Below are 112,449 nucleotides of genomic sequence, written 5' to 3'. Positions count from 1 at the left end.
TTTTGGAGAGATGAATGTCCATGAATACACCAAAATACTGTCTGACAGGGTGACTCCTGACCTGCAGAGGTGGAGCATATGAGCAAAGATTACAGTTGTTTCTATAGAGTAACAGCTGCACCCTGGTCAGGTATGTTGACAAACGTGAAGTAAATGGAACACCAGTGGTTTATCTAAAAGAACAAAACACAACCCCTCCTGCGAAAAGCAGGTGAAAAACAATTCTTCACATATTTGTGTCACAATGATATTCCCCATGCTGTGGAGGATTGAGTCTGTATTCAAAAGCAAAGGTGGATACACAAAGGATTTTAGTCTTAGCGATTTTTTTAAATCACTAAATTTATTGTAGGCCTATAGCATGCAACTGGGACCATAAACATACTGAGGCATTTTTTCCTCATTGATCATTTTTAGAAATGTGCAACAATTTCCTGAGGAACTGATGTGCTCTTAAGCATTTGATCTGAAGAATTTTCAGGAAACGCATTAAACCCATTGCTATAAGATGAGAATCATGTAATTGTGATATGTGCCGTTATTCCCTTCTTCCTGGGGAATGTAAGTTAGAAAGTTTTGTATTTAGCACTGAACCAAACAGTGACTATCCAAAACTAGGGAGTAGATTTGAATTTGATGTCACTGTTGCAAAGTAGAAAACAAAATATATTATTCATTAACCACGTTTGGCAAAAATGACAAGGAAACATTACCTAGTAGAGCAATACTGCCACCTTGTGGAAGTAAAGGGACAGGCCATAGACATGCCTGAATTTTTAGGCGTCATTCATAAATTGGTTGTTGATACAAACTGAGTATGGTCATGTAAAATTCTGAAACTGAAGCATCTGAGATAATCTGCTCTTAAAGTGTAATTCTGCTCTTCACTGAAACTATGTTAAATATTTGAACAAACTCAGAGGGAAATGGTTCATTTCATGAATAAAACAGAACAAAGGAAACACTGCCCCTGGGGGGGCTTCGATAAATATAAGCCCAACATTGTTCTATTAAGGTATTAAAAAAAAATAACAGTATATACAAATGACAATGGTAAGAATGTGTGAAAACAAAGATTTATTTCACAACCTTGTACAAAAACGCGACTGTGAGAGGTTTTTTTTTTAATCATTTCCATACAAAAACCGTCAAATTAAACATTTTTCAGACAACCAAAACAGTGTTAATCCCATTCAAATAATTTGTGCCGAGTAACTTAATCTATTTTTCTCCTTTGACAAATTTCATCCACTATGAATACTTCTTATTGGTCATTACAAAGATGCATGACAGAACCGTTAATAGCCAGTACCACAACTGCACATGGGAACGTAGAGAGGACGCATTTGTGCCAAATCAAATCATGCTAGAAGAGGTCTATTACTGACCGTCTTCTGCACAAATCTGCAGACACATTTTGAAAAATGGGGAATGAAGTAACAAAACCCTGAAGAAATGTAACCAATGGGACTTTCAGAACACTCTGGCCTCACTTCTTGAGCATGGCCAGTGCTTTCAGTTCTTGATGGTTTGGTGTGATGAGTCAATTTTATCCTCGACTAGTACTGGCTGTTACCAGTTCTGTTATGGATTTCAAATATATTTAATGTCTTCTGTCCCTTTGATTCAGTTTCTTGTATTGTGCCGTCTGTAGCCTTAGCCCATGAGGTATCCTCTGAAAAGACACAAGTCAAATTAGCAAAGGCTGTGACACAACCTTAAGAGTATTTTTACAGCTCAAAGTAGTAGAATTACAGATTATTAAATGCTACTAAGTGAGTGTGACGAGACACAAATTGAAAACAACAATGCAGATCTTTAGCTATACTTTAGCAAATGATGAGCCTAGACTTACGGCAGCTTCATGCGCATGAACACTCTGGCCATGAAAAAGCTGAGGAGAACGCTGACGAACCCAATGAAGAGCAACAGGAAGCGGTTGAGTTTGGGAATGTTTGGTGCATTGGAGCGGTCCAGGATTATAAAGCCCAGCCCTCCCATTGTGAAGAGGAAACTGGAGGCAAGTCCTTCCATAATGTACTGCCCATTTACTCTGAAATATAAATGCATCTGCTTTAACTGCAAGTAGATTTTTATTTTTCACATTTTCGTTTTGTTGATATGTCTACAGAAATATGACTTATGTCATACCTGTATGCCAAAAAGGCAACTGGCCGCTGGTGTCCATGCTCATCAGTCATTGAACCCACACTTGGTGGTTCCACGATAACATCATAGATGATACCTGTAGTTTGGGTAGAAAAGAAAAACTGCTATGAGATCACAATATTAACCAACTTTATTAACAACTCAATTTACTAATTCAATTTAAGCAATAAAGTGCAGACACGACTGATTCTGCCAGACTCCTTTATAAAATGAAGTCCTTACAGAGAGAGAATTTATAAAAATGTGTTGCAGAAATCGTTCACACATTACGTACAGAATAACAATAAGTTCTTGAGATCTGCCCCAAATAAATGCTGTTTTATTAACGTATTTCACATAAACCGAGCTGCACTCATTTTCTGCTTCATTTAGCTGAAAAGTTAGCCTGCATCTGCATTTGTAATTGATATTTAAAAGCAGGTTTTTCAATGCAACCAAAGTCTTCGGAACCTAGAAATTAAAAAAGCACAGACAAGAGCATCGTTATTACATGACATGTTAATACAACATACATCTAGCAAAGACAAGCAAGTAGTTTTGCCTTAACATTAGCTTAGCAGCTTAGCATCTCCGTTTACCTCCTGTGATGAGAAAGTAGGACACGATGACGACTGCATATACAGTCATAGCCGACGGCATGTGCAACCATGACGGTTTCTTCAGTTTTATATTCGGACATTCGAGCACAGCAAACGGAATACCGTATAAAGTCTCCATAGTGAATGAAAAAATTAAATTTGCTACAGGAGAGATGTAGCTGCTTCCGCTGGCTCAGCTGCGTCTGCGCATTGACTTTGTTGACGTGTCCCGGAACTACAATTCATGTATTTACATTTTTTTTCTTCTGTTTTTATTTTATATTCTATCTTGTGTTTTACGTAATACTAACACTACCTGGATGTCATAAAAAAAAATACGCTAATTACGAGGTTAAATAAAATTAGTTTTGTCGTGAAACCAGTAACTATCCAAAACCTCCTCTACACGTCATCACGTAAAGTTGATGCCAAGGACGTCATGCGTTGATTTCATTTTTTTTTTTTTTTACAAAGTGTGTATATATATATATATATATAAAATAATTGAGTCATCTGTAAATAAGATTTTAGCTAGACATAGTAATGTTATTAAAATTAACTGATCCATCTCTATTCTATACAAGACCCTGATTGTCCTATACCAGCTTCCTTATCGTTACTGACATCTTTACCTCATCTCACAGCATTATTGTAATTAAAACAAAGTAATCTTTTTTGTTTCTATTAGAACAGTTGTTTAAAGTTAAAATGTTACAACACAAAATTAACTGTTATAATACTGTTACATTGAACACATTTCTGAAGGTAATCACTTTGGACTGAAAATATACTTCTTACTCAAGTGTTTCTTTAAGCTTTAATTGTGGATGAGAGGATTTGGCCTTAAGTTAAACTTAATTGTATATTGGCAGTTCTCTAAATACAAAAGAAAATTAAGAAACAAAAGTAAAAATAACACCCATACGGATTAAATGCACCACAACAGGAAACTGATTTGTCATTTTTTATTGTGGCAATACAAATACACATTTCACTTCAGCTTCTGGCTCTGTGCCTGTGCCTTGAGCACCTTGACCACAATCTTCTGCTCCTCAATCAAGAAAGCACGCTTGATCCTGAAAATAAAGCAAAAAGAGAAGCTTTAGATAATGTACCAAGACATTCAAAACTTGCATTTCATTTTCTGTCCTTTCCAATATTTTCAATTTGAAAATGTTCAACGTGTTGACATCTACACATGAGACATTTTAAGATCACAGTGGCTGCAAAAAGAGGAAAATTTGGACAAAAATTGCTTGTCGTCAGCTCAAAATGATACACAAATAAAAATAATTGTTCCCAAACATTTCATTCCAGTCAAAGGACTGTCACAAATGTGACACACTTAAGAGCTTAGACAAAAAGGCATCACACCAGATTGTCAGCAACGAAAGCAACAGGAAAGGCTCTCTTACCTGTCACGCACACACTTGGCGCACATGGATCCTCCGTAGGCCCTGCTTACGTGCTTCTTGGTCTTGGAGAGCCTCATCAAAACCTGAGGTCTAACAGCGCGAATCTGCAACACACACAAATACATCAACGATGAGAAAAGGGCAAGCATCATCACCGCAGCACTGACTTGGAGAAAAGCTACAAACCCACAACCCTCGCATGTTCACAACTTTCCATTAATGACCGACTTCTCGTTCATTGGTTAAAATAAATAAAGGGCAACTAATTTGTTAAAACTATTCTACCTCTGCATTTTAGCCTGAGTCCAGTGGATCAAACAGTTGTAATCACGTTTTTAATATGAGTGTCCAAACTTCAACACACAGTCGTCACTCCGTGCAACTCTGAACAATGTTTTGAGCTTGTCTCTTTTCTCTCCAGTGTGCCAATAGCTGTGAAGACTGTGCATGTAAGTAAGAGAAGGTGGTGATTCACATATTTGGGTAGAAGAACCCACTGATTAATCTGAATCAAGGCACAACATGCTCTTAAAATGTTGTGGGATTATAGGCAAGTAAACAATCAAAAACCTACCTGATCTGAATCAAAGAACCAAATTTAATATGAAACAGCTGAAACATTCAACATGTTGTGTTGATAGCAGATGTGTTTTAGAACCAAGGAGACCTCCTACTGTAGTTTGGAAACATTTTTCTTGTCTTGTTAGCTGCTGTTGTTCTTTATCACATTACTTCAGGTGCGCAACAATTTTTGTATTCATCTTTTTCATAATGTAAACAGCCATACTGTGGCATGGGATTTTGCAAAGTCTTCCTGAGATTTGCAAAGCACCCCCCCTCTGAGCTGTGGCATAAGTTGTTCCCATATGCTAAATAGTGGAAGTTAAATAAATCATGTGCACTTACTCACCCCTATGCTCACTGACCACTCAAAAGGCTTCACAGTAAAAGCCGAAATCATTATTGCGCCGACACATTTTTATAAGAGCGTTTATCATGGATTTAGATTGTTTAGTAATAAGCTGTGTGGCCTCTCTTCTCTTCAGGCTAAACATCATTTCTAAATATTTCCAACTTCTTTAAACATCACGAAGGCATCAAAACATGCACGTGAAAAAAAATGATTTGCAATTATCCCTTCTTGGTAGAGACTTGGGTTGCAGATATTGTTACAACACTTTCAACTTAATAGCAATTTTGACTCATCTTGCTGTTGAGCTTTTAGTTTTATGAGATTAGTATTGAGTATTTATTATGAGGTTAGTATTGAGATGTTAGTATTAAACAAGCACTCTAAATGCAAAGATTGACCTCTCACATACAACATCCTGGGGAAAGCAAAAAGGCTTCTCTGTTACTTACTCCACGCAGTCTTCCTGGGCAGATGCCACATGCTGACTTGGGGGCTTTGCCAACCTTCTTGGTATACAGGTATACTATTCTGTTACCAGGTGTTCGTGACCTGCGGGACAGTGAGGGGTGAGTTATAATATGGAGTTACACACTGGCTTTTAATGTATGAGGAATGTATGAAACAGAAGTGTGTATAAAGCTCACTTACAATCTGGTTTTGTTGGAGGTGGTGTTGTAGGACAACCTACGGCGGTAAGTCAGGCGTTGCACCATCTTGAAGCTGCAAATAGACAAATTTCAATGTTATTAGTAAGCTGTCGCTAGCATGCTAAACCTGCTAACAGAGATACGGCTCAAAACGTCAATGTGACAATTAAATTTCTGTTTGTCATCACACTACTAAATCGTAGGCCCGTAAGTATCCTTATGTATAGTTTCCGTCTTTTCAGCAATAATTCTAAGGCTATTATTGGCTATCATCACTCCACCACCCTCTTATTTGGTACCAAACAGAGCGGCCTTTTCATGACTCTGAGGCAGCTAAATATAACCATTCAAAACTCACTAACTTATAAAATGATCACATCCTTATATACAACTACTAATCACGAGTAGGATTTATGTGTAAAATATGCCAGATTAGTTTGTAAAACATAGGATTACAACCGATAATAGATTCGTTACAACGCAGAAGAAAGCAGGGACCGCCATACCTGCTTTCGCCGTAACCGGAAGAGGAAGGACTTAGGCGGATGTTAAACTTTAAACATCTTCCTGCGGGTACTTTAGACTATGCCTCCTGCTGGTGAAACTTTGTTACTACATAGAACTTCCTTTGGCTCTATTTTTAAAAGTTTTAAGATTTTATATAAAGTCTCTACTGCCTAATTGAAAACTTTCTGTGTAATTCTTTTAAATTATAATTAAAATACACTAAATCTATTTGAAACAACTGTTTTTCAGCATTGTCATTTTTTTTTTTTATAAACCAAGGCCCAATAATTTCAAAACTAACTGATTTCCAAAATATTCCGTGGAGGTGCGCCCATGAGGGTTGCTGACTGGGGTCTGGTGTGCTTAATTGGTTTGGTTGGCAGAAACCAAATGGGAGCCAAAGAGAGGGGACAGATTATCAGTATTGTTTGTTGTTTTGATGGCTTTCTGAAATGGCCTGGGTGCAGTACGCAGTGGCATTAGTACTTTTGGCACTAGTAAGTAAAATTATTTTTGTACAGAATGTTTTTTTATCAGAGCCATGATTGTGAACACAACCTTTACTAGTCGTGAATGGCTCTTGTCACAGTCTTTATATATTGGATGATTTGTCTTTTGGGAAAAGCTGGTTGTGGGTTGAGAGGATCTCCTTGATTACGTAAATGTGATGTCAAACATAAAAATTAGCAGGACACATCTCTGACAACATTTGGGATTCTGTGCTTCTTCTTTTGGTTGTACATCTCAGTGGTTGCTCCCTTCCTCAGTCAAGTAAGAAGTTTTCCACCATTTAAACCTGACAATACATCTTACAGGAAACACGATTTATGCACTTTAAACCCCATAAAAATACACACAAAAGCTTACCATGTCTGATAGATACATATTTGATACAATATGAAATAATTACAACAGGTAACTAAAAGTACATACGTACAACACACTCTAAAACCAATAACTCTTGCGTTATTGGTGTCCAAGTCGCTCAGAAGTTGAGTTTAGTCCTTTTCACAGTGCAGTAGGCTGAGTCAAAGACAGATCAAAGGTGAGACTTTTCTGATTAGTTTCACCATTGTTTTCTCCATTTGAAACACCAGCCAGTACAGAAAAGCATTATGCACAAAAAAGGATATCTAAGTGGAATGGAGACATCATTCATACACCTGTATTTTTCATGAAGGGACAAATCAAAATGTCTCTGACAGTAAGCGAGAAGGACCACATTTCTGTTTGCGGCATAAAGACAGACAACACAATGTCCAGTAGGGGGCAGTATATACCTAATATATGGCACCGTAATTGCTGTACGTGCATATCCATGAAAATGTCTTTATCATTAACTTTTGTGCTTAATAGTGCAGATGTTTGTGGGCACAGATACATAGTAAATAAAAGTAATTTTAGTTAATAAAGAACAAGAGATATATTTTTAATTTAGTCCTTTTTTTCTACCCTCTATGATTCTATGTGTTAAATGATGTTAACTATATTGATGTACATAAGAGAACGGGTATATTTAGCCCCATGTGGGGAAAGAAGAAATATAAAATGTACAAATATGAGGAGAAATTTTAAGCCATTTCTGATTGTACACCAATAATGTTTGTGTTTATGCATTTGGCAGATGCTTTTATCAGGTAGGGTAAGGGGGTCTTGCCTAAGGATTCCTACTAGAGGTAGTACCTTTCATGCAGGGGATTTGAACCCAGGTAACCTACATGAAAGGTGGCAATTTTACCACTACACTATCTAGTCCCCAATAAGTCTATCTATCAATGTATCGAGATGATACAGGCTCTAGTTATTATTACCACAACATAATTTACTTTAATCATTCATCTATATTCCATTAAATGATTTTTATATGTGGAAAGAAAAAGATCTCTGTAAGATTTCAACCACAAATACTAAAAGGTGTGTCGCACACATGGTCTCTGTCATTTCTCAGCTTTTGCATCTTCAAGTCTGCCCGCTTTGCATCCCAGGCCCTCCTTCCTGAAATGCCAGCAGAAGAGACAAGTTGGAGACATGAGGAGAGAAGGGTCATGGCATCAGGCGATAAACAAAAAGAGAGACCTTTGCTTCAGAAAAGTCATTCTAATCTTATGGCAGGTGAATATGACATATGGCACAGCTGTGTCATGTGTTTGTCCCTCTGTTAGCGTGTGCTGGTGCACCTTATGAGCTGTGTCAAATCAGCATTAGCGGTGGGGAACTTGCTTTGAATGCAGTTTACAGTGAAGGGTTCAAGTGTCTTGACTGTTGAGATGACTTCCACAAACAGCACACCTTGACATTCTCAATAAGATCAATATCCAGGTCATAGTCAGGAGAACAGAGAGATAGAGATAGAGAGAGACAATAGAAAGATGAGAAGAGACTTGCACATTTAGAGATTAGAAAAATAACTCAGCATAGTTTCCTATCAAAGGGGTGCTTAGTCCCAAACATTCATTTGACACACTGTGCCAACAGATGGAGAGCTTGGCATTCTTTTACTGGACGAACACAAGGCTCTGAGCAGTGTGTTGGCACATGTTTTAATGGACATGAAACTGTATACTTTAATGCTTAACTTAATCAGAACAGCTAATGGACTTGCCTTGGCTTCAACACAAACAACTTAATTATTTTTACACTATTGATCACAACACCGAGAAGTGTGTCTCGACTGTACATGAGAACTGCAAAGTAAGCTCATTGTGAAAAAGTCCTTTTGTATTAAGTTCCACAAACCAGTAACCAGTAAAATCTGCTCTTTTTTTAAATTGCGTAAATATGTTGCAAGAATACACATAAAGACATCTCACACTGTCCTCTTAAACCTTTTATGGCTGTTGACCTCTCAAGGTCGAAGCATGTGCTACACGATCTGTTAAGAGACAGATTTGATTAAGTCCAGATGTGAGGTGACCAGGGATTAACCCATTCTTCATGAGAATCAAGGTCTTTACGAAGAGTGCTGACTCGAAGGGATACTGAGGTATACACACACATACACACAAACCAACATAATTAGTAACATCTGCAGCCATTCTTAATTTCGCCAGAAGTAATTATCCTACAAGTCCACATCTCAAAGTTAATTTAAGATGTTAATCCAAGGAAATATCAATAGATCCATGAAGGTTACATAATTTGAAAGGACTTTACGCTCTACATTTTGAGGGTGCCCCTGATACCCACATCCATTCTTCTATCATAAGTCCTTGCTGGTCAAAGATGCAGCATATCACCTAAAGTGCACTTGATTATGCAAGCCTCTCCGACCCGTCCACTCTCCACATCTCCTTGGGCCTTCTGTGTAATCTGCTGAGATTTAAACCTGCTGCTCCTGTTTAATAAATCCACCGCGATTAAAATAGGATTACAGCACTGCTTTCGCCTTCCCAATATCATCATCGCATGAAACGTTTTTTGTTTTTTTTTCCAGTTGTTTTGGTTTTTGCCCAAGCTCATTTCCTCCTTCTTGTCTAAACCCAACAAACAGGAATGATTTTCAACCTCTTCCCCTGAAAACCCATCGCTGCAGCCTAGAAGGTCAGTCCATCTGTAAGGCTTTTGACATAAGGATTAACTTTATAATGCAGCACACATCTTGTATCAATGCCATGTCTTGTCATATCAGACTTCTCAGTGACGGATAACAACAAGAAAATAAGCTGTAGAGTCAGGTTATTTTCTTTAAACTTTGCAACATACTAAATAAACCATGGAGTGCAATAATTCAATGCTCATGGGCCTAAAACCATGAAATATTCAACTCCAAGTATGGCTACCAAAGGTCATAAGGACACTCTGCACATGCTGTCCCTCCTGCTTTTTGTCATGTAAAATGAGGGATGGAGAGCACAAATCAATGCGCCTCTTGTCCTGCTTGTACTATTTGTCCCTATAGCAACATCCAGCATTGCTTAATAAAATAACATCAACAAAGATTGATTAGATCTTATGTACAGAGATTTGTTCATATAATATTTTACATAAATGCAGAATCGAGCTTAACAGCATCTCACTGATAAATTGCTGAATATCTGTATGTCTGCTTGTCTTTCTGTTTGACAACTCTCAATAGATATTGCTGGGGACCTGAGAAATACTTGACCTCTTTTTCTTTTCCTGAGCCACACGTTTTCTGAAGGTTCTCATACTAAATAGTTATGTTTTTAGACTAGCAAATCAGGAGAAAATGTATCTTGTGAGAAACGTATCTGTGTTTTGTTTTTTAAAGAGTTGGCAATACAACTCTCTTTGAACAAAGTAAAAGCTAATAAATATATGACCGTTATAGATACATGTGGATTTCAGCAGTTACGCATCTGTGTACTTACCTTCACCAATAAAATCCAAAAATATACATTAGCTTTTTTTTTTTCCATCCACACAATGCATAGGTAACCAGAAGTCAGTGTGCTATCTTGTTAGTGTTTAGAGGAGTAGGATAAGGGCAGTTTCCCCCGTGGCACTGTAGATTATCTGTGACCTTACAGATGATGACATAGTTCAGCCTTGCGCTTCAATTCAGACATCATGCCACTAACAGCAGTCCATTGCACTACTACAGTCAAATGTGAAATGAAGAATTGAAGTGTTTTCTATTTAATGATTTTCTCTGAGCTCAAAAGACACTCAATGATAATTATATAATATCTCAGTACACACTGGAGCACACTCAAACTGGTCATGGCTGAACGACATACATGTATTCTCTAAACAATAAACAGGTTGAATTCAAAGTACTGACATTTGTTGGAAAAAGTTATTTCTGTGTGTTTAAATGCTGAAGAAGTTTATATATTTATATACACCATAGAAGATTATAACAATGTGGTGAAGCTGTAAGGATGAGGTCTGTCTCTCAGTGCTTCACCTATATTCACACCGACATTACTTTTGCTCAGGCCTTCTAGATCCTTGAGGAAATAATTCAAATGAATTGACATTTGCATGGGGAAAAAGAGATTGGCATCTTTGTGGGCAAGTATCTCCAAATCTAATAACACACTTTTCTCTATTAACTATAGCAATTTACAGCGAACTTACAGAGAAGAGAACATTCCAAATTCAGTCTAATAAGGGGGATCTCTGAGTCATATGTTAACATACACTTAGTTGGAGGATTTTTTTTTTTTTTTTTTTTTTTTTTAAATGTCTAACTAATCAGCTCGAGCTTTTAGTGATCAGACTTACCTGTGAATGATAAATTGGTTAATCTCTTTAACACTACTGCTGGTAAAATAAATATTCCAATCTTCCCCCAGCATCCTTTTTCTGGCACAGTAGTCTCTCTCACTTTATCTTTGAACAGTCTTGCTTTTTTATAATAATCTCACAATAGACCATCAGTTGTTAAATACATTTATTCAGCCATTTTCAGAGGCTAATTTATTTACAATATACCAAATATATTGTATAATGACTTCTCATTTTGTTTAGCAGGTGGTTGGTCCAGGGCTCTTTATTTGGATATTATGTATCTACAAACAGATATACTAATGACTGCCGACTTAAAAAATGACTTGTTTGATAGAGATTATTTGTTACAGAGCTTCAGTCAGTTGTACTTCCCCCTTTACCAGAAAAAGACTTACTTGGTTATTATCGCTCTATTTACCCCCCACTGCCCCTGCTTCATTGCTGACAAATCCATACAACTATGTGGGACACAAAGGCTTGGATTTAGCTGCCAGGCCAAAGTGAGGGTGGGCCGGGTGGGGGGCAGGGCCAGCATGGAAATTTCTGTTGTTTTTGCCACAGCACAGATTTCAGACAAATCAAAACAACTGCCAACATCACCCCTCCAAACCCCCTTCCTCCTCTACCACAAGCCACATGACCTGTGACCAGTCATCACTTTTCTGCTGGAAAAGCAGCCAGATCAGGAGCAGTCGGTTACATGGTGTGAAGAGAGGCTTGCGTGTGCACTGTGGACCCTTTGTTCAAAAAGAGCTGACAGCTTGGATGCGATCTCATTTGATAGGCAAAAAAATTGACAGATTTATTTTGAAGAGCTGGGTCACCAGCTCAGGGTGTGCTTTAGGAAAATGATGTGTACTTATCAGACAGGCTCGTACAGCTAGACATGTAATTTAAAATGATGGACCAGCATTTTTGACAGCAATCTTTTTGTGTCATCGGGGGGCAATTTAAATTGACCTTTTGACTCACGTAAACCTGAAACCACAGTATACACAGTCAAATTATAATGACAAGAGTATACGCTCAAATAGATGTGATCAGACTTATGAACAAATACATTCACATTGTTCTCTCCTTAAAGTCATCTGGATACTGTTAGCACATTCACAGACCTGATAACACTCTCCCATCCTTTGCACATAAAAACACCTTTTATATGATATGTTATCAAGAATTCCAACAAAAACAACAGCAGATGAGAAATATCCTGTCTCACTTTTGGTATAATGACCAGAACAAAAACTAGTAAATGGAATAAAGCAATGCACACTATAACCTCTGTAACCTCAGAACTCTTATGCATTACTGCAGCTGTTAACAACACCAGCAATGTGTTGTAAATTGATCCATAATTACAATGATATTAAATCTTTATATTTGAAAATGATGCGTGTGTAAAGACAAAAGTAAAAATGTGTACACTTATTCTGAAGAACGTGTGAGCTGCACATGCGGTCACTGCACATGGTTATTATGTGTTCAAGCCAATTTTATATGTGGGGAAAGGTGTTGGCATGTATACACATAGCTATTAAAGTAGTAAACAGTTTGACTTATACCAGCTTTCAAAACTCCAGTTCTAAAAGAATTTGGGATGCTGTGTAAAATATAAGTAAAAAATGAATGCAATGATTTACTAATCTTAAACATATCAAATGTTGGAAGTGAGACATCTTAGTATTTCATAAAAAAGATAAAAGGAAAAATAGCTCATCTTAAATTTAATAGAAGTCTCCAGAAGATTGTGTTCTAATTGTGCTAAAGGATTTCATCAATGCATTCTGTTTTTATTTACAGTTAACAGTGTGCCAACCTTATGGGAACCTTTTTTTAATGTATTTTTTACATTTTTATTTGTTTTTATTTTTTCACATCTAGACGTCTGGGTCTCTTTGCTCAAGCTGCTGCCCCCGCGACCCGATCCCCGGACCAGCGGAAGATAATGGATGGATGGATGGACATCTAGTTTAATTTGCATATTTTGTTAGACCCTCTAGAAGCCACCCTTTTCTAAAGGTTTGCATCTGGATTTATAGCAAAAAGTCTAAACCTCAAGCCAAGATACACTGATGATATACCTGCAACGTTATCATGATCATTTTTGTCTTAATTTGTTTAAAAAAATTCGAAATACAACCATAAGACACAGGAAACTTTATACAGCCATCATCACATCATGGCATACTATACTTTTCAAGGTAAATACACTCAAATGAAAATTAAATGTTTTGAAATAAACTAAGCTTTACTTGTGAAATCATTGAAATGTTCTTTTAATTACCCAAAGTGACAGATGTTTCGGTGACAAAAAAAACCTGACACGCAGCTCAGTGTTATCCTGAACCATCTGATCGATGATTTAGCTTACTTACACGGTTTTTCGCAAATCAAATCCACATTTTAATCCATTTGACAGCTTGGGCAGCAGTTTGTTCTTGTGGAAAATGGTGAGAGTAGTTGGGACTGGCGAGGAAGCCCAGCAGCAATTGTTCCAGCATGAAAACTGATGCTCTGCATACTGGATGTAGTGAAACAATCAAACTCAATCAAGTAGCAAAATAATGATTAGTCTTCTAGGCTTTGGAGTTTGACAGCACTTGCAGGACTTATGTAATGGTTACACAACTGCAGTCAAACGGAGAAGTTTGACCTTTTACTGATCTTTTCCTTTTCTGATGGTAAGATGACATGGATAACATGTTTTTGTCTGCTATCAAAAACATGAAAACAAATACGGGGACATGTGCAGGATACAGTATGTTTCCAAGACATGTGAATTAATTATGCATAAGAGGATATGAGATCTGTTAATTTAGCCCGAAGACCTTGTGCCAGCAATAGCCATAATGGACAGAAATCATCAACCATCAGACTTTTGATAATGTGATGTACCACAAGTTAATACTTTCGGCCTCTGTGTTTCCTGTTGGGTAACAAGGAGCTGTATTGGTGAAGAAGTGAGAGGCAGAAAAGGGAGCAGTCAGTTGGGAGACTTGTGATTTGTTATACAGCACCCAGCGATAAATGCCACACAGACTTTGTCACAGAGTGTAAAGATTGCACATCTGTGTCTGTCCAGCAGGGTTTAGCTCTCTTAATACTAAATGCTGGGGGAGGGGGTTATTTGACATGAAGGGGAAAACGTGGTGACCTGAGGGGCTGTTTGGGATGATGCTTATGTCAAATGAAGGGTTGACACATTCACAGTGAAGCAAACGGGGACGTAAGCATGAATGACCTTTAATGTTTGTTCTCCCATTTGTGCTTTCAAATGCAAAAAAATAGCTAACATTTAGGGAAATTTATGTGCTTCCTCACCAAGTGTTAGGTGAGAGGTATATGTTGATATATGCATATTCAATAAGATTAATTTCAAATTAGTGAAAAGATTACAAATTTTTCTTTTCTTTTTTTTCATTTTAAGCCAGCAACATGCTTCCAAATAGTTGGGGTAGGAATATGTTAACCACTGTGTTGCATCAGTTTCCTGCAGACACCAGTGTTAAAGCTGCAGTCGGCAGGTTTTCAAAATTGCGAGTCTAAAGTCGGAAAATTTGAACTGATACAACTTTCAGGTCCCTCCCCCAACCTCTAACAAGCGCCGAATCGCCCCCCAAACCCCTCCCCCTCTGTGGACGAGGTTGTGCACGTGAGTTCACACTAGTGTGAGCGCACACAAGCTGGGGCAGACTCAAGCCTGATTCTTACTTGGCGCAACCGCGCAACTGTTCTGGCTCGAGAACCATTAATGACGTCATCGAAAGCGCCAGCCCCTTCACAGTTCCTTCAGCTCATAAGCGCAGTTTGCGCCGAGTATGCGTCACATTTGCAGTTCTCTCCAGACCAGCGGGCGTCACTGTTGAGGAAACAAGCTGAAGAACCGGACGAAGAAAAGCATACGAAGAAAGCATACACAATGCCACCTGTGGTGTAGAACTGTATATGTATCTCAGAGCTAAGCGGCTGCGGCAAAAACAGAAGAGAAGGTGGAATGTTCGTCCTTTGCAACAAGACGAACTTTGTCAAACGTTGTCCTTTGGGACAACGTTGTCCCAGTGTAACTTCATAGACGGTCTTTGCAGTGTTCATGTTTCCTTTCTCTTGGTCAGCTGTTTCCGGTTGAGCTCGCGCGAAGTCAGAAAAAAAGTTGTGTGCGCGCCCTTGCGACGCGCAAGGATTTTTTAGCTTGCGACGGGGGGCGTGGCAGAATTTTGGGTCACGTGACCGTTTGCGCCATTTGCGACCAGCTAGTAAGAATGGGTCAAAGCGAGGTTGCGCCGAGTAAGAATCAGGCTTCACGCTCAGCTGCGTGTGCACAAGCTGTGATTGACAGGTAGGATTCCTCCACCCTAACTTGATTGGTTAAAAACAACCGGGAGCGCTCGGTTTTTGCAAGCATGATTACAGGCTTCAGAGGGAGCTACAGATTTCGTTATTTTTCCTAAACAGCCTATTTAATATTCTACTTCCAGAATCCCATGACAGTTCAAGCTAATATGACTAAAAAAAAGTTGCCGACCGCAGCTTTAATGTTCAAAGGGAATGTTTTCACATTCCAGCCATATCTTAACCTCTTGTGAGTTTGTGGCCTCTCTTTTCTTGTATTTTTTTGTTTCATAATGTGCCAAATTAAGAGGATGAGCAGTCTAAAAGGTAAACTAAATACAGAGTTAGGCTGTTGTACCGTAATCAATGTACAGTGTGGTTTCGCATTGTCTTGCTGAAAAAAAACAAGACTTTCCCTGGAAAAACTCCCTTCTGTTTAAGTATCCCTGCAGGTTACCCAGCCATGTGCCTTAGGCATACAACAACAGATTCTTGATTCGGTACTGTGTGCTGATTAATGACCAAATGATCCCTGCCCTCTTCAGCCCACATGATACAGTGTCCATGATTTTCCCCCAAAAAAGGATTTTAAGGAATGGTTCATCAACCAAGCTTTTCCCCTCCACCTTAATACATCCTGTAAGAGCTCAGGGCTGTTCGTGGATCAAGAATTTTACCCGCATTTGTGATCTCAATGAGGATTATCATTGCTAATGGTTTCCAGAAGTGTTCCTAAACCTTCACAGTATCTGCAAATGTACATTAGGAAAATTTGTCCCGAAGCTTTGAACTATTTGCTCTCACAGTCTTTCACCTGGTAAGGCCGTCTCAGGGATGCTGGAAGGTCAGGTGGACTTTTTTATAATAATTGTTTAAATGTAGAGCTATAGCATTTGCCAATGGATTGCAAAGCATAGTTATTTTTATTTTTTTTATAATTTATTTAGGAACAGTAGTATTAAAATTGGCGACATGGATATAGTCTGAACCTGGACTGACTCTGTGACCTCTCAAATGAGTGAACGGAATTGCTGGTAGGTGAATTTAACTCTCAGACAGCGTTGGGTAGCTGTCTCCCATTGTTCCAACCTTTATGTTAAGCTAAGATGCAGCTCCACATACAGACGTGAGAGTGGCGTCAGTGGCCTCCTCCTCAAACACTTGGCAGAAAAACAAATATGCAAATATCCAGTGTGTTTAAAAGATATTCCATAATACCATTTGCCCTCTGAAGACTGTGGGTATGCCTGTAGGTGATATAGAGAAAACGTCAGTGGTGCTGCACCTTTGGCTTCTCAAAAAGCTGCTGCTAAGTCAAAAGAATGCACCCACAACTTGCATGTAACCTTGAAATGACCCAAGGCGTGCTGACTGGCACTGAGCTGGAGCATATCCACCTGTTCCGTCATCTGAGGAATGAAGAGAAAAATACTGCCTTTGCCATGTAACCACGGCAACTCCTCCCTCTACATGAAACATCACTAAAGCCCCCTCCGCTTCAACCAAGAGGGGAGGGATGCGCCGTCTGCTGCTTACCTGGCTTTATTGATTACCCCCCTTCAGTTCACGTGACCAGTCTAGCCCAGCACAAGTATCTGCTACATTATCCTAGGCATTTTCGATTGAAAAATATTTTATTTTTGTCTGTCTCTCTCATCCGAGACGGCAGGGATGCTGCTGCTCCCACTGATGTGAGGGAGAGAGGTGAGCGCATTTGGAAGAGCTGCCACCCCTCCCACCCCCACCTCATCTCTCCAAAGCTCCTCCTCTGTCGTCAATGAGCGGTCACATTTGGCTCAATGAGAGCAAGAGGGCACTGGAGAGGATTTCCTAATCTCAACGTGCTCCCGTGCCGTGTGGTTGTTTTCTCGCCTCTGTCACAGGTAAGGCATGACACGGTCTGCAGCCTCTCTGCGCGTCAAGCACCGCGCCATGGGAAACTAATGTTAGGCTGTTGTTTTTCGGGGGCGATGGTGAGCTCTTGAGTTGTGCGATGATACAGCTGAAAGGGCGAATGCATTGTTGTTGAAGGGCAGACGGGGAAGAATAAAAAAAGAGTTGTCAGTGGAACTAGCGTCTCGTATGCATCTTTTAGTTTTAAAGGCGGCATCACTGAAAAGTCAAACAGTACAGGACCTGTGTGTATGTTTTTTAAATCTGCTTTTACCTGAGCATCAGCGTCACGCCGTGGACCGTATTCCACCGACTACAGCCAAGTGTTGTCCGCAAAACGTTGGCCTTAACATTTCGTGTTTCGCCGGGTGAAAGCAGCATAGGCTATGTCATATTATTGTCCACAAGTTGATGCAAATGGAAGCCCGATCAATTCCATCAGTGACGATCATCATGCAAGTTTTTTCTGTCAGCATCTTGTAGCATGATTTGATTAACTTGTAAATGTGGATTTACTGTTAATTTCGAATTACATTTGAAAGAAGGAAGTTAATGGTTATCTGCCAATGCCATAAAATGACCAGCACAATAGAGTTCAATGTAAATGTTCAAACCTTAGGAAAAATCTAGATATATTTATCCACAATAGACCTTTATACTGCACAGTGTTTTAACACTTGTCACAAGTGTGTGACAGAACAACCAATATCCTAAACCAATGGCCAAATTAAATAGGCCTAAGCATTATAGGCTAATCTGCACGTTAAAAAAAACCCACAGCAATTCTTGTGTATAATTTGTTAAATATTTTTTTGTGGCAGGAAGAATAGAATGGTTTGAAGCTGAATCTTCCATGGCAACACTGATTTAGCAGGTGTTTGTAAAAAGGTCAAACTAATTGTTTAGCTATCTGTATCCTTTTAAATTCCCAGCATCCCTGGACTGAAACCACCCTGATCCACAATAAACCATATTTGCAAAATATGCAGATCACCTTTTCAACATTATTGTTTTGTTACTTCTTACAAACTGGTTACTTCATGATGCAGTGGTAATTTTGACTTCATTGTTTCAACATTGTCATTAGCAGAGGCTAATATGAAGACCTCATTTGGCAAACCAGATCCTGGAAAGCACCTAAAATCTTCTCATCTCCTTTGAAACTGACGACAGCACCATGCATTGTCTCCGGTAAAGCCTGCTCTCCACTTCCCTCTTCCTGACTAATTGTTGAGAGTGAGGACACCAAGAACTGTACAGACATGGGTTCAAATCAACCCAGCATGGACTCCTTAGAGCAAAGACCTGTATTGCGTTCTGCCTGCAAACAGCTGGGCCGGCAGTGTCTGCGGAAAAAGCTAAGGCCTGTGCGAATCTTAGGATTCGTCTTCAGCCTGGTGGCCTTAAGTGCTGTCTCCGTCAGTGCCTTTGCCTGGACCTCAGGGGGTCTCCGTGAGCCAGTGCTACCCCAGGACAGTATCCATCAGTCGACCCCCCACAGGACCCTACTTTTCTCCCAAAACCATAGGGACCCAAATATGTCAGCTGACATGCCCATAGCCCTGAGGTCTACAGCAGATGGTAACAGCAGCCAGGCGGACTACCCTCCAGACCTTTTTAGCCTTGATGAGAGGCGCCAAGGAGCAGTTGTCCTCCACATGTTTGGCATGATCTACATGTTCATTGCCTTAGCCATTGTGTGTGATGAGTTTTTTGTCCCGGCGCTCACAGTAATTACAGAGAAGCTTGTCATTTCCGACGATGTGGCAGGTGCCACTTTCATGGCGGCAGGAGGCTCGGCCCCAGAGCTCTTCACCTCCATCATCGGTGTCTTCATCTCACACAGCAATGTGGGCATTGGAACCATCGTGGGCTCAGCTGTCTTCAACATCCTTTTTGTCATTGGAATGTGTGCCATCTTTTCCAAGGAGATCCTCAACCTAACATGGTGGCCACTTTTCCGTGATGTGTCCTTCTATATCCTGGATCTGATCATGCTCATCATCTTCTTTCTGGATAACATCATCTCGATGTGGGAAAGTATCACGCTGCTCTCTTCCTATGCCGCCTATGTGATCTTCATGAAGTTCAACAGCAACGTTGAGGGCTTCGTTAAAGGCTGCATGCACAAGAACGAAGTGGTGGAAGTAGAGGTGCAGCCCAAGGTGAGTTGAACATATTATATTTTTATCTGAAAAGTTATAGATTTAGCACTTTGGCAACTCATCCCATTTAAACATTTCATGCAGCTGAAGTTAGATAATATTCTTATTTGAACCAAAAACAAAACCAGTTTCCCGGTGGAGACATCCTTTTAATAGAATGCATCTTCTTTTTCTCTCATCAAGTCAATGACTATATGCAAATAAAACTAGTGGAACTCCTGCCCTCTTAGATCATTCAACGTGTACAGCAGCTGTCTCGGTGGGCGTTCAAGTATGGAGTGCTGTCAACTGCTAAACTGACCATTTTACAATAATCTGATTCAGAACGCTGCTGTACAGAGCTGGCATTCAGTATTCTACTGTGGGATTAATAAAACAGAGTCAAATGTGTAATTCTGGGTTAAGCTCTACAAATTGTGTCCTGGTCTGACAAACAAATCCCTTGGAAAATCTCAGGGACAATTTTTATCCAAAGATTTTCCACGTAAGCACTTTATTATAGACTTGATGATGTCAGATGCAGTGAACCGCCTCAGGTGTGTCCCATTCCTTTCTTCGTGTTTTCAAAGTGTAATGTCAACATAACTCACTCAGCTCAATGTTCAAACTTATCTCCAAAAGCATAAAGAGAAAATCCTCTGTAGGAATCATTGCGTTACTTCACCTGAAATGGACCCGCCCTCAATGACACTTGAGGGCAAAAGACACTGCAGTGCAATTTGATACCGGTGTAGAGATTATCCGGACGGATTTAGATTTCTTTGTGACATGAGATAGAAATGAAAAATTTGAGAAAGTTGTATTTTAAAGCTGTCATTAAATCTGGATTTATTTTAAGTACATAAAGGATATTTAAACAGCAGGTTACACAATGTTTTGGAAAACCTCTCAAGAAAGCCAGCAGCACACTATGTTGAGATGCCTGTAAACCAACGTCCTCTCAAATTGAAAATTAAAACAAGGAAATGTTTCTTTTCTATGCATTTATGGTATTTAATTAATTTTTTTTTTTCATTTGGGCTTATGTGGAAGAACACCATGAGATGCACAAGCTGACTTACAGAGATTCAGGTGACCTTGAACTGCAAGGGATTCTGGGTATTTTGGCCGAGGCGAGCTTGCGTGTATGTCTGTTTCTGCTAAAAAATAACTTTCAGTTGAGGGAAAAATAGCAAAACAGATTAGTGGAGTAAACCCCGCCATTATTTCTCATCTCCTACAGCAGATTTAACCTCTCCCCTCTTTCGCATTGTGGACAACAAAAGCATGACTTCATCTCTCAGCAGCCTCTAAGTAAAAAGATAAAACATATGAATTAGAGATGTTCAAAACTTTTGTTTCACATGATACAGGTTGCCCTTTAATTTGTTTTATTTTGACCTCTTGGTCACCAGGGTTAATAGAACTACAAAGGCACAAATATTAATAGAATACAATCATCTAAACACCCATTTTAATCAGGCTTTGACACTTTGGGGACAAGTATTTCAAGACACAAGTGTTATTTTGAGAATTAATTGATCTTAGCAAGCATGTGCGTGCGTGCCCATGTGTGTGCACAAGTTTATACAGTAAAGATGAGGACTAAAACAGGAGGGCAAGGACAGGAACAAGAGAGATTTCACATTAAAATATCTGACAAAAATATTTTTCTGCTTCTTCTAAAGGACACTCGCACAAATACTTTGAACTGAGACTAGCTTTACGATAAGCATTCAAATGTGCCCTTAGTCTTCAATGGCTTAGCTCAAGTATGAGGTCTTGCATTTTCAGGACAACAAAGTGTCATTTTCCATGATGCACTTGATCTAAACAGCGGATTAAAATGGGCTTTTCAGATTTTCTTTGTGCAATGTGCTATTTAGATGTTCTCGCATTATGCTACATTGCTGCCGTATGCAGAAACACAGGCAGACAGCAGCAGGAAAGGGAGGCTGTTGTGACGTCTGAATGTTGCTTGGTTGGTAATTGCTAAATGTGTGTATACCATAAATATAATGAAAAATTAGATTTAGTGGTAAGCATGGACAGCAGTGTGATGTTTTGCATTTGGAAATCATAAGTAAGTTTTGTACCCTTTGACTGAAGCTTTTAATCTCATTACATAACCGCTTGTGCTGCTTTCTCTTCTTGTAACACATGGTTACTTATGTGTTTACACTGTTCCTTGTAACACCAGAAGAGATAGATTTGAGTCTCTTGTTTTCTAGAAAACAATGTCCTCGCTTCCAGGCAGAGAGGTAAATGGTGAGAGCAGAGCTTGCTATTTGATCATTGGACATATCAGAGGTGTAATGCTTTTTCTTTTTTCCTTTTTTTTACCTCAGGGCTGATGTGTAACATTATCAGGAGAACTCTAACAAAACTGTCAGATATCAGTTCACTGCAGTGGCTGCTAGATCTTTTCAAGCTGTTGTTTTATCACCAGTTCGGGGGCCTTCTCAAAAGTCATCAGGAATAATCTCTCAATCCATTTCGCACAACTATACTCTTTAGCGCTATGAATTTAGACCGACTTCAAGCAGGAAAAAAAAAAAAAAGGACAGCAGTGGCTTTTTCTTTTAACAAGTTCAAGACAACACATTGTTTGGGGAGTGACATCTTATGGATTGTTTCACACTCTCTTCATTAGGCTAATCGTGATTGCAGAAATGCAGTTTAGTGTATTCTAGAGCTACCAGTCAATGACTGGATCAGTTGGAGTTGGAAAACTGCTTTACTTCTAAAAATGCTATCACATCATATGAAGCTGCATGAAGTGTAATGTTTAACTGCTTCATTCACATTAACTGACAGGCACTAAAATGAGTGGTTGGTTCATTTGGTTTTTGATAAGTGGTTCTGAGGAATCTGACAGATTACTTCACCCACAAAAGTCAGCTGCATCAACCAAAACTCTTTTTTGTATACAATGAATTAAATGAATAGGAGAAAACTGTGATTAAAAGCATTTTAGCTGCAGCTGAAGCTTCTGCACACAAATTTTCAGTTGCTCCCTTCCACTGACATTTTGTTTAACATAATCCTGCATGCTGGTTAGTTTTATATGAGAAAATGGTTATTCTAGAGAGACTTGCAGAGGTTTGAGGGGTGTTGTCTCATCTGACAAAAAAACGTGATGCAGGAGACCTTGTCCTCAGATGAATCATCATCAGATGATCATGTTTTTGTTTGAATTGATCAGAACTGAACTTCTTCAGTAGTGCAATTAGACCCTCATGAAAACATAAACTTGAAAAAATACTATTTTTCAGATATTTTCAAGTCCTTCCATCGACTGCGCTGTGTTATACATAACCACTAAATGCTTGACACACTAATAGGAAATGTTACGTCGCTGTGACAAGTTAGGAGAAAACTATGTCGTAGGAACTTTAGTGGCATACAGAAATTAATGTGATGTCCAATGTGCAAATAGCAAATATCACATGGGCTCCATGGCTTTTTGCTATCACTTTCGTATGCATATTTACGCTACCAGAACAGGGTAGCGTGAATATCTTCAAGAAACTCTTGAAGACCCTGCTCTTCAGAGAGCATCTCCTATGCTAGCACTTACCCTGTACTTCCCTTCCTGTAGTGTAATCTGAAGAGCTATCACTGCAACAAAATACTGCTATTTGTGGAGATGAAATTATGGTTCGCATTGACATTTCTGGAGGCTAACATTTTGTTGTGTTTGCTAACTGAATTCTGTTAGTAGTATGCCACTATTTTGACCCATCAGCCATAAATGATAACTTAAGTGTCACACATCATTACCCTGTTAGCTGCAGATGGTCAGAGGTCAAAGATCACATCACTTTACTGTATCCCCCACTTAATTTTTGCACGTTCTGTTACATTTAAGCTCCTTAGTCTGGAAATGTGGTCAGTGACGTAATGTGACTGAATCAATTAATTCCCATGAACGAAGGTCTGACAAGAGAACATTCGGCCACCCATTATGGACACCGGTTGCCAGAGGAGGTCACCTAATGCATGATGGCATTTCCGCCCCATCTGAATGCATGTCACACCCACACATTTAATGAATCCTTAATGTACAGACTGGAGGTTGCGATGGAAATCCAGGCTCCTCCTATGGCACCACAAGCTTGGATGATAGTGGTGATTGTTCAAGAGGGATGAGTGCATTTCTCTGCATAAGCCATGTGTACGATGTGCGATTACAAGAGTTGGCTTTACATTCTGTTTGTATCACAATGAAGCGATCATGTTTCGGTCATTTACTTTTTTGTGTGCAAAAACCAGCCCAGTAAGTCAATCAGTCACACTTTGTCTTTCAAAAGCTTTTGTAGGAGATATTATCATATGAAAACATTTTTTTGAAAACGTCAGTTTACACCTGGAATATAGTCAGCTTCTTTAGTACCCGCAGTTGCTCTTCCTGTACATGACATAAGCAAGGTTCTTCCATAACACCCCCCCACTTACGTCCTTAGGACCACCTCAGCAGGCTAGCCCAGGCTTATCTTGTTATCTTGTGGCCTCTCTCATTGTGTGGCTGATGGACTGGCTGGCTGCTTTTGAAATAGCTGGTTCGGACAGATCAGATTAGCCAGCACTTTGTGCATGACGGTTTTATGAAGGACAGAGGAGTGACAAGCCCCCTTTTGTATGTTATAATTACAGCAATGCATTGCAAATCTTTGATTCACTATTACAAAAGTGAAGGTTTTTTAAAGGATGTGTATGATAGCATTTGACATCATGAATAACAAAAAACAACTCGTAGTTGATATATCATTGTATGATTAAGATAAACTTTGTCATACCTCAATGTCATGGGTATGATAAAAGCATCAGAATGAGATTTTAAAGGTAATAAGTAATAAAATGTAATCCGTCATTAAGACATCACAAAGTGAATCAAACACTGTAAAATGGGTACTTGTTGAAATGAGCAATTCCTGCATATTGAAGTCTGCACCCGACCACACTATTAGACGTCTGCTATCGTCAGTGTTGGATAAGCCAGTGCGTATGGAGGCAGATGTTGGTTCTGCTGACATGGAAGGTGTGACCTCTGATGCATTACCAAGCTATAAATAGCGTCACGGAGGCGAGATCTTCCATCAGGATGTGCTTCAAAGATCGGTTACAAAGCAGGTTCTGTGCATGGAGCAGACTGTGTTTCCTTCCTGTGGATTTGGACATTTGGGCACCAGTGTTGTACATGTTGATGATACTTTACATCTGCCGTCTATTCATGCTTCCAGTTTAAAAAAAACAAACAAAAAAAGCAGTGACTGCATGCTTGTCATTTGGCTATTTTTCTTTTTCATCCAGTCCAAGTAAATAAATACCCACGCTGCATAGCACGAGCTTCATCTCTGGCTTTTTATCTTGGTCATGTGTGACGTGTTCAGGGGATTATCTTCCATTACGATTCATGACTAATTTTCAGCAAAGTCCAGATGGGCTCCACTAACCTCATACCAAATTATAAACTACATCTGTTTCATATTGCCTTTTTGGGCTTGAATGGATAATAAAAGCAGTTCTAAGACTAATTTTAACGAAATCCTGCTGGAATACCCAGTTTTAATCACAGTGAGAGTATATGTACAAAACCCGGGAACATTAAGCTTTAACAGGATTGGCCTACTCTGATTAGACTTTTCAAAATTGAATCTCTTTTTGCTGTGTCCTCTCTGTGGCACATGCCATTGTCCTTGAGTAGCAGAATGTATTTCTATGAAAACAGCGAGAGTATTGATGTCTGTGCGCTTTAAAAAGAAAGTTGTAGAAGTCACCTTGATTTAAATTGAATATGAAATATGTAATTCAGAAATGAATCTTTCTGTGTGTTTTGCATTGGCCCAAGGTAAGTACAGAATTAGTGCTTGAAATGTTAAAAAGCAGGGAAATTTTTTTTAATAATCATTTGATGCTTTCTATAGAGGCTAACCTGAGCTGTTACTAAGCTCAGCTACTATTATGTTGCTATGTTGTCTCTCTCTCACACACGCACAAACGGTTCTTCGACCAAGTTGAAAGTGATGAGACCTTTTTAAGTTTCAGACAACTGTTTAATATATTGAACAAGTGTTTTCTATGATCAATCCCCATGCAATGTCTTGTTTATTGGAATTATAACACTGAAGGGTCCCACTTACACAAGTATTTAAATCTTGTTCTGACATTTGCATAAAGTCTTACAGATGACGGTATATATCAGAGTAAAATCCAAGCCATGAGGTCGAGGGAATTATCTCTAGACCTGTGAAACGAAATGTGTCAAGGCACAGATCAGGGCAAGGATGCAAGAACATTTCTACAGGATCCAAAGGGCCCAAAAGCCCCGCAGCCAATTTTTCAACATGGATGCTGAAAAATATAGTGCATTGATGAGGGGAAACCTTTCCAGAGTGATCAGGATCTCTAACTCAAAGCATACCACCATGAAAAGTTGGCACCTGTTACATAGTTGTCTGATTGCAATTATCTTTGCTAAGACGTTTTTTTGCATGATCATAGGAATTCTTTCACCACTAAAAGCTTAGATCCACAATCACAATCCGCACCAAGATTTAACCTTTGTCCGGGCTCCAACTCGTCACCAAATTCCATACAATTCTGCAGGGTTGTATTTGTTTAATCTTGTTAACAAACAGAAAATTGCAAAAATTCGAACAATAACATACCCTGCCTCAGTTCTCTCCATTTTTGAGGAAAAAAATCTGCATGACACTAACAGAAATTTCCTATTGCCGCCAGTATTTCCACATCATTCTGCAACGTTTGCGCCCACTTCATCTGTTATGGATTAATGGCACCAACTGTTTATCTTGAAGCGCTTAACCTCTAATATTTGACTGATTGCATTTTGGTGAGCGTCTATTGACATCGAAATTGTGGATTTAGTTGCAAAGCCAAATGTCACATTGTCACTGTGGACACATTTTAGTTGAGGGCAAATGAAAAAGGAGAGCTAGAGGAGTGGGCATTTTATCTGATTTGTTGCAGAAAGAGGAAAAAGACGGTTGTGGCTTCAGGAAAATTCTGTGAAACTCCTGAATTGACTCAGGTGCAGTCTGGACCTAAATCCAATAAAACATCTCTGAAGAGCCATGAAAATGACTTTGACTGACTGGTTTGTCAAACTTGTGGGATCATTCCCAAGAAGACTTTAGGCTGTTGTTGCTGCCAAAAGTTCATAAACAAAGTTATAAGTGAAGTATCTGATTACTTGTGTGAGTGACATATTTCTTTTTCATTTTAAACAAATGTACAAAACTCTCAAAAAGCATGTTTTTGCTTTGTTGACGTAGGGGAGTGATAAACGAAAAAATAAACTGAATCTTTTTTTAAGAAGAATCTTAAACCCAGCAATGTGGAAAACTTCAAAAGGGTAAAAAAAAATTCCATTCTAGTAATAAACTGATTTTTTTTTTTTTTAGCGCTTCCGCTTAGCCAGCAACAACAGAGCCAGAGTCCAGTGTTTTAAAAATAGAAAGCCTTTGACTTTGATCTCACAACGACAATGAGGAGTCCAAGTTTTATCATCCACTCCAGCTGTGGCTCCTTGTCTAAGGAGGAGAAAATGGGCTACTGTTGAACCAGTAATTAGCTTTTCTGTTTTTGAGGTTTTATTTTGTTGTTGGACTGTTAGACAATGGAGAAAATTGTCAATAGTGAAAAAGGTACTGAATAAAGTAATGGCCCAATCAAAACATAATGCCAAGTTGTGAAAAACTAGAGCAGTGGGCTATTCAGAGTTTTTTTCTTTCAACGTTTGGCTTCCATTGTCTACAATTATTCTGCAAGCTTTCTGAGCAGCATTGTTTGTCCTCGTAGGTATCCTGCTTTTGTCCAAATTCAATTTAATTTCATGCAGTGATAATAATTGTGCAAGTTCTCATTAGCTACACCGGTGCTGATAACTGTTTTTTATGTTGTCCCGAATCATAATTGTCAGACCAACAGTGGCTTTTTACTAACTCCTCGGTGCTGTTAATGGTTTGATGGTCTCTCTGTCACTTATTACTCTGTTAGTACAACTAACAATATCTTAATCGAGTATGTAAAAAAAAATAAAACGATAAGACATTAAAGTCGACTTCAACAGTGTTTACACAACAAAAATAAATGTGATGTAGAAACTTCTTTCAACATTATATTTTTTCATTTTATGAACTGCACATGAATTCTGCTGTTACCCAAAGTTACCAGATGCAGAGTTAAACTGCAGGTGGCTCCCTGTACAGTGCAATGCCAGTTTCAGGAGGCTGCTTTTGTGTCCGTTCTGCACACTGTACAGTTATCAGACAAATCCACTGCGAGGAAATCGATTTGTTTTGACATTTGGGAGCATGTGGGGAGTTTGCCTGGAAAAATGTTATCATATTATTTGAGAGTTTGTAGGTATAGGGTTTGTTTCATGATTGCACATTCAGTTTATTATTGCACAAGACTGTTAGAAAAAGCAGGATGATAAAATCAACAAAAATAAATAAAAATGAATGTAAGTTTGTTGAAGAAACAGAGATATGGGAGAATCTTAGCTGAAAATTATGAATTTAAAAAAAAAATACTGTTCATATTCCAATATAAAAAAACTCAACATATGGCAAATACTGTCCATCTACCCTGACTGTTTAAGCACCAAGTCTCATTGTCCTTCTGGAGTCCTGTGATGTTTCAGCACAAAACACAGTCTATCTGTCCGGCTGTGATGAAGACAAGACACATGGGCACAACATCTCTGAGATATTGTAGCTCATAATAGACTGGCATGTCTATGCTTATTTCCTCCTCAGGTTTTGTGCCTGGTGCAGCACCATGGACAGCACCATCTCTACCTCACTGGTCTTCAGTAAACTTCATAAATAAGAAACTGTGATATTGTGGCTCCACTCAGTCCTTGTTTTCCAATCTTGCTGAATTTACACTGGTGTTTCACCATCATTATTTGCATGAAGGCCTTCTGATGATATACTGAATCAAGAAAAGCAGACTTAGTGGTGCACCAATAAGCTGTATGGCATGTACTACTGTCATTGACAAGCTGCAGTTTTTATCATACAGATTTTGTTTTTTGATACCTTCACAGTTTTCTGATTTGACCTATACAGACAAAATAGCTCCGGTTCCAGATTTAACTGCCTTCCTCATTGCAGGCCATTTCAAGTCATTTCTGTTTTATGAGCACATTGTTGGGACCTTGGTGTAATTTCAGCTCAGCAATATTTTTTTTCTGAAGAATGAAGGTATTATTTTCATTGAGAGGCCTATTTAAATCAGTAGTTTGAGATCATTGCGGTAAAGGCATATGTGTTTCCAGATTTAGTAATTTAGGTCTTGGAAGCTGGTAAAGCAGTTCCTGGACATGTGAAATGAGAGAGGATTTTTTTCTTCTGAGGGAGAGCCTGAAAGTAAAATGTTGAGGCTTGCAAGAAACCAAACGCCTTATTGATCAAAGGCTATTTTTGAAAGTGGAGTCGAATTAGATAATGCAACTGCTCTGTAAAAGCTTCATGTGAAGGGCATTGAGATCCCTATCTTATGGAACGACACAAACAACCCAGCGTGATAGAAAATGTGCATATGGTTGGTCAAAGACTGACAGGCCTTCCATGCCTAACTCCTTCCTGGGGGGGATTTTTGACCCATCATCAGCCTCACTAAGCTGCAGCAGCTGAACATTACATCAGCTCTGAGAGTTTCAGTAATACCCGTAATTTGCGAAATCTAGGGCAATGATGTATGCACCACTCAACATGCTGGTGTATAGCTCCACAACCTCCAAGAATATTAACACAACTCTAAGAGTGTAAACTCTTAAAATTGAAGTGATTGCCTTCTGCCTCTCATTAGCTAGTTAATAACCTAATGAGCTATGCTTAGTGAGTCTGTAGAAAGGCTCTGTTTTGCTTTTCCCATCTAAGATGGTTCATACCTGTGTTGATTGCTTACAGACGAACGGTGCACGAGTCTGTCATCAACCCAAGCCCACTAGTGAGACCTGAAAGGGCTCTGTCAGCATATTACTGTCTGTAATGAATGCCACTGGCCAGGTGGACTGACTGACAGAAAGCTTTCTCTATATACTTGCTGCTTCTTAAAGATAATGGCCGTCTCTGTCTTTGCCTGCACTTTGCCTTACATCGGACTTACTGTCTACTGACAAGGCAACAAAGCAATTCAGTGGTCAGGAGTATGTGGATGAAGTGCAGTAAAGTAACAGCTGCTCTCCGAATATGATTGCTTTCCTTATAATCTGTTCTGTTTTTTTCCCTTCTTTTCTTTAAATTTTATAAATGTATAAACACATCAAAAACATTCCATAGGTAGTGAAACCTTACACTGAAGCAGCGAAACATGAGTCCCGATTTGCACAACTGTATGCATATAAGCCTCACACTTTTTGCAAAACACTAAATACACGCGGATGTAGAGTTGACCAATCAGAGGCCTCCTTTCTCTCCTCCCTGCGGCGATGTCTGCGGCACTGTCTGCGGTGAGTTACAATTTTGGGGAGGTGCACCAGAGTGTCTGCGTGGGGGGGGGGGGGGGGGGGCATGTCTGCGTTAACTGCGACACACACGCAGACGACCTGGTTTCCGAGTATAAATCAGGCTTTATTCTAAAGCATCATATGAAATTATTTAAACCAGTAATGAATTGATACTGCTAAGAATCGCCTATGTAGCCGTAGTCTGACTCTTATTCTCTTAATTCCATAGACCATAAACATGCTCCAAAAATTATTAGAACGCATCGGAATGTTACACTGTTGCCCTGGTTGAAATGGTCCTTGTTTACATTGACCGCATACTCTGTAGTTTAGTTTAATGTCCTCCCACGAACGCTGTCTTGCTGATGAAAGTGTAATTTGAGCATCAAATGTGCGGTAAATATGCAGTTAAAGATAGTCCACAACAAATCCTCTTTTTGTTGCTGTTTGAATGACATTTACTAAAAATGACACTTCCCAGTTGTTTTAGGAAGCTAGACAGCATAAAAATAACAGCATATTAGGTCATTATCTGAGTATGACTGAATGGGCTGAGGAAATTGAAAAGAGTAACACATTGTTGGCTTTGATCTCCTGTCAGGATTTATTGAAAAAATAGAATAGTAGAGTTGTTGCTAAAAATATGACAAAGCTGGATCTGATTACATAAAGTTATCACATATAACAGCCATTTGACAGAAATAAATTAGCTTTGTGAGAACATCTACAAGGTCTTAACAAAATGTGTGTTCATTAAGCCTTTCCTTCAGTGCATTTACTTAACTTACAATCTCACTGGTGTCAATTACATTGACAAAGAAATCTGCTTTTCACATGGCCTGTCTCTTGGCACTAGTCTATCATGATGCAAGGCACTGTTACGGATCAAGAATGCTGACTTAACTAATATATTGCTATGCTATTGTTTTAGGTAGACTTCGTTATGTAGACGATGATTCTATAATCCAGGCTATGTTAATGTAGTTCTGTAGCTCGAGCAAAGACACTGCTAGACGCCTCTACATGTCACTTTGCGGTCACTTTGTCGACCGAGGTACTGCGATTAGCATCTCTTAGTTTCTCAGTGTATAGTGTAACAAATTGGCAAGTTGACAAATTAATTTCTTTAAAATCTCATCTGTGTCACTCAAAACTGTGCATTTCAAATCTTTTGCTACAGAAAAAGCTGCCGTGGTTTTTAAGATGGCTTGAGGCCTTTATCTTTTTTCTAATTCAGTGAATCTATGAACATGCTAATCGAACCTGCCCACATCTCCGCCCACCAGCAGGTAACACTGAGCTTCTCTGTTTACTTTTACTCTGTTCAGCTTTCTCTCTGCTCTGTTTAATACTTCTAATTCAGGGGTAATTTAGCTGTCAATGTTTGTACCAGATAGTGATTCTCAAGAAGAGGATGCCTAACATGCAAGTGAACTATCAGAATTATAATATACTGTATTTCCTCAAAGAGAGGCCAAGGTCTTTATTTACTTCAACATCTTAAGGTATCAGGCCTGTGTTAGAGGCATGCCTTTTATTTAAAATTCCCATTGTTATTATCATTCTTAAATTCAATGCCTGAAAACTAATTTTGGAATGGTGCACATGCCTTGTCCCTACTTACCTGTGGGTTCATGTGCAAGTCAACTGAAATCTTTTCTATGGAAAGCCGTAATGCAAAGGCATAGGTCTGCCAAACATTTCTCAAATTTTTTTTTCCCTTCAGAATTTCTCTCCAAAAATGTAACTTTAATGGTTGATTGTGGAGAAAGACCACACTGTGTGCCAGAATGTAGAATAACAAAATAGTGAACAGGCCAGCAAAATTCTAGCTTGACAAGCTTGACACCTAATACTCCTTGCACCACATTAAATTAAAATCCCCTCTGAATTTAGTTGGACATAAAACACTCCTATTCTTGGCATGGCTCTGATTTTAAAAGATGTGTATACCATATGCAACAGCTTACTACAGTCTCATCCAAAGTGGTTCAAAAGGAAGGAATCAAACAGCTACATCGAGACATGTTTAAAAGAGCACAATAATTTAATTGAATAGATCAGATAAAAATGGTCTAAACGTCTTTGGTGGTATTTTTCGTCTTTGATGTGCACGTCATAATGACTGGGATGCTTTTTTTCGTTTTTCTCTTCTTTCCTTTCTCCATCCTTACTTGGCTTGTGTTGTCAAGGAGCCTCTATTAGTTCATATTAACCACACGCCCGATCATTATAAGAGGCCTGATTTTTGTTGAATCCAGATTTTTATTTGTGGAAATACGGTATTCACCTTCTATGGTTTTCAATTATTTCAGAAAGGCACTGCTTGCTGGCCAAGATATGTGGCAAGCGTGCTTCCAGCTCAGGCTGCAAGCAGAGCTAGCTCTCAGCTCCCAGACAACGGCACCCACGGCTTGTAGGTTCCAGCTCGTTCAGGTTTTATCTCCGCTCACTCCCAAGTTCTCGGCCCAATGCTCAGGAAAGCTAGCTCCTCAATAAGCGCCAGACTCTTATGGCTGGCATGGAAGAACTCACCAAGAATTGTGAATCCTCGCTTTGCCATGCTTCTACTGTCTTCTACATCTAGGTTGGAGTAACTGCTCATAGCTTTCTAATTTCTTGTTTCATTTGTTCTTCACGACACAAATTAGCTGTAAAGCCCCACTTTGACCTGCAGTCAAGATATACAGATTTTGCTCCTTATAGGCCTTTTAACACTTAAAAACACCTTATAGACTTATTAACGAGGTAGATGACTTTAGTTTTAGCATATGGGAACTGTGCATGTCAGCAGTTACAAAAATATGAGTAGTGAGTTGATTTGTGATATTTGTATTGTGGAGATGTTAACACAAAAGACGATTGATTGGAGAGAAAACGTAGACATAGGGCAGCTTTTATAACCTTTTATTTTCTATTCACATTATTTATAGTGCCGACAGCCAAAAGTGACATCATCCATTGGTGTTCATAAGATCACATCACTGGAGGATAGAATTATGAAGTCTGGTACAGTCATTTTGATAGCACCAAAGAGGATTTTATTTTTGAAGTTATAGAAATATTTTGGATGACAAGTACCTGTGAAAACGCAGGGCCCTGTTGTATCGGGGCAGGCACATTTGGATTATATTCGCAGATTAAGTTCAACTAGTTTTTCTGTTGCAACCCATGTCTCACATTATAATCCAAGCTTCAGGGACTGACAACAAGACAAGATCAGCAATGAAATACTGAAACTTAAGCAGGGTTCAACCTGAACAGGTCACAGAAAAAGTTAAATTAGAAACAAAAAAAAAACAGCTAAAAAGATCTAGGGCAGAAAATGCTGCACCCCAATCATGCCAGACCTGCTGCAGGATATAAATGCCGAAAGCTTAAAGAAACTTTGTTTCTTTAAATCTCAAGTTCAAAGATCCTGGTTCAGCCTTTTAATGTCTGCTGCATCTGCAGAGCAAAACCAGCTCGGACCTGATAGGAGGGATCATTTAGATACTGTATTTGATCAGGCTTGCAGGAATTCATTACTCCACCCCTTGAATTTTCTCAGCTAAACTTTCTTTCTTGCAGTCAAGATTTAATCTGGAGAGTAAATCACTTAAGAGACAGCTCTGTGGTGTAATACAACTGCCATTAATGCTTCTTATCAATCCTCTTGTTGATTCTTTGCCCAGTTTTCTATGAGGAAACAAGAAATCCCAAAACAAAATAACCTTTGGATTTCGTGTCTTTTTCAACCCCGTACAGATGGTTTTGATAAAATACTAAACTGATGAGAATAGAAGAGCAAACAGACTATAAAAGACTTTGTAACCTGACGTACCTGAGGTGGGGATATTCTACTTTTGCGAAACAGTGCAAGCTTTTCACAGCTAATTTTGTAACAATGGTGGTGCTCATTGACTATCTCATTACTCATCACTTTCTGAATGGAGCTGTCAGCAGTTAGCTGTAGCAACAGTCTCTCAGGCAACATTTAAAGAGGAGGAAATGTGACAATATTGTTTTGATCTTGGCTTTCTAATTCAAAGAGGAATGTGCTAACTATGGTTCTCATTTTATTATAAAGCAAAATATTTACTATCGCAGAGGATCTGTTCAGTTGGTAAACAGCAGCACTTGTGCTGCATCTATGTAGAGCATCATCTTGACATGTTTGCTTTTCTCGTACTCCCTGTGTTCATATATACAGAATATTATTACAGCTGAATTCCTAATAAAGCTGCTGTCATTCAAATAAACTTCTTTCTCTTGGTGAAACAGGTCTGAAATTGTGGGGCCATTTCTAGAATCCTATACGGCCCAGATAAAATACATACAGTATGTCATAACCTCTGCATCATCTGAAGAAGCATCCCACATAAATCGGTTATAGACAACCTCTGTGTGGTGATTTCAGTTTTATTTAGAGAAAGTTGGATGCAAAAGAATGACTCCAGTGGTTTTTCTCACGCAGTTCACAACCTCATAGAACACACTACTAGCACGATGCTGCTGAAGGTGTGAAGAGAGGTATTTCTGCTGCAGGGCAGCGATCTCACTCAGGCCGGTGTGTAAATGGCCAAGTTGGCAAGACTGGCAATGTTTCGGCCACAAGACGTTTTTTTTATTTGAGGGGAAAAAAATGTAAATAGCATATGTTTGACACTGTTGATTTACAGTCAGAGCGTCTTTTGCCAGCACCCACTGGCATCAACAGAGGAATTGATAAGCTCAGAGGTGTAGGATTTGGGCACTTTTGAAGATTTGGGTTCTCAAGTGGAACCGGTTTTTGATTCCCAGCCCTGGATCTGGAATACACAACAAACGCATCAAATACTGCGGGAAAAAAACAAAAAGTAGTTGCGCCTGATCAAACCCAACTTTGCATGGTAACGTTAATTTGCAAAAATGACTCAGCAGGGTTGGTTTTTTTTCACACTGTCCCACAAAAGCACAAGTCTAATTGGTAGATGGGAGGAGAGAGTAAGACGAAGCAATTGTGGCTTAGTCTTAAGCATAGCCTTGTGGGAAATCAGTGTTGTGGCAGCTCCTGTAATTAGTTCTGCTTGTTAGAAAAATGAAAGGGTTACTAATTAGGAAGTGGATGGCTTCTTGATTTGTTGTGCATCTTTTCTCTTCTTTCCTTGAAGATCATCATTATTGAGAGGGGGAGTTGCTGCTCAGTCGTGCAGCGCCCCAGTTTAGCTCTAACATGATGAAATCTAGATGGACAAATCTCGAAGGTGTTCTTTCATGCTCTGACAGACAGGCTGGCTGCTGTGAGCACATGCAGGCAAATACCTGGAGCTGTGCACAATTTCAAAAACACTTTCCCTGATCTTTACATACAGAGCATCCCGAAGTGTATGTGTTATTTATAGTATCTCCACATCTGCTCCCATTTGACTAATGTTAGATTTACTGTTAGGGCTTCGGCTGGTGACACCCATTTAAATACAGAACTTCATAAAGGGCATCAGCAGGCATTTTTGAAGAAATGATGCCAAAATTTTTCTGTTTCACATTTCAATCTTTACAAAAATCATGTGAAGCTGCAGCTTGATTACATCACTAAACCCTTTGTTCGAAACACATATTTTTTAATGGAATTATTCATATTTTTGGAAAAAGGCTAATTTGCATTCTTGCTCAGAGCTGAAAAATTTATTTGATAGCATCATCAAGTGTCAACCAGCAGCCTGTTTGCTCAGTTTTGCATGAACAATGCTAGTAGATATAAACATCGTGCATGGTTCAATCTACAAGTATCAAAATCCTTTTTTCCCACACATTAGAATCTCACAAATAAACAATTATGGCTTTTTGATTAAATCCAGACAAAAACCAAAGTGTTAATATTCCAGATTTCCAATTAAACCTCTTCAGACCTGAGTTGGAATTTTTTATATGCATTTTTTAATTTCTCCTCCTGTTTTGGATGAGTACGATCTGATAAGTAGAGGACCTAAGCGCTGCCTTTGAATACTAAGTAGTTTTTTAGAAAAATAATTATGTCTTAACACTAGGACAATGGGTCTGTTTCATAAGACTCTTTCTCCTCATATCAGAACAATGAGTATCAGGAGGGCAGTTATCCACCATTCCATTACTCTCATGTTTGGCCAACAGACTAGAAATTAGGGGCATTTTTTTCACTTGGTTTGTGGACCAGTGCTCTGAAATAAACAGTGTGGCGTTAGTGGCTTCCTTAAAATAGTCCATACTGCACTAACTTGGTCAGCGTTACTTTTCTTTTAGATTAGGTTTTCAGGATGAAAAATATCAACCACCCCTTTCCAAGCTGTAACCACCAAGCACAACAGAACATGTTTCCCGTTGCCTCATTCTGGAAAATACAGTTTAGCACAGATCTTTGGCAACTAACCATCAACATCTTCATTTTTCAGGAATAAACAATAGCCACATTCAGACAAAAACTTTTCAGAGGTGAGAGTTTTATATTTTTTTAAGATCAATCTCAACAACAGAGCAAAAGTTTTTCCTCAGAAGTTCATTATTGAATTCCATCTAATGTGTTAATGTCTGTGTGTTAAATATCTTTGAAAAGTAGGACCTAGTCTGGGGATCATCTAAGATTCCTGTTGTCTGCAAGTCCTTCTCCAGACAGCATTGATATGTCCCTATATATTGGGTTGATATACTTTTGTTTCTATATAAAACATAGGAATTGCCACTTACCACTTATTAGCTCAACAAATTATTAATTCAGGGCAGCACTTGTAAGAGTCCCTGAGCATTATTTGTGGTATACCAAGCTTTACTCCCAGTTTTCCTTTGATCCACATTTATATTCTGAATTTAAATTCCATACCAACTCTCAGAAACTCAAAAAACTGAAAAAAATATCTGTAAAATTTCTAGAGAAGAGCTCATAAGATGATTGCTGGTGGCTGCTTTGTAGTATATCTATAGTACATCTCGTATTTAAAGGATCAGCTGCACATATGACGAATATTATTGAACTCCATCACTGGCAAACTGGAAAGTGTATAAATGCCATTTTTATCCTGTGTAATTTGGCTTGGATTTGTAAAGCTCTGAGAAAATGCAAATGAGATTTCTTCAGAAATAGGTTGTTTTTATGCTCACAAATGTCATTTGTGAAAACCTAATCTGGCACCAATATTCAAAAGTGAGGACTTCCAGCTCTGCTTTTAGCATTTCCGTTTGAACGATTCCTCCAAAAGCCCCCACTTTAAGCTTTGGACAATTTGAGATGTGATGTCACACTGACAATCAATAAATCTCCATGACACCGTGTTACACGCACATGACTGCAGAGGAACATTTATCTCCCTCAGCTGATCCCCTTCCAAGAAAGAGCCTGACGTGACATTACATAAGAACGAAACAGCAGAGCTGCCGGTATTAGAGGACACAAAAACTCCCGAGAACATACTAATCTCCCTATGTGATTATTCGTTATAATATTTAACACCGGCTTAATGAGCTGCTCATGGCATAATTCCTATCTGGCATATTCACCTGCTCTTTCCTAAACCTTCTAACTTGCCTTTGAGTGGGATGCTAGGGAGAGAAATGGAATAATTATACCAAAATGTGCAGGGAATTAACCTGAAAATATGAAATGGTTGGGGGGGGGGGTTAGAGTTGAATAGCTCGGTTGAAAATTTCAGGATTGGCTCAACTTCTGTGAATAACTTATTTTTAGCCTACTCATTTCTGTTATTAATCTGTAACTATGCAGAGGCAATGCTGATATATGGTAAATTATGAACAGTTAAACAGAAAAAGTGAGACACAGTTGGTACTGATGATCGCAGTGACTGCAGTGGTGTTTTTTTTTTATCACAGAGAGCTATTTAAGAAGGAAAAGTTCTTTCAAGTTAAATTGAATTTGATCTAAAAGTTCATTACTGAGGTATAATCAACAAAGGAAGCCACAAACAATTAAATTTACTTTCATTAATCCAACAATCTCTTAGAGCAAGCAACCCTCCCAAGCTTTTTTCTAACGATCTGACTTAAAACCACCCTCTTTCCTGTACAGTTATTAAAGGATTTGGTTTTCAGTGCAGAGTCATGAATCACTGGGTTTAGGCTCGAAAGCTCTGTCTTTAAATTTGTGCATTTGCCCATTTTTAAAACCTCAAAATCAACCTAGATCAGTTTCTGAATCTCTTTTGGCATGTGGCATCTTATCAGCACACACCAGTGCCTCCACATTCTCCAGATTTCTCTTTGAAACTGTGTGTTTTGTTCAGATCTTAGAATATCAAGGCTTTGTTTCACTGCCTCGATATTCTAAGATCTGAACAAAAGCTTTGTGGTTTGTTCCCTTGCAGTTAGAAGCGGAGGCCTTGAGCAACTGTTGTTTCACACTCATTTTTTGAAGATAAAGTGAGCGTACTTCAGTTGGTAAAGGGCTTTTGTTTTAAAAATAAGCCGTTACAGTAATGTACATGCCAAAAAGGCCTGCTGGGAATGATTCATGGCAGAAAATCAAGCGATTGTCAAAAGACAAGAGTCTCTTTGGCACGATGTGGCACATTCTCTGCGACAAAGTTATCACATAAAAACTGGCATGATGCACTTATTTTCTTTTCTGTTGAGAGTTAGATCCATGAAAGATCCAGTGTCGGTAATATGAAGCTACAGCCAGCAGCCGGTTAGCTTAACTTGTCAAGTTCATGCTTCAGTTCTCATGCAGAATGAACAAACAAGGTGTGACATGTTAATTAGAGACCTTTAGAGGGGCAAACATGCAGAATTTGTTACCTATGTTACTTGGAGAAAACAAGAAACAAGCTGTACCTTTGTTGGTGGTAAACTACAGTCTCCTGATAATGAACAGGTCTGCTCATTTGCTTCTGTTTGACTGCTTTGGTCATTTGGTCATTACAAATGTATTATTTGCAACCACAATTTTCCAGCTTCGTAAATCCATGCCATTTAAGTCAGTCTAAACGTAAGCACGTGCTTATAACTCCTAGCCCTAACCATTCGTAAGTGAGGTAAAGTAGAAAAGTGAAAAGACTTGAAAAAATGAAAAGAGTGGATAATGTTGTGCAGGATGGGTCTCAAACCTGTACTCTCTGGCTAAGAAATCCACAGAGTAGCACCATCTGCCACCCCCTCCTTCTTCCTTACAAGCATTTATAGCCAAATGAATGGCGTGGAACATTTAAAAAATGTGAAAAGAGGGACATGATGACATGCAAAACAAGATATGGATTGTGAACATCATGTGTTAGGGAGACATAGCGAGACATCATCACATAGTGAGACATATGACTTTGAAAGCTGAGGTGATGATGTAGAAGGCATAAGCTTGGTTTCTGTTTGGGAAAAAAAATAGCAAAATGTCGTGATTGTACAGATTCTGACGTTCTTGCAATGTTTACACCTGAATGTTGGTGCTGTACTGATGATTATCCTTCTGTGGGGTTTTCTCCTCAAAGAAGAACTGGATCTCAATAACGGTGTTCTTTGGCTTGTTGGCTGCCTGTCCTGACCAAATATCTTCATGCTTGATTACTCTGTTGCACTGGGCAAATTTAAAAAGGCCTATTTAAGTTTCAAACTGAATGACAGAAGCTGCTGTGATTTAGCACCCTTTCAACGCTGCTGAAATGTTTTTGTATCTTTACACAGATCTGCGCCTAGACACAATCCTGTCTAACAATTCTACAGATAATGTTCTCAACCTCATGGCTTTGTTTTCACTTGAACACACATCATCAGCTCTGAGACATAGTCGGATATGTACCGCCTTATTTATGTCCCAATAATGTAATGCAGTTAGCCACAGCAGGACTCCAATCAAGTTGTAAATGCAGCTCAGGGACCATTAATCAAAGTATGGCAAGTGTCAGAGCAATAGTTTCTGAATACTTTTGTAAATGGGATATTTCATTGTTTTATTTGAATAGAAAAAAAATTGACTGAATACATTTCAACTGATTCATATCAAGAATATCTCATAGATGGCACTTAATAGTAGCTAGTGAGAGTTGAGACTTTCATTCTTTACTTCATCTGTACTTTTTTTAAATGTTTATAAAGAAATCTTTGTATGAGCCGACATCCTTGACCGAAATGACATACTGACGTGACTTTTTTTAATGGATTTCAAGGAAATTCAAGTAGACACAGTCTTATCTGACTCAGCTTGTGACCGACACAGTAGGCAGGCACAGCAGAGGGAGGGAATCTGTCCCTCAAGTCTTGTCCACTTACATCACAGTCAGTCATCACCGTTCCAGTGCTGTAATGTCCTTCTCTATCGTCTTTTCATCTTGTCTGTGTGGTTGTGTGAGGCATGCTTCACATCTTTGTTCTGTTTTCTCTTTCTCTCCCTCTCCCCCCTTTTACTTCTTCTTCTCTTTGTGTTGGATGAGAAGGCGAGTCCTGGAGCGCCAGAAGATGATGGCAAGTTGTCGGTAGGTCCTGTCTGATTGACACTTAGACCTCTGCTTCTGTGTTTGTCCCAGTTTCTGTGTAGATGTATAGTAAGTGTAACTTTTGCCCCCCCCCCCCCACAATACTGTGAACAAGACATGCAGACTGCTATTTCTAACCCTCAGCTTCCCTGTGTGCAGAGAATAGCTCCATCTGTTTTCTGATGCACTTTCTTTGCTGCCGTACACTTGTACACCGCATGCAAAAGCCAATCAAGTGGAGAGCATGTGTTTTGCAAACCCAAGACTCTTTTACTGCTTGTATGATTCCAAAAAGCTTTCATCTAGAATTTAGAAGAAGCAAATAAAACCGAACAGAACAAGATGATTATTCGATTCTCGTGCTGTGAGGCCATGTCTCCTAGACCTTATACAAGCCCCGCCAGTCAACATGTCTCCCTTGCTTACCACTCACACCCATATGTGCTTGTGAATTAGCAACCAACACCTCTTGTGCCTACGCATCACCTGAGAGCATCCAAAGGCGGACCCACTCCCAGCAGCTGTCACCTGCGACGGTGCCTGATTTTTCCACAGTTCTCAACTTCAGCCTCAGCTGCTGGTGTGACCTTGACAGGGGTTGTTTTGAAGAAGGAACTCAAATGTCACTCTAGCTGAGCACACCTGTCTAAATCAACAGGGCTTATATTTTTAAGAAGCTATGCTACTTTATGATTTTTACTGGGTTTCAGGTTCTGCTTAGGGGTATTATGAAACAGAGGATTAGGGAATCACACTCCAACTGAGCCAGTGAAGGTGGTAAAGCTTCTTCTATTCATGAACAAATATTGCATTAACATGAGTCCTTCTTTCTGTGCTTAAATGATGTGAATGCAAAACAATAAAACGCACAAGTGCCTTTAATGATCTTTCCTTATGATGTAAAATTAGTCAAATTAAAGTTTATAAACAGCATGGCTTCCTGAATTTAATTTATTAAGCTTTTTATAAGAAGTAGTTTACATAATGGGGTTTTATATATATATATATATATATATATATATATATATATACATATATATGCTTTATGAGCATTTACTGGACTCAAGAAATCATGTCATACTGAAAGAGTCCCATCTCTGGTAGTGACCTATTAGACTGACACTTTGTTTTCCTCTCACAGGCCAGGCCTCGCCTCCAAAGGGGAGGTAGTTCTGCCTCTCTGCACAACAGCTTAATGAGGAACAGCATTTTCCAGCTGATGATTCACACATTGGACCCTTTGAGTGAAGGTAAGATGATTTGTACAGGGGGAAAAAAGCCGCTTACTTCCAGGATATGAAGCATGAATTGTCTTTTTACTGTTCATAATTGTCTATTTTCAGGTTAAGTGTGTCCATGTTGTCTTTTTGTCTTGAAATGACCTAAATCCTCCTTTCAGATTTATCAAAAAACGGACATCACGCAAAGTAAGGGGGCATCTCTGCAAGACAACGGTTGAGCTCACATTCATGGCAACATATAACAGTACCAAGTGTCTTTTTGGATTGAATTTAGCTCCAACTCCAAATGAAATTGTATTTGACAAGCACCGAATGTACTCCTTCAAAATCCAGACACTCCATCATTAACATTCAGAAATACGTGTGGAAACCCCAATCTTTAGCTTTATCACAATTATCTGTGTGAGCCAGGACAAGCTCAGTGCCGTTTCACTGCACAGCTGAGGGGGAAGATAAGTTTTCTTTTAATCCAAAATGATGGCCTATTAGCTCAGCTAAAGAAAATGCTAAACAGCAGTGTCATTGCTAGGCGGAGGGGATGAATATGTTAGGATGCTGAGGGAGGTGCTGTGTCATCCCAATCTCAGTCCACCCTGAGAAGATGAAGGAGAGTTATATATTCCATGTTTACGGAAAGCAAACAGACAACACATTTGAAGAGAGTTTGAAGAGTTTGTCCTCTTAGTTTCCTAATTTAGCTTTGGTCTTTGAACTGGACCAGGAAGCAGTGTCTCATAACATGATGAAGCCCACTTCTTGTAAATTAATATTCGTCTTGAACATTGATGCCAGTTTATTTACATTAATTAACATTGATGTTATCATTTTTAGTCCCACTTTTTCATTAGTTTTCATAGAAAATTATGTTCAATATATGTTGTTATTCATAGAAAAGCTTCAGTGTCAATATTACTACAGAATAACAAATAGGAAAAAATCCAAATGCCATTTATGAACACAACAATGTAGTCAGACTGAACATTTTTCTTCTGGGTGACTGTAATGTTATTAGCAGATGCCTGCTGAGCAGTGAGAAGATATACCTTTTTTTTCCTTCTAAAATTGACTTTACTTTCCTGGAAAGCTAAAATCTTGAATGAGTCAGCTCAGGAATGATTAATAAACAGTGGCAGGACTGGCCTCAAATGATACATTAGCATGCATCAAATCGCACTTGTACACTGAATCCAAGGTATCCCGTCTCTTAGTGTATTCATCTTTCCATCCATTCCATCGAAGTGATTAAAGTTTAAAATATTACAAGCTGGGAGAGTTCATGTCTGTACGGCTGCTCATATATTTGCACAAGAGAAGCTTACTGTTCTCATACTCCACCTGGTCACTCTGTAATATAGTCTACTTCCAGGCATCTAACATGAATTAATTACTGCTCATTTGCTCTGAAGATGTGCGTGCAATTTTATAACTTTCTTTCCTCTCAGTCACAATGAAAAATCTTAGTATTTAAACCCAAATATAATTTCTGTGTGTTGATTAATATTTGTGGATTGTAATGGTCAGACAGTACAAATGTGGGGATGTTGTATCAGATTTGACTGATGGGTACTTTGTCAAATTAATGACTGGAAATGAATGCAGTGAAACAACAAGTACACTGTGACATGATGTGAGGACTGAATTAATTACTTGCAAGAACAAAAGCAACACTTAAGGCTTCCGTTAGTGTGAATATATTATTTCGAAATTTACATGCAACAGATTTGGATGATTTCTCATTCTCCAGACAACATATACCAGTGATTACTCTTGTGACTACTTTTCAACTCATTTGTTTATGGTTCTGAATAACTTCATTAGCTGCATTACTTTAAGGGGCGAACAAAGATTGCAGAGGACAAGGGCAAAATAAAGAATTTTAGGCACATTCAATAGATTTTTATTCATGTAAAAGACAATTTTGCTGATGATCTCACAGCATGGAGAGATAAATGGGTGCATTCATCAGAGATGGAGGCTGTGCTGCTTGTCCTTGGTTGCTCTTAGGAGTAGTTCAGCACGGACATGGGGAACTGGCAGGATTCCATTCATACATTTTTCATAGGCATTTCTCAAAATAAGCTGTCTGTGCCTCCGTGCTTAGAGAAAGTCTGACGTTGCCAGTGCTGGGAAGTGTTTAGCCTCTACGTTTACTTTGAGAGTGGGGTTGGTTAGTGGTAGTGTGTATTTTCTTTTTGTGTGTGTGTGTCTGTAGGGTTTTTCTTGCTCAGACTCTTCACTTTTCAGCTTTGATTGCACCTTTTCTATGGCACCATCTCATCCGGGATGTCTTTCATTTTCATTTTCATTTGCCAGTAAGCCAAGCATTTAATGCCATTCAGTTTAATCATCACAGACATAGAAAGATTTTGGTTAGAGAAAGATTTTAAGTTGATAGTGCTTGAAAAACCCTGGTTAGTGTAAACGGATTGTGTTTGTGTGTGTCTGTTTGCGTGAGTATGCCTGTCTGTCAGAAATATGTTTCCGTATTGAGTTATATGTTAAACATGAAGCAACGCAATAACCAGGACATAACAATGTTATTGTGTCATATTTAAGGTACTGGAAGGTAATTTAGTTTTCATCTTTGCACTAAGCCAAAGATTTCCCTTTGCCGTCAGTCTTTGGGCTTTCGTTTCTAGGCTCTGTTTTCATACTGTGCAGAAAAAGACAGAGCGATATCAATCTTCAAATCTAACTATTTCCAAAAGGCATCCTCAAAAACCAAATTTTCTCTTTAAGTTATGATCTTTTCAATAATTCACTAGCATAATAAAGGTCTATTCATTCTTTCAATTGCACCTTTATTGTACTTTTTTTTCCATCTTGGAATGATAGCCATCACTGATTCAATGTTCACTATCGCACTAAATATCTCCTGGATTTATCTTGTCTCTGTTTCTGTCTTCTTCTTATTTCTCTTTCTTTTACTGTCCCCTCAGAATTTGCTGACTCTGGTGAGTTACTCCTCTAATTTCTGTATCCCCTCCGTATACTCCAAAAAAATCTGTTTGTTCTCATTCCAACAGTTGGGAGGCAACTCTTATCTGGTGTGTCCCCTATGTATACATTTCCTGAGCGTCGCTGTGCTGTATGTCCGCTCTGTACTGTCCATCCCTGCAGACTCTCCTTCAAATATATCATTCTCCTCTGTGGATGCATTCTCCCTGGAAACCCTCTGTAACCATTTCTGTATTGTTTTCCCCATTGTCCCTAATCCTCTCTCTCCTCTTATGAATTCCTTATAGTTTGAGCTTTGTGTTGCTGTTCTCTGTGAGGAAAAAACTGTTCCCAAAAAGCTGTGGTTTGAGTTTTCCTTCTCGCACTGTCCTTCAACTCTGGGTTTGTGAGGTTAAGTAGATATTTAGCAGAACGTGTCGGGAGAAGATGGTCTGTCAATTCCCATCATTTGTCAGGTTTGTGCTTAGTTCATGAGCTGGCACTGTTTTCTCAGCTCTCTTTACATCCTCTCCATCAGAACTTGAAGTCAATAAGAGCTTGACTGAGCAATTAATGGAAATTAGTTTCCGTCTTTGGCTTTTTATAATTAGCTGTTCCCACCAAACTGCTGTCGATTTAAGTATTCACCTTCTCCTTACATTTTCCTATGTTTACTCAGCATCTAGATTTTGTTCATCAACAAATTGTTGATGTTAATATCTTTAAGTATAATAACCTTTCACTCTGCATGTTTTTTTTACTTCAGGGAATATTCTAATAAACTGGGACAGTTGGCTCAAAGCACCGACATCTCTTCTTCCATCAGTCTGAAGCTACACAATATCACTTAGGAGTGGCATCAAATATTGAACTGCAAAGAGATATTGGGAAAGGGCAGGGCAGAGTGGGTCTCACTTTACTGTTTGAGGCCTCTGTGGATGTGGAATTATGTCTCCCAAAACAGCACTCAGAATTCAGGCTGCGTTTACGCCTTCGGCTCGAGCCCTTCAATAAGATATATCACCCCATGAGCTTAACTGGAGTGGTGAGTCTGTGCATACCCACAACTGGAGTTGGCCTAAGTGTAGAAGAACACACAAGTATATAAACTTTCATTATTTTTAAACTTTACCAAAATTTGATGAACTTCTTGTTATTATCAAATGTCCAATTGTTTCCTCATGTTTATGTAACAGCACCGCTGCGTGCCACATTAAAAGGGCTGGCGCAGAGTCTGTTTTGTTGCCCCCCTGCTGATCATTATCACACTGAGATAGACTACAAAGAATCTCGTTGCAACTGTGACCTTGGGCATCTTTGTTGACGCTTGGTCAATTTTTATTAAGCCTGGGTCTAACAGAGGTCATCGGTGGGCAGAGCAGAGACCAGACAAGGTCATCTGCATTAACCATGATTAACTGATGGTGGATGACAAACCACTTACAGGGTAAACTGGTGAGACTAAAGAAGGCATGGCTCACTGTTTCACTGGAAGTTTTTGATGTGGACCAAAGGATAACCAATTAGGTTTATGTGTTTGTTCGTACCCAAACGAGATGAAATTCACAAGGAAAGGTACACTTTTCTCTCTTTAACAGCCATTTAGAGTGAGCCATAAGTGTATTTCTCTCAACAGCGTGTGCAGTTTTCCTCACTCTGCCCCCACCAGCTGTCCTGTCTGTATGGTGAGCCAGGGCCACATTGATCACACGGTTCAATACTGCACTCAGTGTCACTGACCCCGTGGGCAATGGAAATGTATTTTCCATTTCTACAAATATAATGTATTGACAATATATATTTTCTGTTATTTTTATGTTATTATTTTTTTTACTTTACTTACCTAACTTAACTGTCAAATATTATATATATCAAATCAAATCAAACTTTATTTATATAGCACCTTTCATACTAAAAAGCAGCACAAAGTGCTTTACATAATAAAATCAATAATCAAATCAATTCATGCATAAACTCACACACAACATCACACCGACAACCACACTGCACACATACCACCCCCCACCACCCCCAACATGAGCAACATCAATATCAACAACAATCAACATTAAAATCAACATTAAAATCTGGCTTGACGCTGAAGTGAGGAAACGGTATCTTGGGGATCTGTCCACACCGGGAGCCAGCCCACCAATGACCACAGAGCCCGCCACCACGGGGAACCGCCCAGATCATGGCAGCCCGGCATCCACACCACAGCCAGGGCTGCAGTGCAGGATCCCCCAGCCACCCCGAAACAGGGCGATCCCCACAGTAGTGACCCCACAGACCGAGTGGGCATAGTCCCCGGTGTGGAAGATCCCCATGAGGAAAAACACTGGATAAATAAGTGTATAATAAGTATATGATAAAATAATTTAAAAAATAAAATAATAATAATAAATAAATAAATAGATATTTTAAATAATGGATGAATAGATAAAAGTAAACTAAAACAAACAAACAAAATTAAATAAACAAATAAATGAAATAAAATTCAGCTATAAGCTAAACTAAAAAGATAGGTCTTGAGCCTCTTTTTAAAAACATCAACATTCTCTGCAGCCCTGAGGTTATCTGGCAGGCTGTTCCACAAATGAGGTCCGTAATAGTGGAACGACGTCTCACCATAAGTTTTTGTTCGAACTTTAGGAGCAACTAAAAGGCCGGTACCAGAGGACCTCAGGGTCCACGAGGGCTCATAATTTAAAAGCCGATCAGATAGATAAGAAGGCGCAAGACCATTAAGACATTTATAAACAACTAAAAGAACCTTAAAATCAATCCTGAAATGCACGGGGAGCCAATGCAGCGATTTTAAAACTGGTGTAATGTGTTCCCGCCCTATATATACTATATACTATATACTATATACTATATACTATATACACTATATACACACCATGGTATTACAGGCATACAATTAGATATCATATGCTTTATGCACTATATTCTTACTTTGGTAGTGTGTGACGAGGTGATGTGAAATGTCGATCTCAATATTTGACTGTTATTCTTCACCTAGTTGTTTGTGGCATTTTAGAAATATTTACATGTCGAGCCTCTAACGTCACATCTAGTATTAAAATGAAGCTGATAATCAAACATGCATAAATGCAACCAACACCACAACACATTTAACTCCTAAAGACAGAGAATAAATTTGACCTGACCTGTCCTGTAGTTGTGTTTTTTGATTTATGCTTGCAATAAGATCAAGCGTTGTGCATAATCTTAATCAGGAGAATCTGAAGATTATATTTAGCTTTATTTTATTGTGCTGGTTTTATATTTGTTTTGTTTGAAAAATAAGAATTCATCAATTCATAAAAGAAAGAAAAAAAAACACCAGTAATACTTTGATGGATTTGTTGGATTACAACAGATGATGTTTTCAGTTTCAGTATGCTACCTCTGAATGCTCAGATCAGATAAATCAGTTCAATTTGACCAGACTGAAAAGCCCTGAATCTTTAGAAGCTTTGAAGCTTTGCCTGACTTGAAAGCATTTTGATAGGATTATCAGTTAAAAAGTGACTGAATATTTGAGAAAAGTAGCTATTTTAGCTGTAGGGGGCAGTGTTGGCCTTTGAGGGTAAAAAGTTTGCTGCTGTTAGGGAGCAAGCTAGCTGTTACATCACCATCAGCACTACTGATTATCTCCTTTATGGTCCCTGCCCTGTCAGTGTATTACCAAGTCACTGAATGTTGAAAGTGAAACGTATGCAAAGTTCCATACTAACCTATGTCACTGTTTGGAATACACTGTACACTGAAATACACTGGCCTATAGTTGCCATTGACCGGTACATGCTGGACACGTATTAAGGGCCAACACGGAGGGAAAAAAAAACAAAAAAAACATGCACACTCACACTCATTTCTACAGTCAATCACCAGTTAACCTAACATGCATGTTTTTGGGCGGTGGGAGGAAGTCAGAGTACGTAATACTCGTAAAAACTAATACCCACTGATGCATGGTGAGAACACGCAAACTCCACACAGAAAGGCCCTAACCTACTTGCTGTGAGGTGACACTGCTTACCACCACACCTAATTTACCTATTTTAAAACCTAATTTAACTATCTGTTTTCCTTTCACAAATAATTCTATTTGTTTTCTTAAAACTAACTTGAACAACATCATTTTAATCCAAAATTGGCTTCCCAAATTAACATTATGGTTTATGTCAAATGTGAAGCCATCTGACCAGTCTTTTGTCTCTTTTGGGAAACAAACTACAGGTCAGGGGCGGTCCTAGAGGCGGGCCGACTGGGCAGGCGCCCGGGGCGGCATCGCGGGGGGGTGAAAAAAATAAAAAATACGATCCAAAAGAAAATAAATTGGTATTTTATTGATATTGGAGGTGTTTCTACGTGCCAGAGGGCGACGAACGTGGTATCAATAATAGTACTAATGGGAAAGTGAAGAAGACAGAATGAGCCAGCACAGTATTGCAGGTGGTAATGGACCAAACGGGTGAAAACGGAGAAGGAAATAATGACAGGTCAGTCTGCTAACCTAACACTACACTACACTGATGCTCCCACCACAACGCACAGTGAAGTGCAACATCTCTCTGTGAGCAGTAGGGGGGTTGGGGGCGCCAGCACCAGGCTTCGCCCAGGGCGTAAATCAGTGTCAGACCGCCACTGCTACAGCTCAATGACTTTTAAATTATATTCATCACAGTTGCTGTGAAATAGGAGTTGTTTCTCCCTTCTTGGCGTTGTTCAATTTACCCCAGTGCTCACTTTTTCTTAATAGTTTTTCAATTAAGACTACTATTTAGCTAATGGTTGAAATTTAGCTCAGCTTGAAATGTGGGAGGATCCGTGTGTTTACAGAGCAGATGAGTCTGCTTGTAAGTTGGAACATAGAAAAGATGGTGAATTTTCAAAATTAAGACCCTGTGCAAACCCCAAACCTTTATCACATCGCTCCATCTACATAAATACATAAATGGTGCATCAGTTTAGAAATGAACTGGTCAGAGGTTTATTACTCAAATTTACACGACATTCATCAACTGAAAAACCCACGGTTTATATGACACCATAGACCACTGACTTTTTACGAAGAACAACGCAAGAAGGAACAAAGCACTGGATTTAATTGCTCAGGTTTTGGTGGTAGAAGAATTATGATAATTATGATTATAATATTATGTAAAATTGCATGAAGTATTGTGGACACATAATAACAAGTGTAAATACAGAAAATTACTGATATAAATACATTTAGAATAATTAGTAATGTCACTATTTCAAGAATTCTGCATTTTGGAAATAAATTCTTCCTTGCTGGGGGTTAGTAGGGAGAATCAATACTGCACTCATTTGAGCTAAATATGAAACTGCGGCCAGCTCCCAGTTATCACATGTTACATCAAAGCTGGAAACATTTTTTAAACTGATAACGACATCCACCTACATCACCTCTCAAGTTCACAAATTAGCATAGTATTACGTTTTTTTGGGATTTGCTTGACCCCAGTTGAGAAGCCACTTCTCAGGACCTCACATGGAATAGAAAATTGTTGTTTTGTATGTATTAAACAAACAAGGTGTTGGAGGTGCTGCTTGGTAAGGTGTTTCCCTGTTCGTCGAACACCTGTTCCTAACAGGTATCGCCTAGTTTCACTTTCTTCATTTTGTTTTGATAGATAATCACTTTTCTTGTATGTTATATAACAATCCATCATCCCTCTCACCACACCAGGATCATGCACTTACGCACAAACTCACACATACATGCCCGACCTCCTCCCTCACCCTCTGAGCCGCCCCACACCGCTTTAGTGAAACAATCAATATTAAAAGCTTTTTTGCTTTTGCACAGGCTGTGAATTTGCCCCCACATTCCAACCCCCAGCAGACAGAGCATACATGCACACATACACACACACAGCCCAACAGAGGTTTAGAGGTCACACAACAAGGACAAGAGGTTCCTTGGTAAACAACAACAAGCCTCTTTCTGTCCAGCTGCAGAGGGCAAACACACAACTGCTTGCAGTCGGTGATTGTGTCTTTGAATAATTGCCCTCAGAGAAGCGTTAGTTAGAGGCTTGCCTTACAGTGGTAGTGCACTTCAAATCAAAATCATCTAATCATATGGGATTGAGGCACTTGTCTGCACTTGTCTGCAGAAGAGCAACGTATTCTGCAATGAGATGTGTTTTCTTCTCATTAGACTGAGTTCTAAGGGTTGCCAAGTCTCAGATTCAGCAGGAGATTTGCACCGTAATCCCCTCTCACAGGAGCAGAGGGATCGCCAACTGGTGGGCTAAGTTGGATATTTGTGTGATTAAAAGGGATAACTGCACTATATAAAAAAGTAGTTGACTTTTTCTTTTTTTAACATTTTAGCATTTGTTATGGTGTTTATGTTCCAAATTAGATTTGTATGATGAAGTCGTCAAAGCCAGTGTAGACCACACAGTGGCGTGCAATAATCTGGACACCCATTGTCACCTGGTGGTCACCCATTCTTGCTTATGTCATTAGCTGAATGAGTAAAAGATGACCTGATTTGATCTGGAGGTTTACTTTGAGATTATTATCTCAAATGCTGTCCACCAACTATCTATATCGGCAGGCAAGATCACCTGTCTAAGAGAAAATAAGCAATCTGGGCATCTTTATTCTGTAGACCTCTGTTTCTCATTAGCAGTTTCTATTAAAAGCCACAGTTGTGTTTATTTTTGTTGTCAGCCTTTGTCTATCCTTAGCTTGCTTCGCCGCCTCATGTTTTCGCTCCTTTGCTAAGGATGATTCACATGCCAATGCCTGATGAGTCTCCATCTCTCAAACGTGTACCCTCAAAATTCTCACAAAACAGCATCCGCACTTGCTGATTCTTCCACTTTTCTCTTTGTTGCCCTCTGAACGGTACTTTTCTTCTTTATGCCTTTTCAGAGCAAACATGTCCATTCTACTGTGCAGAACGATGGATATACAAATAGATATAATGGGTTAATTTCAAAGAGGTATAACGAATATAACAATTCAGCATAGCAATTGAATACTCAAACAAAGATCTGTAAGATGTGGTATGTGGTTTGTAAGATTCTTGTGATACCTTGCATGCACTGCTATTATGAGAATCATAGGTTATTTTATCATCTGACAAACCCATGCTAGCAGAAGGCGCCTCATCATCAGACCGAGTTAACGTGACACTCTTAAGGTAATTTATGTGTGAGAGCCAAGGCTTCAGCCTCTTGAAGTTGTTGATTATAGATTTTGAGGTGTGTTTAGGATGATGATCATGTTGTAAAGCCTGCCCCCTTTTTTCATCCTCATCTTTTTTACAGAGGGTGGGATGTTTGCTCCAGAATTCTTTGGCAATTTATTGAATTGATTTTTCACTCTGCCAGTGACATGCTCCCGGTTCCACTGGCTGTGATACAAGCTCAAACCACAATTGATTCATCCCCAAAGGCAAGAGTTGAAGATGGCCTTTGGCCATGAAGTTCTTTGCCCTTTTTTTTTTTTTTTTTTTAATCTTATTTTTTTTTTTTTAACATCATCAGCATTTAAGACTGGTTTACAAATTGTACCAGGCTACTTTAGATCCTGATTTGCATCTCATTTTTTGTGGTGGGGGTGCAGGAAAGGTTTCTCTTTGATTACTATTCCATAAAAAAATACAGATAGTAGTGTAGTGCACCATCCCTCCTCTTAAAGCTAATGGCAATTTTTATTTGCTTTACTCCCAATTCCATGTGGAGTGTGGTGGTTTGCACTGTTGCCTCACAGCAAGAAGGTTCCTGGTTCGAATCTCAGATGGGGTCTTGCTGTGTGGAGTTTGCATGTGCTTCTTAATGACTTCCTTCCAACATCCAAAAGATGCATGTTGTGTTGACTGAGGGCTCTAAATTTACCTTGGGAGTGAATGAGTGTGTGCGTGCATGATTGTTTGTGTCTGTGATGGACTGATAACCTTTCCATGGTGTAGCCCGCTCCTGCCCAGAGGCGATATTTTTGGGAGGTGGGGAGGCCTACCTCCACCATTTTGGCCGTCTGTCATTTTTATGAAATTACGTTACAAACTGCAGATTGGCAACTTGAAAACACCATATTGTTATGTTGTTACCATTAAGTTAAAAGTTGGCTATCATAACAAGAACATTCAATTAGACATTGATACAGGGACTATTTCTCTGACAGAAAGCTATCCAAGGATTGTCAGGTAGATAGTTCACATGCTGAAGAATTTACCACATTTCTCAGTTGTCTCTTCATAAAGTATTACCCCAGACTCAATCCATGATGTTGATTTATCAGGACTCTGTTGGGACCATCTGTTGTAAGATTCTGTGTGGATGTGCGGCGTCATTGTCTGTTAAATAAATTTGTGATCAAACAGATGTGGTCTGCCGGTAAGCGAATCATATTTGCTGCTGCACTAAAACTAAAACCCACTGCTGGAGAAGACTAAACAGATCAATGTTATAAACCGAATCATCGCTCCATTAGTTATTTATTGCTGAAAGGGGCAAAACAGCTCCAAGCTGTTAGCTGTTTTTCCAAAGCAAACTGCAGCGTGGGAGGCAAAAGTCTGTGTTCTGCTGCTTTACTTTCAGCTGTTGCTGCAGGTCTGATTTCCCGGCTAATTCATCATGCAGATGTGCTGACTGTCTGTTTACTGTGTCATAAAGAACTGCTTCAGTAAGGGAATCAAGTTAATTGTTGGGATTTCATTGTGGAAATAAAATGCTGAATCATAAAGTTTTTTAAAAAGCTTGCGTCCAGAGGAGAGGAGGACTCATCTTTTTGTTGCATGTTGACCCAGTAAATTCTCTTCTGACTTTCCTTTTCAGTTTGTTTTTTGTTAATATATCTTTATAAACCTCGTTTTATTTTCTAATGGTGGTATATTGACTGCCCTTCCCCCCCTTTTCTTGCAAACCCCCTACCCAACCCATGCCATTGGCAGGCTCTTTGTCAGACTGAGTTACTGTGAGACTCTAATGTATTTTATTTGCAATTCAATCCTTGCTTTGTCTTGCACTTATGCAGTGATGACTCAGAGAGACTTTGTCTTTCTGTCTGTCACTTCTTGTGCCTCTGTGAGTGATGTACGTAGATCCAGCGGAGCTATCTTGTTCTGTCATGTTCACTCTTTTCCTTTTCTCTGTGTGTCCGTTGCCTTACCCTTGTCTTTTGCTGTGATGTTGTAGAGCTTGGGACTTATGGGAAACTAAAATATTATCACTCAATGACTGAGGAAGGTAAGCCCGAAAGTTTTCACTATTTGATTATTTGGTTCGTCATCCCTCTTGGTTTTTCTCCATCTTCTTCATGAAACAGCTCCTCCCACCTCTTTATTTTGTCTTCTTGTGGCACACAGTTTGCACTGTTTTTAGTTTTCAGTTTGACAACCTCTCTGAGATTTCACTGACATAAGTGCAAATCATGGTAATCATGCCTTTTTTTTTCCTTTTTTTTCCTTTTACATTTGAATCTCATTTTTGAACTTTTTCCCTCATTTCTTAATTTCTTCCCTGAGAAAATGTCAATATCGTGTGTTACTGTGTGTAGTGTTTTACTGTGTAGATATTTTTTTTAAACACCTGAGCAAACCGCAGCCATGTGTTGCCTTTATTTAATTCTGTGAGTGAGCTAATACAACCCAGGCTGGTAAAACCACAAACACACACCAACATACAGCATTCAGAATACACAAGACTTTTTTTTTTCTCCTTTGTCCTCTCTTTTTTTTTTTCCTTTTTGTTCCTGTTACCCATCTGCATTACTGAGAAATACATCATCCATGCCTCAGCGTTTACTTGGAGGTTCACGCCAGCAGCGGGTGCACACACCTGAGATGTATGTTGCTGAATTTGGAAAACTGCAGTGACTCATCCACCCAGTGCTTACGTAAGCAGCAGATCTGACAGGCAAAAAGAGCAGCTGTGTGTGAGACAACGAGGGAAGGACTGGACTTTATTGTTCTTAGATTATGAGACTCTGTAGTACTTTAAGTATTACGCAAATCATTTTGTACTGACTAAGTGCATGCTTTAAATGGACCTCACAGGAAATATGTTCACCACAATGTGCAAACTAAGGCAATCTAATCAAGATTGTTTAATGTTTTAATACGATTAGTGATGAACACCAAACCTGATGAAAATCTTTACTACTCCAATTCCAAAATAGTGGACACTGTAAAACTTGAACATTTTTGTAATTAAGGTTTTATTTGTTTGTGCCCACTTTTACATCCCAAGCTTGAGGTTAAGAGGAAATTTGTCTTTTTATGTTTGCTTTTAAAGCTAAAATAAAAGTTCTAGCCATAGCCCCCCAAAAAGGTAAGTACAGTAAATACATATTGTCATAACTGAACTAGGTGTGTCATAAAAATCTTTATTTTTCCAAAAAAACAACTTCTCAGATTTGCATTAAAACTACAGCTTATTAAGTGTAAGTTGCTATTATTGTTATTATTATTCCACAAAACTGAATACGTTTTTTTGCCAAACACTGTCTCAACTGAAAGAAATAGATGAATAAAAAATTCCTGCCAAAGCTCATCACTTCACAAAGTGTCAGCTTTCCATTCCATTGGAATTCACATGAGTTGTTATAGTAAAGCCTTCCTGAATCTCTCTAAATATTTTCTCTGTAATCCCTTCCCAGTTAGGTTAAGATTTGTCATGGATGAATTACTGAACAAGCAACCTGAGGAGTTTAAAAAAAAAAAAAAACGCACATGCTCTGAGAATAATACAAAGATAAAATTCAAGACAAATACATATAAAATTGATACAAAGTTTTGCAAATGAGGACAAAAAGGAACAGAAGATATCACCAGGAGATATCATAAAGGGATCCAAAATGATTATAAGGAGTCACAGAACAGTTCCAAAGAAATCCAGAACATTTTTAACACGCACATGCGCAGGTTCAAAATAGCTCCGAACATCATTGCTGCATGGTTTGTGGTCTTGCTCCTCTGTAGGTGGGGTCAGGAGCCTTTCTTCAGTACTAAAGAATTTAATCCGAACACCCACAGCAGAAAGCCAAACTCTGCTACTTGTCATGATCCGGTCTGTCCAAGGACAGACCTGAATATGATCTTTCACCCACATTTGCACAAAAGCACATTCACTATCAAACCAACTGACATTGACCACCTAAGGTGAGTGATGTCATGGCAGTGGAATGTGTGATGCCGTCTTGTGAAAATGTGCAGTGTACTGTGTGTGTGTGTGTGTGTGTGTGTGTGTGTGTGTTTTTGTTTGCATGTGTCTAAACTTAGAGAGATAAACAGGGAGGGGATGCGTGTTGCCAAACAAGAAAAAGACAAAGTGAGTGAAAGATAGAGGATGTGTGAGGAAAAGAAGAAGAGATGGAGAAACATAGAGTCGGATAAAGGAGAGAGAAGGGAGACAGCCAATGACTTGGGGTTGGCAATGATTTTGCTAGAAGGTCACGGACGGTGTCGACATTTCTGGGTGGAGTACGTATTGATGCATTACTCTGTCAAGCACTGACAAATCAGCCACGCATTCCTAAAAGGAAAAAGAAAGGAAAGAAAATCTTTAAATTGATTTCTTGGTGTGATTTGGAGTAGGCAGTTCAGGCATGCAAAGGCTGAGATGCTGCTGAATATGTCCAGTCAGTGCAGGCATCAGATTTTAAAAACCTCACATGAATTTCCTGCACCTGGAATTATATGTCGTCTCATCTCCATGCTATATGTTCTTTGTGTATGTGCCTTTGGAGAATTTAGGTCCGTTGAGGTTTGATGAAAACTTGTTCCTGCAAGCCACAAGCCAATCATTGGCAGTCGTTACGACAAGGGCAGAATGGCCATGTGTGAGCCACTGTGTGTTGTGCTTATGTAAGCCACAAGCTTGTAATTTCAGCACAGTCTGCTGCGTCACCACCTCAGATCTACATTATGGCCAGATTTATGGAATCAGTAAAAAAAGAAAATTCTTACTTTTCATTTATCTTTTGAAATTCTGGAGCTTGCACATGTGATACACATGCTGCAGTATTTCATTTTTTACCACTCAAGCTAAAATGGAGAGCTATAAAATCAAAAAATTCTCCTCGGTATCATAAGCCTGTGAATATGTCATTTGTGAAATGTTTTGTGTGCTTTTAGTACCCTGCACATCTGAGATCTCTTGCGAGTTTCTGATGTGAAATGAAATCTGAACAAGACCAGAACTGAATCTGACCTCCAGAAGGCAGATCTTTTCACAAGAGATTCTCCCTGGGCTGGCTTTGTCTTTGCCAAGGACCGGGACATTGCAGAATCATCAGTATGTGATATGCTATGTGGTTCTGACTCAGTGTTGTTTGAACGGCACGTTTGTTTGAAGCCGCCCACCTGTTTTTTCCGTGCTTTTGAAATATGATCCATCAAGGGTCAAAGGTGACGGCAAAGGATTCTGGCTGGGATGAGACCGAGAGGCTTTGAAGAGTTGTATTCCACATTTAACCACTGTGACTTTCTTCTTCTTTTTTTTTTTCCTTGCAGGTAAATTTCGAGAGAAGGCATCCATTCTTCACAAGATTGCTAAAAAGAAATGCCAAGTGGAGGACAGTGAGAAGGCAAATGGAGTTACAAGCCGCTCGGGTAAGAAGCTCAGTTAATAGTTATAGTGGTAGAAGGATATTTTTGACGTTTTGGGATGCAAACTTATTCATAGTCTTGCTGACAAAGAAATGAGGGAATTTAGCATTTCAGCATTTCATTCCAACCGCTTGGATTTATCATGCAGATTAGTCAGCCAGCAACTCAGTAAGAAGTCCAGAAAGGTGGAGTGCACTATTAGAGACACTCGGACCAAACAGGTCTAAGGGCTCTCTGAGGGTTATGGGAACTGGTGAGCTCCCCAAAGGTCGACACACTTTTCATGGGCTTTTCTCTGCTTACCTTTAAGAAAGCTCAAGTGATGTAACGACCAACCGATGGTGGAGGAAAAGTGAAAATTACATCGTAATTCATCTGTAGCATTTTGGCAAAGTTAACCCTCTGGCTTCACTGTTGCTCCATTCCTCTGTTTTTAGGTTTTTAGAGGCTAATGTTAATAACTTTTGTTTTATGGTTGCAAAAGACCCCCAAAAAACAGTTCTTTGAACTACAATTGTATGCAGTGGCTGTGATGCGGACATAAAAAAGATTGGGACAGGCCTACAGCAGTTGAATGAATTATGAAAAGGTGTGTGTGGTCCGAAAGCCCCCAATATATGAATACAGCACTAACTTTTCAAGATAATTTACAGTTTCATACACTCTTCCACTTGCCCTCTTTTGTTGCCTTCTTCTTCTCCCAATGTGATGAGAATGTTGCATAATCTTCTCTGTATACTTCTGGATCATGTTCTACATCGTAGACACAGCCCTTTCCTATTTTAAGCTATGAGAAAAGGTTTGCATTAGAGGATCTCCTGCTGTGTAGTGTTTGCGTGTGCACCATCTGTGAATAAAGTCTGGACTGAATGTTCTGCACATTCAACAGAAAATCTCCAGTGTACTTGTGTGAAAACGGCTAATGATGGATGGACATACTGCACTATGTGAAAGTTTTGAGCCAACTGTCATTTCTTTATACAGTGGCAGGAAAATGTGTTTCTTTTCTAAGTTGTCTGTTATTCGATGACACAAACTGGTTCAGCCCTGAAGTTGGCTTACTTTGTTAATTCTTGAGTGATTCATCGGTCAAACCACAACACCTCTAAAATCATCAGGTCCTCTTGCTTACTGTCCGCTGGGATCACCTCGAGCTTCTGAAGACCCTCATGGATGAATGAGTGTTGCTTATAAAGGGACGGGTGAATATTTTCAAAAAGCAGTTTGCTGTTCCTTGTGCCTTTACACATTAACCACCTTCAAACAACTTATGTCCATTGCTAGGATTTCCCCAATGAAATGATTAACGAGCGTCACATCCAATATTAAGCAAGCATGACATTACGGGGAGCAGCCAAATTGAATGCAAGTGTTGTCTTCGAGCGGTGTTTAAATCAATCACAGTCACTGCCAAGAGTACTTAATGTAATCTTTTTCACTTCAAAGCACACTGGACCAAAGAATAAAGAATAAACAAAGGCCAAAGGAAGTGCTTTCATGGCCGCAATGTTGTCAGAGCAGGAGAATCAAAGCAAGATGTAGATGTTGATCAAAAAGGCAGAATTATGCTAACGGTGCTGCATTAACATATTACCCTCTTAATCAAAATGCATGACTGGTAGTCATCAGATCATTCTTTGCATTTCAGGTGTCCTGGATGTTAGGTTTGGTCTATAATGTCTGAAGGAAGATTTCCTGTCAGTGCAGTTTAGTGTGCGATGCATGTGATTAGACCGCAGCCGTTTTTTTTATCTGTAATATCACAACATCCGAGTAATTGTCATATCAAGTCACGTTATCTGTTTGAGATGTAATTGTGTCACTTGGACTTAAACATTTTTTTTATGTAATTATCAGTTTTATCATCTGATTACATGGCTTCGGGCTCCATGTATTTTAGTTAGGGCTGTTAAGCAAGTTTGGCCTCAGATGAAATGAAGTCCTACATCAGCCCCTTGGAAGTAATAAGGAATGATAGTATCATCATCAGACATGCACAAACATATTTGCAATCAGACAGCTGCTTTGATAAACAAGTCTTTTGGTCACCATATTCAGAATTAGAACAACTCTGCCTACATGCATGGTATTCTTATTTAGATTTCCAACTTCATCATTGCTTTGTGTTCCAGCTATATAATATTAAAAGGATTTAATGACTAACCAGTCTTTATATGCAGTCTGGCATTAGATGTATCCCACCAATGCAGATTGAAACCAGATGATGAATCAGAGCGGATAAGTTTGTTAATGAGTCATATTGTAAGCATTCCACAAGCAAAGAGAGAGTCTTTTTTATCCAGGGACCCTTCATATTAACGTTTAGAATCATGTTTGTTTGGGGTTTTTTGCACAAACTATAACATAAGCCTTGAAAATAGTTTCTCAGTTCATTTCTACTCCTCAAAACAAAAATCTTGTTTTTAGACAAGGAAAATAACTAAAATTAAATTTAAAACTGTTTTATATCATTGAATGAGAGAGAAAAAAATGCAGAATTAAAACTTTACTTGTCACCTAGTGGCCAAACACTGTTCACTTGTTAACTAGTAGATCTTACAAAAAGTCACTGCAAAACTCTTTTCGAAGCTTTTCTTGATTTTTAACGTTTAAACGCAAGCAAATTGCATCCACTCAGCCCAATGTATATAGGAATCTGAGCAAAGGTTGGGCCTTGTTGTCACTTATCCAGTCAAGTTTACAGAGCTGTGCTGTTCATCTTAGTCCTTGGTAAAGCATTTCACTTTCTTTCAGTGAGTTCAATTTTCATCTTTCTTTTTAATCTTGATTTCTTCCCTTCTAAACCGAATCTGTCCAATTTGGACAACTTTATAGCCAACTTAAACCAATTCTAACCAGGCAACATTAGTTCAGAGGGTTCAGAAAACAGTAGAGCAGAAAACACCTCACAAGGTGATAATCCTGTCTCAACATGCAATCCGACATAACTTTACGTTCCTTATTAGTTAATTTTTAAGGCAGAAAAAAATACACATTCTTACTTTGACTTTTTGTCATAATTATTGTTTTGATTTACTTAAATATAGAAATACCACATCATAACATGCTCGAGTAGAGTAAAGACCCTAAAAACATAAATTAGATTAATGTTTTCTGAAAAGATACTTTTTTATAGTTGAGTTTACAAGTAACTCCTAAAGTTGTAGTTTGTAGAGGTAGATCTGATTTTAATTACCTTATATAGCATATTGTAGTTTAATTCATGTCCATAAGGGCGTATTGAGAGCAAAGTCTTCTGCAAAAGCAAAACACCCAGCCTTACAGTTTCATTCTGCCTGTGGGTTTTGTATAACCTTCCTGATAGACTGATAAAATGATAAAGTACAATGAAAGCATATCTCCACCTTGATAGATAAGCAATCACTAAGAATGAATCATGATTTGTAGTTGAACAGAAGATTTTAAAAGGAGCTTTTTTGTAAAGTCTGTGACCATAGGATTGAAAAACGACGATTACTATGGATCGCTGAGGTCACCATTTCTCTCCATGTCACAAAGCTAATTCTGTCATGTCTTTCAGGAACAACAACAGCCTTTACTTACCTTTTTATAGGTTTCTTGCTAATTATTCTTCACTGCCCACAGATAAAAACCTTCCAAACAGCTCCAGTGTGGAGGTGGAGGTGACCCCACCCATGAACGGAACCGCAGGGCAAGAGGGTGAGACGGTAAGTTATTTGGCAAGTGTAAACCGCAACTTTTGTTGTCAGCTGAACCGCTGAGTAACTAACTGGGCCATGCTAAGAAAAGGCAACAAAAGCATGAAACTGATCAAAGTTAGGGAGGCATTTATTAATATTGTATGCCTCTCATCAGTGTCTATGTTCCTCTGTGAGTGTGACTGATAAGTCAGAAAATGGAACAGGCCACCACAGACCATCATTTCCCAGCATGCATTGGGCGAGTTCCTCCACCTTCAGCCAGACCTGCCAAAGGCCTGCCTACTCACACTGAGTTCTGTAGTCACACCCCTGACTCACCTGCTGCTCCCCACTGCTGGGTGCTCAAAATGAACACGATCACACAGACTTCAACACAAACACACACATACACACTACCTTTGAGAAACAGCCAATTCTCTGGGAGCCTCAGAACAGCACCTGCAGCAGTTGTGCTGGCATTAACAATGACGGCAGGGGGCAACAACCTGCCAGGCCAGCAGACGGTCGTGGGGCAAGTGGGCAGTGATTCAAAGTCGTGTTGTGAGAGTTGAACGGAGGATATGTTGGATGTTTAGGTCATGCTGCCCTTCATATGGCCTTTACGAAAAGTAAGCCCAAGACCAACTGAAAGCTGCCACTGAACACAACGTAAACTACCATTTTAAAAAATTGAATTGAAAAAGAATTCCACAACAAAACTACATGAAAAAAATTATGTCACACAAGGATCATAGATAAAAAGTTTCACCACATATACCACTGCACCCCCAGCCCTCAGTCACTCATGTGTACACTCTGGGAATGAAAATAGATTAAAATTGAATATGTACATGATTATGTACAGATAATATGTACAGTAGAATAAATGGATTCTGTAAATAAATATATATATATATAGATGTATATTATATTAAAAGTGAGCACTTAAATGAGCAATTTCCTATATTTGAATGATTAGAATCCACTTTATGCTTCATGAGTATTCACATAACAATGATTATTGTCTTATATAATTCTCATAAAACTGTTGTCAGAGACTGTCTTCAAGGTTAATCTGATTCATTTTACCTTAATTCCAACTACTAACCCACTATATTACTATTCTTTTTATATCATTCAGATGATCTTGTATTGTAGGGATTTCTAAAAGCTGCATATAAACTCTAATATGATCAGTAGCTTTTCATACACTGGTCTCAACAAAACGCAGGACAGATTTTAATCTTCAACGATCTCCCTTTAAATCAAAGCTCAATATATGATAAATGCTGTTCTACTTTCTGTGGTAACAGAACAACAGCACAGCAATTCTTTCTCATTTTCTCCCCATAAACATATATACTGTTCTATTTAGAAATACAGCAATCTCTCTGAGAAAGATGCAGTGAATTATGAATACAAACTGGTGGGGGAAGTACATTGAAAGATATCAGACTATGAAATATTCCCGCATTTTTATTGATCTACTCTTTTGCAAGTTGTTTTCAGTTTATTCTATCACACCTTGTGTTATAAATAATTACCTGAATTAACTGAAGCTGAAAAAAGGCAATGCACTGTCTTTTTGAGTCACATCAGAACTGCTGATGTGGTTCTAAAGATTAAATTATTCAGAATATTGTGAAATGAAGGCAGAAAACCTGTTTACTAGTATTAATGAGAACCGTAGTTGTGATTCACTAACTTTGAGAGATTCGAAAGCTTATTGGCAAGGCTAATTCCTGCATGCAGCTATTTTTAGGTGTCTGTCCCACAGAGCAACTGTCTGTGTCAGCCAGGAAGTTGCTCGAAACAGCTCACGCCTTCATCTGCCGCCAGAGGCCCCATCTTACTAATTGTTCTATCCCTCCTGGATACCTTGGCAATCAAGACCAGGGGATTAGGGGATAGTTAAGGTCAAATTAAAATCTGCGGCAGATTTCTTGAACAATATCCAGATAAAACCCTTGAGAATGGTGCTGACAGAAATGTCCATATGTCCCAAGACAGCAGAAATCAACGGATGTATTTTCCATACAACCAGTATAGTATGTTTCGTCTGCATTTTTCTCCAATTTCTTTTGGATGAAATAGTGAAACACTCCAGCTCTCTATGTGTCACTATGTGACTCACGGTAGATTGCCTTTCCGTGAAATCATAATCAGGATTCTCTGCTTTCAGCAGCACACATTTTAAATATTTATGAGATCATAAAGCTTCTGCAAACATTTCTTTAAAGAGCATACAAGATAGAGGCAACATCATCTTGTGACTCATCCTATCAGTTCTAATGCTACTAAAGTGATTTGGAAAAACATATATAGTGTGTCATGTATTTATCTGTTACAGGATTTAATGCTCAATTTTCTTTTTCTTTTAATAAACAGTTTTTTATAGGCATATTGAGCCTGTGAGTCAAAAACAATGTCATGGCATGTGGCAAAATTTGCTGTTGTGCATCTATAAATATAAATGTCTCGTGTGAAAAATGTTTCACTGCTGTCACAAAAAATAGTCAAAGAGAAGTCAGTGTAGTTTTCAGGGTATCAAAATAATGTACTAGGTCATCATGTGTAGGAAGCCTTCCCCAAAGAAGAACCTGCATACTGGGAGGTTCTTTTTATGCTCTCTTCGATGGGTGCATTTTGCCCTTTTCTTGATGCTACAAGTGAAATCAACAAAGTAATGCAAATCCATCAGGTTTGCAGCCTTACTGCAGCTGTGCTTATGTGCATATATTTTTTTTCCGACCATTGAAACTGTTGTACATTTTGGTCACACACCAGGTAGGAGAGCAAACACTTCCCTCTGGGAAGAAAAAAAAATAGCCAAATGTCACGCCACCCCTCGCAGCTCTGTGGTGTCTGATAAAAGTCAGTGCCTTTAAGCACAGAGTTGGCAGTGTTACCAACTGTGGCACCACAGGGCAGGAAAGGCCCCCAAGGGCCTGGCATTTGGGAACCAAGTTAGAGTAGGTAGCACCAGCTACATGGGGTACTCAAGCACAGATCGCAAGTAAAGTAAATCATAAATATACAAGTAACAAATTCATCATGAGAAAGAAACAGTAAGTTTAATTTGGCCAACATGCTCATGAAACAGCTGAACATGGGCAAACTGCAATATTGTGTGGACTGTCATTAATTTGAGAGCAAACATGAATTGTTAATATTTTAAAACAAAAACAAACAAAAAACTCCAATTTCTTTACATCTTCAAAAATCAGTGGATTTGGTGGAAAACTGATCTTCACCTAGCTTTGAATTGTCAGTTTTCCCACAGACCTTTAAACAGACAACAATGCAGCCATCTGGATATGGAAAGGAGGAGAAAGCACAATGCAAAGCATAAGTGATGCAAGCGCTGCCTTTTGTTTGGCAGCTCTGATTGCCAAGGTTACCAGGCAATACTCGGCAGCAGTAGCTGTCACAGCAGGATAAGCTCCATATGATTCATGATTCGTGCAGAGGCCATCTTTAAAGATTCCTGCTTCACTGTCTGGGCTTGCCTACCTGATCTGACTAAATCTGTCAAGGCTTACATGATTTTCTTCACTAAATTACCAGTTATTGCACAACATCTGTAATCAGCATATTTTTTTTACTATATGTCTATTTTTCTTTTTAACTATACTATATTCCCTGTGTTATATTCTTTACTGCTGTTGATTGCATATTTTTTTTACACCTTACCAATATCATCCACAGACGTGCACAAGGAAAATTCTAGGTCATCCGTGTGTCTTATCAGGTGTGAATGCGCTTTCTGCAGGTCCCATTGGCCCATTATTGTCATGCATAATTGGATTCCAAGGGACCGAGACATATTTCTGCTGTCAGAGGTCTCCGTTGTCATACTCAAACAGTTCCAAAATACCAAACTGTTTAAGTTGGAGCTCGCAAGCTAAAAGTTTATATGGTTTATCTTTTTGGTAAGCTTATTTAGTTGTAATCACTGAAAGTGTCTAGTTCTTTTGGCATTCACGTAGTAGAACCAATCAGACCGCAGGGGTCGGCCTGTGCAGCCGACACCAGCAGTCAGTAGTGATGAGTCCCTGTGCCCCACTGGTGAGACTGAGCCCTTCAAGCTCAGTGCAATCACCTAAATCAGTAATCAGACTCATCTGTCTTAAGGTCACCATGGAACAAAGGCATGCACACCAGGTCCTGCCATCAATTTCTGCAGTCTTCTCGTGTTTTTGCTCTTTAAGTGGTTGTGTTGCAGTAGTACTGCCTTCCTCCCCTTATAGTTGTGAAAGATAGGTGCATCCTGTATTACTATTTAACAAGCTAAAGAATTGTAATGATTTTTTTAAGCTATCCATTTATCAAGACATGCAAAAAGCATGACACAACTTAGTGGGGTATTTGCCTTGTGTTTAGCTGCTTATTATGTCCAAACGGTACATTAAAATAGGAGGACACCTGAATGGCTCCATTGGGTGACCGTCCCAGAAATAAACAGAAATAAACAAAAGATCATGTTACAAGGTGTAATGGCCATTCTCATAAATATTTTACAATGTTCTCCTTCCTTTTTTTTCCCTTTCTTATACATCTGCTCTCAGGCTGAAGATGAGGAAGAAGAGGACCAGCCGCTGAGCCTGTCCTGGCCTGAATCCAACCGCAAGCGCTTCACATACCTCTTGATCATGCCCATTGTCCTCCCCCTGTGGCTAACGCTGCCAGATGTCAGGAAAAATGTGAGTGAGACTGCATTTTCAAAATATTTGGAACAAGAATCTCCTGTATTTATATGGAAATTCGTGGCATCCTTAAATTCACATAAATTCACATTTTGCTTTCTTATTCTTTATCTCTCAGTCATCAAAGAAATTCTTCCCTGTTACATTCCTGGGTGCCATCAGCTGGATTGCAATATTCTCCTACCTAATGGTGTGGTGGGCTCACCAGGTATACCCAACTCAAAGACCTATTTGTTCCATAGGACGTGACATGTGATCTTGAAATAATAGCAATTTAGTAATACCCTCAATAAGCCTAATTCTTGTCAGAAAAACAAAAGCAAGATGATTTGCCTTTTCACTCCATTTTTGCATCCTTGACATTTGATGAAAATGCTTTCTATAATCCTCCCACTCAGGCATAATTACAGTTGTCTTATTCAAAACAAGGAGACTGTCAAACTTTTGTCACCTCGCTCAGCTCCTAAGCATCATGAGGAAATTAAAAATATAGCTGGAACAAAAGATTAGGGTTTATTTACCCAAAAGCTTAGATTTTTTTCCTTTTTTTTTTCTGTTGCAGGTTGGAGAGACCATTGGGATTACAGAGGAGATTATGGGGCTGACTATATTAGCAGCTGGAACCTCCATCCCTGACCTCATCACCAGTGTCATTGTGGCACGCAAGGGGCTTGGCGATATGGCTGTCTCCAGCTCCGTGGGCTCCAACATCTTTGACATTACTGTTGGGTACGCAATCTCAGAAAGAATTGAGGTGGAGTTAAATGGGTTTCTTTTAACCATAGTTGTATGGAGATTCACAACAGAAACACGGAGGAAATATGATTTCTCAGTCTGGGCTTGATTTCCTTTTTAAAACATGCCATTAATGTAACTTAGGAGGAGCTTTAGCATCGAAGACATTATCCGAGCTCCCGTTGTTCATAGTGCTTTGTTCTTGTGAAAGGTGTTAATGATTCAGTTGGGTATGCAGGTGGATGTTTTTTTTTCATCTTCAAGCAGGTCCTCAGCATATGCAGAGGAGTTTGTTTTAATTTATCTGAAAAAAAAAGAAAGAAAAGGAAACAAACAGATACAAAGACACAGATAAAAGTTATCCGCCAGCAGAGAAAGTAAGCTATGTTAAGGTTGTAAAGCTCTGAAGCTGTAAAGCTCTTCTCGCTTGAAGTGTAGCGTCAAACAGTGTATGTTACATAACATTCGGGATACAGCCTGGTAGTTTGCTATGAGCAGGAATCTTGTTTGTTCTCGGTCCATTATGAACGACTTCATACCCAAACTTAACCAAAGCTAACCAGGCAACGACAGTGGCATGCGCAGATAACAGGAGTGTTACTCACAAGATGCCGCTCCCGTTCCAACATATTACCTTCCATGATGGACTTTCATATTCTCTATTCTGAGAGAAAAACAGTCACATGAGTACAAATTTAAAAAGCTAATTCTAAGTCACAATGCTGTTGCTTTCTTAGCCACACATTAATGGTTATTGTGTTCTGTTTAATGGATAAATGTTCACATTTTCAGCCATTTGTTCTTTGAAATTGATATGATACAAAATGTTTCTTGGGTCATACAGCACTCAAGTGAGTTTATGGTATTTGTTGCCATATAATTATACCATATTCAGCTGGCAGTGACTCAACTTGACTTGAGAAGAAAGTAACCAATAGTAGGTCAGCTTAGAAGAGATTTTCTGCTGCCCTTTATTTGGTTTTTACTTCAGAATTTCTGTTAGCCAAGACACTTGATTTCCACGTGCATATGTTGACTCAGCATGTACCATGCATTTGTGTGTTTACAGATTGCCCTTCCCCTGGCTCTTATGGTCCATCTTCAGCGACATGAGTCCGGTGCAGGTCAGCTCCAACGGCCTCTTCTGTGCCATCGTGCTCCTCTTCCTCATGCTCCTTTTTGTCATCATCTCCATCGCCGCGTGCAAGTGGCGCATGAGCAAGCTTCTCGGCTTCATCATGTTCTTGTTGTACTTCGTCTTCCTGGTAGTCAGTGTCATGCTAGAGGACAGGGTGATCACCTGTCCGGTGTCTGTCTGAGGACCTGTCAAGCAGCTGCCTCCTCTCCGTCACCGCCACCACCCAACAACCATCCGTCTTGTCTGCTGTTGCTCTCACCTGACCCTTGAGATCCTTTACACCAGGAATGAAAGAAAAATAAGAAGATCTTCACATGAGAGTAGTATGAAAATATGCTAAAATGCGGAATCCCCCTGTATTTCCATAAGCAAGTGGTGGCGGGGAGGGAGATGTACAAGGACCTTTGACTTGGTCAGTTTTGTATAGGCCTAACATGAGTGGATTTTTTTTTTTATGATTATTTCACTGGCAGGTGAGGAGGGATGGGATGGCAGGATGATGAGTGTATTCCAAATATAGAAGTATTATGCATGTCTGGAATCAAGACTGGGCCTGGTAGGTTAAACGGAGTGACTTCCTGTGAAAAAAAACTCTTTGCAACAAATGCAGTGACTTCGCTGAAATTGTGAGCATATTTGAATGCACACACTGCTGATTGAGATTCCATCGTCAAGAGTTAATATTGAATGTGGATAAGAAAACTGCAGAATGTGCGTATGAATATTTTATTTCATGTCTGATGGTACAGAGCAGAAAGACTCTCTTGGTCTTGGTACCTGAGTAACAGGGATACTCTTGCTGAGCAGACTAACTCTCTTCCTCTGGTTTCTTTTTTCACAAACCCGTCTGTGCTCAGTTTGAATGACGAGTTTGAGTTTCCCCTCTTTCCTGCCAGATGTCATTTTACACCACAGAATGAGGAGGATTTTTCATTTTTTGGAATCATTTTCATGAAATAGTAGAAGTAGCATTAGATGTACTGTAGCAGTATTGGTTAATGTGGAGCTATCTTTACAATCTGCTCCATTTTTCTTTTCATTTTGCCACTGAGAGTGTTCCATGGATCACGTGCACCTAAAGAAGGCAAGAAAAAAAAAACCTAACTGAAGTTTAGCTCCTCAAAATATATGCTAGCCTTCAATATCTTGTACTGGTTGGGGGAAAATGCATGAGTACTTAGGCTCATTAGAATTCCATACTAAGTCAATGTCAATATAATACACTTGGAAAAGAAAAGAAAAAAAACTTTACAGTGTTTAAGCGTTATGGTTGACTTAGATGAGTCAATGTGTAGTACTTTGTTCACATTAGAACTTCAAAATCACCAACAAGCTGTTGGGGTAGAAATTTCAAGGTGTTAATTGCATGAACAAAAGAACCTTGAGGGGGGAATAATAGCCTAACAATCAACATTTAAGAAGTTGTATACCAAAATGTAAACTTTTTCAAACCTGTTTCATAACTTCTTAATGCAAATCAGTGCTCAATCTCTATGTAGAAATTGTCAACAGTATGGTCAATGATATCTATCAAACTTGTGCAATTTTCTTTTCTAATCAAAGGTGCTTTTGTGTGCATGTGTGCAACCTACATTTGGAGTCATCATACAATGACCATTCCCTAACTTTACCCATATGTAGAGGTTATACTATACGATTTATAAAATACTTGACAACTAACTGCAAAAAAAGTCCTGAGTGATATGTTTGTGTATATATACATACATATATATATATATATATATATATATATATGTGTATATATACACATATGTATAAACACACCAGTCTGTGTTTTAAGAAATAAAACATAATCACAGTTTCCTAGCTACATAGAATGTAGAAATCGCAGCAGACTTTACAGCAATATACCATATGTCGTTGTTGAGAATCTCATCCCCCATGCGTCTGTCCCTTGCTGTCTTTCCTGTCTATTCAAATACCCATCGATGTAAAGTGTGCGACCAGTTCTCCTAAAACGAACACCTTCCTGGTGGAGCTGGCCTGCTTTACCTTAACACAGCCTCTGTACAGCGGCGTAGTAAAAGTTAACTGTAAAATAATAGTAAATAGATTATCTGAATGTGTGAGAAAAAATGCATGCGAGGAACTTGGGCTGGTTACCCACGGACTGTACAGCAGAGCTTAGAACAACTGTATACTGTACGTTGACTTTTATGCATCCATTCAGAGAAAAAACACCAAGAACGCATTGGTTTTATTTTTGTAAATACAAACTCTTTTGCAACAACCAAATGGTTCACATATATTTTAACTCACTATTATTCCTTTAATGTTTTTTTTGTTGTTGTTGTTGTTGTTGTTGTTGTTGTGGATGGAAAAGGACATTGATACTGTATGCAGGAGGCCCTTTAGTATCATAATATTATTGAGCAAAAACTTGTACTGCTCAACACCTTATTGGTATACATCAACTGTAAACATGCCTGTTCAGATTCTGGTAAATGAGGGCTTTAAATACCATATTGCCTACGTTGGTTGAACAAATATATAACTAAGTGATACTGCCACTGTGGTTTCTGTCCTGTTACAAATCCACAGGAGAAAACAAGTCTACAAAGGCCATACCTATAGCTGTTATCAGCGGTCTGTCCTCCTGTATTACATTTTCACCATCCAGACTGAAGGAGTAGGTTTATGGCCTTTGCGATGACTCACGTACATTTTGAAAGTCCTCCTGTGCACACTTGCCATTAAACTATTCCCTCAGAGCGCCCACACACTCCGGTTAATGTGATCACACCTCACCTCTAGTTTCTTCTCATCCCTTCTTTGAAAGGGTAGTTGGACATCTTAGGAAATGCAGTTAGATGAGAAGATGGATACCTTTCTAATGCTAGTGCAGCACAGGATTAGCATAGCATGAATTCTTGCTACAGAAAAAGAAGACGTTGCATCTTATCTACATAAAACCCAAAGTGTAAAAACGACTGATTGTGTAATATGATGTCAGTTCCTCATTTCCATTCTTAGATTAAGTGTCAGTCTTCTCAGTTAACAAAAGGAGAGACTGTGGATGAGCCTCTTTATCAAAATATGTTTGACACTGGAGTGTAGCCACTTTAAAAAAAAAAGTCTTAATCATTTGAAGAGTTCATTTACTAGAGTTTGCGACTTCTCATACTGCTACAGTCACATGTGCATACTGTCCCTGTTGGTTTCCATTCCTCAAGCCCCTCCTCTCGAGACACCAAGTTTCTAATTTTCACGTCCTATTTTGAGTGAGATCACGAATCGAGACAAAAAACAAACAAAAAATATATCAGATGGCTTCAACACATGAGCTTGACATTGATCGTGGTTGACCAGGGTTGGCGATGGTGAAAGTTAACCACTTATGAACATTCTTGCACTGTAAATGTTTTATTTTCTTGGTGTTGATGTAAGATTTATTTAAGGTGTACATATACTGTATACAGACACAAATTAACCATATAATCTATATGTGTAAAAGAAATATGTCTCTATGTAAAAACACAAAGTATATAATAAACACAAATAAAGATGCTAATTCAAATATGCAACAGTGTGTTTGGTTATCATGCTTTCGTTTCTGGCTTTCTTCATTTAACACAAATATAGTCAGTTAGACATTTTTTTAACTACACATTTGACATCATTTGCATGTTTGTAAAATAATCTCTGATTTGTTGTGGAGACATTGGAAACTGAGTTGCATCGGGGTAATGTGCCATTGACTCCAGAGAATTACAATAATTACATTTTAGGTTTTGCTGCATTCATTTTTACCACCTTTTTTGATAGAGTTGTAATGCTAAATTGCTATCCCTTTACCTGTGCTACACCATTAACGAGATATCATTCTTACATCCAGTAAAGATTTTGAAAGATCTTTACAGTGCTTCTATTCGGTACATGGACATGTTAAAAAACATTTACATCCGACATAAATTCTTTAAACATATTTTGACCGGCAAACATTTGTTGATAATATCAAAAAGATAAAGGTAATAAAGGTTATGAGACCAAAAGCATCCAGCAATCCATCCCTGCATCTTTCCATTTTCTGCAATGGGACCAGGCCGTGAGCAGAAATCCTCAGACTTTGCTTTCCACTTTTTCAGCTCGTTTCTCTTATTTAGATATTATGTGTTTTTGAAATCCTGGGTCTGCCCCGAGTGGATCCTCTAAGTGGGACATGCTTTAAACACATCCCTTGGGAGGCGTCCAGATGGTATCCCGACCAAATGCTCAAAGCACATCATCCGGCTCCTTTTGATCCAGAGCAGTGACTGTACTCTGAGCCCAGCCTGGATGACAGAGCTCCACACCCAATCCTTCAGGGTAAGCCCAGACACCCCTCGGTGGAAGCTCGTTTAAGCTACTTATATTTGTCATCTCCTTCATTTGGTTGCTACCCGTAGCTCATGACCATAGGTAAGGTTGGAATGTTGATCAACGACAGGGACATTTTGTAGACAAAGTTTTTGAACAGAAGTGATGACAGAGGGCAGCTCTGGCACAGTTGAATACCCAACAGAATCAAGTCTGACTGAGTGCCCGACCACGTGAACAAAGCTCTTACTGGATGTATTGGGACGATTGACTCATAGAAAAGGGCCCAGTACCCCATACTGCTGAGGCACCTCCTACAGGACACCACAATGAACACGGTCATAAGCCTTCACCCAGCCCACAGCATGCATAAAGACTGGCTGGGCAACCAGATGTTTTTTCTTATTTTACACATATCCCGATGCATAAAAACCTTTTAATTGACTGAGTGTAAGACTGTATATTCAATATATGTCCAAATAGTCAACAGTTTTCATAGCATATACTTCACTTTAATACAATTCTCAGCCAATATACACAGTACTTGGACTTTTTGATTTCCATGGCGGAGTGGAGCCCAAAAACAAGTTGGCTCTGTTTGAATCCTCATCGATGTTTTTCCTGAAATCAGCGAAAGTGAAAAATATTATTTTCATCATTATTTTTTTCAATAAAAGTGTCTTTTATTATGAGTGTAAATACCAGTGTACACTGGGGTGAAAAAAAATCCTCCCATCCATGTTTTCTCTTTCTGAGGGGAGTGACTTTCCACACGCCTTTCAGGTGACGCCTTCCTGCTTGTACAGACAAGTTGTGGAGCAGGGCGCCCTCTTGTGTTCCAATCCTGACACCTCAGTGTGGTTAAATTTACAGTCCGCCCACATAAAATGATCTCCCAGGATTTCTGAAGCTTTCCACTGAGTGACTGTGCCTTTGTAATTCCATAGAACCTTCCCTAAAGATTTCCCAGGTAACTTTAAAAATATCCTTGCTTAAATTTCCATCTAAGTAATTAATAATGTCGGGCTTCAAGAAAATGCGTTGTCATGTTTATGTTTCCCTTTTTTCTTCGCCATCAAGCTGGCAAACTTTGATTGACGTGTCTTCCCAAAATAATTATTCCAAGGAAGTGTTGTGAGAAGCATAAAGGTCATTCATTCGGTACAGCATGGTGGCTTTGGAGACCAACTCTGCTTGGTGGTTCCAAGTTTAACATTTGCACCACTGACTCAGTCACAAGAAAATGAAATTGAGGGATCATAAATATGAGGCCAAACTTAAATTTATCTGAAAGGCCAAGCAGGGTTGTCTGAGGTCCCATCAAAACAGATAGGCCTACTGGTGAGATACTGGTTTCAAGTATGTGGGTAAAAGGTGAAGTTGTTTGGGATTTGGCAAGTTTCTACTAACACTGAAGTTGTGTGGGTTTTGGATTTCTTAACCTGATTCAACATGCTTGGTATTACACAAATACATCACTGAATTCATCACTGAATCATAGTGTTTCCTTCTAACATGACCAAGGGCTGTCTTTTTTTTTTAAATTTTTTATTCTTTTCTCCAGAAGGACAACTTTCTTAGAATTCCTGAGAATTCCATTGGGCTTCCCCACTGTATAAGACTTTCCACACTCATTTACATTATCTATAGCACTATCTTTGATCTTTCCTCAGAAGCTCAGAGTTTCCTCAGAGTTTCACTCTGACAGTCCCAGATTTTTCCCGGTAATTTCCATTTCAGGTTTCCTGAGACTTTCACTGGAAACTCCCTCTGCTGGTCTGCATCTACTGCAGCAACTGCAGTGAGTCACTCTGGGTTATCAGTGAAGTTGTTTTTGGATGTAAGGCACCCTTACAGCATATAAAAAGAAAGAAACAGGTACTTCCACTATGGAGAAGAGTTGTCTTGATTGTTATGACTGGCTGGTCCCTTTTGATTGCTGTCATGACTATATTGATAACATTTTGGTTCAAAACTTTGACCAACATTCTATTTCTCTCTGGATATACATGAGACATTGGCTTGAAAGAGACTAAATCATGGAAAGTCTATTGAAGTTGTGTGAATTAGAGTATTTTCTTTTTTTTTAAAAGAAGCTACTTTGCTAGAATTCATGGTTAAATGTGTTCAATGACTGATGAATGAGCATGATCATTGGCCTCGGACAGATCATTTCTAGCACTAATAGTAATAAAATGATACACCATATGGTAGTGTTATATTGGTGTCAAATAAATGTGCATATTGTGGGGCCGTGATGTGACCAGAGGGGCATTTACACTTTAAGGACTGGACCAAAAGCTGGAAAATAAGAAGGTGAGAGCTCAATGAAAGAATTTCATGCTAAATTAGGGGGAAACGTTAAGAGAAGATTAAAGTAAAGCAGTGGGCGGAAGCACTTGGTTATGAATCGCATCTTTCTGCAGACATCAACAGCCCCATTTACAATTTAAAGTGAATGCGATTCATTCAAATTAATGTCTTGTTTCTTTTTATTCTTCTTTATTTTTTGGGGTTAGCCAAGCTGCAGACATTTGAAAATATTATTGAAACTGGGCCGTATTCTAAAAAATGTTGCTGTTACTTTGCATGTCCTGCTCATAACGTGAAAGTAAAGTAAAGTATATCCCACAAGATATCTACTCTAACATGTTGATTTATCACATTTTGTAAACCCTGTCAGTTGGAACATTCAGTTCAATGTCCTTGAAAGTCAGAGCCCTGAATCAACGTGTAGAGAACGAGGAGCTATTTTCATCAACTGCGAACACCATCTGCTCCTCTCTGGGAACACCTTCACCACTGCTTTCTAAGTTTCATGTGGATTTCCTTGAGATGGCAGTCTTATTCATCCTCCAGACCAGCTTTGGTAATAGAAGTTTCAGTTTCACCTAAATTCTTACTGGTGCTTTATTTATGCTTTTGGCAACTAGGATAAATCTATATGGATTTTACGGTGCTCATAAGCACGCTGATATGAGATATGTGATATGAAGTTGTACATTGAAGCTGGAACTCAACCCGGTTAAACGTTTAAATGCAGTTTATGAAAAGCATCTGCAACAACTAAACATTGTTATGATACAGATAATACATAATGCAACACATTTTGCTTGGATTAAATGCATCAATTCCCCAGTTTCCATATTTACAGCCAGTGCAAGTTCTGCTTGACTTGACCCTAAATGTCTCAATAGCTTATTTAAAAGGGAACTACATCACTGTCCAAATGTAATACACTCCAGAGTAAATCTGAAATTCTTTCAACGATACATTTAACTACACACTTTTTTGTTTTTTATACGAAAAGTATATAATTTACTAATATAATTGTGTTTTTTTTTCTATACTCTAACAGTTTTTACTGTGATTAGTGTCAAATCTACAGTATGTTGGTTGGGTGTCTGACTATTTGGACATTTGCAGAGACTGTGTAAGGCATGGCTCACTGCTAAGTGCTTCCAACGCTACAAGCTGAATTCAAACCAGGATTCCTCTTAAATTCATGAGTCAGCGACAGAGTTGAAGTCTGTGTGGATTTTCCCTCTCCCACTTTCCACTCATGACCAGCTCACTGTTTTTGATCATTTGTTCGCAGTTAACAAACTCCATGTGGCTCCGAGGACAAGGTTTGGAGCATAAGGGCGGCTTGTTCAGCAAGTCAGCTTACAATGAGCCAGACGCTTCCGTGTGAGTTCATCTGCTCGCTGCCGCTGCGTGTGCTTACATTTGACTCAGCAAAATGACTCTCGGAGGAGGCTGCAGGCCAAATCCCGCACTGTCATTTGATCCTGTTATAAGCTTGGCAGCAGAGCAGCTACTCAGAGTCAGAATTTGGCTGCAGCATGAGAGAATTGTCTGAAAATATCTCAGACGGAGGCAAGTCACCACCAAAACTGCTCTGTTTAGCTGTTTTATGGGTGTTATCGTCATGACTTTCAAGAGGAGGCCACGGTGGACCTCAGACCAACTGGTGACTCACAACAGGGCCTGTGTTCATTTGACTTACAACTGCTGCACATATGACCCTGTGATTCAGCTTGGGAAATGTCTCAGAGAGGGTTTTGGTTTGCAACATAGGGGCAGTGATGTGTGATAGTAACATACAAGCTGACATGCATTGATACATCATTGTAACATTTGAAACTGAGTCACAAACTGTGGAGAGCACCAAATAAGGTGAATGTACAGCAACAAATAACCTATGTGAATTGATTTTTCAGAGTAAGTAACTAAATGGTTACAGCCCTTTAAATGCATCAACCAGGATGTCATGAAAAATAAAGACATTACTACTCTAAGGGAAACGCGATCACTTTTGCTCATTTTCTTTACTCATTAGGCAGAGCATTACAGGGGACAACAAATCAAAGCACAAATACTGTATGAAACTTTTCACAGAGCTGCTTGTGCTTTTTGAAAGACAAATGGAAAACACACCTAATTACTCCAACAAAACTGGTTTTGCTGCTACTGTGCCCCTTTTTCTGAGGCGACTCAAGTTTTCTAATGTAAGTAAAGTTGTTCTGTGTGCTGACTTTTTGATTCCTCTCTGCTTGTTCCCCTTGGGCATTCATCACAATCTGATTATTCTGAATTTAGGACAATGTTTCAAGTAGAATATAATAGCAATGATGATTAAAAAAAAAGCCATGTACTGTATTAGACTGTCATTATTAGATGTGAATGGTATATCCCTGGACATAATTTAGTCCTCAAGTGTGGGGGAAGTATTGGATCTTTGAAAAACATGTGGGAATGTGTAAATAAATGTGAGATAGTATCTAAAACAGAGGATGATAAAACGTAAGACAATAAGTGCCCACCTGAGGAGTAGTAGTAGTAATAGTGTGAAGAAATATTAAAGTAAGGGTGTGTAAAAGCATGTGTTTTTATTCCGTGTGTGTACACAGAAGTGGGCTGAGCCTGGTGTATAAATGCAGGGGCCATTTATTGAAACAAAGAAATCTTCCCGATTTCAGGTTACGTCACACCGTCCTGCTGTGCAGAGAGAGAGGAAAAAAGGTATTTTTTATATGAAGTCCGTTTGAAAGCCTAATAATACCAGTCTGTGTTTCATGGTGTTTAAGCTTATTTTGTGAGCTGTCTGAGCCCGTTCAGTTTACACAGAGGGAAGAGTCTTTCAGCATGAAAGGGGGGCCCTCCAGCAAAAAGAAATAAATCTACATAGGGGAGTTCGTTGCCAACAATTTACTGGATTCAGTCAGGAACTCCTGAAGAACTCCTGATTTAACATACCCCAGTTTGTCTTATACATTTGAGGAAGTGTCCAATGCTGTGTTAAAAATCACCATAATCTTTAATTCAATTCAATAATTCCCTATTAACCCCAAAAGGGAAATTAAATTGAACCTTTAGGCATACAAATTCAACTTTTTTTGTTTTCTTTTCTTTTCATTTCACAATCGACCTTTTTTAACCATTTAATCATGATGCAAGATATACATGCTTTAATGTGTCCCATAGTGTTTTTTTAAAATACACAAATCATTAGTCCTTATAGGCATATATTGATAAACATAAAAGCAGAGTCAGTATTTAACAAAAAATAAATAAATATGAAGGTTTAACCTCTCCAATGGTTTTCAACTCGTGTTTTTTTCATTTTGTGAGAAACTTTACATTTTATCCTCAGGATTTTCAACGAAAATTAGTTGGTTTATAAGTTTGCGGGTATGACACATTTTGCTCATCAGAACCAGGCACTCCCTTTCACTTATCTTGCTGGGAAAGACACAAGCACCAGGATTTCAAAGAATTGAGCTGTACAAACAGTTACTGTGCGTGTGATTTGGAGCCTCATATGGTTTCATCTGAGGATTTCGCTCGAAGTCTCTATGTTTTCTTTTCAGACTATGAAAATAACTATGACGTAATAATTCTTTTGTGTCCACGCAGATGTCTTGATAACCTGTGAAGACATTTTTCAACATACTTAGCGTTTCAAATCTGTGATGTTCAGCTGGATCTGTGGTGACTTGTTTCAAGTGTGTTTTTTATTTATTCTATTAAATAATATGGTGTTTAATTATAAGAATATGCTTGGTTACTCTACTTTCTGGTATTTTTGCCCTTACTGTGTACATGAAACTTAACCGTTTCCATGTTACGCTGCACTCCTGTTTTGCTGTCTGTAGGAAAGAAAAGTCCTCACAGTAATGGGCCTTTTATTGAATTAGAGTTCTTAACTTTGATTGTAACCCAGTATTTCTATTAACAATTATGTTGCCATGATAAACAAATTCTAACTGCACATCATGGAAACATTAACCATGACACATTTCTGCAATTGTCTCAACCCTTTTCCATATTTGCTCTGTGGCAGTTAACAGGTGTGGCCAACATCTACACCTTCGGAAGTGAGTCACTGATTAAAAATGCACTGAAGTCAGGATTGTCAAATTGCGAAAAAAAAAGGAAATAATTGCATCTAGCTCACCAGCAGAGTTACACACTTGTCAGTGACATATGATAATGTGTTTTAAAGCTGTCTTTATAAATATAGAATTTACCCAAAACTGAAACAAAACAGCAAAATTGGTATCAGTGTTGTAGCTTTGGGAGCCGCACAACAAATCACGTTTAGGTTACATATAACTGAAACAGTAGGACAAGTTAGGATGGATGGGGTTGAGGTGGGCGACCGTGTTTGTGAAGGGCACGTGTAAAAGAAGCAGTCTTTGAAATAGAGCAGTTTGAATACCAATATTTAATTGAGCCCAGCATTCAGAAAAATGTACCCAATGATAAAGCATTTGCAGCTAAAGTACAAGTGTGCGCGCAGAAAAGCGCTGCTATCAGTGTTCCAGTGTCATACATTATATCGTTTATCTGTACCCAAGCAGAAGAAGCTGGTTGGAGTTTGGTTTGTTTTTGGTTAGTTTTTGGTGATTTACAGCCCAGCCTATGGGTTGAGTCCTTTCTGAAAAGTGAGGTAATAGGGAATCTAAGATGAATCTAAGAAGAGGAAAAAGAGAGGAAAATTCCAAGTTCCAGTTTATTCCAGATAAATTTTACATCCACGTGTCTGCTATCAACAGTATTAGGCCAAGGAGAGAAGTTTCGGGATGTACTTACAACTGAAAATACTTGAAAGTCCTTATTTGGCTTTTGTAATGTTGAAAGAATAAGCCTAATTACATTTAAATGGGAACTTTTAAACATGCATGAGTAAGTAAAGACATTTAGTGAAACAGACAAACCCTACATGGACAAATAAACTGGTGCAGATAAAGTGCTTTCCATTTGGGAGTGAAGAGATACACATGTTTCGAAGAGCATAGCCATATCAGACGTGTAACGTAATATGGGGGGGGGGCAAATAGTGAGTGGTCAAGGATGTTTTCTCACGTGTTGAGAATGTTTCCTGTTCTGGATGGTCACCACTTTCTGGTCTAGACAGTCTTTGAATCATTCTAAGTGATTCATTTAATGGAGCAGATCCAAAAAACATCACAATTCTGATTAACTAGGACTTTTTTTTTTTTTTTTTTTTGCCGTTGTGGCATCTTGATAAGAAGCTGCCTTTTTTTTAATCGAATTACTTGGGATAGCAGGAGAAGGGGGACTTTTTGGGAACTATTTCGGTTCCTGACAGGTTTGGTCGGATTTCTTTCTCTTACGGATCTCTCAGGAGATGGTCCTCCTTCTTAATTAGGCCAATGGGATTCCTTGTTAGCGCCCAAAGGTGCCGGAAGACACGCCAAGCTTTATATGAAAAAAAAAAAAAGACACACCTACAACGACTCAAAGTGCGACACTGCTACTGCCTCTGAAGTAGGCAGCAGAAGACATTCTTATCTTCTTCCACCCGAAACCTACTTGTACTCCTCTGTTGATGCCACGAGGATCTAGGATAACCGCCGTGGAGAGAGCTGGACATGGGGGTCCTTGTTCCAGACGCAGCAACAGGTAGATGCAAGTATGAAATATGTGTCCACGGTAAGAGCATGCAGGTTGGAGGGAACAGCTGCACTAATAGACCTCTCTTTTGTAATCCAGCTCCTAAAATTGCTCATCGAGAAGCCCCTGTGTTCTTCTGTTTCATGCCCAGTTCAAGTTTTACAAAATGTATATTTGTGTGTGTGAAAAAGTTATTTGAAGAATTTTTATTTTTGGGGTGGCGGGTGTATAATTGTGCTTTGATACTTAAACTGTTCCAAAATGTCGCCGATATATTGTGCAGTTTTTGTGGGGCGTTGGGGTTCACCTTAACATCATCCACCCACACCTGGATGGAGACGAGACTGGACCTGAGTGCAAGAGTGGCCCGTGCAACCATCAGAACCGTCCGTGCTTTGCTGTGGGCCCCGAAGGAAGGCAAGATGTTGGCATAGCTGTTGAACTGAAAGCCCTGCTATGCCATCAACTTGCCGTCTTTCTCTCCCCAAACTCTGAAACAACGAGCTCAGTGTTTGCACTGAACAGCTTCCAGTCAATATTATTGAGCCTGATTGCGTTTTGGTTTATTTTTTGTGTAAAGTGACCATTTGTTAACTACCTGACAGTTTGTTTGTTTTGTTTTTTGGTTGTTGTTGTTTTTTTCCCCTTGATTTGTTATTTTTCATATTCTCTAGATTTTCCAGTTTTGACAGAAAATAATTTAGTTTCCACAAAATTTGATATTATGCAGTCATGGATTTTACCATCTCACAAAATTCTGTTATCTATTTTTGATGAATTAAGTGATTGATATATCAGATTTATTCATTTCAACCTACCCAACCAACTTGTGCCTCACCAAGTTCTAACTTTGTTGTGATTTTTGTTTTTATTTTTATGTTTTACTTATTAAGTTAAATATTGTTTAAAAATATGTGATGTGTTCATGAAATAAGATTCACTGACATAGATTTTAGAAACCAGATACAAAGTTGTCATCCTTTAACTTCACTTTGTATACCTACAAATTCAACCTGAAAATGTGTCTGTGACTGTAATTCATATCAACATGGTGGTAGAATACAAAAATACTTTGTTCATCCCCTGTGTGTGTGGGGGGGGGATTCAAATTGTCATTTAGCTCAATTAAAATATTTACAATGATTGTTTATTAGAACAAAAATGATAATAAATAAATGTGAAGTTCATTCTGCATAATGTAAACTTTTGAGTTTGAGTTTATTTATTTAAAGCAGGGACAATACATATTAATGAACATAATGTAAATGTGCAAGATTATAGCCAATGGCTAATTTCCATTTTTAGTCCCTTCGGCAGATGAATGTCAACAACATAGGATAGTAAAATCAATAAAACAACAGTAACAACAATTAGAATAGTTAGCCTTCATGGCCAGTGTGAAAAGAGGGAATAATTACAGAGAGAGAAAACACAATAGGACAGAAAAGAAAAGTAAGAACAATGAAGAGATAAAACACATACATGTTTAGGCAGGATTGTGGCAACAGTACTGTTCCTCCAATAGCCAAGCTTTAAGGTGTTTGGTAAAAGAGGTCAGTCGGGAGTTCATGTATTGTGTGTGTGGTATTGAATTCCAAGTGTGAGAAGCATGAACAGAAAACGTGGTTTGACTAAAGGCACTCTTTCTGAAAGGAACTACACAGTCACCTCTAGAGCCAGCTCTTGTTGATCTGTTTGAGGTTTTTTTCACAAATTCTTCTAATGGAGGAGGTGCTTTGCCATGGAAGATTTTGTAAATCAAGATAGCAAGCACTCGTTTTTTTTTTTTTTTTTTTAGTATCTGACAATGATGGTACCTTTTTTTTTTATTTTATTTTTTTTATCTAGTACTTTCAGAGCTTGTTTCTAAACTATTTCAATTTGTTTTAGTGTTGTTTTACAGGCCAATGCCCAACTTGTTAAACAATAGGACATTTTTCTGTTTTGTTTTGGTGATTATACTTTTGGTACGGATGAATGTGTATATCTACCAACTTAAACACTTTCTAACCAATTTATTTATATATTATTTCTTCTTTTTTTTCCCAATGTCTTTGATTAATTTGCAAGGGCATTACTACTAATCTGCCTACTGTGCTAATGTGCATATTGAATTATGCTTTTACTTTGAGTCTTATCTTTACATGCCACTATCCATTTCTAATCAGCTTCGCAGACCAGTGTTGACTTCACTGCATTTAGATTAGGTTTTTTAAGAGTAAAACATGAACAACTTGTAGATAGTATCTTATGTAATTATGCTCTGACCCCCTCCCCCAACAGCTTACATGGCTGATCATTCCAGTCACGGAGAACTGGCAAGTGTTAAATCAGCATTCTAAGCACTAGTGATACAATTTGTATTTTTTTTTTTTAATTTTGCAAAGCAAACGATCATTGGATGAAATAACCAGTGGATTGATCTACCTTGAAAATAACCACGTTACAGGTTGAGTAGCTCATAAAGAACTGGACCAAGTTCAAAATGCTGGTTTTTTTTTTTTTTTTTTTTTTTTATTATAATCTAGATTGACGGCTGTAATGATCGTAGCCAATGCACCAATCAGCTACAACATTATAATCACTGACTTGAAAAGTAACTTAAAGGATAAGACCGGTTTTTTGACATTGGGCCCTTGATTTCACATTATAACATGATGTTCTACTCACCCCTGCTTGTTGTTGGTCATTTGGAGCTGTTCCGAAGATATTTGAGAGGCGTCTGGCTGCTCTCTTGAGATATTCGGCCATGAAACGGTTTCCTATGGGCAAGTTTATACAGGCACAAACTATGCTGTTTATAATTTATTAATTACTCTACACTAGCACTGATAACGTGGAGGTGCGTCGCTTACTTAAAAAAATCCGGGTTACTATAATTTTGAATTTTTGTGTAAAGTGGGTGTTACTGACGTCATTGTCGTGCTACTGCCACAGACAGCCCACAGACCTGCTGCCTATTTATTCATTCGGCTAAAATTCAAAATTAGTAACCCGGATTTTTTTAAGTAAGCGACGCACCTCCACGTTATCAGTGCTAGTGTACAATAATTAATAAATTATAAACAGCATAGTTTGTGCCTGTATAAACTTGCCCATAGGAAACCGTTTCATGGCCGAATATCTCAAGAGAGCAGCCAGACGCCTCGCGAATATCTTCGGAACAGCTCCAAATGACCAACAACAAGCAGGGGTGAGTAGAACATCATGTTATAATGTGAAATCAAGGGCCCAATGTCAAAAAAACGGTCTTATCCTTTAATACTTTTCTGCTCGGGAAAGTCTGATTCTTGGTATTCACCTTTTTGTTTTGACACTTACCACCTACCTCAACATCTTTGTAGACCAACCAAATTGCTCTCGTGATTTACAGCATTCTGCTGAAGTAGCAGCTGGGCCAGTAAAAGTGACATGCAAAGGGCTCAGGCAACATGACATGAACAAGAGTTTGAGGTGTTCCCCAGCCTCATAATGCCCCAGATGCTAGATCTAGAAGGATCTGATGGCATTTGAAGGAAGCAAGCCCATTTCACAATAACTCCATCACACAATCCACAGAGCCAAAAAGGATCCTTTTTCTTTTTTTTTGTCAGGACACCTACATGGGCCCTACTTTTACTGAACTAAAGACATTCATTTGTAATGGTGTGGTATAGTTTTTACTGAAAGGATGTGAACATTTCCTCCAACAACTCAAGTAAAACCTTGCTTTAGGCCACTTGCAGCATTATGTCATGTAATATTACAAATAATACTGATTAGTTTGATTTGAGAATTGAAATCACAAGTTGTATTGTGAAAATATGTAGCCTACAAATCAGCATCAATAGGCTGTCCTTAGTGTTTTTTGTTCAAAATACCATTGGCATGTAGGGTGAGTTGTATCTTTGTGAATGCCTATTTAAATGAGGCTGTTCTCCAAATCTAATATTACGGTCCAAATAAATTGCAGACACTTCAAGACATTGTAATTTTAAGGGTGTAGTTTTTTAAGATTGTGAATACAAGCAAGAATCAAGTTGGATTTAATTAATGATCATTTCTACAGTAAAAGGTTACAAAAACTATTCTTAAAAGAAGTCGATGCATTTTATTTTTATTTTTTATTTTTTCAAAGACCACATTTTCCACAAGGGGGGAAAAAAGAAAAAAAATGCTTGACGACCGATTGTGGTCACCTGATCAGCTCTGCAAAGTCACGTGACGTAGCGCAGTCTCTCTGCTTCCACGCTGCTTAGTTCTTTTGGTCGGTGCTGGTCATCGTATCTGTTGCTCACGTGGAGGCCGAAGAAACAATCGGAAGCCTTTAGGAAAGTGAGACGAAGACGGTGGTCCACTGAAGCGGCCCCGTTGACGCTGCACGGACTTCCTCCTGTCAAAATATTAGATTAGCTTAGCTTAGCTTAGCTAAACTGCTTCAGACCCGCTGCCAACGTAAACAACATGAGGCAACGGTTTCTTAAACTATAACCAGGTTTCAGATAACGTTTGATTCACGTTGCAGTGGCTGGTAAGTTGTGAAACACCGGTGCAAAACAAAATATTTCGTTTAATATCTGCTCTTGTTATTGTTTAGCTGTTAAACCAAGTGTATGTGAAATAAGAGATGACTTGAGTGACTGCCACACTGGGGTTAAAATAAATATATTTTCAGCATTGTTTCATGATCTTTATTTTTGTTCTTTTTAAGTTCGAAGTTGGCTAAAGTTCATAAGGTCCCTACATACTGCTATGAAAACAACACGTTTCAAAGTCTGCGACACAGACTTGTTTTTACATGTCCTAATTCCCAAACCAGAGACGCTGAAATTAAAGGCGGGGTAGGGGATCTTTTTCTGGAACATTTTTTTACATATTGCTTGAAATACTCTTCACACCCTCATTGCAACCAATTAATTAAAAGTTTTGACACAAATATGAAAAGTTTTAGTGGCCTCTAGAACGTACAATCTAGGAAAAACAGTATCCAATCATTGTGAACGGACCGTTCACAATGATTGGATACTGATGCCGTCTATCAAACTGCAATCTGCTCCACCCTCCCCCTCCCCCTCCTTCCCCCTCCCCCTCCTTCCCCCTGTGCGCGTACCCTGCTCCGTGAACGAAGCTTGGCAGGAAGCTAAACAAGAGCCAGCTTGGCTAGCACCTAGCATTATTAAACGTATAGTTAGCATATACTAAATACTAAATACGGCAGCGATCGATGCTTGCTGTCAGAACAGCGCTCATGCACCTTCGTGCTCGTGCGCGTTCATGTACTCTCGAGGCGTGCCTTCGGGGGGAAAGTGAAGAAAAGGGTTGGGACTTTTTACCTGTGTATTTTCAAAATGCAGCTTCGCTGGACTCAAAATCCAGGATCTCCTACCCTACCTTTAAAGAACGGTTTGACAGAAAACCTTTGGCAGAGCCACTAAACTCATCTATCACTTTCATAGTTAAGTAGGGTAGGTCATGACAAACGCACACATTTTCATCTTCTGTGATGTTACGAAAGGCGTAATGAACAGGGCATTGTAGTTTTCAGATTTAAACAAAGTGCTACACAAAAAGAAAAGAAAAATAGATTAAAGTGCATGGAAACCAAGTAGAAAGGCAAGACTAACCTCTTATGACAGCTGAGGAGCTGTAGGAGGTTTTGGCTAACACAGGATTGGACATGGACTTGGAGGACTTTGTAAAAAGAAAGTTCATCTGCCACCTCATCGCAGCAGTTGACATATTAAGTCTGCAGAAAATTAACTGTGAGTAAGAGTCATTGTGGAAAAAGTGGATTGGGAACATTTGGCCTGTATCGCCAAAAGCTTATTTGCAGAACAAATAAATCTGCATTTAATAAAACGAGCAGAGTGGGGTGAAAATGTTCTTTTGGGTTGTAGGGCAGCCACTGACTTGACAGTTATACACTCGGGAACCAAAAAGTAAAAAGTCTTTAAACCTAAAAACCCACTGGAGTTTTTGAATGGCGTACTGGGGCTCGTTCTATAAAGCAGTGATGCGGCGAAGTTCGGGTTCAGCTCAAGATTTTCAAAACGAGTTAGGTTAGGTTCCCAGATGAGGAAGGTCAACAGATAAACCCCCACCTCCCAACCAGTCACTTCTCTTAGAAAATGATCAAATAAAATAGACGGTGTGTTGACAGTAAGAAAGTCATCTTCATAAGAGACGAGTCAGTCAGAGAGAAGGCTTATATAACATTAAACCATGACACATTCTCTCTAAAAATCAGGCCAACTTTTAAAGATTTGGAACTAACATTAAATACTTTTGCTAAATTACATCAGCTGTCTGTAGGTTCATCTTCCTATCCAAACACATTTACGACTAAAGCCATTATGTTTAGCATAATAGAGCCTCGATGACAGAAAATGAACCTAGACCATTTCCAAAAGAACCACTTACTAGTTTGAACTGCTTTTATTTGGGTTAACTTGGCCTATTTGTGATGGTGAGTGTATAAAACGGCCAGTTTTACATCTGACATAAGAAGACTGAAACTTTCTCACATACTTGAAGATTGTACACGTATTACATTATTTTATTAAAACAGGCAGTTTTAAAAACAAACTGCAAACTGGCAGTTGGCATTGTTTTTTTTGTCAGCTTTCTTTCCTGTTTTGGCTGTTTTGTGTTTTTTTTTTTGTTTTTTTAGTCTGTTAAAATGATAAATTTTGTCTATCTGTTTTACATGAGCGCGCACATATCCAGAGTCAGAAGACCCGGGTGGACTTGTAGTGCTGCTTTGTGAGATTTCCATTTTTAGGGTTAGTTAAACCAGACCACCTAAAGATGCCTTGGATGTGTTGAGGCTGCTTCGTACCACAGGGCCTTGCACATTAATCACTGATAATCTGTGGTCTCTAAATCTCCCAGAACTTGAAGCTTTCTTCGGGGAGAGACGCAGATAAAAAGATAGCAAGCTGAAATATCTGTCAGTGAGGGCAGATTAGAATCAGCATGTATTAGGTTAACCACACTTTTGCACGTGTCATGAGTGCTGTTGATGTATTTTTTTCTTCAAAAACCAATTGCGGTACGTTGTTACGTACTGACTTCTTACCCCGAAGCTTTGTGTTCAGCAGAGATGAACAGTGAAAACTTCACCCTTGGCGAGAAGATCGTGTCACCCTCCTACATTCGACAGGGGTCTCAGGCCCGTCGTGGCCACGAGCAGCTCATCAGACACTTACTGGATCAGGTAAGGTCGACGTATGCTTTAGTGTTCCTTCAGGGTTGCTGCGGACACGTGCCTCTTTGACGTTATGTGTGTGTGTTTTACAGGGAAAGTGTCCAGAAGAAGGATGGAGTGAGAGCACCATAGAGCTTTTTCTGAATGAGCTGGCAGTGATGGACAGCAATAACTTCCTGGGCAACTGTGGTGTAGGAGAGAGGGAGGGCCGGGTGGCATCTGGCCTCGTGGCAAGACGACATTACAGGTTAAAAAATCTTTTTTTTTTTTTCAGATGTTCAACATTAGAACTAGATCATTTTTGATAATGTTGTGTGCTGTGCAAACTCTATAGTCTGAGCTTCCTCCTCTTCAGGCAGTCCATTGCAGGATTTGAGATGTTTTTGGGAGGATTGCCTTGTTGCACAAGTCATCCTCTCTTCATCTTCAGCTTTCATCAGACTGTGCTTTGTCAGAATCTGCAGATATTTAAACCAATACGATCCTCCCTTTGTAAATTATAAGCCCGTTTATCTGGCTGTAACACAAGCCAAAAGCTTGATCTCAGCTTGATTGATCCATCCCTTTGTTTACCAGGTTTGTTGTTGTACAGTTTAAAACTAATTACAATTTTTTTTTAATCACTTTATTCTCCGCTCATTTAGTTGTTCACAGTGACAGAAATACTGACCTGAAGTGCAAAACATGTCGGCATGGTAGTGCACGTACACTTCACATTTTCATAAGGATCTATTTACTTTTCTCTTCCTAAATTTCAAACCCAATATGTATGTACCTCAGAGAGAAATTGCATTCTTGAGCCCATTTGAAAGTTTCTTTCAGTCTCCATTAGTGGATAGATTTTTTTTTTCATTTGTAATGGAGACAGCTCAGATGTTACTATGTGTCATTGGCAGTCCAAGTCCAGCGCACTGAAAGCTCCTCTTAATGTATTGACGGTTTCAGCCCAAGTCCAGTACCCTTAAACTGTACACTAAGCGGAACAGGGGACACCAGGGTCCAGAGGCACTAATCATAGTACAGGGGTGATAGCGTTTCGGCGCCGCGCCGGAAATCCGGCGTAGCGTGGCTCTGTTTAAAAAAAAAAAAAAAAAAACTTACGAAAAGCCTTTTTTTTCCCCTGCGTTTGACGTGTGCAGACCATTTAAAGCTCAACGCAAGCCTTCCATCCATTCAGAAATAGGACGGGGGGGGTCTTGTTTGTCTTGGCCAATAAGGGACATTGAGCGGCACGCTCATGGCAGAGCCATAGATGGCTCTGACTCATGGGTAGGGCTGCACGATATTAGAAAAATATGCGATACACGATAACATGACTGGATACCGCGATAACGATATTACTTGCGATATTTAATATATACATATATTTTTTCCCTCTCTACTTGCCATTCTGCATTTTATCATGTATAAAACAACTGAGAGCAATGTTTTATTTCCAACATTTTTTTATTAGGAAAAAACATGGCTGATATACAGTATAAACTTAAAATGTCAACCTTTTTAATAACAGCAAATTAGGTGAATCAAGGAGGAGTTCACAAAATGAGGTCGGGAGGGACTTAAAAGTGCTTAAATGATTACATGGGGAAAAGACCAAAATGGCTAATGCATTTACATTCATAAAGCTTCCCTTGGCATAGCAAATGTGTTTAGCATAAACGGTATTCAGATTACAATTCTGCTGCCATAATGCTGGACAGGACAAGGGGAAAAAAAAATAAATAAATTAAAAAAAAAATTTTCGATAAAATTTTTACTTTTGCGATACGTGTATTGCAAGCCGTGGTATCGCAATAACGATACATTTTCGATATATCGTGCAGCCCTACTCATGGGCTCCGAGTGCGTTCCAGGGCGGGCATGTTAGTTGGAAAAAAACTAGTTATTAGGCTACGGCCCAGATAGTTCAGTGGCAGCTTAAAATTCAGCGCATTACGGCTTCCTAACTGTAATAAATTATTAAATATTGTTTATGAGTATTTAAACATATGTCAGTAAGCAGACAAGTTACATGAATAATGTCCCAAATGTTAACCGATGTAACCGTTTAGAAAAAAATGAAACAAATCAGCACGCAACGTCAATGTCACTACGTGTGATGTAATCGGTCAACATTGGGACATTATTCATGTAACTTGTCTGCTTGCTGACATATGTTTCCTTGCGATTGCTTTGCTAGTTTGCTAGTTTTGCAAAGTTTTCCAGTATGGCGGTGTTTATGAAGCCCGGAGAAGATGTCAAAGGCCTGGATAAAAGTATAAAGAACAAATGGCGTTGGGCATGGATCGAAGATGTGGGGCTTGATGGTAAGCCCTTTTCGAGCTGGTGTCAAAAGCTTCGGCAACCTGGTGCTTGTTACTGTACGTTGTGCCCTAAGAAGCTGATGTACGGTACAAGTGGTAAAAAAATTCTCTCTCGGCACGAACAAGATACTGTACATAAAGCAGCAGCCAGAGCAGTGCAATACACCACCCTTTTGCCAGGGGCATCAGCTACGGCGGACATTCCGCCTTCGATGTCAGATCGAGTAGCTAATTTAAAAATTCGGCTGTGCACCTTCATTGCGGAGCATGACCTATCGTTCACGGTTGCACAACCGCTCGTGGCCCTCTGCAAGAAGCTGGCAGAAGACCGTGCCGCCCTGTCACACCTGTCTGTTTCAAGGCAGCATGCCAGTTATCTGCTCACCCATGGAATTGCGCCAGAATTTAAACATCGCCTGTCTGAGAAACTTGGGAATGGTATGTTTTCCCTTAATATTGACGAGGCAACGGACAAAAACATGGATAAGATCATGAATGTTCTTGTCCGTTTTTTTGACGAGGATGCTGGGAGTGTGAAAACTCAGCATTTTTCCAGTAGGAAAATCAACATAGCCAATGCAGAGGCGTTGACAGCAGAGTTAAATGACGTCCTGCGCACATACGGGCTCGACTGGAGACAAGTGACAAGTCTGTTACTTGACAATTGCGCTGTGATGAGGGGGAAAAGGTTAGTTAATTCTTTCTGCACACGTTATGGAATCAACCAGTAACAATAATGACAATAATAATAATAATAATAACGACAATAATAATAATAATAATAATAATAATGACAATAATAATAATAATAATATAATAACAAAAAAGCCTAATAAGAATAATAATATTATTAGGCTTTTTTGTCGTTATTGTTATTATTATTATTATTATTATTATTACTGCATTTGTATAGCCTATACAAATAGCACAATTCACACAAGACTTGCAGCTCAACGTGCTTCACAGTTGGATCAAAAACAACAATAGGCCCTAACATAAAATATATATATATATATAATAGAATGACTAATTTAATCAAGTTCAACATGCACCATGTTTTCAGAAATGCATTCTGGTGTTGAAATGTTGCATTGTGGTTCAATACCCACCTCAATTTCTAGCTATACTGCAACATCACAAGCCTAGAATGCCTTTTTTAACCGCATACGCTGGTATTTGTTTTTACAGCTAGAATCAAACATGGCCAGTTTCTTTCAGTCAATCTTAAGTGCTATACCAAGATGGAAATTATCTGTGTTTTCGTGAATAACACTATAGATAGGGCTGCACAATTAATCGAATTTTAATCAAAATCGCGATTTTGGCCTCGGCGATTATGAAAAATGAAAATCGCGATTTTTTTTTTTTACATTTATTTTCTTAATGCGGGTTCAGTTGCATTATACTCTAGCATGCAAGCATTTAACCAGTAGTCCGCCAACAACCAGGGGGCGAACATGGACCTATTCGTTACGCCGCCTGACTGATCCACAAGCAAGTTAAGCGCGCTGCTCCTCACTAGTGCAGCCAGCAGTGGTGTCAAGTTCAAGTGGTGAGAGCAGAGTAGTAGTGATATAAGGGAAGACAAAACTGGTGGTGAGGATGATTGAAATGACCGAGAGCCAAGCTGAAGCTGCGGCAGTAGGTAAGCCCACAGCCGGTCTCTCTGGTGAGAAGGACGAGCTCGTCCCTCGAAGGGGCTCAATTTCGGCTGTGTGGAGCTACTTCAGATTCAGGGCTAGGGATGTCCAACAAAAGCAGGTGTTGTGCAAAGACTGTGGAAGAGTTGTGTCGGCACCGCAAGGCAACACAACTAATCTGTATAACCATTTAAAGAAGAACCATGTTGAAAAATACAACGAATGCATGAAAAGCAAAGTTTCACAAATGCCCCGTCCCCATGCCACTGCCCAGATGCAGACAACCATAAATGCCACCCTGCACCGTGCAACACCATATGCGCCAACATCACAAAGACACGCGGAAATAACAAAAGAAATCACAATTTATTTAGCCAAAGCCATGGCTCCAATAAACACCGTTGACAATGTGGCATTCAAACAAATGATCAAAACGCTGGACAAAAGATACGAGATCCCGTCCAGAAATTACTTCTCCAAGGTGGCATTACCTGCGCTGTACAAACAATGTCGATTTTAAATTACATTCTGCACTGAAATTTTTTTTTTTTTTTGGAAAGAAGTGCAATAAAATTCAGTTGTTTATCATTGTTCCATAATCGTGATTAATAATCGTGATTTCAATTATGATCCAAATAATCGTGATTATGATTTTTTCCATAATCGTGCAGCCCTAACTATAGACATAAGGCAAAAATGAAAACATTATCTAAAATGTGTCACTTGACAATAATGGTCATACACAGACTATTAAATGTTTGAATAATGTGTCAAAATTAGGCCTACGTTACGTCACATATGCAGTATGTTGTGCGCCCCCCACCCCCCCACCCCGTTGGAACAGGAAAAAAAAAGTTCAGGCTCAGGATTTTTTTTCACTATCACCCCTGCATAGTAGCACAAAAGCAATGGAGGCCAGAGTTTACCACTCCAGCCAGGACCCGTGGTACAGGCTGTGCAGAGAGGCTTTCCAGCACATAGTAGGAGGGTGTAAGATGCAGACATGTTCGGTATAGATGAAACGTTAAAGCCAAGTGGCGGGAATAGTACAGAGAATGAGTTAGAAGTTCCTATGTCAAAGTGGAAGATCCTGAGCTAAAAACCAAGCAAACTTTAACTGTTCCTGTTCTGCTGTTTCATGTAGGTTGATCCACGGTATTGGTCGCTCAGGTGATATTGCTGCTATTCAACCTAAAGCTGCAGGATCGAGTCTGCTTAACAAGCTGACCAACTCAGTTGTGCTGGACATCTTGAAGCTTTCGGGTGTGTACATCTTATCGGTACTGCACTTCCTCATATCATATTAATTTGGATTTTTGTTCGTTTTAAACTGCTGAGTGTTCATGAAAAATGTTGGGTTTTTTTTCTGGGAATGACGTGAAAAAATCAACCAACACAAGACCATTTTTCCAGCTGCCCGTGGGACACTACATTTCCCATAATTCTCAGTAGCATGGTTCATCAGACCAACCCTTTATCCTGAATTTCCACTTCTTTTAAACCCCGCAACTCCTGTTTGTAAAACAAGCTTAGCATTAAAAGATCTCTTGTTTCTTATTTTTTAGACTTTGAATGAACTGAACTTCTCTGCAGTGGGTAAAATACAAACATGCTCCCTTTCATCTTTACTAAAGGTGTTCGCAGTGTGGCAAGCTGCTTTGTTGTTCCTATGGCAACAGGAATGAGCTTGACTCTGTGCTTCCTGACCCTTCGTCATCGAAGACCTAAGGCTCGCTACATTATTTGGCCTCGCATCGACCAGAAGTCCTGTTTCAAATCAATGATCACAGCAGGTGAGTACATGAAAACAGCGTCCTGTGAGCCACACATCCTGTTAACTGACTGGATTTGTGTTCGAGAGGTGACAAAAGATTATTACTCAGTATTCATAGGAATTTTTTTAAATCAGTAAAGTGTTTTTATCAGTGCTCAGTTTCTGCTGTTACACCATCCATCCATCATCAGTGCATTAGTTAGACGTGTGCACTTCCCTCACATAAACAGCTGACTTGTCTGTTCAGGCTTTGAACCTGTTGTTGTGGAGAACGTCCTCGAGGGCGATGAGTTGAGGACGGACTTGGAAGCTGTTGAACGCAAGATCAACGAGCTTGGAGCCGAGAACGTCCTGTGTGTCCATTCTACAACGTCCTGCTTTGCTCCGAGGGTCCCTGACAGGTAATGGCAGTTTTCCCTTGGGCTCCGCTAGATATCAGCTTCTTCAGTGGCATTTGTATTACTTTCAGCTTTCATCTCTTTGGAAAACAGATTTCGGGAGCTGTTTAATTTGCCTCACAGTCTGTCGTACTGTTTTACAGGCTTGAGGAGCTGGCCACGATGTGTGCCAAATATGACATTCCTCACATAGTCAACAACGCATATGGAGTACAGTCGTCTAAGTGCATGCACCTTATACAGCAGGTATCTGCCACTCATTCCCAATCCATCTAATCTTGGATACTTTTGAATTCGTAGATAGTTTTACTCTCTTCACTTGCGGTCACATGTTGCAGTTTGAATTGGAGCTTCCCTCTGAAGACAAATCTGTGATTCCCACGTGCTTTGTCACTTTTGTCACTGGTGACAGACAAGGTGGTTGCCTCATTCTCTTCTTGGACTATCTTCATTAGGGGGCTCGTGTGGGAAGAATTGATGCGTTTGTTCAGAGCTTGGACAAGAACTTTATGGTTCCAGTAGGTGGCGCCATAATCGCAGGCTTCGATGAGGCGTTCATACAGGAGATCAGCAAGATGTACCCAGGTGAGTAGTACTTCCACTGAAGCTGAGCTAAAGTGGTGTTACATAAGTAAATGATGAATCGGTTGACAGGTAGATCTGCTTTTCTTATAAAGCATGTCACCAGAAATTGTTCAGTTCCAGCAGAGATGTCTGCCCCCAAAAACCTGCTTTTGCAGGGAAATGGTACCCTCGGGGTGGAGTTTGTCGTGCTGAAATGTTTTGATTGGGCTTGTCCATCAGCTCCACCAAAACTTTTCGGGGCTTTATGCAGAATTAACTATGGAGGTTATGTTTGTCCACTGTCTCACAGTATGGATGTGGGATGTGAGGTTTAAACGCTCTACCTTTGTAACACATCTGATGAAAGCACAAAAACTGATTCTTCTATGAAATACAGAATAGTTCCAGATTGATCCTTTCAACTGAGATCTATCTGAATGAATGTGGAAACAGAGATGAGAATCTGACCGTTTAACTGGATTCAGTCACTTGAGGCGAAGGCGCTGTTATGTTCATTTACCAGTAAATAAATCAATTTTGGATAATTTTTCATAAAGATTTTACAAAAACAATAAAGAAAACAGCTGACAAACTGGGATCCATAACGGCTCAAAGAAACCATAATATTTGACTACCACTGCAGAAGATTTGCGTTGATCGTATATCTATCTAGCAAGATTATTGGAAAATATGAGATATTGGATTAAAAATGACATTTTCCCACCGCTAGACTAAATGTTAGCACGAGGAGCAGATACTTGAACTCTAATTTGGCTTGAAAGTAGCAGACTGTTAAGGTGCTTAAAAAAGCCTCTTCTCGTCTTTCTCCGTCCAGGTCGAGCATCGGCTTCACCCTCACTTGACGTCCTCATTACCCTTCTCACTTTGGGAGCCAGCGGCTATAAGAAATACATGTCAGAAAGAAAGGTAAGGGCATGTACACATTCCCTTATTATAAGGCTAAAAATAGGTTGTCGAAGTTGTGTCGGATTGCACCAGATGACGTGACTGTATGTGTAGTTTTCCTCACCTTTATTTGGATTTGAGCGGGGGGGCTTTAGACTTGAGCGAGCAGTGAGCGTTGCGGAGGGAGGAGCTGGCTATAGCAAGATAACGTTGATCCAGAAGTTTTAAAAACCTCCCCTGGTGGCTCACTGCTTTAAAGCAGAGTTGCTCACAATGCAGCATTCCTCTCTTTAAATGATAGGCACTGCAGCATTCCCACACCTCCACACTGCTGTAGAATAAATGTGCCTAACCTGAACTAAATCTGCTTTGCCTGAAGCTCACACCATATGCGCACTCAAAAATAAGCAGAAGGTGGGAGTTTTTCAGAAGTGAAGGACTAGTGCATGTTTTCAAACACTCTGTTTTAGTGATATCTCTTAAAAATGCTCAAAAATACACACGGCCCCAAGTTCTCGCATCTAAAAAAGATAAATATTAGCCCAGAGATGCAGTGCAACACCCAAAAATGCCAGTTGTGGGGGGGGGACATCCCTGCAGCAGAAATATCAGTGAGGAAATTCATCTGCCCTCTTGTATGAGCTGACACCATCAAGGCTTATTGATTTCTCTTAGTCTGCTATATGCATAATTAATGCGCAGAATCACTTTTTCCATCATGTGTGCAGATCTAAGTGAGTTTCTCACATCTCTCTGGGGGTCACGAGCTTTAAGTAATTTAGACATATGGTCTGTTGAGGTTAATTTACAGGCTTATGTGCCACAAATGAAGAAAACATCTCTAACTTATTATATTTAAGGTAACCAGTGGATGAGTGTGAGTTGTTTTTGTTGTTGAGGTTTACTCATCACACACTAACTTATTGTCTGGAGACTCAAAGACTCGCTCTACAATCTGTGCCTGCCCCCTCCTCCGCCTTTGGGATAATAAAGTTGCTCTTTGTCTGCGGAGAACAAGGGACACTTGGGGACACTTGAGACATTGTTTAGATACTTTTAGTGTCTGACACTTGACTGAGACAATTTTCTTAATGCTTTCGCACCAGGAAAGTATGAGTCAGCAGAGTGTGTTGACTCACTGTTGCAGAGAGTAGATTCTTTAATGTGTAATGCTTAATTTGGGAATCAGGCGATAGTAAGTGGCAAAAAAAAGAGAAAAAAGTCTGAAGATGGTTGCTCTGCAGCTTTCCTGCCTGGCTTGGGCTCATAACATCTGTGCTCTGAACCATTTTGCTCTGATTCAGTTGTTCGCACACAGCTTCAAGCTCAGAGCTGAACACCTTGTCAGGATCTATAAGATACGTGGGTGTTCAAATCTCAGTATTAAAGCTTGCATTTTTCTTCTCCTGTTCCTTTAATTGATCCCAGAGGTGGGTGTGTGATTCACAAAAAAAGAACCTGGACAGAGAGGGACAGGAAGGGGGTTAGTCCACAAAAGCGGCTCCACTGCTGGTTTTGGAGTAGGAGCCCAACTTGATATCAGTTCTTTCTGAAAGACTCTGCTGGGTCATAGAAAGAATTAATTCAACTCGATTAATAAATATTGTCAGGTGCTTGATTATAACTATCTGGCATTCGTAGATACTGATAAATATTTATAAATTCTGTTTCCGGCTTCATTTACAAATACCGTTCAGTGCTTGGAAACACCCTTTGGCATTCCAGAGAGCATTCACATACACTGACTGTGGTTTAAAACGACATTCATGAAATAGACTGGTGATTTGAAGACATCGGTTTGCATGGAGAACGAGACAAACACTGTAATCTCAGTAGATGAACTGTTACCCTTCAGTATGGTCTCTTGCAGTTTAAAAAAAAACTCTCCTATTTTTAGCCGATTCTTTTTAGACCCAACTTAAAACTGGCACCAGCCCTGAACTCGCACAGGAAACATTTTGGTTTGACATGCTGCTTCCACTTAAAGGGATAATCCGGAGTAAAATGCACTTTAGATCAATTTACGGGATGTTGGGAGTACATACGCTGAGTTGACATCAAAATCATGTCATTCGGATGTGTTTTGAGAATTTCGATTTGACCGTTTTTAGCCAAAAGTCGTTAGCCTGGAAGTCAGAGGGGCATATCATGTCACCGCTACAAAACGCTATTTTTATACCTCTTCTACAGCTCCAAACAACATAACACTTACATGGTAGTGAGTAGAGGGTCCCTAAAGCCAAACCGAAGTGTCCCGAGGTCTTCATGTGGTCGGATATAGAGTCCAGAATGAATTTAATCAAGCCAGTACCTTTCCGGAAATGTTGCTGCTGCAGCTGCCGCTAAAGACCGTGGTGAAGTTGGTTTGATATTGGATATTCGACAGATATTCACAATAAGGAAATAAGGTGTCTTTTTTTTCAAACCAATATCAAACCAACTTCACCACGGTCTTTAGCGGCAGCTGCAGCATCAACATTTCCGGAAAGGTACTGGCTTGATTAAATTCATTCTGGACTCTATATCCGACCACATGAAGACCTCGGGACACTTCGGTTTGGCTTTAGGGACCCTCTACTCACTACCATGTAAGTGTTATGTTGTTTGGAGCTGTAGAAGAGGTATAAAAATAGTGTTTTGTAGCGGTGACATGATATGCCCCTCTGACTTCCAGGCTAACGACTTTTGGCTAAAAACGGTCAAATCGAAATTCTCAAAACACATCCGAATGACATGATTTTGATGTCAACTCAACGTATGTACTCCCAACATCCCGTAAATTGATCTAAAGTGCATTTTACTCTGGATTATCCCTTTAAACTTGGAGGGAAGTGCATACAGTCAGGCAGACAGGGGACACGCTGAAGGAATAAGGGAGGGGTTTAATCTGCATGCTCTTAGATTTGCTTGACTATCAATAAAGGCACGACTGCTGCCTTTACAATAAAGTAATGGGCAGTGTCCAAAAGGGCATCTGCTACTATTTATAGCCCTTTTGTATTGCTCCTGCAACCTTTTCTGTCTCTTCATGTGTGTCTGCAGGAGATTTATTCATTCCTGGCTCAGGAGCTGAAGAGTCTGGCTTCTGCACACGGGGAGAGATTGCTTCACACCCCACATAACCCCATTTCTCTGGGTGAGCTCAAAGTGCTGATTACTGAACCAGCAGGTCCTCACACTGTCATATATTTTTGTAGAAGTCATGTTTCTGACCTTGTATTTGTTCCTTTCTTCAATCAAATCATTGTGCCCGTTTGGGTGTGGCACCTCTCTCCTCCAGCCATGTCTCTCGATGGTCTCCAGGCCGAGAGCGACAAGGCAGTGACTCAGCTGGGCTCCATGTTATTCACCCGACAAGTGTCAGGAGCCAGGTATGAAAACCTGAAAAAGGGCACGGTGATAGTTTGGGTTGCGGATGGATGGACAGAGAGGGGGGGGGGGGGGGGGGGGGGGGGGGGGAATCAGGCTGTGGAGAATTTATTTGTCTGCTCAGAAATGAGAGGCTGTGCCATGTTTTGCCAAATAAAATGGAAAGTGGACATCAGCAATCAAGCAAATGGATGAGTGGAAACTACTTTAGAAGATTAGACAGCGTGTCCTTTGAGGGTCCCCCTTAATTTAACTGTATGTTTCCATTAGATGCAGAGAGACGTTGCCTCATCTGAGACAACAAGCGTGAGCTGTTGCGCAACTTTTACGGTCATTACTTATTCCCACCAGTAATGCAGCCTTTCTTTGGATTACAACGGACAATTTTAATCTTCTGCCACAGTCACTCACAGTCAACACAGGCGCATTTAGTTGCCATTTTATTTCTCTGTGATTCCTTTTGAAAGTTTTGAATCAAGCATTTGGACCCCATCTAAATCTATCTAGAGATCTAGAATAAATTATTTATTTGGGTCGATCTGTCCAGATTGTTTTGTGTCATTCGGATTTTAATGTATTCTTTTTCTCTTAGTGAACATTTTTATGAAGGTCAGAGAATACGTCGTAAGAGAACTACGCTTGTATCTCTGTCGCCCACTTATTGAGATGTACTGACTTCTAAGGTTTATGTTTCAATGGTGCATATTCATTTTCACTATTTGTAGCAGGAATCCGAGCGGCGATATGAACTGAAATATGCTCAGCATGAGTCCTGTGAGAGAGAGCCGTTCTTTTCACGTCAACATCCAGCCAAACAGATTGCGATCTGACAACTCATTGCGGTGCACCTCTTTACCGTGATGTCTTCTCATTGGCATCATGTCGGTTGTTAGACAGTGATTGATTTCACATTAAAGTGAGCCTAAACCATGCCAAATTTGTTAGGCGTGAATATTGTGCTCAGTACTGCAGAGTTTGAATCTTAATAATCGACTCCAGTTCAAAAGTGCTTTTCGTTTCCCATATATAGTTGAATTGTAGTGATGAAGCTATAGACAGTTCAAGTCAGTATTGAACGGGTTGAGCAGTGCAGCATTTAGCGGCTGCAGATCCAGGGTTCCTTAGAAGATGATTTAGAGTGGACTCAAATAGAGCTAAAAGGAGAGTGAAAGTTAGACTTTACAAGTACAAAACTACTAGTCAGACAGATTTTTTTTGTCCAACAATATTCTATTTAAACCACTGCCTCTTTTATATTAAAGACCAATGTTCTTGTTTTCCTTCATTCAAGAGAGCAACGACCACTTCAGTTCAACCAATTATCGCTGGTTACTGAAACAAATCTCACAGTTATACACTGAGTTACTGAATCGGAGTCGAGGAGTGATGCGCTGATTTATTCATTCAGGGCTTTATTGCAAAAGCAACAAAAAACGATCAGGATACCTATTTGAAGGTCGATGTGTGGGGGTTGTAAACGGTGAAAGAATTTCAGCATTGAAAATGGTTGGCATGCATATTTGATGGGCAGCGGTTTGCTTTGTAACGTAATGAAGCTTGAAGGTATCAGCAAGCCAGTTTGCTTTCCATTGCAGCCGTTGTCAATGATTAGAGCTGTTAACCATTTGATTCATCCTAATTTTCCCTATAATCATTTGGAATTTATTACATTTTAAAAAGGTAATTATGGCCCATCAGCCCATCTTCACTTTTCAATTCCACTTGTATTTTAAATTGTGAATATTCATTTGTTTTTGGGTGTGTTTTAGTTTTTTTTTGTTTTTTTTTTCCCATTCTTTTGGACTGAGCTAAAGTCAACACTCTTAAGATCAACAGTACATTTCTAATTGGAGTCCTTAAATACTTTTAATAGCTTTATTCCAGATCATTTATTCATGCTCCCTAAAAGTAAAATAGTTTTATTCTTAAGCCTTTCTGTTCTTTTGTGAAGTCATGACTTTTAATTATTTTTGTTACTTTGCTCCATGTTCAGAATCCACCTTTTGTGCTACATTGTTCTGTTTTTTTCCACTTATGTTTCTAGGGTAATACCACTGGGCAAGGAGCAGACCATAAGCGGACACACATTTCGTGGGTTTATGTCGCACTCTGAGTCGTACCCCTGCCCTTACCTCAATGCCGCCTCGGCTGTGGGCATCACTCGGGAAGATGTGACACTGTGCATCAAAAGGCTCGACAAATGCCTGAAGACTCTGAAGAAAGACAGAAATGCAGCGAGAAGTAGCTCCCCAGTATCACTGGTGAACCAGGAGGTTGCTGAAGGAGATGTTGCTGAAATATGAAGTTTTACCCTTTTGCTACTCGCACCGACTACTTATCTGATTTAGACTGTTAAATCAAGACACTGCATTAATTTCAGTGACTTTCGACAGCGGGTGATGAGATGGAAAGCAGATGTTCTTTACAAGTGAAACTGACGCAAGCTCATGCTAATGAGTAATTCTGCACTCCATTAAGGTGTGCTAGGAAGTTATTATTGTAAGGATAAAAAGTGTCTCAGGAATATATGGTCATTAATTAGACCAAAGTGTCTGATTGTTGACTCTACAATTTGAAGAAGTTAAATGAATTATGGGTCCGTCATGTGCAAAGGATGTCGTCTTTTCCTAATTAAAGCCGTCAAATATCTTCACACTGGAGTCTGTATGAAATATTTTAAAGGTGTCAGGCAGACAGATGGTGCATAACGAATGCATATTCTGTACTCATTCCCGCTTATTGATACATGAAACAAAATGGCTTCATATCTGCAGTGAGTTGTAATGTGATGCAAATGTCGGTGAACCATTAACTCCATCTGAACCCTGCATATTGGATTAGCTCATTTATTTTCAGGCTCAGTAACAGATCACAAGGAACACTTAATCAATAACCATACACCAAACATAAATCAGTATGTGTTCAGGAAATGTTTACTGTTTGTCTCTGTATTAAACAATCGTATACGACACATCAACAGATTAGGGCGATGAGTTAATTCTTGCACTGAGGGATAGGATGAATTTTAAGTTCTATATCTTCTATTTCTCTTGTCTCTATCATGTACCTCTGCTCTCCAATGTGATTCATTGAGAAACAGAGCAGGAAGTGCCCTGAGGCACAAAACACTGAATGTCACTGACTGGTGGCCACTCAAGATTTTGATAAAGTACTGGACTGTTTCATGTCCTCCTGCGCCCTTGCCTTCATCTTCTTTATCTTATCAAGGCTGATTACTTTGAAATCTGCAGGCGATGCTGTAAAGTTCAAATGGTCACATGTGAATCAGAACTGAAAGTAGCAGCTGTCGCAGTTTCTATGCATGTGCAGCACACAGGTTGGTTTTTCACCTGCAGTAGGTATAACAGGTCAGAATTTATGTGTAACCAAGGCAACATCAAAAACCCATCCACCCAGCAGCCTTTGACAGAGGGCTGGACTGTGTTATGCTGTTGTATCAGCATATTTTCACGGTTCCCAAGCTGTACTGAACCATTAACAGGACATAGTGGAAAAACACTGTGTGCCCTAACAGCACTTGTACAATGCAGCACTTGGAACAGGAAAAGTAGCTTTCACAATGTTTTTTTTATTTTCTTAGAACGGTAACTTTGACATCTCATTTGGGTATGCTTGATAGATTTTTGAGCTGTCCATGGTTGTAAGGTGAGGCAAAATGATTGTGAACATAAAGGCCTTTTAATACGCAAAACTTTAGGGGGGAAAAAAAATCCAACACAAGACTAAACATACACACGGATATTCTATTTCCTCTTTCTCTGTTTGTTGTCACCAGTTTTTTACGTATCTGTTACTGAAGGAAAGCTGCCAAAGCGTTTGTGAGTAACTCTTTTTGGACTGGATAGTTTAAAGGGAACCTTTGATCGCAATAAGTCAATCAGACCTTGGGTTGAAAACGTTTGGAGTGCAACTCTTGTCCCAATTTTGAACTTGCAAAAGCTACTGGCTGCATCTTGTTCCTGATTGTTTACCTTCATCTATCCTCACAAAATTGACTCTCCCTGAAAGTACTTCCTCCTCGACGTGGACTCCACACACTCGATCAGAACTCTAAGCACCATAGGGATGTTCCAGATGACTAATGGTCCTTCAGTCTTGGTTCCCAGAAATTTTCAAGAGGAGTTAAGTGATGAAGAGTGTCAGAGTGGCACATGAAATGACCACATATTTGAAAACCTCTGCCAGGAAGGCCACAGTGATGTTCACCAGTCTCTGACATTTCTTAGTCTTTTAAACCACTCTCCCAAAAATTCTTCAGTTGCAAAGTCTCAATGTTTTTTCATGCCTGTAAAACCGGTGTGTAATCTGTGTGAGTGCATCACAACTGTTATTGGGTGCTATTTCCAAGAGATTCGGTTGTTCAAACGTGTCAGCATACCCTGCAATTTAACTGAGAGGGTTAGCTTTTCACTCGCCTGTGTGTTCTATGGCGTGACCATATGCAGCGATGTGAGCATCTCTGAGTGGGTCGCCACAGAGGCGCTGTCCATGGTGCTGCAGTTATGCGCCTCTTGTTCTCCTACACGAGGGAAGGGGGGATCTATAGCTTACTCACTGGAGGGAGAAAGATTCCTTGTGGCGTTACATGAGTTTACAGGTCTCAGTCAAACTCAGTGAGGAGGCTTTCGTTGGGTTTGACCAAAAACTGTTTGAGTAACCCCATAATGTAAAACAGAGATTGTGTCGGATTTGGCACGGTCGTTTAACACGAAATGTATCTTCTTTTTCCAAATCTATGCATGTTGCCCACGGCTAATAGTGTGAGTTGGAATCGATAGATGCCCGCTTACGATCGTTAATAGCACGTGAGCGCCATTCAAAACCCTCGTTATAGATAAAACTTAACTCTGACGGAGACAAACTGCGTAATAAAATGTCCTCTTTAAAAAAAAATGTATGGTGCATGGTGGTTTAACCAACAGTTATCCGACTGGAGCTTAATAAATAATGAAAGCGTACGGAGGGGAGCTGCAGCTGATTTGCTGATGTCAGGCAGCCAGTGCAGCATTTCATGGTGCAGGGTGGAAACGCACGGTGCCATCATCCTCGGTCGGTGCACTAGGCAAAAAAAAAAAAAAACCTCACACATGCAAGCCCGGCAAGAAAGATGCTGCCAGCTCTCAAGATTTGGGCATTATTGTCTGTGTCACTGTGCTACCTGTCTCAACCGGGTCATATGAAAAAGGTTTTCCGATGTCCTTCAACATGCAGCTGCTCCAAGGAGTCTATCATCTGCGTCGGGTCCTCTTATATCCCAAGGATTGCCCCCACCGAAATCAATTCCCTGTGAGTATCTACCCTTTAAAATGGCACAATATATGTTTTAAAACAATGCGTGCAACGCGACCAGCACTTTGTAGCACGATAGGCCCATTCAATAAGATTTTCGTTGTCTCAATTTGACCACGCAAATAAGAGTTGATGGCAGTGCAGTCTCAGGATTTCCTTTTCTTTGGTTGAACGTTTTTGCCTGCTTCTTTCAGGAGTATCGTCAATGGGACTTTCAACGAGGTCAAAGAAGCAATGTTCTCTCACATGCCATCTCTCCAGCTACTGTAAGAACACTTTAACTACCTACAGCACTTCTCAAAGCATTTGACTGATTCGCCTTACTTTGTACTAGAGGCTAAGAATGGGCTGCGTGGTCTGTACAGCTTCGACATAACACACGTTATTTATAAATGATCGCTAGCTTTTATACTGTCGCACATGTATGTTCAGTGACTAACTTTCTGTTGTGCAAAAACAACAACAGCAAGGTGTCTTGTAAAAAAGTAAGTGCATCTTAAAAGTTATCAGGCAAGGCAGGCTTTTTAAAAGGGTTGGACGCCTGGGGATGGATAATGGAAATATTGTCTTGAGCTTTCAGTGCGGGCCTCATACTGTACTTACCGGAGGACATTAATCTTTGTTGTTCCTCTACTAGTGACAGCATGGATGTCAGCATAAACAAAGGCGTGGCAAATAGAGAATTGATGCCAAGTCATTATTTCCCATTAAAAAGTGTATTGCAGTTATAATAGAAGCCATAAAATGTGGTGACATGTTAACCTCTTCGACACTTGGTTTCGTGTACTTTGAACTTTTGGCTTAATTTTGTTCACTTATTTGATTTATTCTGAGAAATGCCATCGCTTCTATTTTACAGACAGAATCCACTGCACTGATTTGGTAGCCAGCATAGATCATTTACGGTGTGTTTTGTTATTCGTTGCAGGCTTTTGAATTCCAATTCTCTAACAACTGTAAGGGATGATGCATTCTCAGGTCTTCCACATCTGGAGTACCTGTAAGTTGTTTTTATATTAAAGTGGATCCGATTGAGGAATGATGACTGCTCTTCCATTTATTCATTTATCATACCTCAAAAACCACACAACATCACAAAAAAAGTCATCTGGTACCTGCAGAAAGTGAGTCTGGCGTGGACGTGTAGACCACACACACACTGATGGCTCCACCTGAAATGAATCTTTGCTTATCTGTTCACACTTCACTTCCTGACCAAAATTAAAATGCTTTCATTTGTTAGAAAGCATAAAAAGATCATGTGGTCTGATGAGTAAAGACTTACCCTATTCCAGAGTGTTGAGCATGTCAGGGTAAAAAGAGGGGCAGATGAAAGTGCTGTTCCTGTCACACCACATGCCCGAAGGTTTAGTCATGTGGAAACAGCATTATGATCTGAGGTTACTTCGGATAGTCGGATCTAGGTTCAGCAATGTTATGTGCTCAGAAAAAGGAAAAAGTAAACGAGCAGGTCTTTCACTTTGCCCAAACTGTGGGAGAGTGGTTTAAGGAGCATTAAACATAATTTTCAAACATTGATTGGCCATCACAGAGTCCAGCCCGTAACCCCGTTTAGAATCCTAGAGATGTACCAGAGAAGACTTTACACAGTTGTCCAACTATTCCATCATCAGCACAAGATCTCGGAGAGAAATTTCCGCAACCGTTACTGGAAGCAAATATTCCGGCTCTAAATGAGCTTATCAAATTGATGCCATTTTAAATGAGTATCTGAGTCAAAGCCAAAAGCGTTCAAAGAAATGTTAGTTTCACTTTTTTTTGACCAAGCAGCTTCTAAAAAGCAGAGTTTATGTTTCTATTGAAGAAAAGTAGAACGTAGAATTAAAAAGGACAGCAGAAATGTAGGTGGCTTACAATGTTGTCATACAAAGCATGCAAGAATCAGTAGGTTGAGTTATTCTGGCTCAGATGGTATTTTGAGATTCAGTGTGGGAATACTGTGCAATATTCATGTAAAAATAATGTCATACAATTGAGGGTATGATGAGTGATCATTCTAAAAATTGCATTGTCAATTTTCCACTATTGATAAGTAAATGATCTTATGTTCTCTTTTTATCCACAGGTTCATTGAGAGTAATAAGCTAGAGACTACATCTAAATATTCCTTCAGAGGACTCAGGGACTTGACTCACTTGTATGTTCCAAGATTGTCAGAAATATACCCATATGTGATGCATAGTATACCTGGATAATGCTCTAGCTCTATTTCATTGTTGTATTTGCTGTGCCAATTCATTGTGGTTGTTTCTAGGTCTTTGGCAAACAACAACATCAAAGCTTTGCCCAGGGAAATCTTTATTGACCTGGAGTCACTGATAGAGCTGTAAGTTTGTCACACAGTTAAAAGTGTTGGGTAAATGATGTCATTTTCTCTGTTTTTCTATTCATTTTCTATTTATTCTGTGCCCTGTGCCTTTTTTGTTTTTGTAAAGTAGTTTCTGTCTCTTTCTGCAATGACACACCGTAGTTCTTTTCTGCAGGGACTTGCGAGGTAATGCTTTTGAGTGTGACTGCCGAGCCAAGTGGCTCATGACTTGGTTGAAGCACACCAACGCCACAGTATCGGATGTCGTGTGTGCTGGACCGGAGGACATGAAGGACAAGCGCCTCAATGACATGAACAGCCTGCACAATGAGTGCATCTCAACGGGTGAGAAATACCTGAGCCAGCTATACTTATTTCAGATTTAACTGGCATCAGTATCACACAAGTCACCCGAGTCATTTTACGAAAGATGGTGAAGATTATTCTTTAAATGTGGCTTTGTATGTGGTATTTTATGAATTTGTAAAAAATGGAACTCATGTGCTTTTCCACAGATTTTGTCCTTCATCAGTCTGTGGCATCTGAGTCTTTGTCTGTTGACACCTTCAGTTATAAGGATGATGTCTATGTGACGATTGCTGCTCCCAGCACAGAAAGCTGTATGGTTTTCCAATGGGACCATATTGAAATGAACTTCAGGACTTATGATAATATCACAGGTAAGGCAATGCCTTCACAAGCTGTATCAGGATGCTCAAGTTGAGTCTTACTCTCATATGACTAGTGTGCTTTCCTGCCCCTCAGGTCAGTCCATTGTGGGTTGCAAGACAGTTGTCATCGAAGATGAGGTGTTTGTCATTGTGGCTCAGCTCTTTGGTGGTTCTCGCATTTACAAGTTTGATGACGACCAAAGCAGGTTCAATAAGTTCCAGGACATTGAAGTGTCCAAAATCTCCAAGCCCAATGACATCGAGGCGTTCCAGATTGGCACTGACTGGTTCTTTGTGGTTGCTGACAGCTCAAAAGCTGGCCTATCCACCCTCTACAAGTGGAATGATAATGGATTTTATTCATACCAATCCCTGCATGAATGGTACCGTGACACAGATGCAGAGTTCTTGAACCTGGATGGGAAAGCCCATCTTATTTTGGCAAGCCGCTCACAGGTTCCTGTAATTTACCAGTGGAGCCGGAGCAACCAGAAGTTTATCCTGCAGGGTGAGATCCCCAACATGGAGGATGTAGTAGCTGTAAAACACTTCCGGATCAAGGAGGAGCTCTACTTGTCTATGACACGCTATATTGGTGACTCCAAAGTTCTACGATGGGGTCCCAAACAGTTTGCTGAGATCCAGGCTTTGCCCTCACGAGGCTCTATGATTCTCCAGCCCTTCTCTTTTAAGGAACGTTACTACCTGGCTCTGGGAAGTGACTACACCTTCTCTCAAATTTACCAGTGGGATGATGAAAAGAAGCTCTTTGACCGCTTCAAGGAAGTGTACATCCAAGCACCGCGCTCCTTCACTGTGGTTTCCACTGACCGCAGGGACTTCATATTTTCATCTAGCTTTAAGGGAAACACACAGATCTTTGAACACGTCATTGTTGACCTGAGCTTGTGAGGGGGCTGTGCCTTATTGTCCCTCCTGCAGTCAGATGTCTTCCTCCAAAAAGATATATTTGCAAAGGGACAAAAAGGACAAGACATTGTGAACTGTTGAATATCTAATACCTGCATAATTCTGACACAAAATAGAGCTTGGTCAAGTTTTGTCTTGACTATTTCTCAATGGCCTTGTTCCTATTACCTGTTGCCATGAGTTCTCAGACTTTAAGATACTGTCATTTCACAAAGACTGCTAGTTTTTTTGTAAAAAGGTCCAGCCGACATGGATGGTAAAAAATAGTTTGATATGTTTGGAAGTATAGCTTTTCAGTTAAAGATCCTTCTGCTAGTAGTTTGAAACCCCCAACATAATACACCAGGACCTGAGAGAAAATGTAGTTCTACTCTTATTTGGGCCACTTACTTCATGCCCTCTTAGCCTGTGTTCAATAATGTACAGTACGTTAACCTATCAGAGCAAGGGTTTTGTGTTCTGATGGACTTACAGTGTCTCCTTCTGGCCGTGATGAAGTATCACACCCCTATTTCCATACAGGGAATGTCTTGAAAGCACAAACCTTTAATTAGCATTGCGCAGATCTTACAGTGTATAGTTGTTTTGTGGCAAATTTAACTGTAGGTGGTACAGACTGTATTGCATACAGTAGTTTAAAAATGGTTTGTTGTTTTAGGAAGTGACATATTAAGGAAATATAGTTCCCATTTTGATACAGCTTTTAGATAAGAGATACAATAAGTTGAATTTGAAGCTGTTGTTGTTGATCAGGGAAACTAAGACCACTTACAAGTTTGAAAAATAACTGCAGTCTTTTGGTTCATGATATCATTAAACTTTTTTGGAGGATTGAATAGGTTTCTCACGACAGATTCAGAGGCCTCATAGAGAAACTAAATGTAAATATATCCAATGAAAACAAGAGGCTTTCTCAGTGTGTCATTCTGAATGTTGACAACCTACAAGATGTACATAAATTAAAGATTGCAATACCACTAACTGTTCTAAACAGATATTTGCACTTACTTACAAAACTCAAATGTTACTGCAGCTTGCAAGAGCATGACATGTAAAAAAGGGTGATTGTCAACTTACTTTTAGAGAAACCCAACAAAGTGTTCAAGTGCTTTTTATCAATGAAGCGAATGGCACTGCAAATAAATAAATAAAAAGAAATATGCAAGCTTGACAGTTCTTTTGTATGTTTTAGTTTTAAGCATATTGAATGTTACTCTTAAAATCTGCTGTAAGTTTAAACAGTTGACTAACAAAATAAATATATAAAAATATGATTGTAAGATGTGTTTTATCATTCACTGAACAACAAGGGTGGTAAAATGTCAGCTTTTTTTTCCCATGTCTGGAATTATCTTTGTTTGGGGGAAAGCTCACAAAATGATTAATAGGACTTGCACATGACGGGACAGTAAGATTTCAAGGCTGCTTTAATCAATATTTCTATTCTTTTTATTGTGTCAAATGATTATCACCAATGCTTTCAACTGCTTTTAAGTGGCAGTCTCGTGTTGTCATCAAATATTTTTGATACCACTGGCACAAACTGCCATAGCCAGAATCTAAAAAGCAACTCTCAGCTTACTGACAGCTCAATTTAAATCCCATTAGAAGAGATACTTTATAGCTGCTGTAACCTGATAAATAGCTGTCTGGTGGTTTTAGTGTTTGGGATGTATCCACCATATTGATTTATCTTCCACCAGAACAAATTAACAAACAAATAAGGTGGTGAGGAATTAAAAAAAGACAGCAAAGAGACGACTGATCGACACCCATATGAGATGAGAGCAGCGAAAACTTTTTTTAATCTAACTTTTAAATCTCGAGGAATGTTGTAGGACTTAACCTCTGTGAAAAGTTAGCATGGAAATGATGAGCTTGTTTGGACGACTGAGCTGATCTGTCTGTCACTCTTTGATCCAGAGTAAGAGGGTGTGTTCAAATGACAGAGAGGGAATGCCAATTTGCCTGAGAAGTAGGTCATGGAAAAGAAAGATATACATCTAAAAGGGAATTTATAAAATCATACCGTGATGAACTGCAGTGATTACAACACTACTAAACTAGTGGCTTTAATGAAGAATGCATGTTCTCATGAGCCTTTACATTAACTAGCGTGAAAGAGTCAAATGGTTTAAGCCACCTCCCCTGCTGTTGCTAAAATATCTTTCCAGTCAAAAGTAACATGTGACAATAATGTCACATGACATGCTGATACACAGTAACTTTTGTTCAATTTTCTTTGTCCTCTTTTGCCTTTCAGTGCTCTCAAAGTGCTGGGGAAAACTTCATTTGGTCACACTTAAAGAATGCACGACCAGATATTTCTTCTTTGTTTGCCTCTCAGGGCTTCAGATGCTCCATAACTTTTTTCAAACTGTGTAAAAGCGATCCGTCAACAATAAATCCCGTCTGATGAATATCAGTATAAACTAGATTTATTTTATTGTGTATTTTATAATATGCACTCTTCGCTTCATTTTAAATTTCCACAGGGCACATTGCATTAAAAGCACTAACATAGGTGTGTGAGTGCATACATGCATGTAGTTCGTAACACTTCTAATTTGAGTTATTTAGCTTAATAATAGCTTATTTTGTAGACTAAAGTTGTCAATAAAGTTTTTTCGGGGGAAAAGACTTCCTCCTGCTATGAGATAGAGATGGATAGATAGATAGATAGATAGATAGATAATCACCGGGCTTGAACATATGACGTGCGAGTCCCAAAGCAGTTTATTGACCCTCTGAGCCTCTGAGCTGTGCCTCTGCTTGCTGGTGCTGCTTTCTTGGCACTTTTTAGCTGAGACTGATGACTACAGACACTATCTTTTAGATTTTCAACGTGTTTCCTGTGAAGCAGCTTTGCTCATCAACTGTCTTTGGTTTGTTCAGGTGATTGTTGTTGGGCTGGGACTGTTCTGTCTCATGCTCTGTATCCCAATAACGTCTCTGACACGTTGGTTTCAAAATTTGAAGACTGAGAAAAATTTAGTAGGACCTGGTAAAGGCTTGATCTCAGTCCCTCTTCCTTCTCAAGCTGCTCTCCTGAGTAGTTAGGTCTTTGTTGAAGCTTTTGTCTCTTTATTTTTTGTTTTGACCTTCAAAATGTTATCTGGGAAAGACTTGAACTCAGTCCCTGAGACTTCCCTAAGTGATCTCTAACAGCTTGTGCTATGTGACCACACAGCTGAGATGCTTCTTGAGCACACCTTCAGAAAATCCCTTTCAGATTTAAAGCCTTCTGCTAACAGCCTGAGCTGTTGAAGCAAACAAGTAGATTTCTTTCTTAGAGAACTCTGCAACACCAAGCTTCTTTCTAGCATCCTGAACTATCCGGTCTGAGAGAATTTTGCTCTTTACTTGGAGAGTTAAGCATGGAAATGTTTCAGTCACGAGCTTTAACAGCTGACAGCTTCAACAGCCTGAGCAAACACTCTTTCTTAAATCCTGTGTCTGTGCCTGCCGTTGAACTTCAGTTTAATGACACTTATTTGTTGCAAACATATAACAAAACAGAAACAACAGTGAGTTTAATACGAGTACAACATTTGTAGAGTTAATATGAGCACAGGCAGGTCTGCAGACCAAATGTACCAAAGCTGACGGGAACTGATTCATATGAAACCTCAGCAGCTCCTCTTGAGATAAACCAAACTCATCAAACGTAAATCCGTGAAACGCTCAGATCCGGAAGGACAGCTCAATCTGACAGTTCAGTTTTTGAACAACATCTAAGCAGTATGTATTTACATTCAGTCACTCGTAAACAAACCAAGTCTACGCTGTTATCAGATCAAATAGCTTTATATTACGTCTGTTAATAGCATTTTATTTTGGTATTTTCCCGAAGTGTCAGTCATTTGTAATATCTCTAGCTTTACCTTTTCAGTAGATACCATTTGTTTCCACTAGAGGCAGAAACGCCCTGCTCACAGTATAGACTGAATCTGTGGACTGCAGCTGGTTGCCTTCATCATGTGAACAAAATGACTTTATAACAGATTTCACTCCATTTCAGACACAATAGGAGAACAATGCTTTCAGTAAAACATTCAAACTGACAAAGTACAACAATCTTTACGAGAAGTTTCATGCTTAAAGAGTTTTACCAGTTACTGTACAAGTTTGAAACTGGTTCTACTTTACATCTTTTCATTGTAGTAAGCTGTGTTCCCTCTCTGATAGAAAGCCCATGCTCTATCTATCTATCTATCACTGAGTAATGATCAAATGTAAGCTGTGGTAAAACTCCAGCATTCATAATCTTCACTAAATATGAAAGTGTTGTTAAAATATTAATATGACTGCTCTGTTTCATTATAAAACCTCATTTGATAAAGATTTCCCACATTTCAATGTTCATACTGACTTCCAGGGTATAGTTACAGTTTATGACCACCAGAGGGAAGTATAGAGACAGATGCAAAAATAATTGCCAAATAATTGTAAGCACTTTTTAATCCTATATTTATGTATATAATAACGTACTTTTCTTAAGAAATTTACTATTTTTTGTATATAAGATAAGATGTCCCACACTCCAGATACGCTCAGATCCACAAAGATAGCTCGCCTTCTCTGAAGGCATTTTTTTAAATCTGACAGTTCAGTTCATGGACAACATCTAAGCAGTTACTGTTGGGTCTCTGAGAGAAGCGTGATGTTGAGGCGCACTCAGCCACCCCAGCAGCAGCAGAACATCTGTCTGTCATGAAGGTGGCGTCACTACACTGAAGAAACAGATAACAAGGAAAAAAAACAAAACAGGGAAAAGTAGTTCAAACATGGCCTTATTTCGGTATAAGATGTGAATAAGCCCAGTAACAGAAGGATGCCCCCTCACGCCCCCTCTTGACGCCGGGACTGGACGGGACTGCCCCTCGTCAAACTGGGGACCTAAGCAGAATTTCATTTTGAGCCCCCCCCCCCCCCCCCCAAAAAAAAAAAAAATGACTGTATCACGAAATGCCACTTAGGTTTACAACCTTTATTAGTAGGAACAAATCAAATGAACAGTCTCTTTCAACGATGGAACAAACCTTTTACATATGCACACGTCTACATTTTCTGGCTGGAAAGTCATCAATGTGCACACTCAAAATTACATTTTTACATCGTATTTC

At 39.3% G+C, this 112,449-nt stretch overlaps 5 protein-coding genes across 13 annotated transcripts; 3 read left to right on the top strand and 2 right to left on the bottom strand.

The window, feature by feature from the left end:
- Window positions 1-1,062: 1,062 nt before the first annotated feature.
- On the bottom strand, window positions 1,063-2,971 carry ostc (oligosaccharyltransferase complex subunit). Its single transcript, XM_075450629.1, has 4 exons — window positions 2,748-2,971; window positions 2,152-2,245; window positions 1,856-2,053; window positions 1,063-1,675 (listed from the first exon to the last, which is right to left on the bottom strand). The coding sequence occupies exons 1-4, from the start codon at window positions 2,884-2,886 to the stop codon at window positions 1,657-1,659; spliced, it is 450 nt and encodes a 149-aa protein (XP_075306744.1). The 5' UTR covers window positions 2,887-2,971; the 3' UTR covers window positions 1,063-1,656.
- Window positions 2,972-3,698: 727 nt separating this feature from the next.
- On the bottom strand, window positions 3,699-18,010 carry rpl34 (ribosomal protein L34). Of its 2 annotated transcripts, none has more exons than XM_075450626.1 (5): window positions 18,007-18,010; window positions 5,724-5,799; window positions 5,525-5,624; window positions 4,163-4,266; window positions 3,699-3,823 (listed from the first exon to the last, which is right to left on the bottom strand). In XM_075450626.1, exons 2-5 carry the CDS (start codon window positions 5,786-5,788, stop codon window positions 3,739-3,741), a joined length of 354 nt encoding a protein of 117 aa, XP_075306741.1. In that variant the 5' UTR covers window positions 5,789-5,799; window positions 18,007-18,010; the 3' UTR covers window positions 3,699-3,738. The 2 variants fall into 2 exon arrangements, with proteins under 2 accessions (XP_075306741.1, XP_075306740.1); XM_075450625.1 differs by lacking the exon at window positions 18,007-18,010 and adding an exon at window positions 6,229-6,263 and having other exon boundaries at window positions 5,724-5,795.
- LOC142368451 (sodium/potassium/calcium exchanger 2-like) lies at window positions 17,274-71,226 on the top strand. 7 transcript variants are annotated; one of them, XM_075450620.1, is made up of 12 exons: window positions 17,274-17,637; window positions 18,738-19,812; window positions 40,642-40,680; window positions 41,822-41,930; window positions 44,861-44,875; window positions 54,050-54,100; window positions 57,367-57,465; window positions 61,069-61,151; window positions 65,693-65,827; window positions 65,949-66,038; window positions 66,393-66,559; window positions 67,635-71,226. In XM_075450620.1, the coding sequence occupies exons 2-12, from the start codon at window positions 18,910-18,912 to the stop codon at window positions 67,882-67,884; spliced, it is 1,941 nt and encodes a 646-aa protein (XP_075306735.1). In that variant the 5' UTR covers window positions 17,274-17,637; window positions 18,738-18,909; the 3' UTR covers window positions 67,885-71,226. The 7 variants fall into 7 exon arrangements, with proteins under 7 accessions (XP_075306735.1, XP_075306733.1, XP_075306734.1 ...); XM_075450618.1 differs by having other exon boundaries at window positions 18,738-19,813; window positions 40,634-40,680; XM_075450619.1 differs by having other exon boundaries at window positions 18,735-19,813; window positions 40,634-40,680.
- Window positions 71,227-84,147: 12,921 nt separating this feature from the next.
- sepsecs (Sep (O-phosphoserine) tRNA:Sec (selenocysteine) tRNA synthase) lies at window positions 84,148-101,054 on the top strand. 2 transcript variants are annotated; one of them, XM_075451442.1, is made up of 12 exons: window positions 84,148-84,453; window positions 87,023-87,138; window positions 87,222-87,376; window positions 92,217-92,335; window positions 92,707-92,865; window positions 93,094-93,247; window positions 93,388-93,490; window positions 93,700-93,829; window positions 94,644-94,735; window positions 97,757-97,850; window positions 97,995-98,085; window positions 100,128-101,054. In XM_075451442.1, the coding sequence occupies exons 2-12, from the start codon at window positions 87,025-87,027 to the stop codon at window positions 100,384-100,386; spliced, it is 1,470 nt and encodes a 489-aa protein (XP_075307557.1). In that variant the 5' UTR covers window positions 84,148-84,453; window positions 87,023-87,024; the 3' UTR covers window positions 100,387-101,054. The 2 variants fall into 2 exon arrangements, with proteins under 2 accessions (XP_075307557.1, XP_075307556.1); XM_075451441.1 differs by having other exon boundaries at window positions 87,020-87,138.
- Window positions 101,055-102,728: 1,674 nt separating this feature from the next.
- lgi2a (leucine-rich repeat LGI family, member 2a) lies at window positions 102,729-108,594 on the top strand. The gene is made up of 8 exons (XM_075451544.1): window positions 102,729-103,390; window positions 103,588-103,659; window positions 104,322-104,393; window positions 105,480-105,551; window positions 105,669-105,740; window positions 105,898-106,067; window positions 106,238-106,402; window positions 106,488-108,594. The coding sequence occupies exons 1-8, from the start codon at window positions 103,212-103,214 to the stop codon at window positions 107,303-107,305; spliced, it is 1,620 nt and encodes a 539-aa protein (XP_075307659.1). The 5' UTR covers window positions 102,729-103,211; the 3' UTR covers window positions 107,306-108,594.
- The last annotated feature ends 3,855 nt before the right edge of the window (window positions 108,595-112,449 follow it).

This window comes from Odontesthes bonariensis, chromosome 19, assembly GCF_027942865.1.
Source record: "Odontesthes bonariensis isolate fOdoBon6 chromosome 19, fOdoBon6.hap1, whole genome shotgun sequence".
In the NCBI taxonomy this organism is placed as follows: domain Eukaryota; kingdom Metazoa; phylum Chordata; class Actinopteri; order Atheriniformes; family Atherinopsidae; genus Odontesthes; species Odontesthes bonariensis.
This window is presented reverse-complemented; position numbering and strand designations above follow the sequence as displayed.

Excerpts from the sequence above, each read along its gene's own strand:
- LOC142368451 (XM_075450618.1), top strand. The coding sequence starts at position 18,910 with ATGGGTTCAAATCAACCCAGCATGGACTCCTTAGAGCAAAGACCTGTA. Across the intron at positions 61,152-65,692 it reads CAGGGCAAGAGGGTGAGACG|GCTGAAGATGAGGAAGAAGA; the intron begins GTAAGTTATTTG and ends ATCTGCTCTCAG. Across the intron at positions 66,560-67,634 it reads ATCTTTGACATTACTGTTGG|ATTGCCCTTCCCCTGGCTCT; the intron begins GTACGCAATCTC and ends GTGTGTTTACAG.
- sepsecs (XM_075451442.1), top strand. The coding sequence starts at position 87,025 with ATGAACAGTGAAAACTTCACCCTTGGCGAGAAGATCGTGTCACCCTCC. Across the intron at positions 93,830-94,643 it reads GATCAGCAAGATGTACCCAG|GTCGAGCATCGGCTTCACCC; the intron begins GTGAGTAGTACT and ends TTCTCCGTCCAG. Across the intron at positions 97,851-97,994 it reads ACATAACCCCATTTCTCTGG|CCATGTCTCTCGATGGTCTC; the intron begins GTGAGCTCAAAG and ends TCTCTCCTCCAG.
- ostc (XM_075450629.1), bottom strand. The coding sequence starts at position 2,886 with ATGGAGACTTTATACGGTATTCCGTTTGCTGTGCTCGAATGTCCGAAT. Across the intron at positions 2,246-2,747 it reads CTACTTTCTCATCACAGGAG|GTATCATCTATGATGTTATC; the intron begins GTAAACGGAGAT and ends CCCAAACTACAG. Across the intron at positions 2,054-2,151 it reads GTTGCCTTTTTGGCATACAG|AGTAAATGGGCAGTACATTA; the intron begins GTATGACATAAG and ends TTTATATTTCAG.
- rpl34 (XM_075450626.1), bottom strand. The coding sequence starts at position 5,788 with ATGGTGCAACGCCTGACTTACCGCCGTAGGTTGTCCTACAACACCACC. Across the intron at positions 4,267-5,524 it reads GCCCAGGAAGACTGCGTGGA|ATTCGCGCTGTTAGACCTCA; the intron begins GTAAGTAACAGA and ends TGTGTGTTGCAG. Across the intron at positions 3,824-4,162 it reads GCCAAGTGTGTGCGTGACAG|GATCAAGCGTGCTTTCTTGA; the intron begins GTAAGAGAGCCT and ends CTTTATTTTCAG.
- lgi2a (XM_075451544.1), top strand. The coding sequence starts at position 103,212 with ATGCTGCCAGCTCTCAAGATTTGGGCATTATTGTCTGTGTCACTGTGC. Across the intron at positions 103,391-103,587 it reads CCCACCGAAATCAATTCCCT|GAGTATCGTCAATGGGACTT; the intron begins GTGAGTATCTAC and ends TGCTTCTTTCAG. Across the intron at positions 106,068-106,237 it reads CAATGAGTGCATCTCAACGG|ATTTTGTCCTTCATCAGTCT; the intron begins GTGAGAAATACC and ends GCTTTTCCACAG.